Genomic DNA, 144179 nt, shown 5'->3' with positions numbered 1-144179 from the left:
TTCACCTATAAAAAGTCTTTTTTTTAAAAGCATTTACAGTATCGAGGTTTAATCTCTGTAGGCAAAGCATTTCATACTGATATTGTAGATGGAAAGAATGAAATTTTTAGTAAGTTTGTTCTACATTGGGGAAAAGCAATATTATTACAATTTCGTAAATCATTATGGGTGTAAAGAGACATAAATATTTTTTGAGACATCATAACTTAGCAATTGTTAGCGTGAAAACATTGTAACATGGATTTTAGCAACACATTCGGGAAGAAATTGGCAGTTTTAGTCACTAGTTACTTATTTTTATCTTATGACAGACCAGAAATTATTTTTACTTACTTTGTTTATTCTTTCACACTGTGACAGAATATCACTTTGATATCCTTTCACACTGTGACAGAATATCACTTTTATTCAATAAATAAATCACAGTATTTCACCGCTGAAAATGTAATAAAAGGGAAAAAATTTGCAAATGTGATTTTTTTTTTCAACTTTCTCTCCTTTTAGGTACTACTCGGTATTTAGTTCCACCAGTCCTTATACAAGCGTATGGATGATAGAGATTTCAGGACAGCATGTGGGTATTATTTGTTCAAGAACAAATCGTTATTTGTGATTCAGTGCTGCAGATCTAGATGGTAATATTTGCGTTCACATCTTATATTAAGATAAAATTCTTTTCAGTTTTGAAATTGGAAATTGGTCAGTCCTAACTTAATAAATTCATCACAAAAATTATGATATCTAGGAAATTCGAACTTATATACATACCTCAGTGTTAATAGGTAACTAGCAAGGGTCTACCTAAAGTTGTCGCTTATGGTCACTCATATGTAAGTGAATGTGCAAGGGACGACAAATCTGGTTACAGATTACTCCCGTAAGTACATGTCAGACTGATGTTTAAAAAAAAGACGTTATTTTGAAAAAGTGAGTTAACGTAAATCTATGGCACGCCAAATTCACAAAAATGAGCTAATCATAGTTTCACAGTTGATAAACTAGGTTTATCGACTGTAAACTATAGTTTACAGACCGTAAACTATAGTTAACGATGATAATCTATATTTCACATATGTAAACTATAGTTTACACGATAATCTATGTTTCACAAGCGTAAACTATAATTAACACGGAAAACAATCATTTGCTACTGCAAAATATAGTTTATCTGATAAATATAGTTTCATGATTTGTAAACTATGATTTACAACTCTAAACTATACTTAACAAATGTAAATTATAGTTTAGGCTTTGTAAAGTATACTTTACAGACATACAAAGCGCCAAATTCACAAAAATGCGATAAACATAGTTTTACACTTGAGAAACACAGTTTAGGAACAGAATCTCTTATTTTGTATCGGAGATGCACAATTTTCTATGGCACGCCAAATTCACAAAAATGAGCTAATCATAGTTTCACAGTTGATAAACTAGGTTTATCGACTGTAAACTATAGTTTACAGACCGTAAACTATAGTTAACGATGATAATCTATATTTCACATATGTAAACTATAGTTTACACGATAATCTATGTTTCACAAGCGTAAACTATAATTAACACGGAAAACAATCATTTGCTACTGCAAAATATAGTTTATCTGATAAATATAGTTTCACGATTTGTAAACTATGATTTACAACTCTAAACTATACTTAACAAATGTAAATTATAGTTTAGGCTTTGTAAAGTATACTTTACAGACATACAAAGCGCCAAATTCACAAAAATGCGATAAACATAGTTTTACACTTGAGAAACACAGTTTAGGAACAGAATCTCTTATTTTGTATCGGAGATGCACAATTTTCTGTGAAACTAGATTTCACGACTCTAAACCATAGTTTACGATCAAAACTATAGTTAACAATAGTTTTTCTTTTTCTTTTTTTTTAAATTATAGATCGGCTAATCCTAGTTACAGCATTATAAGATTTTGCTATGTAACGACAATTGTTGTTAAATATATATGCATGTATATTTCTTGTTGGCGTTATAAGTAAATGTTCTATTATTTTAAAGCAAATCTAGTTGGAAATAAAAAGAAAAATGACTGGAAAATTATTAAAATTTTATTTTTTTTTATTTAAAAGAGAAAAACAGAGACCGAAATGCGTGATCTGTCATTAATAAAATACATGTATATCTTATATTCATCTGTAAAAAAAGATGTAACATTGCAGGCGCGGAATTTATTTTTCAACAACCGAATTTTCTTCATACATAAATAAAAAGTGGCCTTTCACGGAACAAACACAACAAATATTTGGGACTTCTCTCTCATTCTCTCTATCTTAAATTCAAAGGAGGACGTTGAAACCCCCACAACCCTATCTATATCCGCCACTGCATTTCCTCTCTTTCAGTTTCTTTGTTTTGGTGATGAGATGTGGCGGGAAAATGCTTGGCACATTGTAAAACGCGCTTCACCCTCCTCTGCTTGAGCAAAAATCTCGTAATATTCTGTCTTTTAAAAAATTAAAATTTTATCATATTTCTAAAAATTTCCCCATAGGAAATGTATATATACACGACATTTGAAAACAAATACAATTAATCCTGTTTAAATAGAGAAAGTAATATTGATTATATATAACTTGGTCTTTGCTTTAGATAATGCCCAACACGTGTCCTTAATTAAAACCAGAGACATACACCCCATTATTGCTTCTCGCAATTGGTGCCGCGAAATTTCGAATTGAAAACTATCGTTAACAGTTAACAGGTGTTTAGATTCATAAACTATATTTAACAACTCTTAACTATAGTTTACGACTGTGAATTATAGTTTATTACGATAAACTATGATTGGCAAATGTGAATCATAGTTTAGCTCTCAAAACTATAGTTTACAATCGATAAGTATAGTTTACGTCTGTTAAATATAGTTTGTGAGTATAAATGACAGTTTATAACCGAAATCTATGGTTAACGAATGTAAAACATAGTTTATCTGATAAATATAGTTTCACGATTTGTGAAACTATGATTAACAATTCTTAATTATAGTTCACGATTGTAAATTATAGTTTACAGATGTGAATCTATGTTTATCAACAAAATCTATTGTTAACGTTTAATTACAGACAGATAAACTTAGATTAGCATTCGTAAACTATAGTTAACAACCGTTAAATATAGTTTTACAGATGAAAACTATAGTTAACGAATCGTTAACTATAGTTCACGGTTTGTAAACTATAGTTTACAGTCGATAAACCTAGTTTATCAACTGTGAAACTAAGTTTCGCTAATTTTTGTGAAATTGGCGTGCCATATAAATCAGACATTTTTGTCCGAAAACTTTATAAAACAAGTCATTTACCGATATAGAGTAAATTTTGATTGCACGAGAGTGATGTGATTGCAAGTCTACCGTAGTACGTTTTGTTTATGAAGATGAGGAGATTAAAAGAAAATACAAAACTGTCAAAATTCGGACCCTGTCGAATTTAGGACCTTCGACTATAGTTTTACAGGTGCTTCACAATCTCTTGATTTAGCTATGTAGCTTGATTTAGCTATATAGCTTTATTAAGCTATTCAAAATAGCTTGATAAAGCTATTTATATGCAGTTTTTTACAAAAATGTTTTTTTGTAAAAAGTAGACAAAAAGTCGCAAGTATTTGACTGTTTATGTCGCGGATGTGTTCCGGAATTCAGAATATCGGCCATGAAAAGTCTTAAATTATGTTGAATTATTTTGTAAATTAACCTGTTCCTGGTTTATTTGACTTCAGTTCTCTGACTGTCTTATTTTAGCAAATTTTTAGTGTCAGTTTGATAATCTAATTAGTGCATTAACCTTTTAGTATACTTGTGTATTTAATATTGCATTGTTGGTGAATATTATAGTATTTGCTACCTTGTGTACAACGAAATACGCTTGGACGGTTTATCTATTTGATCCCGAGGGGGCATGTAACACCTGGGGTCTAATTGAGTGTCGAGCATGCAGTTTCAGCATGTTCAGGCAGAACAAAAAGGAGGTCTTGGAGATAGATACTGTAAAGTCGCGAGTATTGGCCGCAACGGTGTAAAAGACGCACCCCCAAAGTTGGGGTGAAAATCCTGAAAAAAATGCAGGTCCTATGTAAAATGCGCATCCAAAAAACGCATAAATTGGATGTGACTTTAATTTTTCTAGTACAGTAACTTAAGATGAAAGTAGGAAAATTTACGAATCTCAAACGAAAGTAGCAAGTCAGCTTTTTTACTCTACGTATTATAAGTGTGCATGTGTGAACATTTTAATTTAATCTTTTTAATAATTATTTAATCAGAGATGATAAAAGAAATACCTGATTATTTTCTTTTCAAATAAATTCCAAGCGTGTTATGAAGTTATGCTTACCGGTGTAATGCATAACAAGCGCGTGTCCGTATTTACGTAAACAAAAATCATACCCAAGCGATATTAGTGTCAAAGGTTTGGCTTTGTGTAATTAAACAGTTCCTGGTATCCATCGATAATTATTTTAGTTAGCTGGGCAATGAACAATCAGTGCTGTGACCATGATGACGTGCTAAATGAACATTTTAATATTTATGTCTTATGAATATTTTCTTGAATGTTACAAAATACGTTTATATATATGTGCTTCCGACTGAAATATGTTTTAATAAAGTTCTTTTTAAAAAACGCGTCGCTTTCATTGCAGGTGTCAGGTGATAATTGTTAAATAAACAATGGTCATGTCCTACGTGACAACATAGACTGAAGTTATATATAGCAATGACGCGACAATAGAATCCCTAACGATTTGCACCTCTAATTGCATACCTGAAATTTAAAAAAAAATAAAAATAAGATATTGAATTATGGATAATTCAGAATATATCACGAAGATTATAGTTGTTGACTCATTTATAGGTATTAATATATCTATGTCTTAAGCGACATGCAGTTCTTGTATACGATATAAGCTACGGTAGTTGAAAATGGCAGAATACGCAATGGAAATAAAACAAAAACAAAGATCGTTTTTCATTATGATTTTATTTATAAAACGATTATCTTTTTTTCATCAGGTAGGGTAGATGTATATGACTACAACAGGTAGGACTAACGTATATGACTCTTATATTAGAGTAATAGTAATAAACTTTGACATAATTGGTTACAAAGAGTAGGCCTAATCAATTCAAACGGATCGGGAAAATGGTCCTTGTGACCTGGAAAAAAGGGGGTTGTATTTTGTTCCGATGTATTAAGCGCATCCCTAATTTTAAACAATTTTCTGAAGAAAAAAAGTGCGACCAATACAAGCGACTTTATGGTAGACGTAGCTCGTTTGGTTGGATGTAGATCGGTGTGCATTAGTATTTTGGTTAGGAAGATTGGGGAAGTTTAGTTTATATATTTGTATAGTAGCAAAGGTATAAGAAGACCATAGAGTTGTTGGACTGTTGTCCTAATGTTTGTCGATTCATTACCTATGAGGGTGTTTGTTGAATCTTTGTCATATTGTAGTTATGACTGTTGCTTTACTGTGTTTGTAAAGTGTGGAACTCTGTGTCTTGAGTGTTTTGTGATACAGTTGTTTGTGCTGTAGAGCATTGGTTTTTGTCTTCGCCCGGAATCTTCCTTGATTTGGCTTATGTATATTCATTATATGTTCTGTAAATACGTTATCTATATTATTCTGTAAATATGTTTCGCATATCTGTACATTTCGGCAGCGCACATTAGAGTAGTTCTTATTATCTCTAAGGTCTGATTCTATGCAGACCCGATCCCTAGTGTAGTGAAGAGACAGGTTTGGATCTAACCCATCCCCCCTACACGTTACATTTATATATTTAGTACTATGGACTTTCAAAAAAGCAACCCATGTCAAAGAAAATTCTCACATTGCAGCTTTTGAATACTTTTGAGCAAACAGGTATTTCTACTGTTTGGATAACTGTACACCACCTTGTGTGCATTGAGGCATGAATAAGTACCGTATGATTGCTTCACATTGTGCTGAATTATTACCAATCATCTTGTTGACCAGAATTGACTTCCTTCATAATTTCATTCAAGAAGTAACTGTGTGGTCACAAATCAATTGCTTTACGGCCCTTTCACAATTGGCGCATGAACAGAAGCTACAAAATATTCGTGCGACCAAAAAATTTGATTTGGATCGTAAACTCTTGCCCAAATAATCGCATATGAAAAATTATGAAATTTGCACGATCTAAAGTGACCACTGTGCAATGCAAACGCATTAAATTTTGCGATATATCTTGTGTCTATATGTGACTGTTTTACAATGAAAGCGAGTTTTGTAAGATAATGTAATAGGATCCTAAGGACTGCACAAGTAATCAGGTGATCGGACGATTGAATGTGCACCAATGCGATTGGAGGTGAGGCGATCATGCATTCTATGGTATGAATGCTAGTGCGAGTGCATTTAGGCAACACCCATCAGTCACACAATTCTAAATTTAGAGGACCCGACACAGTGCTGAGATTTTTCTTATTTCTTCTTAATATTAACATCGTTTTGAATGAGTAATTAATTATTGACTGCCTTATTATGATAGCAAAGTGTTTTGGCGATTTGATATCGTATTGGTATATATATATAATATATATGCTGTATACAGTCAAACCTCGTTATCTCAAACTCGATGGGACAGAGATAAAACTTTGAGATATCCAAGGATTTGAGATATCAAGGGTAAAATACTTAAATAATAAGTGGTTGGGACTTCCAAATCACTTCAACATATCCATGGTATTTGAGATATCCGTGTTTGAGATATTGAAGTTCAACTGATATATATTTACATTTGCTGTGTTTTTCTACTAAGCCAACTGTGAAATTGATATGAAAGTCATTTTTGCGTATACTCACGCGTAGAAATATACACCCTGAAACTCGTGCTAAAGTGATGTCACAATGAGACTACAGAGACGTAAATTAGAATGTAACGATATAGGGCAGCAAGAAATTCAAATATTGAGTATATTATTGGTGCTTTTAAACTTGTAAAATGTAAATATAAGGAATGTTTTTCAGTTTGATGTGAATTATTGGTGTGTAAATCACACAGACTTGCACGTAGGCATATTTTTCATGAAGCGCTAGCGCGCTTCATGAAATATGCCCTTGTGACAAGTCTGTGTGATTTACACACCAATAACTCACACAAAACTTAAAAACATTCCTTAAATATAATATTTTCATGGCAAATTGAAGCTGATAAGTCATGCAATGAAAGTAAAACGTTGCAAGATTACATGAGACACGTTTAAAAAATGTGCCTCTCTCTTAGCTTGTAAATAAACAAAACATTGTAAGACATTCGTACTACACAATGTTTGTGTGTTGCATTGCAAAAATTTGGATCGCATTCATTGGTGTCTGAATAGTGTGCATGTCCACTATTTCGAGGAGACTTGATGTGACCACTAAAACACATGCAACGAATGCGAGACATCATGCAACGTATGCAAGCAAAGCTAAAACATTCCGATCGCAAGGTGTTGTAAAGTGCTCATGCGCCAATTGTTGAAGGGCTTTTATATAGCCCCAAAACTTTTAGAACTTTGAGTACAAAGTCTCTCAAAGAGACACAATTTGATGAGCAATTTTTATATGCATTGTTTATAGCAGGCCTCTAAGTGGCCTCTAAAATTTAGGCGCCAGCTGGCGCCTTATCAAAAAATTTTAGTCACCATTGCAAATTTTTAGTCGTCAGGCAATTTTTTAAGGCACCAACTTTAAAAGTTAATAGAATATAGGGACCCATGACGTGCCTAAGAAAACATGACATGTCCACTGCTAAAAATAATTTCCTCATCTTTGAAATTTCTTTTTGCTTTTTTAGAAAAATGTAAAAATTTCCAGAATTCGACGATGGCCAAGTCAATTTCAAATGGTCGCCAATTTGGCGACTTATGGAAAACTTTTAAACGCCAATCAAAAACTTTAGGCACCATGGCGACTAAATTAGTTGCCAATTAGAGCCCTGTACAGGAGAGTTAAAAGTTGAATTCTACCACTGCACCATGGTGGGACTTACTGTTCATGCTGAAAAAAACAAGCATTCTGAGAGTAATGCCTTACAATACTAGTCCCCTACCGGCAAGTGTAATCTGGTTCCCATTAAAAATTGAAAATGCCATAATTCAAAAATTATTGAAGCAGAATGAAATGCAAACTTGATCCATAACTCATCAAGGTAAAGTCACATACCAAAAATAAGCTCAATATCTGCAAGCGTTTAGAAGAAAATTGCGGAAAACTGTTAAAATTGAAAAGGCCATAATTCCCTCAAAAATCAATGAAGCAGAATGAAATGCAAACTTGATCTGTAACTCATCAGGATACACTAACATACCAGAAATCAGCACAATATCTGCAAGCGTTTAGAAAAAAAAAGTGCTGTAAACCAAATGGGGCAGACTGACAGACAGACAGAAGGACATAGGGACAGACAAACAGATGGATAGACGGACAGACATGGAGGAAACCTATAGTCCCCGTAAGGGGACTTATAACACATTTATGAAAAGGTGTGACAAAATAGCTAAGCTATATAGCTATTTCAAGCTTTACAGCTTTATAGCTTAATCAAGAGATTGTGCCGGACCTGTTTAATATGACCTGCATATGTACAGGTTGGGACCAATCGCCCAAATGGAATGTAATAGCCCATTGTGTTATAATATCCCAAATGGGATATAAATTTACAGTGCAAAAAGGAATACTTTTCATTTAGCTGTAAATATTATAAATCTGCAATAAAATACTTAAAAAGCAATAACTTTTGGTTAGCAAGTTTTTCTGTATCCCCAGTGTTTAGGAAATTGATCCTAAACTTCTTGGGGATCAATCGGTTATAGAAAAACATGCTTGCCAAAAGTTATTGCATTCAATTTATATTTATGTTGATTAACAATAGTTCATAGACAAAATATCTTTTTTCTTTTTTTTTTTTCACTGTGAATTTAAATCCCATTTGGGATATGTATTATATCCCAAATGGGCTATTTTATCTGATTTTGGCATTGGTCCCAACCTATATATATATATATATATATATATATATATATATATATATATATATATATATATATATATATATATATATATATATATATAGCAGGACCAACAGGTTGGGACCAATTAAATAAAATCCCATTAGGGATATACTAGTAATATCCCACAATATAAAGAGCTAAGTTCACTTTATCCATAAAATGGTCCTGCCCATAAACCAATTGACTGACCAAGTCCCAGTGTCCTTTTTCAAGCATCAATAAAGTAGAGACTTAGTACTTTAATTTCCAATAAAAAAAAAAAGTTTCTTCATAGAGTCCAGGTATTGAAAAATAGGCCTTGTGAAATTGCAGTGTTCTTGAATTTTGAAGAAAATGGGTGTATTTGAGTACCTTCAGCAAAGAATTAAAATATGAGCCCTGCAACCCTTGATCCAAAAAATGAAACATGAATTATAATCATCTGAAACAGTTCTTTCATTACATAATTGAACATTTTGGATCAGAGTTTGGAGTCAATGCAAAAAAGAGAAAAACAGCTTCAATTTTTGGCCATTTTTGAAGAAATTTTTACGATTTGAGGATTATGATGTAATTCATGATGTCATAATACATGGACAAGCAAGAGAATTTTACATCATTTTTAATAGATGTGCAGTCACCAAGGGTCCAAGTGAAATGTACTGTATTTTCAATTAAAACTGAGCAGTTTTGATTTTTCAGAAATTCACAGGGCCAAAAAAGGTCCTAAGTGAACCTTGTTCTTTACAGTGCAAAAAAATGCTTTATTAATATTGAATATCTGCATAAATTATACTTTAAGCAAGCAAATGCTTTATTAATATTGAATATCTGCATAAATTATACTTTAAGCAAGCAAGTTTTTCTATTACCAAGTTGGCAACAGTACTGTATATACCATTGATCCCTAAGAAGTTTAGCATCTTCCAAGGGAGCAATTTTCCAAACAGTGGGGATACCGTAACCAAAATTTGTTGCTTTTTTGAGCATTCTCTGTAACTATTTAAACTTTTGAGGCATGCATGCTCACAGATAAAGTTTATGAAATTTTTAATGAAACTTTGCCCATTATCATACTTTGACACATGAAATATTAAGACTTAACAAAGAGTGAGAAAACAAAATTGATCACTTATACAAAAACAATACTAGACATTGTTGCCAATTTTGTAAAGAAATTCTTTGGAATGTATTTAAATAGGTCAAAGCAATGTTATTCAAAAAATAAATATTATGGTTGCCATGGTAATACATCATAGCTACACACAATTTATGGCTTAGTTTTGATTTATTCTGCCATCTTTTGGAAAGACATGTAGAATTTTAACTGCTAGATATATAATATCCTTAAAAGACTTATTACACAGCATAAAGAAAATTAGGAACTTATTGCCTCATTATAGTAACCATGGAGACAACATAAGTAGTGGTCCATAGGAATGCTATGTTTTTAAAATTTCATTTTTTTTTGAAATGTGGAAATGTAGACCATTTCACCATAGCCAATAAAATTGCTTTTCCAATAATATAGAAAAATGCTCAATAAAAAGTTGGGAAACAGATGAAAATATTCAGAGAGTTACATAGAAATCACTTTGCAATATTATATCATTATTAGTATTTATTGCTATAGTAACCATTGTCAACCAATAAAAACATCATTGAAGTTTAATCTAAGTTTCAAAATTTTTACATTGGTGGGAACTTTTGAATGAGAAAAGATAGGGAATTCATATTTGACAAAACATTTTCGAACATGCTATGATTTTGTCCCTATGACCTTGAAGTTTGAACTTATTTAAAAAAAAAATTACTGCTTACTTTTGAAGGAGAGAAGATAGGGCATTCATATTTGACATTTGCATTACTTGTTACAAGACATTTCCAAATTTATTATCTATTTCAAGACCTTTCCAAATGAACTTTGGTTTTTGACCTTGTGACCTTGATCGTATAGTTTAACCTACAGTCCTTTTCAAAGTTTTTTTTACTTTGTACTAACTTTTGAATGAGAGAAGACATGGCTTTCATATTTTACATACACATTACTTCATAAGTCAATGTCATGGTGTTCTTATAGAACACCATGACCTTGACCTAGAAGTTTGACCTACTTATCAAAATTTTTAACTTTGGCCATAACTTTGCTCCAAAAAGATTGACCTTTATATTTATTTCACTTTTGCATTACTTTTGACAAGACCTTTCTGAATGTATTATGATATTCGACTTTGATCTTAATATTAGAATTTGATGCAGTTTTGAGAAGTTGTAATCTTTGCCATAACTTTTATTCATGCAAAACTTTTATATCTTTTTTGTATGAAAACTATGACAGACAAGACAGGACACACAAACAAGACTGTTACAACATGCCATAAATAACTGCATCCCAACCACTTAGACACCAAAAGCAGGGAAACCCCAATTCTTTGATTTACTTGTGTACCCAGATTATTCATGCAGAATAGATGTCAGTACTGATGCAGCAAGATATGATGTATGTTTGAAGCACAGTGTATATTCATTATGGCTATATATTTTTTGTATTTCAGAATCTGAAGTGAAATCATTGTATAAACATGTTGAAGAGACATTTATCCTGTTGGCAGTACTGATAGTCACCAAGTAGTATGTTACGATATACTGGGAAATTTTTCTGGCAAGGGAAAGTTGGAGGTTTTCCAGCCATTTTCTTCACCAGAAATAAGCAGGATGTAGGCATTTTAATCCAATCAGTAAATGAATTTTCTGACAGACAAGACTTCCTATCTTCTAATACTGCAGATACATCAAATAAAAATAATTTAAAGACAGTTTTCAAGAGCAAGTGTTTGAGAGAAAGTGAAAGTAAAGTAAGACCTACTGTTGGGGGAGATTCAGGCTCTATACCAGGGGGTGCTTGGGAGGATACATTTGGAAATCTAACTAAGTCGGATCAAGAGACAGTGTACCCAGCACTACAGTCTTATTACAGAGACAACGACCTAGGGGAGGACAGGTGAGTTATTCCAGTACACATTTGCTGTAGTGTGAATTCATTAAATTGAATTGAATTATTGAATTCATTAAGAAGAGTCTTTTGCTTAAAAAAACACCCACCTATATTTGCCCTAATTAATCTATAAATACTAACATCATTGTAATGGTAATTGTCTTATTGCCAGTTTTTAATACTTTATCTAGTGATGATGAGTGTGATGAAGCTGATAGACCTTTAAGAGTTATATACCATAAACTCTCTCCAGAATGGTACAACAAGCAAATGAAAAAATATGCAAAAGAGGGCAAGGTTGGTCCATGGCTTAAAAGATATCATAAAAAGAATTAAATTCTTAAATTACCTAAAAATTTTGCCATTAAAATACATGTAATCAGTCATTATTATACTTCCCTGGAAAAAAAAGAGATCTAATTTTATCACATGTTTACTCCTTTACACGGTGGATATAGATCATATGATATCGTTTTCATATTAACAGTTGTAATGTCACAATGGTTTTTGCATAAAAGTGATAAAGTCAAGTAGATTCACATATAAAAACAGTAGAAAACATTTGATAACTTTATGTAAAATGTGTGATAAAAAGAATCTTCCATTGGTTTGTGGTTGGATATGACTTTTATCCTTGCCAATTGACTCGATATCATTGTCTGTGCCACCCTGTCTGTCCACCACACTATTGGCAAGGCAAGGGCTGCGTTTACCATGCTAAAGAACATCTGGGCTTCAAAGAAAATCCACATTACCACCAAATTGCGGATACTCAACTCAAATGTTAAGTGTGTCTTACTGTATGGAGCAAAGACAGAGAATGACCAAAACATCCAGACACTTTACAACACCTGCCTGAGGCACATCTACAACATCTTATGGCCTGAAAGGATCACATATGAAGAACTATGGAAGAGAGCAGGGCAGGAACCAATGGATGTACAAATTAGACAGAGGAAGTGGGGTTGGATTGGACAAACCCTAAGGAAGTCATGATCCAGCATCACACACCAGGCCCTAACCTGGAACCTACAGGGCAAGAGAAAGAGGGGATGTCCAAGAAACACCTGGAGGTGTGACTCGGAGGCAGAATTAAAGGCACAGGACATGATCTGGCACAACACAGCAAAAGCAGCCCCGAATCATGTTCATTGGAGGACTGTCATCGATGGCCTATGTTCCTCATGGAACGACAAGCCTAAGTAAGTAAGTAATGATTATTATCCAACTCGTGTGTTTTCTATCCCCTTGCCAAGGCTCAGGGATAGAAAACACACAACTCATTGGATTAAAATCATATCCAAACTCACACCATGGGAGATCCTATATATATATATATATATATATATATATATATATATATATATATATATAATCAAATCTGTCTGTCTTACTGTCCATCACTCTGACTTCCTGTGTGGGATGCTGAAGTTCAGTTTGAAGATACAGTGAAACTTTGATATCTTGAATGCAGTGGGACCAAGAAAACTGAGATATCTGAGGGTTTGAGATTTTATGGTTAAAATACATAAAAATGTGGTTTGGGACTTCCAACTCACTTCAACATATCCATGGTATTAGAGATATCAACATTCTAGATACCAGAGTTTAACTGTTACAGTATTTAATACAGAGGCTGATAGTGATTAGAGGGTGTACCATGATCACGAGCCCATGTCATTTGGTGAAAGACTGGATCACAAAGCTCAGAAGTGTGAATTATCATTCTTAACACAAAGAGAATGCTATATTGGCAGTTATTATGTTGTGATTCATGTACATGTACTAAGCAGGATCATTGACAAGATGGAGGTCATAGGGTTATAAAGAGGATGTTTGTTGATTTGAAAAAAAATTAACTTTGGGCCTGGTCAAGAAGAAAAGATGGGGTTGTAAAAGTCCCATTTGGACAGCTTAAGTAGTGTATTTCCATACATTTTAATCTATGAAGAAATTTAAAAATGAATGACAGAATGCATGGTCCAAACATTTCAAACTGAAATGTAAATATTATGTGTTTAATAGTTGTCTTTTACATTGCATTGCATGAAAGATTTTTATACAGATTTTCCTAACATTGTGAACACAAACCATCTTATAATCTGACAGATTGAGCAGGCCATCGATGTCCTTGAAGTGATCATGCTGAAGAATGACCGAATTCGACCATTACCAAGTCACTTCTACACTCTGATCTGTCTCATTAGCAAAACAGGTGATACAAAGAAAGCTTTCCACTTCTTTTCAAAGGTAACTTCATTTTTATCTACTCATCTTTTGCATGCTTATTTGGAGGGCATATTTACTATTTTAGTGTAATTTTGTGAGACCATCTTCTTTTGAAAATTTCACTCTCATGCTTATTTGTAATATTAATGATTATATACAAAAATAGTTAAAATTTGTGAAGGTATTGTCTTCCTTTAAAATACCAAATAACTCTCGCAAAAATAAGGAAAGTGAAGAAAATTAGGTGATCTATGCAAGGATCTTTTTGGCACACTCAGATTGAGAGTATAACACTCTGGGAGTCACAAAACTGTCTCTCCTTTGCCCATTAAGCTTCCATTCTTTTGAAGGATAAGATTTCTAAAACAACTGAACATGCTGAAAAGATGTTCAAAATGTACAGTCTGTAACAAAGTCAATGGAGATTGAACAAATTAGTTTTGGTGGATCCAAAATGAATCAAAGAGTTAAAGTTGTCACCACTAGAGAATAGTCTTTATAAATGCAATTTGATATAATATGTTAATTGGTTCACCATAGCCATATTCTCCTGAAACTACTGTAAAGGTGTGGCCATCGTTAATTTTGTTTAGAATACCATAGCCATAGTTTTCAAGCTGGGTAGGTAGGTAGTTTTTTTTAATTTTTTTTTTATTCTTGAAATTATCTAACACAAAGATAAATGTTATGAAAATACAGATTTACACATTTATTCTTCCATATGGTTCTTATCTAAACTTCATAGACATAGTTTAGATGTTTGTAAAATGCAGCTAATCAAAAAGACATGTGGAACCGAAAGTTAAAAACAAAGTCCAGTATATGCCAAAAAAGTCCAACTTGCTTTCAGCAAGTTGGACTTTTGTATTTTCCCAGAAACCAAAAAAAAAAAAAACAATAATAATTAAAAGTCCTGAAAAAAAATGATCAGGAAGGGGCAATTTTGATGTTCAGTCAGAGTACATCAAACAAAACATTTTTATTGTTGGCCTGCTTTTTTCCAAGGGGTCATAATTCTGTGGAATCACAATTTCTATATTTCTTCTATTGCCATTGTATATCTTAATGCACTTTAAGTACTGATGTGACAAATTTCTGCAGAAATTTTGTGACTGTGTACATAGTGTACATAAATTAATCCCAAGTGAAAAATGTATGTCTACAGTATTCTGATGGAAAAGAATCTGGCCTTTATCTATCTCTATTTATTTCTGTAAACTGTTCCCCAGAATCACAGAACCAAATTAACACAGAGCAGAAAAGAGTGAAGTGGATTCATATTTGTTGAAGAATCAATATATTTAGTATTTTCTGTGGTTTGTTAATTTTTAAGGTTTTTAGTGCCTTGCCCAATATTGCAACAACAACAATAAAAATCACAGTATGTTCAAAACCTTTTCTTCATTTTGAGCAATTTAGGGAAATCACAGGAATTGATAACAATATGACCTTTAATAGATCAAATAACAAAAAAAAAAAAAAAAAAAAAAAAAAAACCAAAACAACAACAAGCCCCTGAAAAAGCACACAGTATGGTGTGTATCTGTATGGATCTATTTTTGTGTATATAAAAATAATGATTAGAATTGTTTTATTAATTATACATGTCTATTTCATGTGACAAAGAGCAGTATGACCTGGGGAAGTGTTTTGGCATATACTGGACTTTGTTTTTAACTAAATGATTTTTATTATTGGGAATATTTTTAAATTTTAGATGAGAGATTTTGGATATAAACCAATCCCACAAGTTTTCACTGCTCTATTTGATGCTTGTTCTAAATCAGTTTATGGGAAAGAAGACGGTTTTCAAAGAGCCTCAAAACTTGTCCACACACTGAAAGAAAACAATATTACCCCAAACCAAACTACATTTAATGCCATGATCAAAACCTTTGGAATGCTTGGAAAAAGTGAGATAGCTCTTCATCTTGCTGACCAGAACTTTAGCCTGTATCGTCCAGATGACAAAACAATAGCCAACATTTTGATAGCTGCTGCTGGAGATGAAGAGAATGGTTTGGCTCTTGCTATAGGGGTAATTGTTTGACTAATACTTATAAAATGTTTTGTTATACCTTTAAAAATTGTTTCCTTTATAAATCTCTACTAAAAAAATGTGTAAAATTTCCATTGTTTTTCTGAGAAGGCAAACCCCCCCCCCCCCCAAAAAAAATTCGATGTTGGACCTCTCAGTGAGATATTGGACTTGTTAATGAGATATTGGACCTGTTAATGAGATATTGGACCACTTTGACATTTTTTAGGTCACACTGTAGGCAGGATCAGCTATACCTTATCAATCACTGCTAACATAGAAGCCAGTGCAAGATATGTCAAAATAAAAAGTAAAAGGTATAACAAAACATCTAATGTATGTGTTCTTGTGCAAAATGCGTTTTGTCGACTCTTCTAACAAAACTGTTTGCCTTTGGCCTTACGGCCTCATCCAAACAGTTTGATTCTTGGATCAGACAAAATGCATGTTGCCCTTGAACCCAGTCAATAAATGTGTATTGTTATAGATGTAATTTCTTTTTTATTTCAAAATGATTTTGTATGTCCTGATGATGATTTGTTTTTGTTACAGATATGGAGGGTGGCAAGATTACGTAAAATAGAACCAACAGTATTTCATTATATGCTTCTTCTTAGAGCCATTCGTTGTTGTGGAATAGGAGATGAAGACAAATTCTATGAAATGTTGATTCAGACATCTCCATATGAAATGCAAGAAAATTTACAGTTGTCTTTAGCTGAATTTCAGAAGAGGATGGAGGAAGGTAGTCAGAGCTCAGATGATTACCTCCCAGGTGTAAGTTGTCCATCAAAGGGAACACCCCCTGGTAGTGTGGCCACCAGCCAGGTTCAGTTGAGGTTGTCAGACATGAGTCAGACAGATTGTAATGTTCTGGATACTCATTCTCACGCCAGCACAGTGGCTGCATCTTCACTAGACTTAATGGTCTCAAACACAGAGCCACAAGTTTCTTCAGTTTATATAAAATCAGTCAATTCTATTAAAACTGACAGTAGAAATTTTCAAGATATTTTAAAACCAGGAGAAATGTCAATTCTGAATATGCATAATATTAGAAACAAATATGAAAGACTCGAGTTGCTTGGAGGAGTAAGTGGGATTTTGGCCCGCATGAAAAGGGATAGAATTAAACCTAATGTGGCTGTGTTTGGACAATTATTTCACATTGTAGAAACATTGGAAGATGAGGAATTCTTGTTCTCCGCAATGGAGGAACTTCATGTATCTCCAGATATAGACATTATAACTCACGCAATGCTAAAGAGATTAAGAAGATTTGAAAAAGAAGAGGCTAAGGTAAACTGCATTCGTATTTGTTATACATTATATGTCTAAATTCATTTACTGTGTAATAATTAGAAATTTTTATAACCTTATCCTTCAGCTTATTTAGTGCTTAGAGTTTCATATCAGATTCATTCAGTTGCAAACATCAATTTTCTGCCAACCATCTTTCAGTTTCTGGCAATATACTATGTAGTATGAGATAGCACAGATGTTGAATTTACACTTCTCTTTGAAGAACATGTATATGTCAGTAATAATGATTCTATTGCTGTATGCAGTGAGATGCAGATCAGATCTGAACCACTCATTGGATCATATACATATACATGTAACCCAATCTACAGGAAAAATAATTCTGTAAAAAAGATGATAAAATATCAACATTGTCAATTGCAGCGTCTGTTGGAATTAATGCAGCAAAAAGGTCTAATGCCCAACATTTTTGTGTGGAAGTACCTGGCGTTCATAGAGTGCCGTAATGGGGATGCTCTCAGACAGTTTTTGGATGAATTGCAGGTAAATATATGTAAAATAACAGGCCTTCCAGTGGCTTTCATCTGACAGACTTACTGAGGGTAATGTATATGAAAAAAAAAATTTATATCCCAGGTTTGTCAGTTGGTTTGAGGCAATCTGAAGGCCTGTATGTAAAATAATTGCCATACATGTAGTTCAAAAAAAATTTCAAATTTATATACATATATCTTGGATCACAGTGAATACAGTTTTGTTTGTCTCTCCACTTCAAGTTTAAGCTAATATAGCTTGTTATAAAAACTTTTAAAAAAAATAAGAAGAAATGTGGAAAAAAAATTTCTTTTACATAATATATTATATGAATTTTTTGTTTTTTGAAGCACAAAGATATTGCTTTGACTGTACACTTGATGGATGGTCTTATGAGGAGCAGTTATTATACCTTTGGAGACAAGAAATATTTGTTACAGTTGATGGACAAACTAGACATCCACCCAACAGAGTACTTTGTGGACAGAGTATATGGTATTATAAAACACAACAAAGAAAGATTGAAGAGAATGGTAAGGAAGCAATCTCGGAAATGATTTAACAGGATAAATTCACTTATGGTCAGACGACATGTTCCTAAAAAATATATAATTTTTCCCAAGAATTTCTGAAGTAATGCTACTTAAAGAAATTTTCTTACAAAAAATTAAGGTTCATTATATTTCGCATCAAACCAGAGGATGGTATTTCCTATATATCCTACTGGAAGTCACTTGATTGCTGATATCATGATTTTTGGTTTTTATATTTTTTCAGACATTTGAACACTGTTTAGAAATCAGAAGATAACATTAATTATAAATATGTTGGGTGTACATGTATTACAAAGAAATGCAAAAACAGATATTCAAGGAATGTGTCGTCAGACCGTAATGTAGAGTTTTAATAGTCATGAGATACTGATCTCTGTTAATAATTCTTATATTGTTTTTACCTCATCTGAGCCCAAAGGCTCAAGAGGATTTTCTGATCAAAGACTGTGTGGCATCTGTCTGTCTGTCAGTGTGTTATCTGTTAACTTTTTACATTTTCTCCAAATTCCTCTCCAGAACCACTAGACCAAATTTAATCTAACTTGCTACAAAGTGTCTTTGAGTAAAGGGGACTCAAGTTCATGCAAATAAAGAACCACATCCACTTTCAAGGGAAGATAATTAAGAGCAGATGTCATTTTTAGCTCTACTGGTCTCCTAGCTCTACTGATCAAAAGCCAGGCTCTGGGGCCATAAAACTTAGATGACTTCACTTTTGATCTCAGTCTCACTTTTACAGAAGGAATATATTGTGGAAAAATGAGACTGAGATCAAATGTGAGCTAATCTAAGTTTTATGGCCTAGGAGCCTGAAGAGCTAGTAAAGTGAAGTAAAGTTAAGTTAGTGAAGTGTCCGTCTTCAGTCTGTCTGTAAACAACATGCTACTCCTCCTACAGTTTTTTTGGTCCAATTTCAATAAGAGATGGCACAAGTTAAACTTTACCAAGATGGATTCTGTTTATTGGTTTTTGATTTCAACAAAGGGTGTTTCCATGGTTACTAACAATAGAAATTTCTTTCAAATTATTTCAAAAATGATACTCCTCCTATGGCATGTCAAATGTTGCAATATTCAATCTTTTCCAATTATATTGTATAATTTTCCATTTATATTGTATAATTCTTATTTTTATTGTATAATTTTGCATTTGTATTGTATGATTTTCCATTTGTATTTGTATATAAATTTTTTGTTTGTATTCTATAATTTTCCATTTGTATATTAAAATTTTTCATTTGAATTGTATCATTTTTAGCTCACCTGAGCTGAAAGCTCAAGTGAGCTTTCCTGATCACATTTTGTCCGTAGTCCGTCTGTCCGTCCGTCCGTCCGTCTGTAAACTTTTCACATTTTCGACTTCTTCTCCAGAACCACTGGGCCATTTTCAACCAAACTTGCCACAAAGCATCCTTGGGTGAATGGGGTTCAAGTTTGTTCAAATGAAGGGCCATGCCCTCTTCCAAGGGGAGATAATTAAGAATAAGTGAAAATTTGGTGTCTTTTTTTAAAAATCTTCTTCTCAAGAACCATTGGGCCAGAGAAGTTGAAACTTATGGGAAACCTTCATTACATAGTGTAAATTCAAGTTTGTTCAAATCATGACCCCCAGGGGTCGGGTGGGGCCACAATGGGGGATCAAAGTTTTACATAGGAATATATAGGAAAATTCTTTAAAAATCTTCTTCTCAAGAACAACAAAGCCACAATTAGTCATATTGATACGAAATCATCCTCAGGTAGTGTAGATTTAAGTTTGTTCAAATCATGACCCCCGGGGGTAGGGTGGGGCCACAATAGGGGATCAAAGTTTTACATAGGAATATATAGGAAAATTCTTTAAAAATCTTCTTCTCAAGAACAACAAAGCCACAATTAGTCATTTTGATATGGAATCATCCTCAGGTAATGTAGATTCAAGTTTGTTCAAATCATGACCCCCGGGGGTAGGGTGGGGCCACAATGGGGGATCAAAGTTTTACATAGGAATACATAGGAAAATTCTTTAAAAATCTTCTTCTCAAGAACAGCAAAGCCATGATTTGTCATATTGATATGAAATCATCCTCAGGTAGTGTAGATTTAAGTTTGTTCAAATCATGACCCCCAGGGGTAGGGTGGGGCCACAATGGGGGATCAAAGTTTTACATAGTAATATATAGGAAAATTCTTTAAAAATTTTCTTCTCAAGAACAACAAAGCCACAATTAGTCATATTGATTTGAAATCATCCTCAGGTAGTGTAGATTTAAGTTTGTTCAAATCATGACCCCCGGGGGTAGGGTGGGGCCACAATAGGGGATCAAAGTTTTACATAGGAATATATAGGAAAATTCTTTAAAAATTTTCTTCTCAAGAACAACAAAGCCACAATTAGTCATATTGATATGGAATCATCCTCAGGTAATGTAGATTCAAGTTTGTTCAAATCATGACCCCCGGGGGTAGGATGGAGCCACAATGGGGGATCAAAGTTTTACATAGGAATACATAGGAAAATTCTTTAAAAATCTTCTTCTCAAGAACAACAAAGCCACAATTAGTCATATTGATATGAAATCATCCTCAGGTAGTGTAGATTTAAGTTTGTTCAAATCATGACCCCCGGGGGTAGGGTGGGGCCACAATGGGGGATCAAAGTTTTACATAGGAATATATAGGAAAATTCTTTAAAAATTTTCTTCTCAAGAACAACAAAGCCACAATTAGTCATATTGATATGGAATCATCCTCAGGTAATGTAGATTCAAGTTTGTTCAAATCATGACCCCCGGGGGTAGGGTGGAGCCACAATGGGGGATCAAAGTTTTACATAGGAATATATAAGAAAATTCTTTAAAAATTTTCTTCTCAAGAACAACAAAGCCACAATTAGTCATATTGATATGGAATCATCCTTAGGTAGTGTAGATTCAAATTTGTCGAAATCAAGATCCCCGGGGGTAGGGTGGGTCCACAATGGGGGATCAGAGTTTTACATAGGAATAAATAGGAAAAATCTTTTAAAATCTTTTCAAGAACAGGAAAGCCGTGATTAGTCATTTTGATATTGAAGCATCCCCAAGTATTGTAGATTCAAGTTTGTTCAAGGCATCCTCCAGTAGTAGTGGTGGGGCCATAATCGGGGATCAAAGTTTAACAAAAGAATATATATAAGAAATATCTTAAAAAATCTTCTTCTCAAGAACAACAAAGCCATAATTAGTCATATTGATATGGAAGCATCCTTAAGTAGTGTATATTCAAGTTTGTTCAAATCTTGAACCCCCCCTCCCTTCCTACCCCCCAGGGTAGGATGGCAAACATCTTTAAAATTCCGTTTCAAAAACAGCAAAACCATGATTAGTTATATGAATATAGAAGCATCCTCAGAAAGTTTAGATTCAATTTCATTCAAAACATGGCAACTGGGGATAGGTTATGCCTAGAACAATTGATCAAAGCTTTACATATGAATATATAGAAGAAGAAATCTGCTGACAAAGAACAGCAGGGCCATATTGACTCAGGTGAGCGTTGTGGCCCATGGGCCTCTTGTTTTTCTTGTTCTATATTTTCCATTTGTATTGTAAAAAAAATCATTTGTATTGTATTGTAACTTCTTATTTGTATTCTATATTTTCCATTTGCATTGTAAAATTTCTTATTTGTATTGGATAATTACTTGTTTGTATGTGATAATTTTTTATTTGTATTGTATCCAAGGGATTGTTTATTTGTTTCGGTACACATCCTCAGGTAGTGTAGATTCAGTTTTGTTCAAGTCATGGTCCCTGAGGGTAGGGTGAGGTCACAATAGGATATCAGTGTTTTACATGGAAATACATAGACAAAAAAATCTTTAGAATTTTTTTTTCTCAAGAAAAGTATAAGGCCATGATTACCGGGTAGTCATATTTATAAGCAAGTATCCTCAGGTAGTATAGAGGGAAATCTGAAGAAGAACAGCAGGGCCATGATTAACATTCCATCCTGAGATTGTGTTGATGCAGATTTAATTAAATCATGGCCCCAGGGTTTAATAGTGTAGATCTGCAAAGGGTCTCATGAGTTTTACAAGGGAATATTTAGGTACAAATCTTTTCGAGAGTAGAATGGGCCACACTTTTTCATATTAATTTGCCAACATTCAAGTAGTGTGGACCCTTTTTTAATTATAGACCCTTGGATAAGGATGCATGGGTCTAAAATTGGAAATAATATTTTATATATACCGGGGTAATGCATTTGTACAAGATTTTTTTTTTTTAAATCATTATCTCCAGGAAAGACAGCAGAGCCATGTTAGTCATTTTGATATTATAGAAATACCAAATGTGTGGATCTTCTGATAAAGTAAAGCAGGGCCAAGGTGACTCAGGTGAGCATTGTGGCCCATTGGCCTCCTGTTTTAGATCATCTGAGTCACATGGTCATGTATTGAAAAAATGTTGCATCTTTGAAAATCTGTTTTACTTTTTGACATCTAACAGAAAAACTGCAAGATTATGACAAACAGCTAGCCACCTACCAAAATCTTAAAATTTCTGGCCCCTGGCATGTTTCAGACCCTTGAAGGCGCTTCATTGGTCATATATTTGAAAGTGAGGCAAAATCTTTGAAAATCTTCATTATGCATGAACTTCAAGCAGGCAGTCCAGGGATCAGGCCTTAGGGTGGGGTAAGTGGGACATATATTGAATTTATCGTATAATGTACTGATTTTCTTTACCCTGGGCCTGAATGTCTAGGAGACAATTTTCAGGCACGTAGCATCAAAGGGGGGGGGGCCCTTTTTTCCAAACATAACCTATACTATTGAAGATGTTCATTGAAAGGTCGGTTGCCCCCCCCCCCCCCCATCACTTTTTGTTGGAGTATAGTCAAGTAAGGGTAATGTAGTATGTACTGTATGGTTTGGTACTGAAAGAAGTTGGAACATAAGCCCCCCCCCCCCCCCCCCCCCCCCCCCGGTACTCAGGTGATTATGAAGGCCCATGGGCCTCTAGTTTTGGTTAGTATTGAATATTAACAAAATTCATGTATGGTTAAATTTTAGGCATTGCAGAAGGATGACAATTCTGAGGAACAGAGAGAATTTGATGACTTCCAACATTACTTTCAACAATGGTTGAAGACAGTACCATTGCAGAAGTCATAGCTGGAAATATGAACAATATAACCTGTTACCTGTTATTCTTTACCTATATAAAATTGATATTCACATTGTAGTTGCTTTTCTTCAAGATGTAAACACTTGGTATCAGAGGCCTAAATTTGCTTGTGGATAGGACAAAATTAGAGAATATTTTCTCTCACTTGACCAATTAAAGTTTTTTAATACAGTTGAACTTTGTTATCTTAAACTTCAATATCTCAAAAAAAAAAAACAACAAGGATTTGTTAAAGTGAGTCGAAAGTCCAGCCACTTTTTCATTATGTATTTTGACCTTGATATCTTGAATCATTGGGTATCTCAAAATTTTTCTGTCCCATTGGATTCGAGATAATTAGGTTTGACTATAGTATGATTTTTGTTTCTTCATACAACGTCTGTTTATATAATAGTTAGCCCTCTCTAACACAAATTCATGTTCTGATATTGTGTTTCCTGTAAAATTGGGGGAAAAAAACACATCATACTGAGCTCAAAAAAGCCAATAATTGTATATTGTTCATACACTGACACAAAGAATCACAAGTCCAGCTTCTGTGATTTCATTGTTTTGAGATAAAAAAAAAAGAGGCCTAATCACCAATTTTTATGCCACTACCATGAAATGGTAGTTTGTCCTTGCTGACCCAGTGAGAGGGTCAAGATTAAAACAAACATGACCAGTTGTATCAATTTAGAATTTTTTGATCTATTTTTGGTCCAATGTAGAAAAAAAGTAAATGTTAAGTTCACCTGGAAGGCAGGTGCAGGTGAAATAAGCAATTTAATCAATTTAGAAGTTCTAGATCTATTTTTTGTCCATTGTAGAAAATAAATAAATGTTATGTTCACCTGGAAGATCGGGTGCAGGCCGGTGAATGTAATGTTTTATAAATTATTGTACTAAGTTCTTAACCTATTTTGACTGGTCTTGGTAGCCTAGTTGAAGGGCTTTCACTTCATGATTGGGAGGTCCAAGTTCGATTCTTGTTTGTTGCACCAAACCTAAGATATAAACACGAGTACCGGTTGTGACTGTTCCTTCACCAAGTGCCCCGCATTAGAAGTGAAAGTCACAGGTCTTTTGGATGAGACCTTAAAAACCGAGGTAGGTGTTGACATTATAAAGAACCTTCACTGCTCATTGGCCCCGAGTGCTGAGTATATAGGTCTAAATTTGAAGCCCTTCACTGGTATATGGTGAGGTCTCTATATGAGTGAAAAATTCTTGAATCGGATGCAAAACAAGATGCAATCAATCAATCGTAATATATTTTTATATAGTTTTTATAGTCCAATGAAGAAAAAATATACCGGTAAATGTTATGTTCACCTGGAATGTGTTCTGGTATGATTTCTACTATCATGTTGGATCTCAACAATGATTGTATAACCCTATTTGGTTAAAACTCCATGACTCTACCACAATTTTAATCATGATGTTACATTTGATTTTAAAAGTACATGTACTTCTATTTATTAGCAACACAGGCCTGTAGAAAACAATTTCAGTTTGGGAGGCACAACCAAACATTTTCAGTTGGGGGGGGGGGGGGGGGATTAATTAGCATATATTCCTTGACAAGCCAAAAAAAACCCCCAAAAACAAAAACAAGATGTGTTTGTGAAACACTCATGCCCCGTATGGCCTCATGGCGAAGGTTAAAGTTTCTCAAATGCATGTCAATCTCCAAGGTGAAAGTTAAGAGATCAAAACTATTTGTACCCTAAGAAAGGTCTTGCCAGGAAGAATAAACAGGTGAAATATGAAAGCCCTAGCACCAACCATTCATAAGTAATGGCCAAGGTTAAAGTATTTCAAAAGTAGGTCAAACTCCAAGTACTAGGTCAAAGGGTCAAAAATAATTTGTGGCCACGGGAAAGCCTTGTCACAAGGAATACACCTGTGAAAAATAAAAACCACAGCACCAAGTTGCCACCAACCATACTTTTCAAAAGTAGGTCAAACTCAAGGTCAAAGGGTCAAATTTGTTGGTACCCAAGGAAAGATCTTGTCACAAAGTCTAAGAACACACATGTGAAATATGAAAGCCCTAGCACTAACTGTTAAAAAGTAATGGCCAAGGTTAAAAATTTTCAAAAGTAGGTCAAACTCAAAGGTTAAAAGGTCAAATTGTTGGTTCACAAGGGAAGAATGCATCTATGAAATACGAAAGCCCTAGTACTAACCTTTGTGGCCAACATTAAAGTTTTTCATAAGTAGATCAAACTTCAACATCAAAAGTTACATGTACCCAAAGGAAGTACTTAAGAAATACACATATGTAACATGAAAGCCCTAGCTCCAAGCATTCAAAACTTATGGCCAATGTAAATTTTTTCAAAAGTAGGTCAAACTCCAAGGTCAAGGTCAAAAGTATTTGTACTCAAGGAAAGGTCTAATCACAAGGAATACACATATGAAGGATGAAAGCCCAAGCTTCAACTGCTCAAAAGTTATAGCCAAGGTTAAAGTTTGGTATAATTTTGCAAAAGTTGGCCAAATGCCAAGGTCAAGAGATCAAATATGTTGGTACCCAAAGAAAGGTCTTGTCACAAGGAATACATATGTGAAATCCATAGCTCCAACCAGTCAAATGTTGTGAGCAAGGTTGGAGTTTTTGTGGACAAACAGATTAAAAGACAGAGAGATGGACAGATAAAAAACTATATGCCCCTTATCTTCGATTACGGGGGCATAAAAACAAAACATCACACATTACTGAGGTGGCACAAGCATAAAGAGCTATAGTTACTAGACCATGTACATATTGCAAAATTATTGGGGGGCACAGCCCCCCAATAAAAATAATTTGATGCTGTTGACAATGATCCTGGTCACGGCACCAAATTTATATCAGAAAAGTATGGCTAGACCGGGAATCAAACCTGGAACCTCTGCATTACTAGTCAGCAGCTCTACTGACAGAGCTACCTGATATCAAAGGCCCAAACCATTATAATTAAAAAGATACATACACACACACATTTCATATAATGAATGTATTTGCTAATTAAGATTTTTTATTAAAAAGAATGCTATTTTGTGATATTAGTCTAGTACATGTTGAGCAATATAAAAAATCCATCTCTCAAAGTTGTATTACTTGATGATATTATGTGACAGTGAATTAGAGGAGAAAGCTCTTCTTCACTAAATTTATTTTTTGTTCAAATGAGAACAAATTTTAAACTTGGTTCACACCTAATAATCCACCAATTGTAAATTCTGTCAAGGAATTTTAGAATCTTAAAATACATTTTCACTGATGATTCCTTTTTATGTATTTGCCCCATAGTCACTGTTCTTTCTTTGGGTTGTACAGATGCCAGAGAAAAGAGAAGCGTTCCTCATATTTGTGAAGCACTTTAGGTTCAGAAGTCACTAACAGATTTTCCTGGTTACCTGTTATTGCCTGTCTTGTCCAATTAAAAGAACCATTCAGAAGTTTCTTGTTGTCTATGATCACAAATTTGTGATGCATAAAAAATGAAGAATCATCAGTCCTGACAGCTATGCCTAAAAAAAGCAAACCCGAGTTCATGAAAAGGGACAAACGCATAACATGATAGTTATTTATGTCTCTGGTAAGACATACCATATCAAACTTGGGTCGTTTATAAATGGAATACATGCCTTGGCTGCGGAGTTTCCAGATCTGTGAGCCTGGGATGTCTACCTGTTCACAATCTGTGATAACCCTTACACAAACTCCCCTCTCCGCCGCCTGGATCAACAGGTCGGCTAAGTCAGTGCATGTTATAACAAACACACAGACGTCCAAACTATGCACTGCTTCATGTAGATATCTGAATAGCTTACTTAGCGAGTTTTCTTCGTGACTGTAAGAACAACTTTCACTATCACATTCTGATGTGAAATGCTTAATGCATGCAACCTTTTTATCTGGAAAGAACAGTACTTCTGTATTTTTTTCCTTTCCTCTTACACTTCTCGTAAAGCGGTATTTATAAAATTGGTAAACTATCTCAGATATTACACAAATGCTTGCAAAAATTCCCAAAGTCCGCCACATCGTGTGAATACATTGATGCTGGTTAATTCGCGCCAAGGTAATGTCTAATTCACGTGCCCTAGTTTTACCAAGCTCCTACAGTAAACTGAAAGTGAAAGTTGCACGTCACGAAGCCTGTAAACAGTAGAGTAGCTTCAGTTAGTCGTGTATGATGATGTAGTTTTGACAAATAATCTATATTTATTAACTTATTTATTCTTCGATGTATAGTGGATTTGATTCAGCAAAATGGACGCATCTGATGTAACTCTTAATTTTGGAGAAGAGGACGAAATTGACAGACAGAAAAAACTCAAGTTAGTTGATACACAGGAGTCGGCGATTTTAGCAATAAACGTGACATATTAAGGTTAAAATAAGCAAATCCACAGTCTCGAGCTCGAAAATCCTAACTTAAATCTTTGCTTAGAAAAATTCTAGTGTAGAACTTCGCTCATAAAATCCTAGCCTAGAGCTTCGCTCACAAATCCTTGCCTAAGCTAGGATTTTGCTTATTTTGACTTCATTTCACGTTTACTAATAAATTTACCGATTCCTAAGGTTGATATTTGAAAGTCTGTCTACTTTATTTCAGTCCTCAATGCTATTTGAATTTTATATAAAGTGTTATATGAACCTATTCGATTTTATAAACATGATAAAATCAAATTATTTGTGGAATATTATCCTTGAAAATTTTGTAGGCATGTTAAGAGTTGTTGGGCCATTAAAAACTGTATATTCCATGAGCAATATGTCTGAATTACTTTGTTTGATTACAGTGTAAATACTATTTTAGTTTTTAAAAATATTAATTAGTTTATTTATCCAACCTGTAAAATAATGGGAGATTTTTAAGTGATTGACTACATCAGACATTATTCATGCATTTAAAAAAAAGGTGTTGAAGAAATTGTAATATAATTATATTTTGCAGACACCCTGTTGCAGTGTTTTGCCATTTAGTGTTCCGAGTTTTAGCAGTCTTAATGTTTATTTTATGTGGATGGTTTAGTACAAGTTTTATCACAAACTTCATTCTGATAGTCATTCTGCTGTCAATGGACTTCTGGACAGTTAAAAATATATCAGGTAATAGTTTAAAAAGAAAGTGAAATCCTGAAGTATCAGTATATATGTGTTGAACCCAACTAATTCAACTTAGAAATCATAATTTTTAATTAATACTTTTTTTATTCCAGCTACTGTTGTACATTTTACTGATCAGATCACCTATTCGGAATTGATTCATGCGAAATTGTACCCAATTTATTTATTTCAACATATTTTTGAAATGCTGCTCATTTTTCTTTCTGAATGATTTAATTTATTTCTACGACTATAAAATTTATTTTTTAAAACCCTGAACATTCCTACACCTGATATACATATTGTATATGTAGTAAATATCAAATTGTACACATGGTAGATATCAACTAATGTCAATGAATGAAGCTATGAAACATGGTTCACTACTGTAGATCACAAAATTTTCGTGACACCTTATTTTCTTGTGAAAGTTATTTTGCTATTTATAAGTGAGACAATTTTTTCATGACTTTTGGTTACTGCTGTACATAACCTTTAATTTTTAAATAATTAAAAGCACGAATGAAATTTTCACAAGCAAATGATCTCACGTAATTACGGGAAAATAAAGTTCTCATGAATAAAAAGTGATTTACAGTTTATAGTCCCCGTCCAGACAAGAACATGTGCACTAGTCTATTCTGAGAGCGAAATATGTTACTGTTAGTTGTTCAATGATTACATTGTATTGTGTAAAATTTACAAAATCAAAAAAGATTTTAATGCAATTTGTAATACATGTAGCAGTGTATTATACCAGACGTACTAAATTCAAATATGTCCATATGTACTGAAGTTGTCACTTTGTCTTAACTCGTGATCATTATTTGAAGATTCATTACTTAGGTTATTTGCAATATATTGGCTCCAAATTGTGATATCTTAATTTTAATGCTGTGTTACATTTGTCCCCTGCTTTCACGAAAGTGAGGGGACATTAAATCTCATTCATCTGTCAGTCTGTCCGTCTGTCACAAAAACTTAACCTTGGTCATAACTTTTGAATGAGAAGAGATAGGGCTTTCATATTTCACATGTAGTTTGACCTACTTTTCAAAAATTTTAACATCATTTTAAATTGGTCAAAACTTTTGAAAGAGAAAAGATAAAGCTTTCATATTACACATGTATATTACCTGTGACAAGACCTTTCTAAATATTCTATGAATTTTGACCCTGTAACCTTGACCTTGAAGTTTGACCTACTTTTCAAAAATGTTATTTTTCCAGAGTTATAACTATTGATTGAGAAGAGATAGGGCTTTCATATTTGACATGTGCATTACCCGTAACAAGATGTTTCCGAGCATTCTATGATTTTAGACCCCTTGATCTTGACCTTCATGTTTGACCTAATTTTCAAAAAAATTAATTTTGGTGATTACTTTTGAATGACATATGAAAGGCCTTCGTATTTGACACAATATGCCATAAATAATGGCTTCTCACCCACTAAGACACTGAAAGCGGGGGATCACAATTCTTTGAATTTGCTTGTTCCATTTATCTGTAAGTAGATTCTCATTATGAAATGAAAAATTTGTAGGTAGATTGTTGGTGGGATTACGCTGGTGGAACTACGTAGACGATGATGGAGTTAGTCACTGGGTGTACGAGTCTAGATCAAAGGTCAGCTTAATACTATTTAAAATTATTATAAATGGTTCATTTTCATTAGAAAAAAAATCATCAATATATATTTTGATTTGAGTATCTAGATTTCTAGTTAAAGAATAAAAGATTATTTCCTTAATAAGTTTGTCTAATATCATGTTATGTCTATAGAGCAAATCACATACTGTAGGGGAAAGATTGCGTGAGCTTATGCTTGGTAAAATGTCTGTCATTATCCTTTTGCTAACTTGTGAGTGCATACAAATTCCAAAGATGCTGTGCCTAAGAAACTTGTGATACTTGGTGACTATAAAGGCCTATGGGCCTCTTGTTTTGGTTAGTGTTGACATTTGAAAACCATATTCACTATTAAGACTTGACACACTAGGCTACTCTGTGATACATCACTCTGTAATATCATCAGTATGTGATTTCATATATTGGTGATTATCATGAATGAGCACACTGTAGACAGCATATAAGGTGCTAAAATCTGGCTAAAACAAGCACACAAATGGTATAATAATTAGAAATCACTATTTTTTTTGGGGGGGGGGGGGTAATTTTTGTTGTTTTTGAGTATGAAGAGACCCACAAATTCATGTCCACCACAAAATGTAAAATGTAAGATAAATAAACACCTAACAATTCCACAAAATCAAATCCCCATGAACACATAATTTTTCCTCAGACCACAAAAATTTGACCCCATGAAAATAACTGATTTTACAGTATGCTGCTTCTTAATTTCTGTATCATTTTAATGAGGACTGAAATGTTGTTACTTTATGAACCCCCCTCCTCCCCCCCCCAAAAAAATGAACCTACATGTAAGTGTACTTTCCCTAATGTCTTTAAATTGTGTCAAGTACAACCGTGCAGAGCTACAGTTCCACAAAGGATTTCTGATTATTTTTTCAGAGTCAAAATAAGGTCAAAGTGTCTGCAGCAGAAGCAAGAATATTCTGGTTGTCTCTTATAATCTGTCAGCTCATCTGGATTGTTTTTGTATTTGGAAGCATATTTGGATTAAATTTAAAGTGGTTTGTAAGTACATGTATTGGAACCATATTTGGTTTAAATTCAAAAAAGGTTTGTAAGTATATGTTAAGCATGAAAAGTATACATTTTACAGTGCATTTAGAGTGCTATTTATTTCAAACAAGATATTGCTGTATTAATTTGAATTGATAAATTTATGGGAATTTATTTTTCATGAAAAATCCCATATGAAAAATCACCCTACTGTAAACATACTCTTTTCCCACGTGACTATAATTCTGTGAAATCAAAATTTCTGTTCAATCCGCGGTTAGAAAATTATACAGATTTTCTTTAGATTTCTATTGTATGTTTAAATGCCTTTTAACATGTTTTAATCACTCGACAAATTTCTGCAGAAAATATGAGATCACGTATGTAAATTAAAACGTAAATTAATCCACACAGAAAAAGGTACGCCTACAGTATTTTCATTTTAGAAAGTAGAAACTAGACATAATTATTCAAAGGGGCAAATTTTAAATAGAAAATACTAAATCCCCGTCTCATGTGTTCTTAACAGATGGTGGCTTTGGTTGGTGTAATAATGAATGGAGCCAATCTGTATGGCTATATCAGGTGTAAATATGGATCCAAGACAAAACTTTCATCAGTTGCCACCGGATTTTTAGGGCAGCAGATCTGGTCTAAGGTAATTAATGATATTATATACACTCTGTCATTTTTATTTTGATGGGAATGGGTCAGCATTTCCTTTTATATAAGGATGATATTACTAGTTTCCTAAAAAGCATTTGGATTTTTCCATTAAATACATTAATAAATTACATACATTTAAGTAATGTATTCAGTCAAGACCCTGGGGAATTGTTCTTTTTTACAACACTGATTATTTATAGCATGAATGATTTCTGAACTTCATTTTCATGAAAATTCATTTAAGATTTGCCTCTCAAAAATGATTTTTATCTTAATTTTTAGATGACACGACAAACAGAGGATCAGGAGCTGCAGAAGTAGAGTTATTTTCTAATTAAATCCACTGCTTGTTTATTATGACTCTGTATATAAATGTAACTTGTATGTATATTTGTTAATTGTAAAATATATGTACATGTAACTAATATAGCTGTTAACTATTCTCAGAGGGTAAACACTATGGTTAGGATGTATTCTGTGTGTATGTACAAGTTAAACATTCAGTAGTCTTATTTTACAGTATTAAATATGTAATGATTGTGTATAATGAAATGCTGTATTTACTGTGCTTTAGTTGTCTTGATTCAATACCTTTTAGATACAGGACACAACATCCATGTTAAACTTATACTCTGTCAAAATCAACATGACATTAAAATTATTCAGCTAAGTTTATGGTCAATAAATTCCTTTCCTGGTATAAGATAAGAATAGCTTATTAAGTGGTAAGGTGTCCATTTCAAAATGTTCCTCTTAATTCCTACAGTTTTGGCTCAATTTTAATGAAATTTGGCATACACTTAAGACTAATTTACAATTCATAATTCTCTTTATCACATTTTGATGAGTGGTTTTGCTGTGGTTACTAGACCACTCCTCCTACAGTTAATTTGTTTTGCTTGCAACCAAGATCTAAATTAAATGTTTTATATTGGAGTGTCATTTATCCAAATGCCAATAATCTGGACATCAATTATCACCTTTTGGACGAATTTTGTGGGGAACAGAATTTATATTTACAAATTCTAAAAAAAAAAGTACAGCTGTATGTTTCAGTAATCCGGATTCTACGACTTGCAAGGGAACAAAACGTCCAGATTAAATAGACTAGACTGTATGTAGGTTTGTCTTAGTTGTATGCCAAGGTTTATTGAAATTGGACCAAAACGCTAAAGAAGTAGCATTGCGTAAAATGACACACAAGAAGATTTTTAAAGATTTTTCCTTTGTATCTCGATGTAAAAATTGGATTCCCTAATGTGGCCCCACCCTACCCCCAGGGGATCATGATTTGAATTATTTAGAATCTACACTATTCCAGGATGCTTCCATAAAGTTTCAGCTTTTCTGGCCCAGTGGTTCTTGAGAAGAAGATTTTTAAAGATATTTTCTATATATTTCAATGTAAAACTTGGATTCCCTATTGTGCCCACCCCTACCCCCCGGGGTCATGATTTGAACAATTTAGAATCTTCACTACCCTAGAATGCTTTGATCCACATAAGTTTCAGCTTTTCTAGCCCAGTGGTTCTTGAGAAGAAGATTTTTAAAGATATTTTCTATATATTTCAATGTAAAACTTGGATTCCCTATTGTGCCCACCACTACCCTCGGGGTCATGATTTGAACAATTTAGAATCTTCACTACCGTAGATGGTTCCACATAAGTTTCAGCTTTTCTAGCCCATGCAGTGGTTCTTGAGAAGAAGATTTTTAAAGATATTTTCTATATATTTCAAGGTAAAGCTTGGATTACCTATTGTGGCCCTGCCCTACCCCTGGGTGGTAATGATTTGAACAATTTAGAATCTTCACTATCCCAGGATGCTTCCACATAAGTTTCAGCTTTTCTGGTCCAGTGGTTTTTAAGAAGATTTTTTAATGACCCCACCCTATTTTTGTCTTTTCTTGATTATCTCCCCTTGGAAGGGGGCTTGGCCCTTTCTTTTAACAATTTAAACTTCCCTTCACACAAAGAGTTTTGTACCAATTTTGGTTAAAATTGGCCCAGTGGTTCTTGAGAAGTTGAAAATGTGAAAAGTTCACAGACGGACAGACAACGGGTGATCAGAAAAGCTCACTTGAGCTTTCAGCTCAGGTGAACTTAAAATGATTGAAATATTTGGTGAAACCCAGGAGCTTCCGGAGGCTTTGCCCCCTGGGCCCCCACCAGGGCTTTGTCCTGGACCCTCTGGGAGTCTCATGGCGGCCCCCACACTCCTTATTGTTCTCTGCGTACACTTCACTTTTATTCTGGCTACGCGCCTGACTGGTCTCATCAATTCAATTGCTGTGTGCATCAAATTTATTAATTATTGCTCTTATTAATTCAGTTGATGTGATCATATTTTTCTTCTCTTCTCACAATTGTACATTTTGACATAGAAATGGTAAATTGAGTTTTATTAAATACAATCCAAGTAAGCATCATGTGATTGGCAGCAGTAATTTTTTTTTCCTTAATGCCACCTTGAAACAAGACTTTAGATTGGAAGCTTACAAATGCTAACAATATTACAGTTTGTTTGGTAAATCTTATCTATTATATTCTAAAAATACATGTACAGTTCCCAATTATAATTTTATTTTAGAAAATCCTTTATGCCTTTGATTGTCTGAAATGTAAATTAAATTCATTAAATTTTAAAAGCAGCTATATATAGATATTTTCCTACACCATTGTTCTGCCAAAAATGTAATCCCTGCTTGATTTAAAACTCAATTTTCCATTTTTGGTATGTCAAAATGTACAATTGTGAGAAGGGAAGAAAAATATTCTTTATGTCTCTATAATTAAGACATTTAAACAAATATACTGGTTTCTAACCAATTAAAATTTTTAAGTATATCTGAGTATATATGCAAGTTTCTTTTACTCATGAATATTTCTTACCATGAACCATTATTTGTGTAGTTTTCTCAGTCATGAAAACAAATTGTCATGGATAGATTTCAGACAAATCATATATTAGAGGTACTGTGAGTAAGCTAAACAAGATGTGTTTCTGAAACACTGATGCCTCCGTATGGCAACTTATAGTGAAAGTTAAATTTTCTCAATTGCAAATCAAATATGTTGGTACCCAAAGTAAGGTCTTGTCCTGAGGAATATACCTGTGAAATATGAAAGCCCTAGCAGCAATCATTGAAAAAATACGGAAAATGTTAAAGTTTTTCGAAAGTAAGTCAAACATCAAGGTCAAGGTCAAAATTAATGGTGCCCAAGGAAAGGCCTTCTCACAAGAAATACACGTGAAGTATGAAAGCCCGAGCACCAACCGTTCAAAAGTTATGGCCAAGGATAAAGTTTTCCAAAAGTAGGTCAATGTTCAAGGTCAAGGTCAAAGTTGTTGGTATCTAAAGAAAGGTCTTGTCACAAGGAGTATATGTGAAATATGAAAGACTTCGCACCAACTGTTCAAAAGTAATGACCAAGGTTAAAGTTTTCTGAAAGTACGTCAAACTCCAAGGTCAAGGTCAATGGGCTATAATTGTTAGTATCTAAAGGAAGGCCTTGTCACAAGGACTATATGTAAAGAATGAAAGCCCTAGCACCAACTGTTCAAACGTTCTGGCCAAGGTTTAAAGTTTTCCAAAAGTAGGTCAAACTCCAAGGTCAAAGGGTCAAAGTTGTTGGTATCCAAAGGAAGGTCTTGTCACAAGGATTACACATGTGAAGTGTGAAAGCCCTAGCACTAAACGTTCAAAAGATATGGCCAAGGTGAAAGTTTTTCAAAAGTAGGTCAAACTCCTAGATCAAGGTCAAAAGGTCAAAGTTGTTGGTCTCCAGAGGAAGGTCTTGTCAAAAGGATTACACATGTGAAGTATGAAAGCCCTAGCACCAATTGTTCAAAAAATATGACCAAGGTTAAAGTTGGGTAAAATTTTGTAAAACTGGGTCAAACTCCAGGGTCAAGGTCAAAAAGTCAAATATGATTGTACCCAAAGAAAGGTCTTGTAACAAGGAATACACATGTGAAATATGAAAGCCATAGCTCCAACCAATCAAAAGTTATTAGCAATGTTAAAGTTATTTTGCGGACAAACAAATAAAGAGACAGACAGACAGACAGGGCAAAAACTATATACCCCCGAATCTTCAATACGGAGGCATAAAAATAATATCCCCGGAAGCAATTTTCTTTTAGTGTCTATTTGTAATTTTGTAAATGTCACCTTGAACTTGCCAAAATGACTTGTTTAAAAAAATGACACATCCTCTCGTCATAAGTAATTTTGAGTGAACTATGGAAATCTAATGTTTCTCCATTAGAAAATTATGGACCTGTAATGAATTTTACAATTTTTCTACCAGTGACCTTAAACTCAACATGCTCTTAGGTCAAGGTCATGATGCACCCTGAGGTTATAAATAATCTTTGTACCAAGTATGAGCTTCCAATGATTCTACACTGCAAAGTTATAGCCCAGACAAATTTTTGCTGGGGACTTTGAACTTGCCAGAATGAACTTGGGTGAAGGTCATGACACACTCCCAGGTCATAAACAACCTTTGAAGGAAGTTTGGGCTTCATATGATTCTCCATTACAAAGTTATAGCCCATGCCAGTTTTTTAAATACTTTTTCTATCAATGACCTTGAACTTGCTGGAATGACCTTGGGTCAAGGTCAAGGCTCACCCTCAGGTCATTAAAAATATTTGTACCAAGGATTCTGCGATGCAAATTATAGCCCACACCAGTTTTTAAATATGTTTTCTGTCAGTGGCCTTGAAATTGCCGGAATACTACGGGTCAAGGTCACAGCACACCCTCAGGTCATTAACAATCTTTGTAACAAGTATGATCATCCAATGATTCTCCATTACAAAGTTGTAGCCTAAACAAGATTGTACACAGACAGACACACAAGGTGATTTTCATATACCCCCCCCCCCAAGTTCGTTTGTGGGGTATAAAAAAAATGTCATGAATAATAGTTGGTTTAAAAGTCATGAATAGCTCAATTGTTCTGGTAAATGAATAAGCAATGCATATTACTTATTTTACAATTATATTTGGCTCATATAAAAAATCCACATGCAAAAAACACAAACAAGAAGAAAAAGAGATCTTCAGTCATGGCTTTGACATATCCCATGATTCTGCTGTAAGTATGGATCAGGTGGGGTGAAATACCACACAACATTAAGGCAGTAGACATGATGTTTTGTCTTTGGTATATATGCACATCCTGGAAAAGAAAATCATCATCAAAAATCTAAAGTGAGAAATAGGGTGCATTTTTCCTAGTTAATACTGAAATGCTTGAACATTGATTTTTTTTAAGCTTTTCTTTTTTGCAAAAATATTTATAATTTTTTTTTCTTTGTAATGTGGGGAGATAGTTGAATCAAACTCTAAATCCTCATTTGTGAAATGAAAATAATGAAAACATAGGATCTAGGTTCTTACCTTTAAAAAATTGTTTTTGAAGAGATGCAAGCCTGTTTGAAAGGCAGTAAAAGGTAAAAATATTGTCTGAAAAAAGAATTACATGTACAGGTATATTGATACTAGATTCATATAAGCCACCTGTATAGAATCAAAATTGCTAAATTGAAAAGCACTAAATATTTGTAATCCAGAAATTTCTGATAAGAGTTTTGTACTTGACTTCTCTTCATTCATAACAGAACAATTTTTTTTTTTAACAGAAACGAACACATATTTCATTTTCTTAAATACTGACAGAGGTCAGAATGATCCCAAATTATACATCAATAATACAGGTGCAGATAAAGGAATTTTTTCGGGGGGGGGGGGGGGGGGGGGGGGGGGTTCCACCCTAGTCAAAAATTTTTCAACCCAGAAAATTTCTTGAAAGCAAAAAAAAAAAAAAAACAAAAAAAAAGGTAATGTCCATTCCTAAACGTGAGAAAAGCCTATTTCATAGTGGGGTCCAATGTCATTTTTTACTTTCTTCAATATATACGTATCATAACTCTGCAAATTCCAGGGGGGGTGGGGGGGTGGGGTTCCAGACCCTGGTTACCTCCCTCTAGATCCGCACATTCAATAATCTTTTTTCTAAAGACCACGTGACTCTAAAAACTAGGAAAGTTTCTTTAATAATTCAAACCAAAAGGCCTAACATATAAATATTTTAAGGACAGATGATACAGATTTATTTCCAAAAATCATAAAAATAACAACTAAGCCATTTTAATATAAATAAAATGAATAATCTTAACTGCATATATTTTAATTTTTCATTCAAGGTTTCACAGTAATGTCTTACAAAGTGAGGTATATGGATTTATCAGGGTGATGTCAAAAATGTAGAATTTTGAACATCATAGAAAGTTTTACAAATTTTTAAATATTTTAGAAATAATATTTGCATCATTTACAATCAAAATAAATTCAAAATATATATATCATTCCAGGCATCTAATATTTTTGTTTGCATCATCTGTCCTTAAAATATGATAAATACATGTATATTGAAGCACTATAAAAACACAAATTATTCATCTAAATAAGGAAGCGCATAAGCATTAAATATTATTTGATTGTGAAACTGTAAATCTGTTGTTCACAATCAAGTATGTACATTCACATCAGAAAGCTAAAATGTCCCAAGACTGACAGCACAATTGAAAGAAATGGAAACCTATGCTCAGAGCTATACAATAACACATCTGTTTATAGATAGTGAAAATTATTTACAAATCTGAATACATGTAAACCATACGAAGGGTTATCAAAAAGTTTGTGGACTAGCGCCATAAAATTAAACCCGCTTCAGGTACATAAGTGAATATTTACACATTTAATAAGCATCATCTTTTCTATCTATAGATGAATCCCACTGTGGGACGTGGAGACCGGTCCTTCGGATGAGACCGTATAAACCGAGGTCCTGTGTCGCAGTAGGTGCTGGCACGAAAAAGATCCCTCACTGCTCAATGGCCGTAAGTGACGAGTATAGGACAAAATATTTGCAGCTCTTCACCAGCAAGTGGTGGCATCTCCATATGAGTGAAAAATTCTCGAGAGGGACGTTAAACAACAAACAATCAATCTATCTATAGAATAAACCATAAATCATAAATTTTATTTTTTTTAATAAATTGTATATGTTTTTGTAAGCAATGGCATGTCAAGGCGGCACAACCTCGAACACAACGTTTTTTTCTACCTGAGTGGAACTGAGAAAACTTTGAAATTAGCATCTGTCATCAAACAAGAGAACCAAGCCAATAAGTTTCTGAAATATTTAAATTTAGCCATGAAGTTGCAAAAGTAGGTCACAGAGACCTACTTTTTGGTTGATACACTCCGAGGACTCAAGATGCATTAACTGACAAAATTTGAAAATTCTAAGCCAATTAGAAACTGAAAAAGCCATCAAATTCCAAAAGTAGGTCACAATGACCTACTATTTAGTTGACACACTTTAAGGACCCAAAATGCATCAACTGAAAAAGTTTGATGATTCTAAGCCAATCAGTATCTGAAAAATTTAAATTAAGTGATGACATTGCAAAAGTAGGTCAAATTGACCTACTTTTTGGTTGACACACTCCGAAGACTCAAGATGCATCAACTGACAAAATTTGATGATCCAGTGCTTTAAAATGTCCAAAATATGCTTCTAAAAAAAAATTGAAAATGAATACCTGTAAAATTCCAAAAGTAGGTCACTGTGACCTATTTTTTTTATAAATCTGTTTTAAGGCCCCTAGGTGCATCAACTTCCAAGGTTTGATGATTCTAAACCTCTTAGTATCTGAAATAATGACCTTTATGGTTTAGAAAATGGTTAACCATAAAATTCAGAAAGTAGGTCAGGGTGACCTACTTTTTGGTTGACACACTTCAAGGTTCCATGATGCATAAACTGACAAGTTTTGATGATCATAGGCTTCAAAGTATCCAAGTTATGCATCAAAATTAAAATGAATACCTGCAAAATTCAAAAAATACTTTTGAGTCAACAAGATTATACAACAAGATGTATCAACCGACAAGATTTGATCATCCTAGCCCTTATAGTGGGCAAAATATCAAAGATTAAACAAAACGTAAATTTTGGTCAACTTTGAAGTGACCTTGAGACCACACCCTTTGCCCCAGGGTGATGCCTTGATCAATTTTTAATCTACAAAATATCCTCATCCTTGTATGTAAGTTTAGTGATAATCTGCGTAGTAGTTCTTGAGAAGAAGATTTTTTACCAACCACTACTTTTGTTTTCATTTCCTTAATTATCTCCCCTTGGGGACACATCCTTAGTTTTAGCAATAAATGTAAGCCCTTGGGCCAAGGATTCTCTGTGACAAATTTGAAAAAAAAAATTACTAAGGGGTTTTTGAGATATGGCCCATTTTCCAAAAGGTTTATGCACACCGCACAAATGGCCATAGCATTAGCTCTTTGAGCCTTTGGCTAAGAAGAGCTAAAATTCCCGTTAATTCAGGCATTTAGTATGACAGAATTGTTCCATAAAATTTGCAATTTTTACCTCATTCTGTAAGTTCTATGAAATTTTATCGTAAATTTTACATAGAGTGTCCAAACAATTAAGGGCTTGAAAATAACGTCAAAAAGAATGAGTTTCTTTTTTCCAACAGTATAAAGTTTCGCCATTGGACAAACTGATATAAACCTAAGAAATGTTTAAACTGACTACAGAGAAATGAAATCCATCTAAGAGTACTTGGTTTTAAATGCCAAAAAAGATTCAGAGAGATGAGACATGCACAATTAATGTCGATTTGTAGTCGGGGTGTCAAAAGTCAGTCAAGTCGAAAAGTTATGTTGATCACGTGTGGTAGATATTGAACTCCGACAACCAAAATATGCTGTCATAATCAAGTGAAGATCTTTCCATATGTATAGATCTATTTACAATATTATATGTATTGAAAGCAGCTGTTTATGACATTGTAAAGTCATATAAACAAGATGGGTTTAAGTCCTTACAAAACTCCAGGGAATCTCATCTATCTTTTACTTTGAACTTTTCACATCAACTGAACTCACCTCAAAATAAAATAATCCATATCCAGATTTTAAGACCATTCGACTGACAAATGCTATCAAAATGCAGCCCAGTATGCGATACATTTCAAACAGCTGACCCTGGGAGTATGTAGATTTCCAGGAAGGTTGGACGTTGGTTGACTGAGGTAATGGCACCTGGTTGGCTTCACGTTGGACATCTACTCTTTGTAACTTTACAGTATTAGGACTCTTTCGTTGCCGGACTTCGCTTTGATAAGGCCTAGATATTGACAGGGGTCTTTCTTGTGAATCTCCTGCCTCTGATTTTTCTGCAGTTTCTTCTATGTTTTTCATACTTTGATCAATCTCATGCTGTCTGTCTGTTCAAGTGAAATACAATCTTATTAAATGATTTTACCCAAATAAAGTCATGCGTTGACACTATTATTTAACCTTAACTAATAACTAATTGAAATGAATACAATTTAAACTATGTTTCAATTTATATAAGGAACAAAGGAACAATGCAGTTTCAGCTGTATGTGGAACAACTGCCCCCTAAAATTAACCATTTTTTTTTTGGGGGGGGGGGGGGGGGTTAGGGGATATAAATTGGAAATCCATACACACACATCAAATATTAAATACATTGTATTTGTATTCACTGAGTATTTTTTTCATTTCTTAGGAAAATGGATTTCAATTAATCAATTGGTAAACTATAAACTAGTTAGTACATGTACCATACTTTTTTGCAACCATCTATATGAAAGATTTGGTTCTTCCATTAATGTAAGGTCCGGATCAATATAATTAAAACTCACTTTTACCCATTTTATACAAATTATTCATACAGATATAAATATAAGCAATAAATTGTATTTCTTTTTTGTTAATAAGGGGATTCACAGTTGCAAACAATGCAGAAAAAAATCCGCTAAACCAACCCAATACAGATTGTGTATTTTTTCTGCAATATGTCACAATGCCCTGTATTAACAAACAGAGAAAGCATTTCATTGTTTAACCAAAGGGCTCTAATGAGACTGTAGCTCCACTGGTTTGTACTTAAAACAAAGGAAGAGTAAAGAAGCACTTGGACTTGAAACTATGCCACAGCAATAAATGGAATAATTATAATCCTTGGTTTAGTATCTCTTTGTAGCACAATTTATAGCAATCAGACTAAAACTGAAGGGAGAGTAGCCTTTTGCAAGAATTTTACAGAAATTTCTATTTTATGTAACCATGATAACACCCTTCAAAATTATACACAACACCTATATACAGAATTATGTATCTTAGTGTAGTCTACTTGTGTTCCAAGTGATATTGAAATCAGACCAAAACTACAGGAGGAGTGGAGTTTTGAAAGTATTTCACAGAAATTTCTATTTTTAGTGACAATGGCAATACCATTCATCGAAAATAAAAACGGATACACAGAACTATGTTTCTTAGTATAGTCTATAGTTTGTCAAGTTATATTGAAATCAGGCCAAAACTGTAGGAGGAGTAGTGTTTTGAAAGCATTTCACAGAAATTTCTATTTTTAGTAATCATGACAACAACATTCAACAAAATCAGAAACTGACAGAACTACAGTCAAACCTCGTTATCTCGATTTCAATGGGACCAAGGAGTTTTATAACCTCGGGGCCTGGTCTCTGACCAGTAGAGCAAGTACTGCCTAAGTACTGCATTTTGAACAAACTCTACTCAAACTTAGCAGAACAAACCACCACATCATGAATTCCTCATTTGACATTTTCCTTTTTTTTTTTTTTTTTTTACCAGACCACAAATCAAAAATGTTATTTTGATTGACTGTCTTATAGAAGATTTTTTTTCTTTCTCTACATAATTATTTGTATGTAAATATACATTTAGTGTTAGTCCTTTATAAATTACATTGCAATTTTTCCACAGAAAAGAGACAATGAACATCTAGCTGGATCAAATAAAAATACCTGAAATGTTTTTCTCATCTGTCATTTGTTTGCCTCTACATAATAAACAGGCCTTTCTGCTTCCAAAATTGATGTTACCACACCTAAAATAAATATCACAGTTTTATTGAGCTTGAAATATAAGTGAATGCAGCAACAACAGGGCCACCGTAAAGGTTTCTAAAATGGGGGGGGGGGGTGCAAAGAGGGTCTGGGAGGGGTCTCCTCTCCTCAGAGCTAGAAATTTTTTTTATATATGGGAAACATATATACCCATGTAAGTTATGGGTAACATGACCCAATCAACATTCCATAGATTCTAGATGAGATAACACTTGAAGTGTCTTCCTCAGTTTGGTGTACTAGGTATCTCTTTGTGAAAAACCATACTTATGAAGACGTAAGGAATATTGAAGTAATACAATTTAACATGGTTTCTTGAAGTTTATGTACTGTAAAAAACTTTTTAAATTCATTAGAGGGATAAAGTGCACTGCTGGCACACATGATGCACCTGTCATATATTGTTATTTAGCAATTAGCATAAACAGATGAGTGTGCGTGGAAGAAAATCATGCAAAAACCTTGGTAACAAAGATTTCAATGTTTTTTCCACCTCTAATGTTTAGTGTGCATCTTCTATGCCATCATAATTAATTAGAAAAAAAAAATAATGCATCATACATTTCTCTAATGGTCATGACACAAATGCCCAATCTGCAGCTTTGTTCATTGTATTGTTTATGAAAGATAAACAATGTCACAGCCTGATAAAACATCAAAATACTAATAACCATGTTTATGATGACACTGACAAAACTTTTGCCATCTGTCATCTTAAGGGGACATGACACTCAACAATTTGTTTGTTAGGATATAAAAAATAATCAAAAGTCTGAAAGGAATCAATGACATTGAACATGAAAAACAATTTTTAAAAGTTCTTTTGGAATTAAATGAAAAATTAAACATTGTAAACATTAAAGTACTTATAGGTGTGGGGCTTTATTTTATGGTTCAAATTGATCAGGGCTTGAATTACCCAGTCAGACTCTGTCGAAAGAAGACAAACATGGAAGCTGTTTTCATGTTATTGAATAAGTTATAAGTTCATCTTTTTTCAGCTGAAGAGCTAGGAAGGATGTTTTTTCATTAACATAGCATCAACATAGGGCCTATAGTTACTTAAGAATGAATCTGCTCCAAAAACTTGAACATGGTTCTACATCCAGAAAATGTAGGTCAGGTCCAGCATCCGAAGCATATCTAGTAGTGTGCATTCTTGGATGAATCATCAATGCAAGTTTGGTCAACGTAAGGCTTATAGTTACTTGGAAATGAGACCTGCTCCAAAAACATTAACTTGGTCATTCTTTAGCAGAAATTGCAGCATCTGAAACCTTGACTGGTACAATGAAACATGCTAGAAGCATCTTCCATGCATCTCTGATTAATATAGGGCCTAGAGGTACTTGAAATGAAATCTGCTCCAAAAACTTCAACCTGGGACACCAACAGTACAACATAATCTCCCCCAACTGAGGTGAGCATAAAACTGATAAATGGACTTATATATCTTTGTGTAGTCTTCTTGTGTACCAAGTTACATTAAAATTGGACTAAAACTGTACAGTAGGAGGAGTAGCATTTTGAAAAAACAGACAGATGGACACCTTACTATCTCATAAGCTTTTCGAATTCTAGTCTCTGACCAGTAGAGCTAAAAAGGGTGTATTTTCATGGATAATCTTATATTGTTAGATTTTCAGGAAGTTTTTTTTAACTCCATGAGGCATTGGTCTGATGATGACTTACTTGTCACACTGCCATTCTCCACTCTCAGCTGATTTGTTCTCAGTGTCTCCTTCATCTAAAAAAACAAACAAACAAAAAACAAAACAACAAGAATATAGCTTTACCATAAGTATAACCTTGGGCATTACAGTCCATTGATATATAATGAAAACATTTCAAATAAAGTACCGGTACAGTCAAACCTGTATTAAGCAACCTATCAAGGGAAATTCTAAAATGGTCACATATGACAGGTAGTCTAAAATGCATAAGTAGTATAGGAACAATGTACTTATTTTCCTGTTCCTTCATCATAGTTTTTATTCATTATAATTTTTCTTATTTAAAAAAAATTGTTTTTGTTCCTACAATGCTAAATGTAAATTTAGTTTTTGAAAGAAAATCCAAAACAAATCTGTTTTAATCATGTTCCACACTGTTAATTAATACAATGTCAAGGAGAAAAACTACTCATGACAGGGTTATGCCCAAAAGAGAAAAACATGATGGGCAAAAAAAAGATAAGTGCAATATTTTTTATGCACATATGTACACAAATTTGTACACTTCTTGTCAAAACCATTTAAGACTTAATATATAGTTACTTATTTAAGTTTCTGTTTGATACCAAACCATACACTGTGAGATATTCCATTTGTCAGGGGTTCAAATTCCTCAAGCCAGACATCCTAGACTTGGTAATTTCAGTTTTGGATTTGGCATTAAGAATCGCCCAAAGTCCGAGGACTTGGCATTATTAGATTTAATAATTTTATTAACTCCCTGAAATATAGGTTGAAAAATCTCAGAACGTATGAACGTCTCGTGCTTATTTCACTGAGTATAATTTTGAGAATATTTTTTATCACAGTAGTTCAAGTGTTCTCAAAATTACAATCTGCCTTTATATTCAGGGTCTTTGACTGTTTAAGGCTGGAAAATGATAGTCACATGTTGCATTAAACAGTGAGCAGCTGAATACAGGTAAAATATAATGAAAAATTCTTGGGAGGAAATTTATGGTCGCATATGATAGGAAGTTGCTTAATACAGGTGGTTGCTATGACAGGTTTGACTGTATGTATATTACAATAAAGACTCTTAAGGAGTCTAAAATTTTCAAATATTATTTTTAAATTCTAGAATTTAGGACTGCCTGGGTTTGTTGTATGTGGTTCAGATTTTACAACTGCACTTTCTTCTGTGTGAAAAAGTATTAATCATATATTAGGAATTACAAATATTTGCGATGTGTGAGGATTTTTACAAGGAATAATTGTTTTGAGATGCCTCGTGTTCAGAATGTGGTAAGTACAAGTTAACTCTATAGAACAAGTACTGTAAACAGGTGAACTGAGCAGATGCCATAATTAAGGCTTAATTCTGACCTTGTGCATTTATGTGCATGTATGAATAAGGTATCACAATGTCCATTTAATTAAGAAATGAACAACGTTTTTCAGTGAACATGGCGTTAACAACAACATTAGCTCTGCACACATATTCCATGATGCCTGTCACGGCGTCATGGTAAAGCTTATTAAAAGTTGTTCTTAACACCATGTTCACTGAAACAATGTTGTTTGTTACTTATATTTGCATTCTGTGACGTTGTCAAGAATGTCAGAGGAAATCCTGACCTGGATAAAGGCACGGCTGCTTGTCTTCATTGGGAAAAAAACTGATAACCATTAAATCATCAGACCTGATTAATCCACCTTATTTCAATAAATCACAAACAACATACATGGTATTTGCTTCTTAACCCCCGTTATCTGGCTACAAACAGCGTTTTTACCCAGAGAATTTAAATAAAAACTACAAATTATTCCTTTTGCAATATCTTTTGTAATTATACACTTTTTTTAAAAAAGATATAGTAGTGCAGACGCTTGATCTGTGAGAGTGTCAAAAACGAACTGCAATCGTAGCAATATGAATGCAACCGGTGAGTGCAGGTTCACAGAGCTAGAAAACAGAAAGTATGCAAAAAATATTTAAAAACCCAAGCAAATGTGTTAAAAGAGTATAGCATTAACAGTTTTCCACTGCCTTTTCCTTGAAAGTGAAAATAATGGCTTACTGCAAGTCTCAGGAGGGTCAAACTCCATGTATATTGGACACCTTGTGTTATAATTATCATACTATTGAGGTAAACTTTTAAGACAGAAACAAGTGCCTGTTAACAGGTTGGGACCACTCACTCAAATGGGATATAATAGCCTGTTTGGGTCAAGTGGTATATAAATTTACAGTGCAAAAGTTAAAAAAAAAAAATCCAGAGTGCAATATTGTAAAGCATTATAATGAAAGAGAACCAACAGGAATAAGATGGAATTTAACCACAAAACTGGAAGATCTAGGCATGGCTGATGACTTTGCTCTGCTTTCCTGGAAAAACTATATATTCACAAACACATCTTGTTTTTTTTTTTTGAAAATCATATACCCTTTGAATCATCACTTCATGGTATTAGCTCTTATGTACAATATAGTGCTTTAATACTCAAGAAAAGATATGGCTGCTTTATGTCACACATATGAACAACTATTTCCTTATTTTTAAATTTATTTAAACTCACATAACATTTGTTGTTTGTTCAGAAATTCATTGCATGTTCTGCATAGCTACACTTCTGATTTTTCATTGATGTCATATGTTTTCATGTTATTTATGAAGTCAACAATCTATGGAAATCTAATTTGGCAAATGCACATAATTTTACAGTATAAAAAATAATTCATATACATCAGGCCAAATAAAAAAATATGTATGGTTCCGGTTACCCGACCTTCCCTATTTTATACCCCCGACCCTAAACTTTTTTTTGGCAATTTTCATATTTTTTCCAGAATTTCCCCCAATTTCCGTCAATGGCTCCAGTTTAAGTTTTAGTTTCAGCAATGACGGCCTCCTTGCAAAACATAGTGCAAGTGTTTAATAGTGTTAAATCCAAAGCAAGCTAGCATGTAGGTGTCCCCTACCAATATTGACTAGTATATTATCACACCACATCTAAATGCCATTTGCAAGGCAGTGATAGGTATTATTTAGAAAAAATTAAGAAAATCATTTTGTTAAAAAAAAAAAAAAAAAATCCCTACCTACCTACCCTAATTTTTTTGGAAGTGTAACCGGAACCACACATATTTTTTTGTTTGGCCTCATTACATGTATATTGATGAAATACATTTACCAACATGAAAATTCAGTTGTTATTTAGACCATGTTTATGTGTATGGGCATTTCTAAGCTGTATTGTTGAGTAACTTGGATATTTTTTTTCTCTCCAGGGTGGTCTAAAAGTGAGTTTCAAAGCTTTATTTGAATGTTACCCAATCCATATACTTTTAAAGAAATTAAATGTTTTCTACAACTCATTATCAATTGCATTTCATATTTTTATCATATTTACCTGTCTGCTGATTTCTTTGAAAATTCTATAAAAAATGGCATCACTAGATCACCACAAAAAGATATCAAAAGAAGGAGAAGCAGCTGAATGGATGGTACACAGATAAAAATATCCATGGTCATCAGATTTGAGTAAGTTTATTATTCTAAATCAAATGAGGACGAGTAGACATGAATTAAGCTAACTGTAAATGTGTGAGCTGTACACAATTTAATAGCTGTGCTTACTTGGGCAATGGAGAAATGGTTAACATTTTGTCATGAACATTTATAGGGTTCCCCTCTATGGGTTCCCCTCTATTAATAACAAATATGATGTCACGTTGATGTTGTGTTGTGCGAAAATACAGAAAAAAATAAAAAAAAATACCACTATATAAATGGTGCCTGTTTTGGAATGTAACAGTTGAAATTGACACCCCAAGGAAAACCATTGCCAACCGACGCGTCAGCGGAGGTTGACAATGGTTTTCCGAGGCGTGTCAATTTCAAATGTTACCCTCCAAAACAGGCACCATTTATTTTATCACACTGAATGTCTTATTGATTTAGAATGTCAGCAAAAAGATTCGTCGATCGTCTTTATGTTCAGGTTTAGAAAGCTTTTCTCAATAAAAGCTTCGAAAAAGATTTACCGACCTCCTTATTGTTTGTTTGATACTCAAAGAGTCCTTCATCATCTAGTTTCGTTATTTCTCACATTGTCTCGCAAGCATGTTTCGTCTATCATTTGTTGTTTTCAAGCAAGCTACATGGGACACAAGCTTTTATTGATGTCAAGTTTACTCGGCTTCTTTCAAATGCACAACTGAGGTTTTGAGAATTCTACAGTGGACCGTACATGATTTGCGCGCATATGACATTTACGTTGCGTTACCCATTGTCAAGTATGTTGCTAACACTGAGGGTAACATTATGGATTGTTAAATGCGTCTTATCCAATCAGATTTTAGTATTTAACATGAAAGTATAATACAAAAACATGAATACCGACTGGTCGTGAAAACACATGACAGGACAGTATCAACTACTAAAACAATAAGGGAGGACGCCTTTGCCCATTCCTTGGTCAAACATGGGAGTCCTTCCTTGTGTTCTTTTAGCAAGGATCTATATACTAACCTAACTAGTATATAAGTCTATGTTTTCCGTAGTTGATATGTTTGTTTCTTTCTTTGTTTGTTTTTTGTTTTTTTTTTTTTTTGATAATTGAATATTTTGTTTCACAATAGGACAGGAGCAAGCCCATGTGTTTTATGCGAATTTACAACACTTTGGCTAAATAAATATATTTTTTCTGCACTGTAAATTATACAGGTTATTTATATCCCATTTTCGAGAGAGTGGTCCTAACCAGTATGAATATTGCCGTGTTTCAATTAATGCATTCATTCACAAATAAATCATATATTTACGGTCTTTTTCCTGATCTCCTGTTTGTCGACTATAAAGGCGATTTATTCTCTTCTCAGCATTCTCTAAAATTTTCTTTTTTCTTGCCTCGCTCCTTGCCCTTGATACTGTATCCGCCATGTTAATAATTTGTTTTCGTATCATTTATATATTTGATTGTATATATTGAATACACGAAAAATTGGTTCTCTTTTAAAATTTGATGCTTTGACCTTTTTATTATGAATTTAAAAATGAAATCTTATGAGCCTATTCAACCGCTACATATTTATACGAAACTATTATTAAGTAATATATTCGGAGTGCTGGTAAAATGAGTACGAAAACTTAGCCGGGTCGTTTTGTTGTTGTATTTTTGTGTTTTGTTTTGTTTTTTGTATTGCTTGAATTTCTCCGTTGTGGTTCAAAACCAAAAAAAAATATGTGTCATCACTAAAAGTAAGAATAATAATCTGATTTTCAATAATATATATATATATATATATATTGTTCATTACCTAGCCAACCTGGAAATTAGTGATATTTGTAAAAATACAGTTGTCTTATGATGTTTTAAGGCCTTTACTCATGATGCCTTGGCTCCATTACTACCAAGGAATGAACAGGTACTCTGAATGAGACATTAACCTATAGTACCGTATTATAGCGGGTTATTTTAGCGGGGTGCTTGTTTTGACTCATTTTAGCTTTTTGGTAGTGGCCCGCTAAAATTTTTAAAATTTAATCGCTAAAATATTCAGTATTCTTCATAGTTTCTTTTGCAAAGTGTTTGTACCCTGTGTCTGCTAAAATAAATTACGCCAAATTTACGGCATGGCTTTAAGCAAGCAAAACGCCAAATTTTACACCCGCCAAGAAAACTTACTATACGGTATTATCTCTTGGCCCCTTTAAGGTCTCAGCTCCTTTAAGGAATGGAGAGGTACTCTGATTGAGACATTAACCTCTACATATAATCTCTACATATGTAGAAACCAAGGTCCAAGTGAAATTTAATGCATTTTCAACTAAAACTGAGCAGTTTTGATTTTTCAGAAATTCACAGGCCGAAAAAGGCCCCAGGTGAACCTTGTTCTTTTCCTGGAGATAAAATTTCTTTGTGATCTAAAATGGTTTCGTGGGAATTAAATTTCGTTGTGTCAAAAGTAAACATATTCAATTTATAGTTATATAAAATTTTGTTTGGGATTTAATTTTGTTGATAATTGTTAACAACGAAATAATTGAACTTTAATCCTCAAAAAATATTTCTGCTTTTACAGTAAGTGACAAAGAAAGAAAACACTGATGTAAGATGTAAAAAATAAAAGAAAAGAAAAGAAATAAATGAAGTTGGGTGCATCTATGGAGTGACACATATATGGAGACAGTTTGGAGACATCAAGGGACATGCAGTCCACTCAATTCCATGGGGTGTTATTATCTTATCCAGATAACACAATACCTAATTATACCTTCATTAACAAAACAAACATTCAGATCAGTCAGTTTAATTTCATTCAAAATAAATAAACATAATTTATACATAAATTACAGTGTGGCAGCCACATGAATGATACAATTTTCTAAGTAAGGAATTATGTATATATATTCTGTACTCAATATCTTTCATTCATTTTTTTTTTCATTTTAGGTTACTAAAGTACTTTAAATTGAAGTGAGGTAGATTTTCACATCATGCATCTTTTCAACGAAAAAACTGCAAAAGTTAACGCACACTACCATGTTTATCGTTTTCTTTTAAACCCACGTTTGTAATCACTTTTCCCTGGCTTTGCTGGTTTGTCCACCGGTTCCTTTGGTTTAGAGTGGAGGAAATTATGAAGCTGTTTAGCATAATGTTCACTACCCATGATCTCCGTTAGCTGTTCTAGGGAGCAGTCACACAAAGCAGACAGGCTTTCCACTTTATTCATGATGAGACGGTAGTTTTTCACATTTACTCCTGGCATCTTCAGCAAAAAATCCTGAACACAAAAAACTCAATGATAGAGTCAATCTACTTACATTTAAAATTTTTCCAATAAGGTTTAAACAGTTTTCTTACCTGTGGTCCATGGCTGTATTTATCTGACCATTGTAAGCCCTCATCAGATGATCCTATAGCTAAGGCAGTCCCTGCATCTGGCTGAGGCTTTCCTACCTATAATCAAAATAGAGGATCCATGATACAATAAATTACAAATCATTACCCATAACAAACAAGGATCCTTGATACTTACAACAAATTACAGATCATTATCCATAACAGACAAGGATCCTTGATACCTACAACAAATTACAGATCATTACCCATAATAAACAAGGATCCTTGATACATACAACAAATTACAGATCATCACCCATAATAACAAGGATCCTTGATACCTAAAACAAATTACAGATCATTACCCATAACAGACAAGGATCCATGATACCTACAACAAATTACAGATCATTATCCATAACAGACAAGGATCCTTGATACCTACAACAAATTACAGATCATCACCGATAACAGACAAGGATCCATGATACAAACAACAAATTACAGATCATTACCCATAAAAGACAAGGATCCATGATACCTACAACAAATTACAGATCATCACCCATAACAGACAAGGATCCATGATACATACAACAAATTACAGATCATTACCCATAATAGACAAACTCATAATGCAGATAAGCTAAAACATGTTGCTTATTACCATAAAAATAGACATTTGTAGCAGTACTTGCAAATCAGTTGGAAAAATGAGACTATCCTTTTCTTTGAGAGTCAAGGTGATATTGAGGTTGTGATGGCCAGTATATATAACACAAGTGACCTTTATGGTAAGATCCACAGGCCAAAAATCCTACTCATAGTTCTAGCATGGAAATACAATGTATTTTCTTCCCATACAAATAAGTGATTCTAAGGTAATGTATACATGTATAGAATAATACATACCCTTTTCCCTATTACATCCTGTATCAGTCCCAGACACCAATATCAGCTGGGGAGCCGAAGACCTGAGGGTTGATATTGGTCAAGAGCTGATACTGGATGTGATATGGGAACGAGTATGTTTTATTACCGGTCTGTTAATTACATACTTCTAAAATACAGCACACATCTACTTTAGGAAATACAAATAAATAATCACTGAATAGCTTATCAGAGAACAGTAATTTAAAAGAGAATGTGAAAAAAATAGGTGTATTATCATAAATACTGCTTTTTTGTAAGTATTAATCTCTTAGGGGTGTGATATAAATCTGTATACAAATACAATAAACAAAGAATAATTTTTTGTGGAGCAGACAAGTTACTGTAAATGTATTTTATTTCGTGTGTACGATATTTGGAGGAAATTCATTCTTCAACAAGTTAGTGTAAATTTGAGTCGGTTCATTCTGAATGTGCTACAATGTAAATATGTTAATTACACGACATTTGGCAATGTATTCGATTCCGTGGAAGCCATCAGAAGTTTTAAATAGAATAAACAGCCAAGTGTAATATGTTTACGGTAATTTACAGAATACAATTAATCCAAATCTGCTCATGTCAAAATTTTGATGATTTAATCTTAACCTATGGAAAAGAGTACATTTTAAGTAAAAAAAAATATATATATATATATGAAAAATGATGCTTCATTGTGTAAGATATATCAAAATTTTACCTTTAGTTCTTCGAACAGCTCAGCAGTAGCATATGGAGTTTGACACCAGAGAATGCGTAGCTTGGGGAAGTGAAGGGTCAGAAGAGCCAGTCGTGAGGTGACATCTTGTATGGACACTTCACTGGACTGCTTTACCTGTTTAATACAATTTACTTTGGTTTTTTTGTATGTCTACAAACTAACAACAAATGCTTTTAAAATCAATAAGTTATGTTATCCAATATTTTTTCTATTTCCATGTTACATTAATATGATACAGAGTATACTAGTAAATGATAAAGAGGATACTTTCATTTATATGTACATATATATATATATATATATATATATATATATATATATATATATATATATATATATATATATATATATATATATATATATACTTTCTGTACATGTATATAATGTATATATATAAACTCTCTGAAACATGCTTAATATTTTTTATAAATAAACTTACTGGTATAAAGTTTCATGTATTAATAATCTCTAGGAGTTTCTTTTTACTATGTTTGACTATACAGTACAGAAACTGTATGCCCACTTTTTCCCTTTTGCTAGCATCACAGTGTCCCACAATTGACTTTAGATCGACACATGATAAGGAAAATATTCCGATCTGATCATCCCAGATTCAATGTTCAATGTAATCCCAGGGACATAGATCTGGAGAAGTTACAAAGAATTTCTGGATGTTTACCATCAGAGAACAAGGAATACTGGAATTCATGAGTGGATGCAAATAAAAAGACAACTTGGTCACTTCTTTACCTCAAAAGCTGGTTCAGTGCCATGGCAAGAAAAGATAGTAATGTAATTCCCACAAAGCAGTGAGGGTACAAATACAAATGCACTAACATTGTAATAATGAGTAAATTATTTCTACATACTGCATTTTGTAATTAAAAATTAGAGTGTGTTAAAAATTTGCAGTAATGAATTTTCTTTTCGAAATTTTGATTAAAAATTCTTGCTATTTTTTCTTTAATTTAATAATAAAATAAAGCCTTTGTGGTCTAGTTCAAATACATCCAGCTCAACATAAGATGTATTGTATATCCATATGTGGTCTTATTGTGCCCTGTGTACAAACTACTTGATGAAAATTCATTTTTTTACATTTCCTTTGGTTGTGGTTTGGGTGTCATCTAAGGACCTTCTATATGCATCATACTTGCTTCGGTTGCATAGATGCTGACCAAATTCAGGGTCTTCTGCACACGAAATTAAAAATTCCATATTCTTATGGTCATCTGGTACAGGTATTTTGGGACAGTGTGAAGCAGCATTTTTGTAGCACAGAACTACAGTTACTGTAATAAAATTTTCAACAGCCTAGCTTGAATACCTTTATCATCTGCCTGAGGAGGAACAGAATGTTTAAATGTACATTGAAAATTAAACTTTATCTATGGACTGTGCTATATATATTTGGCATCACTAACAGTTTGAAAATAATGTATATACAAAACCACATACTATGTCATGCATCATTGATTAGCACTGAAAATCATAAATAAGAAACATGAATCAGTATCTCATTTTCTTTTGCTATTTTTCAGATGACAATGTTTAATGTAGTATTTACCCAACTACATAAAAACTGTATTCAAACTGTATTCTGTGCTTTGTAGAATAAGAATCAGATCATGTTGTGTTCAATTTATTCACTAGATTATTGTTTTAAGTTTATTAAGTAAGTACATATATATTGAAACTGATGCTTTATACATGAAAAGTCATATTCAACAAAATTGCTATCAGTACATAAGTATGATCCCAACTGCTTTTATTTTTGTGTAAATTTTTTGTCTACAAATTAATGTTTTACCCTTATTGTTAATTATTTGAACTTTCATTGGGATTTCACAAAGGAAATGATATAATGCATGAAAGTATAGACCCTCTCTAATAAGATGATAGTGTAATTATTCCAAGATATACAGATAGGCAGAGATGTTGTACAAAGTGATCCCATGTCTGCTATGCAACTGACAAAAAATTAGTTGTCATATCTTTAACCTCTATCTAATGACAGTAATCATTAAACTCTCATTCAAAATAAACTTCACCTGCAAGGAGAAGGATTTATTGGCATCAAACTCAATCAAAAGGACTGGTTTCTTGTAGTATCTACACATGGAAACACACTGGTTATACAGGCGGCCATTGTTCAGGGAACCAATCAGATCACTGACACTTTTCCTCTCAACACAAATATCAGGTGACAGTATGTAGTCTCCAACCTTAAACAAAATTCAGTGAATGTGTTAACAACTAGAACTGTCCAAAAGGGACAAATACCCCCCGCTGGGTTTTTCAGAGAAGGTACCAAATCACTAATGTTTTCTAGATGTGAGAGGTGTTCACAATTTGCTTAAACATTTAGAGTGAGAATTTAATTACTCATTATATTTTTTTTAATGAATGAAATTAAGGTGCAGCCTAATAAAACATCAATACTAATAATTACAGTGTTTTTTATTACATTGAAAAAATAGTTTGCAACTGTCTGTCATCTTTGTGAGACATGACACTCTGCAAATTGATTGTTGAAAAAAAATATCATAATTAATTATACAAAGTCAAATTGATCCTAATACCTTTATATTAGGGATGTCAACGAATAGTCGACTATTCGACCATCAGTCGAATGGACCGACGATCGAATAACGAAACAACATTCGAATAAATAAATTCAATAAAAGAGTGATAAAGAATTGGAATTCTCATCCTAAAATTGAGAAACCGTCTTCCCTCAGACACAGTCGATAAGATAATTTTCCTCATTAAAAACTGCTGACTTTACATGTAGAAAGTACAGTGATTAGAAACGCTTCACTTCCGCGTGAATTATTGTCAATTAATGTGTTGTTTTTATAATAAAATTATCTCGCCATACTGCGCTTTCTTTGTAAAACTATTAATTGGACTTGATCTCATACCATGTACCCATATTTGGACACTACGATAATTATTATAAAATTAATATTCTTTTACATATTTTAAAGACATTTTGATAATTGGTACAAAAAGTATATTCAAATATTTAACATTATCAAGGGCACCGTATGTGCCCCCATCATTTTAATAAGCTTTAAAAAAATATATCACACAGTCATTTTTTATGCCTCCTAAAAAAACGACTTTACAGACCAATTTATGAACATGATTGACGGTGAAATCCTACATTTTGGAGAAATTAGCTGTCTTTATTGGTAAATATAAATACACTATCCACATTTTAAGTCCATGTGAACATCTGTGTGTAACATTTGATGTAACTTTTTAATCAATTTAAAAAAGGGGGATTTGAGATTAAATATGTGATGTACCAGGTGAAGTTTGAAATAAAATTTTAGTTTCCGAAAAAGTTTCGAATATATTCGACTATCGTTCGAATAATGCAATCGAATATTCGACTAAAGAAAATAAATATTTTGACATCCCTACTTTATATCAAACTCATTTTAAAAATAAAAGGCTGGTTTCAGTAACTATGTATTTTGACAGACATAAATTACAATTAAGAGGCTTAGACAACAGAGATCTTTATTTCTTTCTGCCCAATTCCCAGGAGATATAGATAAGACCTGCTTGATCAGAGATGCCCTAACAGCTTCCCACACTGAACTCATTAATTAATCTTTAACTGGATGCATGTCCACTCATTACTCCAAAGGGACAAATAGATTTACACTATATGCTGTGTAATGTGAAAACTGTTTTTAATATTTTGTGATTTTTTTTCAGTTCTCATGAGTAGTTTTAAGCTGTAGTTCACATTTTTGTACAGATGTTCTAGATTCTATGTCTCAAACCTTAGACATGAACCCGAAATGACTAAGTCAATAAAAATGACAAAAAAAACACCTGTAAAATGCAGAAAAATTATCAAATAATGTTGAAAATACCAGGTGCACATCTTCATATGGTAAATAATAAGTGTACAAATTTTCATACAAATCTATGCAATAGTCTCTGGGAACAGATCGGGACAAAACCACATATTAAAAATGAAAAAACACCTGTAAAATGCAAAAAAATTATCCAATCATAATGAAAATACCAGGTGCACACCTTCATATGGCGAATAATAAGTGTACAAATTTTCAGACAAATCCTTGCAAGAGTTTCCAAGAAATGGTCCGGACAAAATCTCGTCTACAGACAGACGGACAGACAGACAGACGGACAGACAGACGGACATGCTGATTCCAATATACCCCCCCTAAACTTCGTTTGCGGGGGGTATAAAAATATATATACATGTACATATTGTAATCTAATAAATCTAAAAAAAAAAAAAGTTAACGTAAACTTATTTTAGGCATTTTGCAAACACAACAATGATTCTGTTCAAAATTCATAAAAAGCAGATCATTTCAATGGCTATCATACCTCCAATGTCACTGGTTCTATGTCAATACCTCGTCTGTGAATCAAAGATGGTAACTCACTTCCAAACTCTCGCATGTCTACAACCACCTGATTAGAAAATAAAACAGAAGAATATTAGCTGTGAAGAGTCGCAGAAATATATATACAGAATTAAAGTCAGTCAAAGTTGCAAAGATAATCAATAAAATTCAAAGTTCTAAATGTTAATTTAAAAGAGCCTTCCTAATTAAAATTAAGTACATTCGACAATTTGATACCTTTTCCTGTGTAGAGACCTGGGGTGCCCCTCCTTTTCTAGTGTTCACTGTAGCATTAGCAGGAGTTGTGTCCCTTGACAAATTTGGATCATCTTCTAGTTTTCCTTCTCTTTCCTCTGGAATCACCATGTTCTGAAAACATTATTTAAACTGTAAATCTGTGCATTTAAGAGTCAAATTTTTTTATTCAATTGAAAAGTGTACATTGAAGACAAATTTGGTCTTTAATGGTGATATTCACTAACAGCCTTCTCTCGGATAAGGAACTCAAATGCCTCTTTCTCCATCCTGAGTGTGGTTAAGTATCGCTGCTCCTCCACTGAGCCTGTATACATCATGAAGTACACTCTCAGTGGAATCCCTGGATGACTGGCTCGATAGACCTGTCATAATTTCATTTAGTAATTCAAAAGAATTCTACAATATAAAGTGTTCAATTGCTTGATGCTTAATAATTAATCAGATCAAGGGAGTAATGAAAATCAACTTCTTTTTTTTACATTTAAAGATGTGTATTAAAAGCCAAATTTTTTCAAATGATCATGGAAATACATGTATAATAGCCTGCAGAAAGCATTTTTACTACTTAAGGGGATCTGAGCTTGAATTCTCATACAAATACCATAATTCTTCCTGCCAAAATACTCATTCAGACAAACTCATCAATATCAGCATTTTCCCTCTCAAAATTGAATGTGTATTTACTTTCATATGACTGATGTATCTCTTCCACATGAACTTATGGTTCTATTATTCAATTTTTTGGCCAAAAAAATTTTTTAAGCATATAAAACACCTTTCTTTAAAATTCTTAAATTAAAATATCTAGATTTGGCAATAGTTCACAAACAAAAATGTTAACAGGGCAATTCTACCATTTCCAAGTTGTCTAACCTCTAGTTCCCTAACAAACTGCATGTCTGCATCATACAGAACCACGTATCTAGGCTGTACTTCCTGCAGAGTCTTTGTCAGACCATTAGGATCTGTGCCACCATGGAGGGGGTGAAGAATGGTGACTGGTTCCTCTACAAAGCCATAGTAGGCATCAGTCGAGGCTATAGATGGTCCCATCTCATTAGAAATCCCATTCTGTGATTTGATTGATGTTTTCAATTAAACATTGTCTTTGAAAATAATCTTGCTATACTAAGCTTATACTATATATAGAGATACATTGCCGGGTCCAGCAAATGCTCTACTAAGCCCTTATCTTTACTCCTTACAAAAATATTAACTGCTGTGAGAAGAAACTTCAGACGTGCTGTGCTATAGCATATTCTAGAAGTGGTTCAAATCAGATGTGGATTCTAAAAAACTCCAAGGAATTTTTAGAGAATTCAAAATCACCAAATTTTTCAAATGTCAGTAACATCAAAATGTAAAAATTTTCTTCACTTTATGCAACCATTCCTCACAGTAAATTAAAAACTAGCCTTTTAGATATCATAGTCTACTGCTTCCTCAATAAAAAATTTAAGTTGGAAATTTTCATGTCTTGTGATTGGTCATCAACAAAATTACTTTGTAAAAAATATGAGTATCTCCCAGTTCTTTGCCAACCCTGTTCATAAACCTTACTACAGTGACATCCATATAAAATATCTGAGGCACACAAATTTTAAGAATTGCTGTATCAATCATTGTTTAAGGATCCTGTTGATTCAGCTATACCACGGTCTTTATAAGTCTTCTAACAAGGTGTAAATCAATCCAAAATGCAGTTTTTACCTCTGTGCTTGTCCCTCCCACCATCTGGGTGAGTGTCTGCTCAACTGTCTTTGTCTTCTGTCCCTTATTTGATCTGATCTTGGCCATTTTTTCTTGCCTGATTTTCTTCTGTAAAACACAAACATATGACAGACAAACTGAATCAACAAAGTGCTGTCTTCTTTCAAAGATATATTTTGCAATTGTCTGTATAAAATGCTCTGTGTTTCACATAAAATAATGTAATATTCATTATATAAAAGTACTGACAGCTTCGTCCTCCAGATTCTGTCCTTTCTGAGCCAGATATTTGTTAAACAGTCTGATCATCATACTCCTTGCCCCATCACACAGCATCTGGAGTTACAAGTACAATCAACATGCCAAAATAGTCAGTAAGCCTTGATGTCCATTTAACAAATCTAAAGCTAGTTAAAAAAGGACTTTGTTGAAGACTGTAAATACTGTTACAATGTAGACAATTCTCTTTTTAACCTGTTTACTTTTGAAATGACAAAATGTTGATACCACTATGGTAAGGCAAAACTTAGTTAACAAACATGTATATATAAGCTCACATGAAAGCACTGTGTAATCACTAATCTGTGTATGTGAATGGTGTGTGTGTGTGTGGGGGGGGGGGGGGGGGTGGTAATTTTTTGTTTTGTTTTTTGTTTTGCTACGAAGAGTTCAGAATTCCCATCCTCAAACTTTTTTTTAAAAATCTAGCTTTTAACAACTCTATATACATGTACTTCTTCAACCATGAAATCAAATCTCCACAAACAAATTTTTTTTACTCAAACCATGAAAATTTACTACATAAAAATAAGTGATTTTACAGTATCTAAAACGTCTGTATACCTCTTTGAGTTGGTTACATGTCCTGTCATCCTCAGCTGCTATAAGCACAGCTCCAGGTTCTTCTTCTGGACCCAGGTTTTTGTTTTCTTTCCTGATTTCTTTTAAGATGTCTCTTAGTGCCTCCCACTTAGGACATTCCTCTAACAAGGGTTCTGTCAATGAGAAATTATCTGTCAGAGGCAAGGATGAACATTTGTTTAACATGAAAATGTTGAAAGTGGAAAATTCATACTTCTAGTTTTTTTTTTAATTTAATTAATTGGACGAAAAAAAATATTGATGGTGAATAAAGATACAACGTCTGAATATTTTATTCTTCTAGTTTGCTAGCTACCTTTATCTTCTTTTTTTTCTTTGTCATTAATCTGTGTTTTTTCTTGACCATATACTCTTTCCTTGGCATGCTAAAATTGAAAACACACACGAACTAGAAATGTCCAAATTGGACCCCCCTCCCCCCCCCCCCCCCCCACCCAAAGTGCAATCAAAACATTTGATGATTTTACAAGAAAGAAGGTTATTTTATCCCCCCCCCCCCCCCAAAAAAAACAACTGATTATCATTCCATACAACTTTGACCGTCTGCAAGTGTAATCAGTTTAAAAGATCATGACATATTCTCCGTGTTTTCTAACTGAATGTGTCATTTATGATCTTGAGCTTCATTAATCTTTACATAATATAGCTATGACCAATGAAAAAGTTTGCTTACATGTACTTAAATCCTGTGACCTTGACCAAACACCCTTGGGTCAGGGTTGACCCTATGGTTATGAAAAACTTTTGTGTCAAGACTTTGACATTGTCTAAAATTTTACACTTCTGAACCCTGTGACCTTGAATTTGTTTAATGACCTTATTTTTTAGGGTCATGAATCACCCTCTGATCTCTTATGTTTAAAAAAAAAAAGAAAAGAAAGAGGAACACCCTATTTTTCAGGTTTTGTGGTCATTGAATGTTTTTATGTATTCATGTATTCCCTTTAGAATGCCAAAAATATGCCACTATTATTTTTACTAGTTGCTGCAGATCATGAGTTGTATGTACATGCTGATGATTTACATTATATGAACCAACATACATTTTGTTCTTCTGTCATTTATTTACTTAATGCATGACCATTCTTACCCTTTTTTTACTTTCATAAAGCTATGAACAAAATTTAATATCCTTTGATCAAAACAATTTTTGTGCCATGTATAAGCTTTTGATGTACATGTATCAGTGGGATGTGCTGTCAGACAGACAGATATTCCTATTTAAAACCCCTCCTCCAAATAAAATGATTGTCTAAATGTTTAAACAATTTTTGTACAATTATATACTGCAAATCTTATCATGCCACCCCCCCCCCCCCCCCCAAAAAAAAGACTCTTACAGGTTTTATGTTACTTTTAAGAGAACTTTAAATGGACTATATACAAATAAAAACTTACAACAAATAAGCTGTCTGCAGCATCCAAAAACAACCAGCCTGTATTCTGACCAAATGCTTTCTCGCTCATCCTAAAATTTCGTTAATATTCTTAATGTATAAGCAAATACATGTATTCTTTGAGTTTTATAATCTTTTTTCTCAAATATTTTCACACTTTCATAAAAAGTAACATTTAACTTACTTGACTGAATTTACCATACTAAAAAATGTGATGCAGTCATATTGTGTCATCTGTCTACAAAATCAATGTAATGTTGATTATTATGATGTAATACCAGACTGTACAGACAGGTACAGGAATTCAGTGTAGAATTTACCTGAGAATGAGTCTGAGAGTTTTAATATCAGTCACCAGCTGTCGAGTTTTGGAGCTTAGCTGATGCCAAACTGGATCCAACTGAAATCGGATTGTTTTTTCAAAAGCTTTCCCAATTGCAGTTTCTACTGTAACCTCTTCTGCATCAATCTATAAAAAGAAACACATTTTCACTTCAAACAACATATGATCATCCTGTTTGAAGGATGTGCATTCAATTCTTGAATTCAAATAATTCACAAAGATATAAGGGAGTAAGAATAAGAATAAGAATAAGAAGCTATTATCATTTTGTTGACCGACAAGAAAAAAGAGATAACAACTGCTTAAAAACAAGATGTGTTGTGAAACACTATGCCCCCGTATGGCAGCTTATGTCGAAGGTTAAAGTTTCTCAAATGCAAGTCAAAATCCAGGCCAAAAGATAAAAAATGTTGATACCCAAAGAAAGATCTTGTCTCGAGGAAAACACCTGTGGAATTTGAAAGACCTAGATACAACTGTTCAAAAGTTATGGTGAAGGTTAAAGTTTTTTAAATAAAAGTCAAACGTCAAGGTCAAGGTCAAAGTGGTTGGTATCCAAAGGAAGATCTCGTCACAAGGATTACATATGTGAAGTATGAAAGCCCTAGCACCAACTATTCAAAAGTTATGGCCAAGGTTAAAGTTTTTCAAAAGTAGGTCAAACTCCTAGTTCAAGGTCAAAGGGTCAAAGTGGTTGGTATCCAAAGGAAGGTCTTGTCACAAGGATTACATATGTGAAGTATGAAAGCCCTAGCTCCAACCATTCAAAAGTTATGGCCAAGGTTAAAGTTTTTCAAAAGTAGGTCAAACTCCTAGGTCAAGGTCAAAAGGTCAAAGTGGTTGATATCCAGAGGAAGGTCTTGTCACAAGGAATACACATGTGAAGTTTGAAACCCTAAGCACCAACTGTTCAAAAGTTTTTTGCCAAGGTTAAAGTTTTTCAAAAGTAGGTCAAAGTCCAAGGTCAAGGTCAAAAGGTCAAAGTGGTTGGTATCCAAAAGAAGGCCTCGTCACAAAGAATACACATGTGAAGTTTGAAACCCCAAGCTCCAACTGTTCAGAAGTTATGGCCAAGGTTAAAGTCTCATAAAATTTTGCAAAAGTGGGTCAAACTCCAAGGTCAAGGTCAAAAGGTCAAATATGATGGTACCCGAAGAAAGGTCTTGTCACAAGGAATACACATGTGAAATATGAAAGTCATAGCTCCAACCAATCAAAAGTTATGGGCAAGGTTAAAGTTGACAACAGACAGACAGACAAACAGACAAACAAACAGACAAACAGACAGACAGGACAAAAACAATATACCCCCGGGATCTTTTGATCCGGGGGCATAAAAACACACTGCCTGACACATTGAATTTTCAAATTTTGGGTCTGAGAAACTATAGATTATTTTTCATGGCCTAAAATAACTCTCTTTAAAAGAGAGACTGTGGTCCTTAATATGAAAAAAAAACACCAAAAAAAAAAACAAAACAAATGAATTGCCTTCACAAATGGATGCTTACATCCAAAATATATATACTGCTAATGATTACAGATCAAGTAATAATTGACAAACTTTGATAAGAAAAGCTCAGAGGGGGGTCTAGCTTCCTGTATAGGTATGTCTTACAGCTGTGGTGCAGCGCTTTAGTTCTTGTATACAGGCATTAATCAGATCCAACAGAGCTGTTTGGCAGGCCAGGGTAGCTGATGTTAATTGAACCTGGATTTCTACAACATCAACCTATAAAACAAGTAGAAAGTCAAACAATAACTAAAACTGGATGTCTACAACATCAACCTACTATAAACAAGTAAAAAGTCAAATAATAACTGAATCTGGATGTCTACAACATCATTCTATGAACAAGTAAAAAGTCAAACAATAACTGAACCTGGATGTCTACAACATCTACTTATAAACAAGTAGAAGTCAAACAATAACTGAACCTGGATGTCTACAAATAAGTACAAGTTGGAGAATTAAAAGAATACTTTATCATCTCATAACTATGTCTGGGCTAAATTAAAATGGGATTTAATTGTTTGCAAGTGTGAAAGGGCAAAAATAACAAGGGGCTAAAATAACCATATTTATTACATTTTCCACAGTAAAATACTGTAATTTATTTATTGAATAAAAGTGATGGATATTTTGTCAGTTAGAAAGAATATCAAAGTGATATTTTTTCACAGTGTGAAAGAATATCAGAAGTGCAGCGAAACTCTTGATTTTCTTTCCCTTCATGAACAGTGTTGTAAAAAATTCTCCCTGGGGAGACTAAAATTGCCAAAGTTTCTCCAAACGTGTTGTTGAAATCCATGTTTACAATGTTTTGAATCTCACTATCACTAAGCTATGATATCTCAACCGCTAAACTATGACTCAAAGCCTATGACACTGTGTTACAAAAAGACCGAGGCTGAGGAAAAATCAAAGGATTGCAAGCTTTGCATTATAAAACAAGAGGCCCAAGGGCCTTAACGGTCACCTGAGTATAAACAACAATCCATAGAAGATCCATAAGAGTATAAAATAAACTGATAGAAGAAGCTTTTGTAAATCTTTGATCATCCATTGTGGCCCCACCCTATCCCCAGTGTCATGATTTGAACAAACTTGAATCTCTACTACCTAAGGATGTTTCCATGTAAATATATCCAATCATGGCTTTGCTGTTCTTGAGAAAAGAATTTTTTCAAGATTTTCCCTACGTATTCCAATGTAAAATTTTCATTGTCCATTGTGGCCCCACCCTACACCTGGGGATCATGATTTTAACAAACTTGAATCTACACTACCTGAGGATGTTTCCACATAAGTTTCATCTTTCTTGGCCCAGTGGTTCTGGAGAAGAAGATTTTTAAAGATTTTTTCTGTGTATTTCTATATACCGGTAAAACTTTGATAGTCCATTGTGGCCCGACCCTACCCCTGGGGGTTATGATTTTAACAAACTTGAGTCTACACTACCTGAGGATGTTTCCATACAAGTTTCATCTTACCTGGTCCAGTGGTTCTTTTAATTTTATTTCTTTAACAAGCTCTAGCTCATTTCACTTATGTCCATCAATCAATTAACCATTGTCTAAACTATAGCTTTATCTTTGCCAATAATTTACAAATTCATATACCTTGTGCTGCTCTAGATTTGCTACAACACTGGCGTGAAAACGAGGCCACAGATAAAGGTTCCTGACAAACAAGTTCTTCATTGTCCTCTCTACATGAGAGTAACCTGTGGTGAAGGCATAGGGGCTGTCAGAGAAAGCTTTGATAAAACCAGTCTGAAATGACACAAATATCAACAAATAGTAACACTCATTAAAGTAGCTCAAAAACATCAAAACTACTTACTTAAGACCATTAATGTATATCTTGTAATTTCATAGTGTCCAAAACTACATCACAATGTTGACACATCAAAGAAGTTCAGTAAATTCAAATAGCATCTTCTAAATAACTTGTCTGCAACACACATTTTTTCTGGCAAATTATGATGATTGGGAAGCAAGATTATTCAATTAAAAAAATGCAATTACCTGTAATGAGTTGCTAAGTGGGGGCAATGACTTGACCAAACTTGAATTTACACTACAAGGGTCTGCTGGCATATCAATATGTCTGAGTTCTGCCAGTTTTTCATCAGATTTTTGAAGATTTTTATCAATATATTCCTTTGTCCAGCTTTATTCACCAATTATGACTCTATCTCAGCCACAGAAACATACTTGTATCTTCACTACAAGGTGTCTTTTGTGATGATTATTAATATGACTAGATTTGGCCATGTTATTCTTGAGAAAAACATTTTTAAAGAATCTCCCATATATTATCATGTACCGTTAAAACTGTCCCCTGTTGTGACTCAAGCCTGACCCCAGTAGCCATGATTTGAATTACATTAAATCTTTACTACTGGTACATGGGAATGTTTGTTTATGATAAGTCTTATTGTAGCCCTTAATTCTGTTCTTGAGAAGAGGATTTTTGGTCTACAATCTGTGTAAAACTTTGTTCCTCTTCTGACAAAGCAGAGGGTCCAGTATTCAACCCATGCATATAGAATTTTAATGTCAACTTCTTCAGAGATATGTACTGTAGATCATCAAATTTTCACGACACCTTATTTTCGAGAGATACTGTAGATTCCTTATTTTACGTGAGTACTTAATATCGCGAAATGGCCCAAGGGCGTCAAATCGCGAGAACAAAAATTCGCGAATGGATGATTTATCTAGAGATTTTACATACATTAAAGCACCATAAAAATAAAAGCGAGTAATTTTATTTTGTGAGTGGTGCTTCTCGCGTAATTACGCAATAATTTATTCCTCGCGTATATTTAGGAATCTACAGTAGTCATTTGCTATTTATAAGCAAGACAAAATTTTCATAAATTTTGACTTCGTTTATATATAACCTTTTATAAGAAAAATATACGTGAGAATTAAATTTCTGTGGGCATACAACCTCCCGTAATTACATGAAAATAAAGTTCTTGTGAATAAAATGTGATTTACAGTAATATCACATTCTTTTTTTTCCCATGTTGCAAAACAAACATGATACAATGACTTATATGCATACCTTATTCTTCTGTCTGTATAACCTCAGTATAAATGCCTCCTGACAAGATTCTACAATTCTAAATTTAAAACAAGATGTGTTTGTGAAACACCAATGCCCCTCTTTGGTAGCTCATGGCCAAGGTTAAATTTTTCAAAAGTAGGTTAAACTCTGTGGTCAAGGTCATGAGGTCATATTGGTACCCAATGAAAGGTCTTGTCACAAAAAAAAACACACTCAAAATACCAAAGATCTAGCACCAACTGTTCAGAAGTTATGATCAAAGTTAAAAGTTTTTACATGTATGTCAAATGCCAAGGTTAAGGTCATGAAGTCAAAAATGTTGGCACCAAATGACAGGCCTTGTCACAAGAAATAAACATGTGAAATATGAAAGCCCTAACATCAACCATTCAGAATTTGTAGCTGAGATTGAAATTTTTCAAAAGTAGGTAAAACTCCAAGGTCAAGATCAAGAGGTCAAAAATGTTGATACACAAAGAAAGGATTTTGTCACAAAAATACACATGTGAAATGTGAAATATGAAAGCACTAGCTCCAACTGTTCAGAATTTTTTGGCCAAGATTAAATTTTTTTCAATAATAGGTCAAACTCAAGGTCAAGGTCATGAGGTCAAAAATGTTTGTACCCAAAGAAAGGCCTTGTCAAAAGGAATACACAGGTGAAATATGACAGTCTGGCACCAATGTATGTATCAAAAGTTATGGGAAAGGTTATAAAAGTTTTTTTTGTGAACAAACAGACAGACCAAAAACTATAAGCCCCTGAATCTCCGATTACGGGGGCATAAAAATATATATTTACAAGGAGTGGTACAATATTTAAAAGACTCTGATCATTTATATTTCTGATTCACTCAAGCTTTAAAACTTTTATAGATCCAATTCTTGGTATAGTTGATTAAAAGTCATTTAGATTCTTCTGGTCAGGAAATGATAAATCTGTCCCATACTGCTGCATAACCAGGGCAAAACTATCCAATGTATGTTATCTCCTTAATTTCATACATGTGCATTTCTTCCTCCATACACAAAAAAACATGGGTTCAAATTAGAAAAAATACTTTTTCAAGCCTATACTAAAGTGCAAAAAATTCCCTATACCTGTGGGCTTTGTACACAAGAATGCCAGAGATGTGCTCAACTGGGACTCGTTCTGTTAGAAAATCCACAACCAGAATCCTTGAAGTCAGAAATAGAACTCCTCCCTGGAGATAAACCTTCTGTCTGCGATGAGAAAATGCAAGGTAAAACTAATACGTTAAGAGCAAGTGGGTAGTTTCTAGTCTAAATAACAGAATTCTGAAGCACATAGTAGATCATCTTAACAATATCAGGGGTCCTGAATCAACATGTTACCATTGGAGCCCTGACAAATTTCATTCGATATCTTGTGGGCTGATTGAAGCAACGTCTCTCGGGAAAATTACAAATCTTGAATGTTTTTCTTATCTTCAACCAATCACATTAAGCCTTTTGGTGATAAACAATGCGTAACACGTGCATGTTATGAGTCAACTGATTCCTCTCTGTTTACATTATCTGCCTACTTCAATTTGATTGGTGTTTCCAAATGAGAGAAGCAAGCTCGAAGATACTGAATGAAATTTGTCAGGAGTCCAACAGCAACGTTTTGACTCAGGACCCCTGGCTTTGTGAAGATGAATGTAGAAACTTAACCTTCCTAATATTAATGTTTGTGTGTGTATTGTAAGTCATCAAATATGACAAGTGGAGGAAAATCAATAAAAATTTCAAATGTGGGAGGAAATATAATTTAAAAAAAAAAACACATGAGAAAAATATATTTCCATTATTTTAGTCTTTTAAAAAGAGTAATAAATCCTAGATTTTACTAGTACTTATGTCCATATGAAATCAGTTTTGAGACGAATTTATCCTAGTTAGAAATTCATAAACAGGTCTCCTAAAATATAAAACTAAAATAAGTAACACTATTGGTATGTAGCACCATTATTATAGATTTACATCCACTGAATGTTTTTACCCTTATTTTTTCTGGAAACTGATTGTCACTACTCTAAACTACAGTATGCAGGGAAATTTTTGATAACATTTTATTTTCGCACTTGTTGTCTGTGGCCGAAATTCAAAATAAAGCACATTCAGCAGAGATAATTACATCTCTTTTCACACAACTATCTCTGAACAAATTTTAAACTGGGGGAAATTATTTGCAATTGTGATAGGTCGAATATTGGGTTAAATACCGGTAATCTTGTATACAGAAATTAAATCTGTTTTTTAAAGCCATCTATATGGAAGATTTCTTAAAGAGTGGGCTTTAGCTGCCATCAATGTAATGTAATCAATGATACAAACTTTCATCCACTATTTACGAATAATTAATACAGATAAAAACAATGAAATATCTTTGTTTGTTAATACAGGGAACAATGACTGCAACCATTGGTCAGGAAAAAATTAACATAACCTGCTTACTTGAGTTATATATATTTTTTTCTTCAATGTTGCTACTGTGAATCCTTTTATCAACAAACAGAGAAAGCATTTTATTGTTTAATTTAAATGCATTCTTTTAGAACACGAAAGTTAGGAAACCTCTGTTAGATCCACTATATACCAGTAACTTCATATTCCATATATAAAGCAAGGGAAGCTAGGAAGCACCTACATTCCAGGTAAGCAAGGGTGAAAGCTAGGAAGCACCTACATTTCAGGTAAGCAAGGATGAAAGCTAGGAAGCACCTACATTTCAGATAAGCAAGGGTGAAAGTAGGATGTATCTATATTCTAGAAAAGCAAGGGTGAAAGATAGGATGCACCTATATTCCAGATATGCAAGGGCGAAAGCTAAGACTCATTTTTGCCTTTTTTCATTGCATAATTTTCCCCTATGATACGGAAAAGTTAAAAAAAAAAACCATACAATTCCATCTGCTCTGTCAGAAATCTTCAGACATCATGTAAATAATTGGGTGCTCTTTTTTACATTTACCAAATTCATTTATTATCAATATTGTACACATTGTACTCAAGGGATACAATTACTTGCCAGATAACAATATCATTTTTTCATGCTTGTCATGTCTACTGAAATAAGAACATGTTTTCCACTCTAAATTTTTCCTGCAAATCCAAACCTTTCATTGGCTCCAACTTCATTAGTAATATTTCTTGGTAAAGGTTTTATGCTTTCCTTCTCCAGCTGTTCTGTAAAGTATTCCTATAAATAAAATTTTTGGTTTATACTTGTTCAACTATACCACAACTAACTTCAAATGAAATATAATCCCTCTTACTTCCTCTCTGGCATTTGTATTCAAGACAAGGACAAGATTGGCAGGATCACAGTAAACCTTCAGAAAGTTCAGGAAAATTCTGTCTATTCCAAGTCCTCTGTGGATGAAAGTATATGCAGATGTAACTGTTAAATACATGTGACTTTTAGCAGATGACAGAATGAACTTTTGTCAGATTGGGCACAATACCCTTATCTAAAAAAAAAAAAATAGAAATATGTCCATTGGACACAAATGCCCCACATATATATTAGTAATGCATCATGAACATTTGTATTAGTGTATAAAGTTTGATGGAAATATCTTGAATAGATTCTTTAAAATTGAAATAGAAATCTAAAAAATTGGATATAGATGATGAATTCTCTCCAAATTATGTATAGGTGCATAAGTTTAAGCTTACATAAAAATATCTTAAATGGTTTCTTTAAAACTTAGCAAAATTTGAAGTCTAAAAAATTGGATATAGATGATAAATTCTCACCAAATTATGTTTAAGTACATAAGATAACACAAAAATATCTTAAGTGGTTTCTTTAAAACTAAGCTAAATGCAAATTAAAGAAAAGTGAGGTCAATGTCACAGGAAAGTGCAAGGTTAAAAGTTTTTGATGCAGTTGAATAGCTCTCACTAATATATAACAGCATATTATGTTTGATAAAAATATCTTGAATGGTTTATTTAAAACTGAGCTAAATTTTAATTTTAAAAAAAGAAAGGGCAAGGTTAATGGAAAGGTCAACATCAAAAATGTTGAGGCAATTGCAAAGCTTACATCAGTGTGTATCAGCATATGAAGTTTGATTAACAATATCCTGAATGGTTTATTAAAAACTGAACTAAACACTAATTTAAGAAAAGTGAGGCCAAGGTCAAAGGAAAGGTCAAGGTCAAAAAATTGTGAAGCAGTTGAATAGCTTACATCAGTATGTATCAGCATATGAAGTTTGATTACACTATTTTGAATGATATTTCTTTAAAATTGAACTAAACACTAATTAAAGAAAAATGAGGTCAAGTCAAAGGAAAGGTCAAGATCAAAAAATGTTGATGCAGTTGAATAGCTTACATCAGTGTGTATCAGCATGTGAAGTTTGATTATATTATCTTGAATGTTTCTTTAAAACTTAGCTAAACACTAATTAACGAAAAGTGAGGTCAAGGTCAAAGGAAAGGTCAAGGTCAAAAAATGTTGAAGCAGTTGAATAGATTACATCAGTATGTATCAGCATATGAAGTTTGATTACACTATCTTGAATGTGAAACTGAACTTTGAATTGAGCTAAACGCAAAGCGCGACGGAAAGACAGGAAGAAGGACAGAAGGATGGAAAGACAGAAGGATGGAAGATGGACATGAAAAACTCTATATGCCACGGCCATATTTATGGCAGGGCATAGAAAAACCCCTCCACTGTTGGATTAAAAGTTTCCTCTACTGCTAAAAAATACAGTAAAATATGCTTATAACGAAGTGCCAGGATGAATTTGCTTTGTTATAATTCGTTATATCTATTAAGTTCACAATATATTCTAAAACCACGGGGAATGAAAATCACATTATTGTACGCGTCAATACATTATAAGTATGTTCCCTATAAGCCTGTTTTACTGTATACATAATTTTAGCATCTGACAAAAATAACTGTATTATGAAAAAAGAGAAGAAAAAAGGGAGACATTTTCAGCATTCAAGATAAATATTTCATTATGAAACTTTACAAGAAAAAAAAAAAATACATTTAGTTGTTTATATTCAGGGTTCTAGTTGCATTAATTTTTTTAATTTTCAGTAAAAGAAGTAATTATTAGGTAAGTGTTTAAATATTGGAAAAAAAATTCCAATAATCATTTGGACATTTACCTTTGGTAAAATATTTATTTTTCTGGCCAACAATGGTTCACAAAATGTTTATAAAAGTGAATATAGAAGATTTAGAAAATTCAAACTATGTGGATTTTTTTCCACTGGGTGGTGTGGATTGTTTAATTTCTATTTCTTATAATCTTTTTTTTTCTTCAATAAAAATGGAATATTATAACATCCCGAAAAATGTAATTTAAAGATAATCCTTAACCCACTGTATACCAAAGATAATATTTAGGCCTGCATACATATTCGTTATACTTTGTTGATTTTTTTTTATCTGTATCCACAGTTACAACATGATAAAGGAATCTTTCATAATTTTCAAACAAAATTCATGATGTCTCTGTTAATTGATCATATCTCATTTATTTTACTCCATTTTTTTTATTATTATTTTAATTCAGGTAGGGAGGGGGGTTCAATTGTTCCCATTGAGTTTCTGTGTACCCAAGCAACAAATCAAGCGGCACATAAAAGAGCTTGACACACGGTCAGGGCTGTGTTCAACAGCGTAGTCACTAACCTATCAGGTAGTAAATATCTATCTCTATTGAATGGACAGCTGGCCTAGCTGCTAAGTGTTAGATTTTGATACACCAATTTTTTACTGAATAAATATACATAATTTTCGGACCTTGCCTGGCCTAATTAGTCATCACTTTGAAGTTTCAAAATGTGTAGCAGCTATGAAACCTTTGAATTTCACACAGAATCCAGATGAGCCCAGACATATCCTTTTAGCTTGACGTGTTCCATGTATTGCTGCCTCTGGTCCTCAAAGCTACAATCTTGAACGTTAAGCTAGCCTAGCCACTATGTAGGGAGAGTAAGCATAAATATTTGATGCTAAGTACCAAATCCAAGATGGCCTCCTTACTTACAATTTCGCAGCAAACAACATTGTGTGTGTATGTGTGTGTGTGATTTACACCTAACATAAAATTAACTGATCAATACATATAATTCCCTAATTATTTAACTTTGAGTGTGAACATATAATCCATAATTATTTCAATACATACTTTGCCATGACAAGGAGACCGTCTTCATGGAAACCATCCAAGAAAATCTGATTCTCGTACTCTAAAAGTCTCCTCATTTTGGCTCTTTAAATGAGGGCTCTAGATTTACACGTTGTCATCTATTTCCAGCAACTTTCCAGGATAATTCTGTTTCCATGGCTACATTCGCATGTGGAGAACTCATAGAAAAATCTTCATTATGCCTATACACTGAAAAGTTGCTAACAATAGTCAATTCAATTTTCACTTTCAGTCATGGGCGCCGCCATTTTTCTGGTAAGTATAATGTCCCTGTTAATCTTGTGAACCACATCTCTCAAAAGATAGGTTAAACGTCAAAACCCTTGCTTTTTAGTAATTCATGTTGTTTTAATAAATTTATGGACACGATTTACTTTTGTATTTTCTATCATAAATTAGATATTCCACACAGTAAATTTTAGATATCACTCAAAAGCAAGATAACTCTTCAATAACTTTTTTTCCTATAAATATTTATGACAGAGTTACATCTCTTTGTATAGGAAATACCCCCCCCCCCCCCCCCCCGCTTTTTACACAGGACAATGAAGATTTGGTCTTGCTCTGTCCCTTTTCAATTCAAACAATATCCACAATATTACAAAGGGAACGAATTTAATTTCGTGTGAAAGATTTTTTTTTTTAAATCTCAAGCATATGTCCTATAGCAGCCACCGTACAAAGGTATATATTTAGTCGTAATTGCTTTTTTTCTTGATTTAATTAAAGATGCGGTTAAAAATTACATATATGGCAAGAATTTAGTGCTGACTTTCACCTATGTTCAATTGTAACCAGTAACACAGGTTACATAGCCTTTTCACTGGGGAGCATTTATTCAGTTTTTAATATATTCGATCAGTGCATATTATCTATTCAAGATATATTACTAAAGTCAGGTACTCTTCACACAATTGCTCCGAAGAAAATAGTTCCATTGATGATCAGTAGATACAACATTACACCAAATGTGAAGAATAATGATGTATATTTAATACGTTGAAGAAAACAAAATTAACGTAAAAGTTTTTAAGAAAATCACTTTTTCCCCAGAAAAGCAAATAAAAAGTTTTCATATTCCTACGCTCGCTGCCTCCTCAGTCTTTTTCACGAAAATATATAGGTCATACTTCGATTGATAATGATAAATCTTTTCACCAATTATATTACTGTCATGATTATTGTTCGTTAATTGCCGTATATTTCTTTTGAGTGAGAATGTTAATCATTAACTGTGGGTTTTTTTCTTTCTTTTTTTTAAATAACGGAATGGTTATTTTGGTTAAACACCTGCAATCGTATTAACTTCTCTGCACAGTAACGTGATTTTCCGGACTTCGTCGGTAAGGATCTTCGCACTTGTGTAGACCTAGGCTATTTGGTCTTGCAAGCACAGTTGTGTACACCGTTCGCTTGTGACGCTAAGATCATGTAGACTGGTATCAGAATTTTCTACAGACATGAAGAAGTTTAGAACTATACACCAGTTTCATAACAAGTGCAGGTTTTTTTTACTCAAGCCCTAGACTGGGCTAGAGGGGCTGAGTTATCTATTTAAAAACGATGCTAGGTCATCGATCTACTCAGTTTAAAAACTGGAAATATACTATTTCTGTAAAGAAAAACATTTCTAGAAACAAAAATGAAGTTTATCTTCAAAACGTCTGCATTATCAAAATCTATATTAAGTGTTAAATGTCGGATTCTATTTTATGACGAAGGAATATTCAGTGATGCTCCACAGCCGCAACCGATCTCGAGCTTTCCTTTGTGTTTAACAACGGCCGTCTCTGGACGAGTTCATTGATTACTCTAAAAGGTGACAGGTTGACCCATCTTTAACATCTGCCTTTACTTTGAGTGATTGTACTTAAATAGCACAAAATTAAAAAATAAATTAAAATATATCCTTGATAGATCTATAGTTCTGCTATTTAAAAAAAAAAATTGGGCTATCTTTGATAATCCATAGCGGCTTGGACTTGTTTACAGAAGATTCTATAATTTGGAAAGTTAGATGGTACACATGTAGCACAGGCCCATAGTACGCGGGATTTTTTCGGAGCCCCCCCCCCCCTTCACTTTGAAAACGTTGCTACAGGCCTGTAACATGCTGTTTGGATTAAATATTCCTGAAAATGAGTGAGGTGTTAAATACATTTTTAAAATTATACTATTAATTATATTTAGTCTATGTTCTATGTGAAATTAAAACTATTTTTAGGCACGTGCAACTTTGTGATAAAGTCACTACATGCATGTAACGTTATATGTTCATGCAGTTTGTTTCCTAGTACATGCATATTTTTATTCAACAAAAGATGTTGAAACTCAGTAGCCTAAATATTATGTCACTTTAGGATATTTATGGCACTTTTATAGTTAACTTTCTACAGCTTGAGTATCGATTTGTCAGTAAATACTTGTTTTTTTATGAGAAATCATCTGAGCACAATGAAAATTCGAATAAATTGAAAGTCGAATATCTTGGATATGGGGGTAACCCATATCTATTCTTGTTTATTGATAAATTGATTTTTCGGGAAAGTCACAGAAATGAATTTTAATTTACACCTTACATCAGAACCCCTGACACAGGGACCATGAAACTCACTAGAAGATTAAGCACTCTTGCGCACCATAACTAGCATGGTCTATACGCTTATATTTATTTATTTATTTTTGCTTTTTAACAGTTAACCAGGAGCAGAATGAGAATATAATATTTTCAAAGAATTTATGCTTTTTCACTATATAATCAATAGAGCCCCCATCCTTTCACCAGAGGTGTGTTCAGCAGAGCGAGCGCTCGCTCTGCTGAACACACCTCTGAACCCCCTACCCTGGGGCCATGAATTTCACAATTTTGGTAGAGGCATCCTTGTTTATCATATCCATGCAATTAGTTTGTTTAAATAATACCCAAGAGCACAGAAGAAGATTTTCAAAGAATTAATGCATTTTTCACTTTATAATCATTAGAGCCCCGCCCTAACACCAGAACCTCTGACCCTGGGCCATGAATTTCAAAATTTTGTTAGAGGGCTCAGTGCTTATTACAATCAAGCCATCAGTTTGACTGCTTGATGTCCAGGAGTAAAGAAGAAGATTTTTAAAGATTGCATTAATTTTGGTGGTTATAGCCCCATCTCTCAAGCCCTAGCGGGGAAGGGACCATGAAATTCACATCCCCCCTTCACTCACGCCTGGCGCGCCGGCCCTAGACCCGCCTCTGAAGATTAAAGTTGGAAAAAACTTTTTTAAAAAATGTATTTATATATATATTCATTTATTTCTTTGTAATGTTCCTACAACTTGATGTATTTATATTCATGCAATCTCCTATTGGAGGAAATAAAGATAGAATGAATGAATAAAGTTCGAATTACCAACTTTTAAGTTCGTATTACCAACTTAAAAAAAAATATTACGTGGCACTAATACGCTTCCGTAAATTAGGGATAATTACTGGGTCACTTCGTTAAAAGAAATCATTGGGTACATCTGGCACGAATCGACTTGGTGCAAAGCGTATTAGTGCGAATGGTCTGTTGGGGCGAACCGTCCCACATTCAGTGATTAAAACGTACAGAGACCGTTTAAATTTATCTGTTTCCGGTTTTGATCGAATATGTCGGATTATGATGCAGTGCAGAAGGGTTCCCTGAAACTAAAAGGTGTGTCTGATCATACAATAAAAAAGTGAGTATTTCAAAATTTCTATTTACAAAAGCGTCATGTAAGAGGCATTTTAACCAGAAATATAGGTACTCCCTATTCTCTTTAGAGAAGTGGACAGGCTTTCTCTTTATGGAAACCTTCTTATGTTCTAATTCACCAGTTCAACCGAACATAAATTATTTATAAATTCAAAACTCCAACACATGTTTAGGAACGGCATCGCCCGCGTCTGTGCAACAGACATTTATTACACATAAATGTTACAATATTTTAAATATTCTTCTTTGAAACAACATTCTACAAAATAAAAAACGAAAATATTAAATCATATCAGATATATACATTAGAAAGTAGGGTGGGTGGGCGGGGACTTGTTGCACTAAGCGCAGCGAAACCTCGAATAACCTCTTATTCTTAATACCTGGACACAGGTAAACTACCTGTTCCGCACGATTTCATTTGAACTCATATCAATCGTTAAAACCCAATCAAATCTTAGATACTATAAATACTTCCTAAACACGTAAACAAACAACACCACGTGTTTCCGATACCATTTATAAATATATTTATGTTCTAATTCACCAGTTCAACCGAACATAAATTATTTATAAATTCAAAACTCCAACACATGTTTAGGAACGGCATCGCCTGCGTCTGTGCAACAGACCTCGACCAATAAAGACAGAAGCAAAAACCCACACTTTATATACCCAAATTTTTCGTAACTGACAGTTGCTGTCTAAGATTTTCTGACACATATCCGTCTTTAGCAGTATCAGATTTCCACCGGCCATGTTTTTTAAATAGTCTATCACAAACACCATGGTTGGCCGCTGCAGTAGCCCCGCCAGCGCGAAGACTATGCAGACCAAACTTAGTTCTATCTAAACCCAATGATGCGAGCGCGTCCAGAAGAATCTCTCTAGCCCTTGTATATGACAAGTACTTTTCTCCTCTTAATTTGTATGTGTTAGAACTTTTACAATAAGTGATAGATCTAAACAAATATTCATTAGATTGGTCGTTAATGTTTGCTAGACTGAGATATCTTCTGGTCATTCTCACAGGACATGTAATTTCATTCGTACATGACACAACTACATTGCTCCCCACTTTATAACGATTTGTTTTGCTTTTCTGAATAGTAAGAGTCATATAATTGTCATAAAAACATATATCTGATCTCTTCAAATGAACAAGTTCTGAAAATCTTAAAAAACCAGCATAACTTAATAAGCACATACAACATATTCTAATATCTAACAAAGAACACGATTCACCTCCGTAAAGAGCACACAATTGTTTCAGTATATTGGAGGTAATAGGTTCTTTTTTATTTATCAACTGTTTCCCGATAGTTCTATGGCATCCCTCTCTAGCTGAAATAGTAAGTTCGGATGAACAGGGATTGGGAAATCCCGCCAATTTATGCGCCCAGCTAATTGCATAAAAAGCCTCGTCAATTGTCCCTGCACTGCTACATGTATTACTGAGACTTGTTAAGTATAACGATACATGGAAATCCGTTGCCGGAAGATATGAAATATTATGTGTAAAACACCACTTACGAAATTTATTGAAAGCATATCCGTACGTTTTTCTTGTGTTTTCAGCCTTGGAATTCATGATTAAATCCGGAAGTTTCTTTGCCAGCGATTGTAAGGAGGGATGAGAGGTCCTCCATAACGAAATCCAATTTCCAGTTTTGAAAACATCTGCAAAACTAAAATAAAAGTCATATTACCGACCATGCTTGGAAACCAAAGCCTTGTCGCAGTAGACCTTGTCGATAAGCACGACCTTGTCTTTCCATTCCTGACCGTGCCAGCTTAAAAAGAAATGCATTCTAATTAAGGGCCATGTCAATCTATTAATAATACTTGACCTTGCCATAAACTTGGCCTTGTCATAATAAACACAAAATAAATTCAAACATTAATATGTACACAGACCATGCCTTTTAAGGCCATGTCTATCAGACTCCACTGAGTCTTACAGCTAATACTCTGGAATTAAAGCTGTCAGAGCCAAACAGGCTGTACAAATTTTTGCCATGCACAAAAATATTCTGATATGGTGAAAATTCCAAAACATCAACTACACACTGTTTATACTTCATATTTTCATCAAACAGTAACGTCCAAAATGCTGCAGACGGCCATTTTGGAACAATTAATGTACCCACACATTTACACGCTGTTACATGTTTTATAGCTTTACTCACAAGACAAATAGGTGGTACTAACCAATTATTTTCAAAACACCAGTTTTGGGTAAAAGCATCAACTGCTTCAGTCTCCGGGTACCAAAAAAGGGAGTTAAACCTCGTTAACTTTGTGTTATACACACTTGCAAATCTATCAATAGTATGAGGACCCCACATTTGGTCAACAAAACTAAAAAACTCTTGAGTTGTTTGCCAATCTTCATAATCGACTAAATTAGACAAATAATCTGCTTTTGTGTTTTTGTTTCTAGGTATCCAACAAATTTTCAACGAAATAGAATTTTCAACACATTTAGAAAAAATGTCTAAAGCTAAATCTTGTAAATGTAATTTAGTGCTACCTCGTTGTACAATTTTAACACAATTTTGATTGTCAGTATGCCAAAGTAAACTCTTTCCAATAAATGAAGTGGCAAATGACTCTAAAGCTAACTGTATAGCTTTAAGTTCTCTCCACGTGGAGCTCATAACAGATTCATTCAATGACCAAGTTTTATGAAAAACCTTTTCGTCAGCTTCTACAGTATATGCACCAGCTGCAACGTCACTGGCATCTGAAAACACAAGCGTTATTGGTAACGAGTCTTTAACTAACAGTTTCTGATTCAACTTATCAAGATTTTCCTTCCAGAACTGCAACTCTGATTTTACTGCTTCTGGAAATAAAAAACTGATTAAACAATCCCAATGACTTCTGCTCTCTATAGCTAAATAAATGTGTCTGGTCATCAAACTTGTTACATTACCAACAACTGGTGACATGGAAATAATTTTCCCAGCCGCTTTTGTGAGATCTCGAGCTGTAAAGTTGGGAAATCTATCAATAAGAAATTCTATCGAGTTCTGAGCATCAGAAAGTCGTCTTTCAGGTATACGTAGAGAAAATATACTGGTATCCCATACCAACCCTAACCACTCCAAACACTGGACAGGCTGAAAAATAGACTTTTCAATATTAATTAGCAAACCTGCTTTTTCTAAAGTCTCTTGAACTAAATTTGATGCTTTAACACACGTTTGTAAATCTTTACCAAAACCAAGACCGTCGTCCAGATACAAAACAATGTCAATTCCGCGGCTTCTCCAGTACTTCATGATGGGTCTTAGACACTTGGTAAAATTATAAGGCGCAGACGTTAGACCAAAAGGTAAAACATTGAAACAATAAAACTTATCTTTCCAACTGAATGAAAGGAAAGTAATCTGACTTTTACAAATATCTATGTGGTGATAGCCTGACTTTAGATCAAACTTAAACAGAAAACAATCTTTATTGAAAAAATTCAAAGCAATACGCCAGTCTTCAAACTTTACTTTTCTTTTGTCTACAAAATAATTCAATTGACTCAAATCCAGAATAAGTCTCTTTTTACCAGACCCTTTATTTTCTGCAACACTTAGTGGACTGACCACATGTGGCTGAAAGGGAACCTCTTGTACGCAGCCGCTCTCAAGAAGATCTGAAACAGACTGATCAACAAATTGTTGGTTTTTCATTGCAGATTTGTTATTATTCAGTCTCATGCGTGGCGGTACTGTAACAAAAGGAATAACATAACCATTTTTGATAGTATCTAATATGAACTCATTAGTGCTTATGGACTTCCAAAACTCAAAATGTTTGCGTAAACTGCCTTTCACCCCTTTACCAATATCAGGTAAATTTTTAAAATAATTTACTTGCTGTACAAATGATTCAAACTGATCAGTAAAAATAGATTCATCAACGAAATATACATACTGATTCTCATAATCACTGGGTTGACGAGCTTGTGCTTGGGTTGTTGGTTCTGGCTGGGGCAGTGCATGCGGATTTCCAATGGCCGAGCTTATGGCAGTTGTAGCACACGTCGTATGGAGAGGCCTCCTTACGCTTGTAGGGACGAAAATTACGGCCAGAACCACCAGACCTACCATCAGGTAGCGAAGTTGTTGCAGAACCAGACTTGGAGTATGGCTGAAAACGGCGTTTTTCCTTGATAGCTCGTAATGCTCGGTTTTCAGCTTGACGTAGACGTTTTTCGTCCTCAGAGTCGGAGGCCAAATCATCACTTTCATACTCACGGACTGTCGACCACCCGGCCGGAGATTTATCGGCAATCCTGATGAGCTTGTTACGCTTAGTAACCTTGGAAATGAGCTCTCTAACGATGCTTAAAGTGGAAGAATCTGAAATGCGCTTTTTAAGTTTATTCAAATCACCCAATATTTCAGTATTAAAGTTAAACTGAATTTTGTTCCCTTCACTCTTGAATTTTACAGAGACCTCTTTTTTAATGGTTTTTGTTAAATTTTCGATGTCGTTACCCGTAGAGAGTTCCTCCTTGAGAGTATCTAGTTTGTTGTCCAGGTATGACTTGAACAGGTTGAAGGTGTCGGCCAAGTCCGCACTTACACGGGGGCTAGAGTGTCCAGAGATCTCCGCAGAATTTGCCGTCTTGCGAGTGGTTTTCTGTTCACCAGCGGTTTCTTGTAGTAGAGTTTCGTCTAGAGACTCATCTTCCGCCCGGTATTGGGCCAAGAAATCTGTTTTTTGCCGAGACATCTATTCGACTTTTTACTTGTTGCACTAAGCGCAGCGAAACCTCGAATAACCTCTTATTCTTAATACCTGGACACAGGTAAACTACCTGTTCCGCACGATTTCATTTGAACTCATATCAATCGTTAAAACCCAATCAAATCTTAGATACTATAAATACTTCCTAAACACGTAAACAAACAACACCACGTGTTTCCGATACCATTTATAAATATATATGTTTTGATTCTGGAAAACGTATAAATTTAGAACCGGTGATGGCCTACACTTCAAATGACATTTCGTCTAAAATATGCCTGAATGTATGTAACAGACGTGTTATATTAACAATTTCAACATGAATAAACACAACTGTCACAAGAAAACCATCCTGTACGGTTTGTTAATCCATTCTTACAAGTTCTCCATCAACTGAACTAATGTTTATATACCACATCTTATTAGCACCTTCATGGTAACTGCGGTACTGCTCTTTTGCAGGGCAAAATAATAATGTTTGGCAAAGTTTTTGTTGACAGATAATCAAATGACAGTATAGATAGAACGTTCTATCGTTAAAATGATATTGTCCGATGGACCCGGTTTAACGATAGATTTTTTCCTAGTATTGGCAATGTAGCAAAATAAGCATGGGCGATAACTCGAACTCAGTGCATTTACCGTATATACTCGCCTATAAGTCGGCCCGCCTATAAGTCGGTTGTATTTTTTAAGCTTAAATTAGAGGGATTCACTCACTAAAATACCAAACTTTATATAACTGGCGTATAAATCAGATAAAGAGTTTTGGACTAAAGTTTAACTCCCAAAAAACCGACTTATAGGCGAGTATATGCGGTACTAGGATCAATCCAGAGAGTTCCGAATGTTAACATGGCGTGTAAATTTGAAGCAAGAAAACACGTTGAGAAAATGAGTTGAATTTTCCTCTATATGTATTATTTTTTCAGTTATAAGGCATAAACAATCTCAAAAATGTTTGTTATGATTAATTTGGTAGTTAATTTCAGTGCAACTCCTTTTGTATACTTCAAAATCAACTTTATGGAGTGGATCTGCTCCGATTTGCTACATTGCAAGTATATGGGACATAATTTAACTGTGCTGAGGGCACAGTTAGATTATTCTAACTAAAATGACATATATTTAACAATTAGTTTTACGTCATATTTCATCAATATCTCAATGCTCTTTTGCAGGCATCTTCGCTAGCCAAGGGTTTCTGATACGCTACTCACTCTCCTCATAAGCCCTTGGCATACGGTGTTAAAAAAAGTTGGGATTTTTTTCTCAAGTTGTGATTGGAGTTGATCGACATCGTTTGACCAATCAGATATTGTTTTTTGTAAATGACGATATTTGCGTTCGGGATATATCTTGACTCTTTAGTATCGGGGATGAAAAACGCAAGTAAATAACGATCACATAAGATAACATGCCATTCTATGAATAGCTATATGGTGTCATCCAATATCTTAAGCTACGTGCAAAATATGTGATTAAGAATCTATACTGAAGATGTAGATTTGCATTTTAACATTTATTTCTGTCGATGACGCAATCTGTAAGAATCGTGATCACGTGACGAAAACAATCCTGTCTTTTGTCAGCACCGTATGCCAAGGGTTTATGAGGAGAGTAGCGTATCAGAAACCCTTGGCTAGCGAAGATGTTTTGCAGGGCAAAATGATATTGCCCTGCAAAAGAGCAATACCGCAGTTACCATGAAACAGTGTAATAGAAAAAATTGAAAATTTTAAGTTGGATAATTCACTTTTAATTTAGCATATTCCTTCAAAATAAAAATTATTATTTATATTTATTAGGGTCCTGCTCTGCAGGCACCCTATAGTGATCAGTCTGTCCATCCGTCCTTCCGTCAATCTCTCCGTATGAGATCTCTTGTCCGCAGCATATCTTCTCTCTCCTTGGCCCAATCTGGCTCATACTTCACCCATAGAGTTTCTTTGGGTAAAGGGTGTGCAGTGACCTTGAACCATGTTTCTAGGTCTAAGGTTAAGGTCATTGCAGAATTATACGAAAAATCCTTGTCCGGAGCATATCTTCTCTCCTCTTGACCTAATGTGGCTCATACTTTACTCACAGAGTGCCACTGGTCAGTGGATGTGCAGTGAACTTGAACAAAGTTAGGGTCAAGGTCATAGCAGAATTATATGAAAAATCCTTCTCCGGAGAATATCTTCTCTCCTCTTGGTCCAATGTGGTTCATACTTCACTCACAGTGCCACTGGTCAATGGATGTGCAGTGACCTTGAAAGAAGTTTCTAGGTCAAGGGTCAAGGTCAAAAATAGTATCTCTTTTTAAATTCTTGTCCGGAGCATATCTTCTCTCTCTTTGGCCCAATCTGGCTCATACTTTACCCACAGAGTGCCTTTGGGTAAAGGGTGTGCACTGACCTTGAACCATGTTTTTAGGTCTAAGGTTAAGGTCATAGCAGAATTATATAAAAAGAATCCTTGTCCAGAGCATATCTTTTCTCCCCTTGGTCCAATGTGGCTCCTACTTTACTCATTGAGTGCCACTGGTCAATGGGTGTGCAGTGACCTTGAACAAAGTTTCTAGGTCAAGGGTCAAGGTCAAAATAGCCTCTCTTTTTAAAATCTTTGTTCAGTGCATGATTGCTTTCCCTTAAGTCCAGTCAGCCTCAAACTTTACCAATTGACTTAGGGTACAGAACATTTGTGATTTTCCTTCCATATTTTGATAGAGGATATGCAACAATTTTCATAGAGGATATGCAACATTTGTGCCATTTTTTGATAGAGGGTATGGAGCTAGGGTTGGATACCGTTAAGGATGAAACAGTACGATGCCATACCGGTATTTTTGAAATGATACTGTATTTTTAACGATACGGTACTATGCATTGATGAATAAAAAAGAGGGTTAATTTTATAACAAATGTGCTTTTACCATTCACTAACCTTTCAATGATATTATCTAAAATGAGCTTATAAACTTTGTTCCATGCTTTTAAGATATAAAAATAGATATTCCTAATATTCAAACATTTCATTTCAACCTTTTTATAATGATCAACAAAACAAATCAATCGAATCCCAAACAAATTAATTTGCACAAATCGGCTGACTGCTTCACCCGGTTGCCAGGACCCCGTTTGTTTGGTCGCACTAAATGACGAAACATTAGATAATGGATAGATCACATTTTTTGCGACATTTTGCCTTTTTAATTTACATTTATTATCAGTTTTTATTTGTAAAATTAAAATAAGATTCATGTGGATGTATGAGGGCTGTTCGAAAATTATTGAGACCAATACTTTTACTCCACAAAGGACAGAGGTAAATTCATAAAAATTCATCAACGTTTTTTAAAGAACAAATAAAACAGATGTACAAAATTTCTAATTTATAGGATAATTAAATAAGTTCCGGTGAAATAAACAAGCATATGTCTATTGACCTGGAGCAGCATCGTCAGGTCAGCTGATATATACTCATTGTGAAATGACCAGGAAGCATTCAATCTACTTTCTCTGTCATTACATATAACATTTCAAAAATCAAACTGTGTCTGTGCAAGGCGGGTCAACTTTTTTTAGTCTGTAATAATTGATGGTCGTCCGGGGCTTTTATTTTTACTCTGGTTGAATTATTTGTAAGAAAATGATATATACCAATGAAAAAATAAACCCTTAGACATGTTTTATTGCATTGTTATTGTTTTAGCAGGTCGTTTAGTCTGGACAAGAGTTCTAAATACTGCTACACAAAATTTAGGTATGATCGCTGCTCTGCCTTGACATCAAAATCTGTTTTGTCGTCGTTATCAGATTATTATACCGCGCATAATTTTTTTAATGATCTCTGTATTTCTGATCGAAATTCTAACAAACTTGCACAAAATGAAGTCAAATGTTAATTGAAAAATTATAATTTGAATTATTTTCGCTCTTACTATGGGTCCATGGGAATTTTAACGTTGGTGTTACATATTTTCAATATCCGATTTCGTGACTGTGCCTGGTACCCCTACCATTGACACATTTATATTCCATTGAAAAGATGAAATAAAATATTTTTAAAATATTTCTTGTTTTTATTACTTCTTAGAGTTTGCCAAACGTATATGCAAATTTTCACCGAAAAACATTCATTAGAAAGAAGAATATACACAATGTCTCAATAATTTCTGAACAGCCCTCTTATTTTATTTATTTTTTTTTAAATAAACGTATTGATTTACCTCGAATATAGGCAGTCGAAAGTAAGTATCGTTCTAAGAATCCATTTCGTTACATGTAGTTAGCCTACCCTTTCAGTGAGCGGAGAATTCGATTTAAGCAACTTTGGAATTTTTTTTTTTTTAAAAAAGCAAATTGAGTGTATTAAAATGTTTTAAAGATTAAGAAGTACCGTTATTAGTACCAGTATTAAATGAAACGGTATTTTACCGGTATTTTTTAAGTAACTATCCGGTACGGTATTGGTACCGCGTACCAGTATCCAACCCTATTGGCAGTGCCATGTGGGTATTCCCTTGTCATAACCATATAACAAAGAAAAACAATGTACAATATTACATTTTGGAGAGGGGAGGGAGAAGAAATTAAGTATACTTAACTAGTGTTTTCAATAAGATTTTCAATAGGAGGAAATATATTTGGAACAGCAGGAAACCAATCTCGTCGAGGGGTATGGGGGCCGCCTCAGGCCCCCAGCGGGTCCAGGGCAGAGCCCTGGTAGGGGGCCCATGGGGGCGAAGCCCCCCGCCCGAAAACGAAAATTGGCATTTTTGACTCATTTTTCTTACCTCTCAGGCCAACAAAAGTACCATATTTTGTCACATTTCTGTCCTATCCATTACATAATTTAATCTAATAAAGCCATATAAAAACTGTTTTTATCCTTTCGCTGATTTGTTATATGGACTTTTGACAGACTGAGGTTTTTGTTCTGAATACTAGGTGTCTATAAAACATTAAGACAACTTACGTATGAAATTCTTGCACAGACAATTGTCTGTGCTAGAAATTCATACTGAAAATGCTACATAATTAGTCCCCTTTCACATAAAGTGGTCAGGATGTTTATTCAAAATTAAAATAATTTATTTATAATTCTAAGAACTTTAAGACACCTTTGGTACATTACCAAAAATTAAATAAAAATATTCTTCTGGAATCTTGGACTAAACTATCACAAACTTTTAAATGCTTCACTATTTTGTACAGTGCAAAATAATAAAGAAAATGGATACAAATTTCTACTTCATAAAAATCTTCTTCAATGGGCAAAGTAATACTGTTACTGTATTTCAAGAGATCTAACACAAATAATCGAGAATACAAATTTTACATTTCCAGTTTGAGGAATTTCTTTAAGAATTCAAACGTCTCAGTCACGACTAAAAATATGTGACTTTCACTCGTAAGGTCTTAAAATTATATCGGTCTAGATATAAATATTTGCTGTTGTGTTTGATATTTTAATCTTGACCTAGCTTGTGGAGTGACAGTGAATGTTAAAAACATTTTCCTATTGTTTGCCGTAGATACTCTACGCCAATGAAGTCTACAATTCTCAATAATCTCGTGCCAATTTTGGTCATATCTTTGAAGCTTAAGTAATAATCGCGATTGTTGATTTGTGAATTTTTTATGAGGTTGGAATTATTCATTAAAAATATATTCTTTAAACTTTACTCTCGGCGTCTCGCACTTTGTAGCATAGATTTTGACCAAATAAAACTTCCATGAAAAAGAGCGCGCTCAAGGGAAGTTACTCTAGATCATGTAGATAGTTGCGATAAAATCTACGGATTTCACGTACCAACCCCGGAAAAACTCCAAAGACGGATATCTCATAGCCGGGAAAATTTCTCGTACAGGCCGGTTGCCGGCTCTTATTGAAAACACTGCTTAACATGAGACTTTGTTTCTTCATCTTAATTAATATCATCTTATTTTTAACCAATAAATTTTTACAATATTTTCAATATAAGCAAATGAAATCAGCAGCTATGCTTTGTAGTTTTCTACTTTTATTTTTTAAAAAACGATTCCGATTTTAATATTGTTTGTTTATAATGTCATTGTATTTAATTTCTGTTTTTAATTAAATGATATTTAATTAACCCCTAAATCTATGTTTTTCACCTTGCATATACCCCTTCAAACGGAAAAGTTTAATCCCCTAACTGCTCCAGGCTATAAGAAACCTCTACCTGGACAGCTGTGTGCGTTCAAGCGAGAATTGATTTCCTGTAGTTAATTAACACCTCTTCATGTGTTTAATAAACAAAAATACTTACATCTGTGTGCATTGAATAAACAAGTCTGATATTCTTATCCCGACTGACAAAACATGACGGTAGGAAATTCTGAAAATCGGAAATTTTAGGGTGATTTTTTAGGTCACCTGAGTCACTCAGGTGACCTATTGCTATCCGTTTTTGTCCGTCGTCGTGCGATGTGCGTTAACATTTGAACATTTTCAGCTTCTTCTCTGAAACCGCTCAACCAATTTCAACCAAATTTGGCATATAGCATCTATTGGTGAAGGGGAAAAAAAATTGTGAATTTCATGGTCCCTGCCTCCCTGGGGCCTGAGGGGTGGGGCTAAAACCACCAAAAATAATGCAATCTTTAAAAATCTTCTTCTTTACTCCTGTACATCAAGCAGTCAAACTGTTGGCATCATTGTAATAAGCATTGAGCCCTCTACCAAAATTGTGAAATTCATGGCCCCAGGGTCAGGGGTTCTGGCCCCAGGGTGAGGCTATATAGATCATATAGTGAAAGTGCATTATTTCTTTGAAAATCTTCTTCTCTGCTCCTGGGTATTGAATAAAGTTAATAAGTACATAGTTATGAAGAGCAAGAGTGCCTCTTCCAAAATTGTGAAATTCATGGCCCCAGGGTCAGGGGTTCTGGTGTTAGGGCGGGGCTCTATTGATTATATAGTGAAAATGCATTAATTCTTTGAAAATCTTCTTCTCTGCTCCTGGGTATTAAATAAAGTAACTAAGTACATAGTTATGATGAGCAAGAGTGCCTCTTCCAAAATTGTGAAATTCATGGCCCCAGGGTCAGGGGTTCTGGTGTAAGGGCGGGGCTCTATTGATTATATAGTGAAAATGCATTAATTCTTTGAAAATCTTCTTCTCTGCTCCTGGATATTAAATAAAGTAACTAAGTACATAGTTATGATAAGCAAGAGTGCTTCTACCAAAATTGTGAATTTCATGGCCCCAGGGTCAGGGGTTCTGGTGTTAGGGCGGGGCTCTATTGATTATATAGTGAAAATGCATTGATTCTTTGAAAATCTTCTTCTCTGCTACTGGAGATTATTTAAACAAACTACATGTAAGTGCATGATTATGATAGGCAAAGATGCCTCTTAAAATTTTTAAATATTTGGCCTCAGTTTTTGGGGTTCTTGAGGAGGGGGGGGGGGGGGCTCTATTGATTATATACTGAAAAATCATTAATTCTATTAATTAATCATTGATTAATCCCGTCTGCTCCTTAGTGTTGAGCTGATAAATAAATTGCTTAGCTATGATGAAAATGGGAGCTTCGAACAGAATTTTTAAATCTTGTGGTCCTAGGGTCAGGGGTTCTGGCATAATGAAGGGGGGTGGGGGGGGGGCTTTTGATAATATAGTAGAAAAGTTTTAATTCTTTAAAATCCATAGTTATGATGATGAGGGTAACTCTTCCAAATTTGTAAATTTCTTGACCCTTGGTCTTGGGTTCTGGTGTTAGGGTAAGGCTTTGTTGAATCTGTAGTGAAAATGCATTGTACCTGTGAAATTCTTCTCTGCTTCTGGGCATATCGGAAGCAAACTGAGTAAAAGTTTAAATGATATAAGTAAGCGTATTCCTACCAGATTTTTGAACACCTGGACCATTGGTCTAGCATTCTGGTCCTGGGCAGGGCTCTATTAATTTGTATTCTACTGAGAGAAGTTATTCCCCTTTTCCATTCACCTTTGATAATTAATCACTGTAAATAATGTATTTGAAAGGTTAATAGAATAAGATAATTATGCAAGAATGTTTATTGTATAATTCAAAAAGTACTTTCTTAGTTTTAATAATCAGGTAGACCTGTAAGTAATAGATAAATAAAAATGAGACAAAAATAACTTATCTTATTAAAAGTTCTTCAAAGACCATAAGAGAGGTCAATGCTAGAGGTTTTAATATGGGTTTAAAAATAGTACAGGAGCACTAATAGTTTGTTAATAGTCTGCATGGTGATAGTGTTAAGTGGGGGACAGATTGAACTTAATTTATGAGTTGATACTGAATACTAGACTAATTATTTTGTTGATCCTGATCTTCCTACTTCTCTTGCTTTAGGGTAACAAAGCTTCATCTATCAGTGTATTTAACTTCTAAATTGTTGTATTATACTCAGGTGACCGTTAAGGCCCTTGGGCCTCTTGTTTTTCAAAGCGGGTTTTTAAGGGCAATTTTGCTTTGTTGGGTCAAAAATTGGGGATGATCGATTTTTGAGGGTGAAAATGATGACACGCCGCGGGTCAGTATGAGTGGTGGGTGAGAGGTCAGTTTTGCTGGTGTCATTGACCCACAGAATGCGGGTCACTTGGCAGTTATGTATAGGGGATCTCAGATATAGTGAGTGAATAATCGAATATGGTGGACAAATTCCTTTTATGAATCATGTTCAGCTTTAAAACATTTTACCCATGTGGAACACTCCCATTATTAACTTATTGGACACCTACAGGTAAATTGGTCTCATTCTGCTTTGCTGACTTAATTGCCAGGTGAAAGCTTCCAGATATAATGTAGATTGTAAATTGTTCAAATTATGAACCCTGGGGATAGGGTGAGTGTGCAATAAAGGATCGAAGTTTTACATTGAAATATATGAAAAATCTTTAAAAACTTCTCAAGAACCACTGACCAGAAAAAAATTAAAACTTAATATGTGAAGGCTTCCTGAGGTAGTGTAAATTCTAAACTGTTCAACTCATGGCCCCTGGGGTAGCTTGGGACCACAGTAGGGGATCAAAGTCTAGCATGGAACTGTATAAGAAATTTTTTGAAAACTTGTTAAGAAACACAATAGAACTTAGTTTGCAAACATTCCTATGTTGTGTGAATATTTTTTTTTAATCATGGATCCTGTGTCAGAGTTGGCAAAAATCAAATTTTACATAGTGCATGTATAAAGGAAAAGAATTTTCTATTCCATAACTGTGAGTTATAATTTAGGGTCACAATTTTCCAAGGGAATTTAAAAATCTTCTGAAAAACAGCAGGGTTTAAATAACTCAGGTGAGCATTGGGGCCCATGGGCCTCTTGTTTAATATCCTGTTTCAATTTTTCTCTTTTCACAGGAAGAAAAAGAAGAAGAGCAAAGATAGAGAAACAAAGAAAGTATTTGAGCAGATTTCATCACATTCAAAAAATGCAGATGATGAAGATAAACCGCACCATGAAGTGCGAGATATTAGAACCAAGGCTGAGATAGCTGCTGATAAAGCCAGAGAGAAGAGGGTATGATAAGGTTTATAAGCAGGGCTCTACATTAACATTTTTTCTTATTTGTTGATTTGGACAAGTGATTAGGAAATTTACTTGCATATGTAATTTTTTTTTTGTTCAAAAATTTTCAATAAAGAAATATTTGACAACTTGAGAAAAATACTGTAAATTAAAATGGAGTCTAACTCTACATTATATTCACTGAGTCTACCTTATCATTATTTTGACACGTAATAAATTTTAAAACTAATGTTGTATCATCCTGTCCTTTACATAAATAATCAGTCTACCTACCTACCTAGTCCTTGTTGCACCCGGAGCCACATAGGTCAAGGACTAGGGATTTCCGTTCTTCTCTTTTCCATCTCTCCCCAGGTAAGATTCATGTCTTTGAAGTCTTTTTCAACAGTTCGCCTCCATGTTGTTTTTGGTCGGTCTTTCCTCCTTTTCCCTTCTGGGGTCCACCCGAGTGCCACTCTTGTAATATCGTTTGTTGGCTTTCTTATGACATGGCCTGTCCATCTCTATCTGTATTTTCTTACTAATGTCCTCACATTTGTTGTTTTGGTTATTTCATACAGATTTTATTGGTAACTTTTGCTGGCCAGAATATCCTCAAGATCTTTCTGAGGCACCCATTATGGAAAGTTGATAGTTTGCTTATATTACTTTCTGTCATCCTCCAGCATTCAGCACCATACATTAAGACAGATATTACACAGCTATTATACAACTTGATCTTCTGCTGATGCTTTATGATTTCCATATTTTCTGGAGCTTGACAAAGGGTCCTCTGGCTTTACCTAATCTTGCTATAATGTCCTTGTTAGTGTCGCCATCTGATGTCACTACACTTCCCAGGTATGTAAAATATGATGTGTTTTTAATATCCTTTCCATTCAGTTGTATTTTGGGTGGGCTTTTTGTATCTAGGGACATTACTTCTGTTTTCTTTATGTTGATGTTCAAACCAATTTTGCTGGCATTATTTGTAAATTGGATGTTTTTGTTTGCATTTGTGTCGCCATTTGAGATAGTAAAGCCAGTTTGTTTGCATGATCTAAGTCTTCTAGATTGCTGAAAAGAGTCCACCTGATGTCTGTGTTGTCTTTACTGAGGGTTGATCTCATTATGCAATCTACTACTATGATGAATAATAGGGCTGACATCACACATCCTTGTTTACTCCTGATTTCACAAAAAAGCTTGTTTGAAGAGCTACCAATAGGACATACTGCATAGAATGCTTTTATTAGGTCAACTAATTTAGATGGTATACCATAGTGTCGTAGGATCTTTCACAAACTGTCTGTGTGAATGCTATCAAAAGCTTTTTCAAAGTCAATGAAATTAATGATGAGTTGCCTTTGCCATTCTGTGCATTGTCCTATTATGTTTCTTAATATAAATACTTGGTCACAGCAGCTCTTTTCTTTTCTGAAGAAGGCCTGTTGTTTCCTTTACTTGTTGTCCACTGCTGTCTTATCGTAGGTCGTGGGTTTGCTGCATAAAAATTCTTACAAGAAAACATATCCTGAAAATTTGATATAATGTTCCTTAGAATTTGTGGCATATTTTCTGAAATTTTTATTAAATTTGCCTACATGGTTTTAATGCTATATTATTGTAAACACGGTATAGTTTTAGACTATTTTTACGCTTTACTATAGAAATATATAGGAAAGTAATGTTTTTTAAAAAATTTTACCGAAAGAGTTTCTTTAGAAAAGGTTGGATAACTTTTTAAAGACGAAGACGAATTACTCAGAAATTTCAAAATATCAAGATGAGGTAAAATTAAAACTATTGAGGTAAAAAAATCAATATGTTTTCTCGCTAGTTTTTTTGTTAAATAATTTTAAAGTTTGCTTTTATATTGCCAAAATGTTGCGTTTATGGCGTTATTTATGACTTCAACATCATATATTGAATCGCTTTTACATATAAGTATCTTTATATTTGGAATATACAAGATCTAAAAGGTGACATGGATGCACACTGTAATTTTATTCAGCATTTCACTTATTGCAGAAACGTGTTAGGAAGAACAGCAACTTATCTACTCTAGTATTATGGAATTCATATTCTGCCCACGAAGTCAGAATGAACGGTATATTGATATAAACATTCTTCGTGCATTAGCGATAATAAATTAATACAAGTAATGTTAGGATGTTCAAGTTCATTATTAAGATTTCAAGTATAACATGTAAATTTTATCACTTAATTCGAAATTGGTAAAGGAAAAAAAACACCTACTACTGAGGAGGGGGGTTACCGGCAGTGTTCTTTTTATATCAGTCATAATTCAGTATATAGTCCGAACTCTCAAAAATTTGTTCTTTTTTGTTTTGTTGTTTTTTTTTTATCAATTTTTCATCGGCAAAATGTAAAATACTTGCATTCATCTTATACACAGACAGCTTAATTTTGTTACAGAAAAAATTGTACTTGATATTTGTATTTCGTAATACATGTAGTATACTAATATATGTTTAGAGTGTCATAAAGGTCCAATATGCTGGGTGTTTGTATAAATTTATTTTAACATGTTTAATGCATTTCATTATGATAAATCAATTTCTTGCTAGTCTGCATATAGAGAACGACTTGATCAGATTAAAATGCAAAATAATTTTTTTAAAAAAGAGGAAAACGCATGTAATTTAATTTCATCGTTTTGAGTGTTGAGGATTGATTTTATCCTAAAAATTACGCACCTTTCCTTCGTTGCAATTTACGTGCATACATACAGCCTTTCAATTTTTTCGGCTTAGCAATTTACGATAACTTTCATTTTGCATGCCATAACTTTAACACTGACTCATTTTGATTGACCTTTAGCAGTTTAGTATAATTTACAATTATAAATTATTCCTTGCATTTTGCATCGCATTTATTATGTTTTGTTAGTTTGTTTTTACACATTACACATATAATGAGAGCAGAATTCAAACTTACAATACTCTTGGTTCATACATTTACGACAATACAATTACGGACAATAACATGTACTTTCTATGCTTCGTACAGACTAGATTCTATTGCTGAAGTAATATTCAGAGAAATAAACGGGAAGCAATGCAATGTCGCCTTTGTGACGTAACTGACGTCATAATCAAAAGTGCACAAAACAACTGCTCGAATCGTCAAAATTGTGTACTGAAACTGATGACAAAAGCAAACCCGCGATCTACCTTAATTCTGTTTACAATTATTTTACTAAAGATCTTGCTTGGTATAGAGAGTAAAGCAATGCCTCTCCAATTGTTACAGTTTATGAGATCTTCTTTTTACCTCACCTTAGCTGAAAGCTCAAGTGAGCTTTTCTGATCACCCGTGGTCTGTCATGTAAACTTTTCACATTTTCAACTTTTGAACAACCACTAGGCCAATTCTAACCAAAGCTGGTACAAAGCATCCTTGGGTGAAGGTGAGTTTAAATTATTAAAATGAAGGGTCAAGCCCCCCTTCCAAGTGGAAGATAATTAAGAAAAGACAAAAATAGGGTGGGGTCATTAAAAAATATTCTCAAGAACCACTGGGGCAGAAAAATTGAAAGTTATGTGGAAGCTTCCTGAGTTAGTGTAGATTCTAAATTGTTCAAATCATGCCCCCCCCCCCCCCCAGAGTAGGGTGGGGCCATAATAGGGAATCAAAGTTTTAAATTGAAACTAGGAAAAAATTTTAAAAATCTTCTTCTCAGGACTCACTGGGCCAGAAAAGCTGAAACTTAAGTAGAAGTCTCCTGAGATAGTGTAGATTCTAAATTGTTGAAATCATGCCCCCAGGGTAGGGTGGGGCCACAATAGGGAATCACGGCAACCATGAAGGTTATTTTTAGAAAAAAAATTGCCAATATCTAGTTGATTAAAGTCAAGTATTTTTATTGTTTTTCTTGATTTGTTGATCAAGATTGATCATGTCAACCTATCATTAGTGAATATTGAGCATTTTTCAGCATTTTCTGCATTTAAAATGTAATCCAAATGTACCCTTGGCCATGGTTACCACTTACTTAGAGATATATTCTACAAGCAGAGCTTTTTCAAAAAGCTTACCATCTTTAGCAAAAACCTTAAACAGTAAACTGACCTAAACCTATCAGGCCGTATAATTCTTGAAAATTTCTTGGCTTTGTATTTCTTCATTAGATTTTTCTGACATAAGCCGTATCAAGTGAAAGGCTAACAGATGCTCGGTTGTCTCCATAAACTTCGACTTTGCTGCCAAGATCATTTGGCAAACCTCGTCTGATTCTGTCACCTTTGTGATATCTAGATGAGGTACGAATTGGTCGAGGTGTGCTGAGTGCTGCCGAGATTAGAAAGACAGTGCAAAACAAAGGGAAAAAGAATACATACAAGCTGCAAAGCTGGCATGCAATAAAGATCAATTCTGTTGACAATGAAAATAAAGAAACATTTTTTAGCTCACCTCGACGAAGTTGAGATGAGCTAATGCTATACCCCCGGCATCGGCGTTAGCGTCGGCGTCCAGGTTAATGTTTTTGGAGCAAGTCCATTCCCAAGTAACTATAAGCCCTACCTTGACCAAACTTGCATGGATGATGCATCTTGGGATGTACGCTAACCAACCTGCTTCGGTTGCTGGATTCGACCTAGATTTTCCATGAGTGAATTTTAGCCATATTTTAACCAAATTAGCATGGATGATGTAGCTAGGGATGGTCACTTCCAGACTTGCTTTGGATTCTGAATCTGATCTGCATTTTCCAGATGAGTGACCAGGATTATTTTTGGAGTTGCTATGTAACATTATTACCTGTTGTGATTAAACTTGCATAGATTGTGTATCTAAGGATGAAAACTTCCAGACTTACATTGGATGTTGGAACTGACCAAAATTTTCTTGATTAGTAAACAGGATAAACATTTTTTGTACAGGTCTATTTCCAAGTAGCTATAAGTTCTACTTAAACCAAACTTGCATGGATATTGATCTTGGGATGTACACTAACTAAAAAAAGAATATGATGTGAAATTTGCCTTACTTAAAGATAACATTCGTCGAGGTGAGCTTCGTAATCTTTGATTACCTATGTTTGGTAATTGCTATAAAAAAAACTAGCATGTTATTTCGAATTAATTACTGCCAATTTCCACTGTTCGTTTTGTCATATTTTTTTACGATTGAAAATCTTGAAAAATTGTTAAGTCGTACAAAAATTAGATCTTCAGAAAATAATCTCCCTTTCCTTGAACAGCATTTCAACCTATGAAATAATTGAAAATTTTCTCATCATGCAATTTCTACCAATCACAAAGGAGAGGAAGTGTATAGTCCGAAGACTGAAAAATACTTCAACTCTGTATACCATCTTCCAAGGAAGATGGTAAATAGTTTCTTTATAACATAAGTAGCAACAAGGTATAGTGTTTTTGTGAGAATGGTTTGTTTGTTTTTCTTAGTCTTTATTAATGCTCAATAAAGATTCAAAGTAGCTGAAAATCTCAATTTTTCAAACTTTTCCTGCTGTTACCATGGCAACCAAGACACATAGCAACCAAATTTTATTTGATATATTTTTCTGGTGTCAAGTTGTAATGATGGGCAAAGTTTCATCCAAAATGGCGACCATGCTTGGCAAAGAAATTTAAGTGGTTTCAGAGAATACATCTTAATTTTTAGATTTTACTGACAGTAGATATTAAAGGAAATATTTTTTCTACCTTCTCTACACAGTGGTATTATTATTATTTTTTCTACACTATATTTTTCTCCATTGTTTACCTCTCAACATAGACTGTGCTATTAATACCATCTCTAGACTTTTCATACAAACGTGACATAACTCTAAAACACTGTGATTGTGATTGATTTTAAATCAAATAGACTTAAAAATTTTACAATTTTTAAAATGGGCAACTTAAAGCGGTATTTTTTTTTTTTTTTGCTTCCATCAAATCTTTTATGTGTACAGTCTCACTTAATTCAGTGTATATTAATCCAGAGTTGAAACCTTTTCTGCTAGACAAGATGCTGCCTTCAAATTGTGTGTTGTCTACATATTGCACAGAAGTTCACTGTACCCATTTTTTAGCTCATCTGAGCCGAAGGCGCAAGTAAGCTTTTCTGATTGAAATATGTCTGTTGTCTGTCATCGTTGTCATCATAAACTTTTCACATTTTAATCTTGAAAATATGAAACTTATGTGGAATCATTGTGAGGAAGTGTAGATTTAAATTTGTTCAATTCATGACCCCTGAGGGTAAGGTGGGGCCACAATGGGGGATCAAAGTTTTACATCGGAATACATAGGAAAAATCTTTAAAAATCTCCTTCTCAAGAAAAGCAAAGCCTTGAATGGTCATATTTATATGGAAGCATCCTCAGATAGTCTAGATTCAAGTTTCTTCAAATCAGGATCCCCAGGAATAGGATGGGTCCACTATGGGTGACCAAAGTTTTACATACACAGAGAAAATCTTTAAAAATCTTCTTCTTGAGAACAGCAAAGCCATGATTTGTCATATTTATATGGAAGCATCCTCAGATAGTGTAGATTCAAATCTGTTTAAATCATAATCCCTGGGGGTAGGATGGGGCCACAATGGGGGGGATCGAATTTTTCCATTGGAATACATAGGAAAAATCTTTAAAAAAATCTTTTTCTCAAGAACAGCAAAGCCGTGATTGGTCATATTTATATTGAAGCATCCTCAGGTAGTTTAGATTCAAGTTTCTTCAAATCATGACCCCCCGGGGCAAGTGTTGGGCCACAATGGGATGATCAAAGTTTTACATATGAATACATAAGGAAAATCTTTAAAAATTTTCTTCTCAAGAACAGCAAAGCTATGATTAGTTATATTTATATATATCATCCTCAGGTAGTGTAGATTGAAGTTTTTACAAATCATAACCCTCGGGGGAAGGGTAGGTCCACAATGGGTGATCAAAGTTTTACATAGGAATACATAGGAAAAATCTTTAAAATTCTTCACATGGGACAGCAAAGCAATGATTGGTCATAATAATAGAAGGTATCCTCAGGTAATGTAGATTTAAATTTGTTCAAATCATGACCCCCAGGAGAACAGAGGGGCCAGAACAGAGGATCACATAGTTCTACAAAGGAATTTAAAGGATATTTCAATAAAAAAAATTTCATCAGAAGAACAGCAAAGCCATTATGTGCAATATTGATTCAAAAGCATCCTTAGGAAGTGTAGATTCAAGGTTGTTCAAATCATATCCCCCCAACCACTTTTTTCATTTAAACTTTTCAATACTGAACTGATTTCTGCTTTTTCCTGGCCAAAGTGCTCAGGTGAGGGATATGTCTCCTAGGCCTCTTGTTCTTAGGACACCTAAGTCACTCAGGTGACATTCCTATCTTCTTTCGTCCATCGTTGTGCCTCAAGTATTAACATTTGAACATTTTCAGCTTCTTCTCTGAAACCACAGAACCAATTTCAGCCAATTTTAGCATATGGCATCTATTGGTGTAGTTGAACAAAATTTACAAATTTCATGGTCCCTGCCCCTCTGGGGTATGAGGGGTGGGGCTAAAACCATCAAAATCAGTGCTATTTTTTAAAATTCTTCTTCTTTACTCCTGGATATCAAGCACTTGAACTGTTGTGATGATTTTAAAAAGCATTGAGTCCCTAACAAAATTGTGAAATTCATGGCCCCGGGGTCAGGGGTACTGGTGCTAGGGCGGGGCTATATAGATCATATAGTGAAAGTGCATTATTTCTGTGAAAATCTTTCTCTCTTCTTCTGGGTATTAAACAAACTAAGTACATAGTTATGATAAGCAATGGCGCCTTCTCCAAAATTGTAAAATTCACTGCCCCTGGGTCAGGGGTTCTGGTGTTAGAGTGGGGCTTTGTTGATAATATAGTAAAAAAAAATTAATTCTTTGAAAATCTTCTCCTCTGCTCCTGGATAAACATACTAACTAAGTACATATTTGTGATGGGCAAGAGTGCCTCTTCCAAAATTGTGAAATTCATGGCCCCTGGGTCAGGTGTTCTGGTGTTAGGACAGGGCTCTATTGATAAAATAGTAAAAAAAAAAAATAATTCTTTGAAAATCTTCTTCTCTGCTCCTGGGTATTATTTAAAGAAACTAAGTGCATGGTTATGACGCACAAGGATGCCTTTTCCAAAATTGTGAATTCCATGGCCCCTGGGTCAGTGGGTCTGGAGTTAAGGCTGGACTCTATTGATGATATAGTGAAAATGCATTAATTCTTTGAAAATCTTCTTCTCTGCTCCTTGGTATTTAGAAGACTAACTAAGTACTTAGTTATGATGATCAAGGGTGCCTCTTTCCAATTGTTAAATTCAGACATATTCTTTTGCTGATCCCTAATCATCCCATTTCTTTTGCTTTTGGGCAACATAGCTTCTTTATCTATCAGTTTATTTTGTTTTATTAGCTCACCTGAGCTGAAAGCTCAAGTGAGCTTTTCTGATCACATTTTGTCCGGCGTCCGTCTGTCTGTCCGTCTGTCTGTCTGTCCGTCTGTCTGTCTGTCCGTCTGTCTGTCTGTCTGTAAACTTTTCACATTTTTGACTTCTTCTCAAGAACCACTGGGCCAATTTCAACCAAACTTGCCACAAAGTATCCTTGGGTAAAGGGGATTCAAGTTTGTTCAAATGAAGGGCCATGCCCTCTTTCAAGGGGAGATAATTAGGAATTAGTGAAAAAATAATGGCAACATTTAAAAATCTTCTTCTCAAGAACCATAGGGCCAGGAAAGATGAAACTCATGTGGAAGCATCCTCAAGTAGTGAAGATTCAAGTTTGTTCAAACCATGACCCCCGGGGGTAGGGCGGGGCCACAATGGAGGATCAAAGTTTTACATAGAAATATATAGGAAAAATCTTTAAAAATCTTCTTCCCAAGAACAGCAAAGCCATGATGGGTCATATTTATATGGAAGCATCCTCAGGTAGTGTAGATTCAAGTTTGTACAAACCATGACCCCCGGGGGTAGGGCGTGACCACAATGGAGGATCAAAGTTTTACATAGAAATATATAGGAAAAATCTTTAAAAATCTTCTTCTCAAGAACAACAAAGTCATGATGAGTCATATTTATATGGAAGCGTCCTCAGGTAGTGTAGATTCAAGTTTGTTCAAATCATGACCCCCAGGGGTAGGGCGGGGCCACAATGGAGGATCAAAGTTTTACATAGAAATATATAGGAAAAATCTTTAAAAATCTTCTTCTCAAGAACAGCAAAGCCATGATGGGTCATATTTATATGGAAGCATCCTCAGGTAGTGTAGATTCAAGTTTGTACAAACCATGACCCCCGGGGGTAGGGCGTGACCACAATGGAGGATCAAAGTTTTACATAGAAATATATTGGAAAAATCTTTAAAAATCTTCTTCTCAAGAACAACAAAGTCATGATGAGTCATATTTATATGGAAGTGTCCTCAGGTAGTGTAGACCCCCAGGGGTAGGGCGGGTCCACAATGGAGGATCAAAGTTTTATATAGAAATAATATATAGGAAAAATCTTTAAAAATCTTCTTCTCAAGAACAGCAAAGTCATGATGAGTAATATTTATATTGAAGCATCTTCTGGTAGTGTAGATTCAAGTTTGTTAAAATCATGACCCCCGGGGGTAGGGCGGGTCCACAATGGAGGATCAAAGTTTTACATAGAAATATATAGGAAAAATCTTTAAAAATCTTCTTCTCAAGAACAGCAAAGCCATGATGGGTCATATTTATATGGAAGCATCCTCAGGTAGTGTAGATTCAAGTTTGTACAAACCATGACCCCCGGGGGTAGGGCGTGACCACAATGGAGGATCAAAGTTTTACATAGAAATATATAGGAAAAATCTTTAAAAATCTTCTTCTCAAGAACAACAAAGTCATGATGAGTCATATTTATATGGAAGCGTCTTCAGGTAGTGTAGACCCCCAGGGGTAGGGCGGGTCCACAATGGAGGATCAAAGTTTTATATAGAAATAATATATAGGAAAAATCTTAAAAAATCTTCTTCTCAAGAACAGCAAAGCCATGATGAGTCATATTTATATGGAAGCGTCCTCAGGTAGTGTAGATTTAAATTTGTTCAAATCATGACCACAGGGGTAGGGCAGGGCTGCAATGGACTATCAAAGTTGTACATAGAAATATATAGGAAAAATCTTCTTCTCAGGAACAGCAAAGCCCAGAATATTCATATTTATATGGAAACATCCACAGGTAGTGTAGATTCAAATTTATTCAAATCATGACCCCCGGGGGTAGGGTAGGGCCACAATGGAGGATCAAAGTTTTACATAGAAATGTATAGGAAAAATTTTAAAAATCTTCTTCTCAGGAACAGCAAAGCCCTGATTGATCATATTTATATGGAAGCATCCTCAAGTAGTGTAGATTCTATTTTGTTCAAATCATGACCCCCATGGGTAGGATGGGGCCACAATGGAGGATCAAAGTCTTAAGTAGAAATATAAAGGGAAATATCTTCTTCTGAAGAACTGCAAACCATGATTAGTCATTTTGATATGGAAGCATCCTCAGGTAGTGTAGATTCAGTTTTGTTCAAATGATGACCCCCAGGGGTTGGATGGGGCCCATTGGATGATCGAAAGTTTTACATAAGAACATATAGAAAAAATATTTCTTCTCAAGTACAGGAAAGCTATGTTTAGTCATATTGATATGGAAGCATCCTCATGTAGTGTAGATTCAAGTTCAAATGATGACCCCTGGGATAGGGAGGAGCCACAATGGAGGATCAATTTTTTACAAAGGAATATATGGGAAAATTATTTTAAAATCTTCTCAAGTATAATAAAGCCATTTGTTATATTGACATGGAAGCATCATCAGGTAGTTTAAAATTCAAGCCCCCCCCCCCCCCACCCCACCCCACCCCAGGTAATCTTTTCAATACTGAACTGATTTGTGCTTTTGCCTAGCCAATGTGCTCAGGTGAGCGATGTGGCCCATGGGCCTCTTGTTTTATACTTGTATGGATATTTTACAGTGTTGTATTGTACTCAGATGACTGTTAAGTCCCTTGAGCCTCTTGTCATTTATTTATTTCTTATGTTGTAGAAAGCAGCAGAGATTATTGAAAAGGCCAGCAAGACTCACAAGGAAAGAATAATGGTAACATTTACTACATGAATATTTAATTTCTGAACAGGAAGAATTAACATCACATGTAGATAAATGTCAATTCTGTAGGGCCTGACATTAAAATGCAGGTGCCCTGTAGAAATTACCATATCTGTCAGTTCATCCATCTATTAATATCTCTCAGCTTTGTGTCAGCTTACTTTTTCGCAACAAAGGTGGACACAAATACCCAATTTTTTAGTGACCATCTAACTTTGGCATGCTTAGCGATGGTCTTGGCAATCCTGAAAATGAATTTTGCTAATCATTCAATTACAAAGAACTATGAGCAATAGTATTCTTCTGCCACCTACCTCCAAGTCAATTTTTAAAAGTTAACATTGTTGAATGAGTTTTCATATTTATATGAATTTTCATAAAAATAAAATATAACTTGTTTGGGAAAACAAAGAAAGATAACTCTACAATTTTGGTAAAACTTGGTATTTTTCAGTATAAAAATCAATAGAAAATTGAAAACATTTTTTTAAATATTTTTCCATTATTATTAAAATTGTTAATATTTAGCAATTTCATACCAAAGCTTATGTTGTTTCATTGAAGGAACATATGTCTGCAGACATTTACAAATCAAAAATTTCCATTTTATTACAATTTCTAAAGAAATTACAACTGTGAAATTGTACTTTATGAATCTTACATGTTTGTTTTTACACAAGTTAAATATAAGGAAAGATTTGAAGGTCATTTATTCACTTCCATAAGTATCTTAAAATCGGTGATATTTTAAAGCCTAATTTCACTGATAAATTTTTAGCTCTTCTGAGCCAGAGGCTATGGCCATTTGTGCGGTGTGTGTAAACTTTTTAGAATATGGGCCATAACTCAAGAACCCCTCGGCCAATTATTGTCAAATTCGTCACAGGGTATCCTTGGCCCAAGGGCTCCAATTTATACTAAAACTAGGGTTGTGACCCTAAACAAGGGGAAATAATTAGGAAAATAAAAACGAAAGTACTGGTTGCTAAAAATTCTTCTTCTCAAGAACCACTTGGCAGATTATCACCAAACTTACACAAAAGGATGAGGATATGTTGTTGATTAAAAATTGTTCAAGGCATCACCCTGGGGCAAAGGGCGTGGTCTCAAGGTCACTTCAAAGTTGACCAAAAATTACATTTTATTAAAATGTTGATATTTTGCTTACTATAAGGATTAGGATCATCAAATCTTGTCAGTTGATGCATCTAAGGACCTCATATCATGTTGACTCAAAAAGTAGGTCAGGGTGACCTACTTTTTAACTTTTGCGGCCATTCTTTTTCAAAATAATTTAGAGGCATGTTTTGAACAATTTAAGGCCTATGATCATCAAACTTTGTCAGTTGATGTACCTTGGGTCCTCGGAGTACGTCAACTAAACAGTAGGTCACCTTGACCTTCTTTTTGAATTTTATGGCTAATCTTTTTCAAAACAATTAAGGTCATTAATTTGAATACTGAGAGGTTTAGAATCATTAAATCTTGTAAGATAATGCATCTTGGGGCCATAAAACATATTTATTAAAAAGTAGGTCAGAGTGACTTACTTTTTGAACTTTGCAGGCATTCGATTTCAAAGCGTTTTAAAGGCATAATTTGGACATTTCAAGGGCTATGATCATAAAACGTAAGTTGATGCATCTTGGGTCCTCAAAAATGTCAACTGAAAAGTAGGTCACTGTGACCTATTTTTGAAATTTTATGGCTATATTTATTTATTTAGGGTACTATTTGGCGTAGATTCCTCAAAATTTGTCAGTTGATGTGTCTTGGGTTCTTAGAGAAAGTCGACTGAAAAGTAGGTCACCTTAACCTACTTTTCAATTTATATGACTATAATTGAATATTTCAGGTACTAATTGGTTTCAAATCATCAAACTTTGTCAGTTGATGCATGTTGGGTCTTTAAAGTATGTCATCTGAAAAGTAGGTCACTGTGACCTACTTTTGAAATTTTATGGTTTTAATTTTAAAAATATTTTAGGTATTAATTGGTTTAGAATCATCAAACTTAGTTGATGTATCTTGGGTCCTCAGAGAATGACAAGTGATAAGTAGGTCACCATGACCTACTCTTAGGTACTAATTGGCTTAGAATCATCTTGGGTTCTCAGAGTGTTTCATCTAAAATGTAGGTCATGATGACCTACCTTTGGAATTTCAAGGCTTTATCTAAATATATAAGATACTTAGAGGCTTCAAATAGAAGTGATACTTTTACAGTTTATCAGAAGAGGGATTCAATGCCCTTGGGCCTCTTGTTCACCCCTTCCCCCCCCCCCCCCCCCTATTCAGAGCAATTTACTATTTTGACCCTGGTATTAGAATTATTATCAGATACTAATTAACTCTTCTTAGTATTCAAAAAAATGTTTGATAACCAATTCACCAAAAATGTTGAAAATGTATGTTAAATGTATGCCATTATTGAGAGTAAGTGTGTGTACTTCTTTTGTCCATGTTATGCCCAACTTTAGGATAAAGTCATTAATTTTGCTGGTTGCTAATTAAAAATGAATATGTACACATGCACTTTCTATGATGGAAAAAATCACATTAAATATTAGGTAAAAAAAAATTCTGTGTTGATAAATTTTTAACTTATTGAAAAGGGGAATAAATCAATTTTCTATTTTTAAAGTCAAAAAAGAAAATTGAGTCATTCCCCTTTAAAAAGACAATTCCTTTTTGCTATACATTATATTTCTTGTACAGCAATTTTTTATTTAAAAAAAAAAAAAAGGTGTTAACATGTTTAAACAAAATTATTTTTAAGTTTATTGAGTATTAAATATTATAGGAGTACAAAATGGTAAAGATTCAATGGTATCTTGGTATCATTATCATTATTAAGAAAAAGAGACTTAGATAACACTTACTTTAATTTAAAAAAAAACTGCCTGTCAGATTTTATTTTGAAATTTTGGCTGGAGAAACTATGTTTAATTTTTTTTTTGCCTTAGCATAGAATCTGTATGTTGTCAGAAGTGTTGAAATATGTCTGCATACTAGATTTGTAATATATTAGAAATTTAACTTGCAACAACTTGGATCTTGAATCCTGTCTCTTGTAGGAATTTAATGGACAGCTGGACAACCTAACAGAACATTTTGATATTCCCAAAGTCAGCTGGACAAAATGAAGACTGCCTTATCGTCACCATGTCATAGTAGTTACAACAAAAATTCCACAGTGTTTTGGATTCTTTGAAGACATACAATTTTGAGAATGCACATAAATTTTATCAGCAAAGCTGGACTGGAAATGAGCATGTGAAAGAATTGTTTCTCTAGGTGTGATTTATGTAAGGTGTCCTAAATGTGTTAAAGCATCAAAAAACAAAAACAAAAAACAACAACATACAATTCAAGGCAAACTGTGAGCATTTTGTTGTGTGAAAAGTACATTTCTGGAGCATGTGTATATATACATGTATATGTGATTTTAATTGACTAATTTTATCTAGACTGAGCTTTTTCACATATATTGTTTACATTTTTCCTCTCAAGAGAAGGTATTGAATGTTTGTAATTTAAATAAAGAACATTAAAGGTATATTGTATATGTTATTGTGTAGATAATGTGAATATGCTTCTGGTGTAGGTGTACCGGTACATGGTGGACAGGATGCATCTGAAGGAGCAAGATTCACATTACAATGTATTATGAATTAAGTATATATACCTTTTCTCAATGAATTTAGTGTAAGAAAAGCTGATAAACAGGTTAGACAGGATAAGTTAATTTTTAAAAAAAAGAGGGGGGGGGGTGTAATAGGCATAAATGATATAAAAACTCATATGCCAGATAGAAATTTTGAAGAATATTTAATAACTGAGTTGTAATTGTGTTGGCAAAAATGGTACTTGATGAAAATCTTAGATGGAACAAAATGTTGACCCAGTGGTTTACAGTTTGATCCAAAAAGATTACGTATGTTGATTCCTGTACATGGCTATAAATAGCTATGAAAGTCCGAGAATTTAGGAAGTCCTTTGGCCACCATTCTGTGGTACTATCTTGCTATTGCAGGATTTTAGAAACTTTTATGACAATTAAATAAATTTGTTCCGACTTGAATTCATACAGGTTGACAAAGCCTTCATATTCTTATAAAGACTGTAAGGATTTCCTTGTAAAGGACAGATTATACCATCAAACACAGAAACTTTTTTTCAAAAAATCATGAAAAAAGCAAATAAATCTAAGTTTATTTAATTTTCAAAGTTTCTCAATAATGCTCTATAAAGTGATTAAAAATTGTATAGGTTTTTAAAGGTGATGGCAAAAGTGAAGTAATTTACATATCATAGAAAGTCAATTTCTTGATATTTTGGAGATTTGATATGCAACCAAAATAAGTTCAAAAATTTATACCGATACCAATCCATGCATCCCATTTTACGGTCATGGTCACCTGAGTCACTCTGTCATGCTGGTGTGCTTCATGTGTAAACTTTACATATTTTCAACTTCCAAGAACAACTGGACCAATTTCCATCAAACTTGCAACAAAATATCCTTGGTAAAGGGGATTCAAGTTTTTTTTTTCAAGTGAAGGGCAGTGCACCTTCCCAAGGGGAAAATATAATCAAGAAAAGGCAAATATAGGGTAGGGTCATTTAAAAATTTTCTTCTTAAGAACCACTGTTCCAAACAAGTTGAAATAACTTATATGAAAGCTTCCTGACAGAGTGTAGATTCAAGTTTGTACAATTCATGGCCACAGGGTGGGGCCACAGAAGAGGATCAAAGTTTAAATTTACATAGGAATATATAAAGGAAAAATCTCCTCAAGAACAGCAAACCCATGATTGGTCATTTAAGCATTGAGTCATTATTTTTTGAAAGATGTAGTCCCATAACTGCAATGGTGTGCGCAAACAAATTGAGTAATGTGTGTTTAGCGCGTTATGAAAATTAAAATGTTTGCACACATCATTGCAGTTATGAGACTACCCGGTACATCTTTAAAAAATGATTATTCAATGCTTATATTAACATTTATTTACACCTTGCCTTGACCACAAATGTGATATAATATATTCAAAATCCCTGTATTATCCTTGTGGTAAGTTACAACTAATGGAAGAGCCATTGCAACAGCTTCTGTTCAATGTGAGCGTGAATTTTGATTTTTGCTTGCATGGCATTCAACATTTGTGACATAAAATAAAATGCATACTTTAACCTTTTGACCCCCCGTCTGTGTTTAGGTGTTTTGAATGCCGTTGCTTTCCACAGACTTTATAAGCAAAATAAATGTGGAATGTAAATATATTTATATGGAAGCATCCTCAGAAAGTGGAAATTTTAATTTGTTCAAATTATGACCCCTGGGGTAGGTTGAGGCCACAGTGGGTGATCAAAGTTTTACATAGATATAGGGAAAATCATAAAAGTACTTCTTCTCCAAAACAGCAGGGTGATGATATGCCACTAATACCAGCATCCTGAAGTAATGCAGATTCAAGTGTATTCCAATCATTTTTTTTTTTGGGGGGGGGGGGGGGGAATTAATTAGGGATCAAATTAGGAATGGGAAAAATATCTTTAAACATTGTTTGAATGTTGGGGGTTGTTGTTGTTGTCATATATTGAAATATATTATACAATTTTCCTAATATTTCATTTTCTTAAGAATTTATGAGGGCAAGCTGCATACAATGTAAATATGAAATTGATGAAAGAGTTTTCATCAAACTATTGAATGTATGTGATATAAATCTAAGCCAGTTTAAGTGAGTCCAAATTGGTCATAGCATGACAAACTCTAATACTCAGGTAACCGTTAAGTCCCAATTGGTCCTTTTGTTTTTAGTTCACCTGAGCTGAAAGCTTAAGTGAGCTTTTCTGATCACCTAGCTGTTGTTCGTCATCCATCCGTCTGTAAATTCTCACATTTTCATCTTCTTTTCAAGAACCACTGGGTCAATTCTAACCAAAGCTGGTACAAAGCATCCTTGGGAGAAGGGGAATTTAAATTGATAAAATGAAGGGTAAAGGGGAGATAAGAAAAGACAAAAATAGGGTGGGGTCATTAAAAAATCTCCTCTAGAAGCACTGGGCCATAAAAGCTGAAACTTATATGAAAGCATTCTGGGGTAGTGTCAATTCTAACTTGTTCAAACCATGGTCCCCAGGGGTAGGGTGGGGCCACAATAGGGAATCCAAGTTTTACATTGAAACATACAGGAAAAAATTTTTTTAAAATCTTTTTCTCAAGAACCTCTGAGTTAGAAAAACTGAAGCTTATGTAGAAGCTTCTTGGGGTAGTGTAGATTCTAAATTGTTCAAATCAAGACCCCCTGGTGCAGTGTGGGCCACAATGAGTATTACAAAGGGAAATCTGGTGAAGACCAGTAGGGCCAAAGTCACTCAGTGAGTTTTGTGGCCCATTGGGCTCTTGTTTTTTGGTTGTTTTTTTTGTGTCCTTAATCTCTCAATGAAACTGTGTCTAGTGTCTATGCTTTATATTCTGCATTCATTTAAAATTGCTCTCAGCAAAGATTTGAATCGTTAGATTTTCCTCATTCCATTCTGAAATTTTGCACCCTAAACAGTACCAGTTTTTTAAAGGTAAAAGAACTTTTGAATTTCATTATGTCTAAAGAATAAATTTATGCGTTGGTACATCCTTTGTGATGTCAAAAATAATTTTTTTCATTCAAATGTTTAAGAGACAAAAAAGTAGAAAAATCTAGTATTAAAACTAATTTTATTTGCAATTACTTTAATTCATTTATGATTTGCAATCACATCCCATTTGTCTCTGTTGGGATCAAATAAGACTTGGGCTGCCATAGGGTCCTCCCACGTACAGTCTCTCCTTTCCACTGCTGGAATATAGCTGAAATATTGTCAAATTAGTTTAACCCTTTATGATAAATACATGTATCGGTATGGAATATTCACACTGAATATGATGAGTAATTATCCATGTTAGCTATTAAAATGTTGGCTTTGACATATGATGATGGATTGTCATAGCGTTGACCTCTTGCAGTGTATGTGGTATATACACAGTCCCAATTGCGACATTCTGATAAAAAATTCTGGTATTTCTCAACATTTGAGGAAGTAAAAAATAAAAACTTATGTAGCAATTATGATCAGATCTTCCAGTAAGTGTTTGACAGTATACAGTAAGTTTTTTCAGGTCCAGAAAAGAAATGTTTAACAATATATATATATATATATATATATATATATATATATATATATATATATATATATATATATATATATATATATATATATATAATGGAGAAAATGTAAGGAAAATTTGTAAATGTATATAATTGTGAATTACATGTTCTTGTAATGATTTGTTTATTTTTTTAATTAGGTAATTTTAAATTCTGAAATTCTGGTAAAAAGATAAAGTTAAAAAATATATGATTTTTAAAAAAATTCTTATTTCATTATTATTATTATTATTATTATTATTATTATTATTATTATTTTTACAGAGATGCTGTTGTCTGACCAAGGGTGTAACAAGGAAGGTTAACAGATTTACAGGAGGTTCACACAAGTAAAAGTTACTGGTATTTAACTTAAGTCAATTTATACAGTCATTTTTAACAGTATGAAAAAAAAAGCCAACAGGACATTGTAAAAATTATAATAATGATACCTGTATCTAAAACTAAATATTTGAAAATTATTACCTAGTAATAAGCCACAAATTGTTAAACACCATCAATTTATGTCTGAGCAGAGAAATATTTCCAGTTTTGATTTAATTCAAGATTTACACTATATTCTTATTCAACACTTTTTTTCACCTTTGCTCCCCACTGGATTTGATTTGAAAGAAGTTATTCTATGTGTGTATAAATATATTGCTTTTAGTTAATAGAATAAAGAAACATTTAGCATGCAGACTCATGCATACTTAATCAATTAAACGACATGACCTCAGGGTGCTAATAAGCGTCATGGATGGTAAAACACATCCTCATACATTATTACAAGTTAATATTCATTGCTAATTAGCAGATACTAGGACAAGCCCTTCATAGAGTTGGGAAGTTTTTATGCCAATTTGTTTGTATTTTGGTCCACGACGCTCCCCACTTGTGACAAGTTGTCGGTATTATAAGGCTGCTCTTATACACCTTTAGTCTACATACTGTTATGTCACAGGATAGGACCTGTTCTCTCTCACCGTAGATTTACAACAGAAGTCTGTGTGGAATGAATATTAAGCAGTCCTATAAGATTAATGACTGCAAAATTTCACTTCATTCTGATAAAATTACTATGAGAGCAGAATGTGATATATATAACACAAAGGAAATTAATTATATCTGAAGTATGTGGTTTCTGAGATGATTTTCTTCCGTGATTTTTATTCAAAGTTAAGATGTCCAGAAAATAAACATAATCTGGAGCAAAAATATATCAAATGTAAGTTATTTATGATTTCTCTCTCTCTTTTTTTTTATTTGACACAAGAAAAAAAAAAGATGTTTGATATGATATTATATGACAAACAATGTTCAATATCAATGCATGCATGTTTATAAATAGATTTTACACGCACATATACTTAATAATGCTAGTCATGCAAAGTCATGTTACTATAATTTTCATTGTCTGTTTATATTATGAAAAAAAGAAGGGTTCAGAAACCATCCTGTGCTATAGTCACTAGCTATCAAGAGGCCCATGGGCTGGCCATTATAAGTTTGCTCACTTGTATATATACCCTTGGTTCTGCTGTTCTTCATCAGATTTTTGAAATATTTTCTGTCCCTAAAATAAATTGCCATATTGAGACCCTTCCTAAGTAAAATGATTTTAGCCCCACATTCATACTGATAGATTTTATCTTCTCTAGCCAGTTGGTATATTTGATATTAAAGTTTTCCATCCCTAATAGGACCTAATTCTCTATCCTTAAATATCCATTACGTATATAATACTCTGATAATAATTCAAAGCATTTTACAGTAGAAAAGGATTTACCAAGAGAAAGTTTCAAAAATGTAATTAACTAATCAGTAATTAATTAACAGAAATTGCATTGAAGTCTATGGAGACAAGCGATTTATTTTGAAATAAAAATTCAAATAATAAGAATATCAATAAATACTGTAGTGGAAAGATGCATTAAATCATTAGAAATAGAATGACAATTGAAAACAATTTTTTTACCGTATAGATTTTTTAAAATTGATTTTTATTACTTAAAATAAGAGGGAGATAACTGTTCAACAAAGGTCAAGGTCATAAATTAGGACACGTTCCATTCTTACATGCTAATAGCAATAAATTGGAATCATGTCTAAATATACTGAGTATTCCACCCATACACATTTGTTATGTATTCAAATTTATTGAATCCGAGGATATTAGGGATGGAATATCTTAAGAAGATTTTTAAATGACTCCATCTAATTAAGGTCTTCTGTCTCCACGGAAGACCTTATAGTGATTCTATTGTTTCTTATTATTATTATCATTATTATTCTTTTTTTTTTTAGACAAAATTTTGTGCACGCGATTTCTCGAAAACTATTCAATGAATTTCCTTGAAATTTTCAGGGATAAAAGGTCCTTATATGAATTTTTAATTCCGTTTTTTGGTAAACTCGGTTCCAGTGCCAAGTTATGGACAATTTTCTGATTTTAAAATGCAATTTTGTCCGCGAGTGTTCTCAAGAATGGCTTAAGATATTAACTGGAGACTTGTTAGAGATGATAGAACATGATTTTTAGATTGGAGAGGGCACCTTTTCGTCTGTCGTCGGCACTTCCGGTCGCTTACGGAAGTGATCAAAGAAATCGTTAAATTTCAACTTTCCTTTTTTAAATCAATTCTTACATCACTTTATTGCATCTATTTTGTAGTTTTGAAATATGTTGGTCCCACCGGAAACAAATATGTCAACTTCCGGTTATAAGAGAAAAACTACATAATTTGAGTATTTTTCTTTCCCATTAATATCTATTGTAGATAAAGTATTTGGAATGAATTTTAAATATGTTATTCAGACAGCAAATGTCTAGAGTAACCTCAAATATCTTTCAAAAATTCACTTCCGGTCGCGTGTTTTTCTGTCCTCAAAATCAGAAGTTGTCTGAGCAAGATCAAGGAAACGGTAAGAGATTAAGACACCAGACTTATATGAGCAACAGACCTTAAGATGTAGCAAAAACCACTTGGGTTCAGAGCGTCAGCCGTCACTTCCGGTCGTCACAGGAAGTGATCAAAGAAATCGAAAATTTCAACTTTTCTTTTTTTATTTAAAAATTGCATCACTTTATTGCATCTTTTTTGCAGATTCGAAAGATGTTGGTCCCACCGGAAACAAAAACGACAACTTCCGGTTATAAGAGAAAAACTACAAAATTTGAGTATTTTATTTTCCTACAAATATTCTTTATAGATAACGTATTTGAAATGAATTTTAAATATGTTATTCAGACTGCAAAGGTCTAGAGTAACCTTAAATATCTTTCAAAAATTCACTTCCGGTCGCGTGTTTTTCTGTCCTCAAAATGAAAAATTGTCTGAGCGAGATCTCAAAAACAGGTAAAAGATTAAAACACCAAATTCTTATGAGTAGCAGACCTTGAGGAGTAGGCAAAACCATTTTGGTTAAACGCGTCTGTCGTAACTTCTGGTCGTCACAGGAAGTGTTCAAAGAAATCAAAAATTTTAATTTTTCTTTTTTAAATTAAAGTTTGCATCACTTTATTGCATCTCTTTCGCTGTTTTGAAACATGTTAGATTGCACCGGAAACAAAAACGTCAACATCTGGTTTTAGGTGATAAACTACGTTACTTCGATATTTAACCTTCTCATAAATATTGCTTATCGATAAAGTACTTGAAATGTTTTTATGCATTTTGTAGATACTGCAAATGTACAGAGAAACGTCAGAGATTTTTTATAAAATTCACTTCCGGTCGCGTGTTTACCTGTCCTCAGAATTAGAATTTGTTCTCACAATATTGCTCGGCAACAGTAAATGACTGAAGTCTAAAACTTTCAGAACTGATAGTCAGTCATCAGTTTATTTGAATCGCGAGGAAATCTTGTATCGCCGTTACTTCCGGTCGTGACAGGAAGTGATGCAAAAAAGTGAATGGTTAATGATTAGCACGTTGGATTTTCACCCTGACAACCAGGGTTAAATCTCCAGAGTGTCTGAATTTCTTTTATCACCTTTCAGCTTGAATTTACGTTTTTACTTTCAAAATCGGACGGAAGACCTCTCATTGCTCGCAATGACTTTCTAGTTTTAACTATTTCTTTAAATTAATTATGTTCATTTGAAAATACCCATACATGTATGGCTTTTCATTTCATCAATGAACTTGAATCTTCTTCATCCAAGGGTGCTTTGTAACAAGGTCACAGGAGAAGAAGTCAAAAATGTGTAAAGACTTAAATAATGAGACATCAGACACCAGATGGACAGAAAATGGAGAAATCTTAATCAGAAAAACTTATAGTGCTTGAGTCTTTGTCTCAGGTTAGCCATAAATTGGGCAGCTCTTTTATTACACGAAAGCTTTGGTAAAATTTATGCTTAATTGATATATATTTAATATGTCTTACAATAGCAACAAAAAAATGATCTGTCCATATTTGACTAAATTTATGTGTGTGAGGGTGTGTGTGTATGCATGGTTATTGTGTTTGTCAGTTATCTTCTTGTAAAAAGCTATTTATTCCGTATCCTTTAAAATCTTATTCTGTTTGTAATTAAGCTACTATTAATGACATCCATTTATACAGTAATTGCTGTTTATGTTTTTATTTCCCTTTTTGAACCACTACAGCTTTTAACCAATAACAAATAATGCGCAGTAGGTGTAATTATTGAAGATGAGTAAACCACAGAGTGAATCATTTGGGATAGGTACATCGATCCTCTCTGTGTTTCAAATTTTAAAAGAGTGAGTATTAATCATTCACAAATGGAGATTAAAAGTGTTAAACAGTGTTTCCTTTAAAAAAAAAAAATGTCTTTTTATAATAAATGTTACTCACACCAGCAGATATACCAGGAGATTAATTTATTTTACATTTCTAGATCTGTCTTAATGTGTTAATTGCAGGCTATTTTAAGTTCCTTCAAACCTTGAATTAATTAATTTCTACAAACCTAAAGGTAAAGAATTAAAAACAAATTGCAATTTAATGCAAGTTTCTATAGTTAAGAACTGTTTCAATTGTGCATGGGAATTACAATTTTATGGTTACTAAATAAAGGGAAAAAATGTTTCCCCTTTTTTGGTAAAAAATAAAAAGTGTTCCTTAATTTTAATATTTTTTCATATATTCATTTATTCATTCAAAGAATGGTTATAAACACTATGGTGAAAACATCTTTTATCAGTGATAATTAACAGTGAAAAAGATGTACATCTACAGTATTTGGAGATTTGTAGGTAGATTGAATTTCTGTTTATTAACTTTACGTGTATTTAACATACCCTTCGGGCTTCATTACCAGTATTTCATGAAATAGTTTGATCACTTTGAATAGGAGTACCATTTGCAATCATTAGCTAACTCCTTTGAGGAAGTATAATATAAAGTACATATTAATTCATGTATCTGGCAATTTGTGTAGCACTTCAAGATGTTCAAGGAATACAGGAAGTCTATATTTATACTTGTTCATTAATATGTCAAATTATGTACTCAAGTGTTTCAAGTAGAAACTCATGAGTTATTTCCCTCAGCAAGCATTCTGAATTGAATGAGAATGCAAAATGTATAAAGGTACTGTCATGGAAATATATACATCACAATTTGTAGGAAATGATGAGACATTAATCTGGTTGTTTAAGTGATGTAAAGACAGCAATCAGTGTAGAATGGTAGGCATTGCTTGTAATCTGGCTTTTGTAACACTTGTTTTTTCATATAAGCACAGATTTTATGCTTGACAATCTTCATTTTAGATCAGATTTAGGATGGACATGGTTATTGGAATCAAATTGGTCACCATTCTGATGAGTTCTCTGAAGGGGCTGGTGGAGGGACACGGTCGTCTTATAGATCCTCCCAGCAGGTCCAGTATGTGGCGCTACGGATATAGAAATCCCCCCAACTACAATGATAACCAGCTCTACTGTGGAGGTGTACAGGTATGAGTATCAATAGTTATACAGTCATTACAATATACTGTGGAGGTTTACAAGTATGAGTATCAGTAGTTATATAGTCATTACAATATACTGTGGAGGTTTACATGTATGAGTATCAGTAGTTATACAGTCATTACAATATATTGTGGAGGTTTACAAGTATGAGTATCAGTAGTTATACAGTCATTACAATATACTGTGGAGGTGTACAAGTATGAGTATCAGTAGTTATACACAGTCATTACAATATACTGTGGAGGTTTACAAGTATGAGTATCAATAGTTATACAGTCATTACAATATACTGTGGAGGTTTAATAGTATGAGTATCAGTAGTTATATACAGTCATTACAATATACTGTGGAGGTTTACAAGTCTATACAATATACTGTGGAGGTTTAATAGTATGAGTATCAGTAGTTATATAGTCATTACAATATACTGTGGAGGTTTACAAGTATGAGTATCAATAGTTATACAGTCATTACAATATACTGTGGAGGTGTACAGGTATGAGTATCAGTAGTTATACAGTCATTACAATATACTGTAGAGGTTTACAAGTATGAGTATCAGTAGTTATACAGTCATTACAATATACTGTAGAGGTTTACAAGTCTATACAATATACTGTGGAGGTTTACAAGTATGAGTTTCAGTAGTTATAAAGTCATTACAATATACTGTGGAGGTTTACAAGTATGAGTATCAGTAGTTATACAGTTATTACAATATACTGTGGAGGTTTACAAGTATGAGTATCAGTAGTTATACATTCATTACAATATACTGTGGAGGTTTACAAGTATGAGTATCAGTAGTAATACAGTCTTTACATACCTTGGAGGTGTATACGTACTGTGGTACATTGGCGGTATACTGTAGATTAGTATTGTTATGGACCTGTGGTGGCACAGTATTTACTTATTTATTTATCTATTTATATTATTAGTGGCCTAGTATTTATCTATCTATTTATTTATTTATAATTAATGTTACTGTGTATATATAATTATTTATTTATTGTTGATGTTGTTACAATATTTATTGCAAATATTTAAAGGATTATTCCTGATACATAAATTATTTAACGTCGTCTGTGTAGATGTCTACTTTAGTGCTGTACTGTACTACAGTGAATGTATACAAGGATTGGATAATTCTTGTATCCAGAAAGAAATACAACCTCAAGATGATTCAACAATTAGTTAGAGGTGCAGAGACAATTATTTATCAACTTTGTCTATCAGCAACTTGTGTTATATAGAATTACTAAGCGTAATCACCCAGCTGACAGCCAGCTACAATTATGTCAACACGTGCTCAGCACATCGTCACCTCGGAGAGATGATTCAGCTTTAAATACCATTTACCATAATTTATAGACATAATAAACAGAATCTACATGATTTAATTACTCACGTATGAATGTTAAGACATCGTTAAATACTTTGTATAAGCCGCATCAGTCGTAATCTCTAGGCAGAATTCAGCAATGTTTTCATTCGCAGACGGCCATGTTCCTTCATGAATAATAATGAAGGGTCACGTGATAAACACTATATAAGGCCGATCCCGACCTGAAATCATCACTTCGGTCATCAAAATGAGCCAGCAGCAGCTTTTCCAGCCAGACCATCCGGCTCCGAAGGTGAATATTTTGCACCTTCTCTATTAGTTACATAGATTTGAACATACATTCCATTCATGATCTATTGATGTTTAGTAGGAACACCATCACCACCTTCTGTATCATATTCAGCATCCCTACTCACCTTCCCTAGAAGGTGCAACTAGAGAGAGTTCAACACCTTCCATCACCTTTTATCAACTTCTACTAGAATTATAACTGCAATTATATAGCCTATATATTATTACATGTATTACACTATATGTACCTTGGTTAGGTACCATAGTTGTGTACACCTTCAGTTGATAGGTCACCTTCTACACCTTCTCTGTACCAAGTGTACCTTCTACTTATCAATAGAGATTATCACCTTCTCAGAACTTCTACACCTTCTTATGAAAGCCAGGCATCACCCCGAGAAAATATCAACATCTAGAGACCTGAACTACATTAAAGAGCGCGTTTGACTTTGTGCTTTTTAACTTAATAAATTCATAGATATTTTTAATCATCTTGGTCATTACTTGATTTCTGACAGGTACAGGAGGGCTCACAAACTTTGAAACGTCTGCAACCTTTACTCATAAAATAGTGGGTCATTATAATACTACAGGTTTCAGCAGGTGTATGCGTTACAATTGGCGCCCAACGTGGGGCCCTCAGTTATTCTGTACTTGTGAAATTAAGTAGTTTGACAAGATGTCTACATCAAGCATAGAAGGTACATCAACTCTAGAAGGTACTGTCTCAGCACCTACAATAGATTCTAGTGAAGAGGTGATATTTAATCCTAGACATCATTCATCTCAGCATCCATTGTATGTTGATAGAGAATTATACACATCCCCAAATGTATCTCAAAACATCCAAGGTGCATATGATGCAGAAGGTGATGGTCCTGCTCAGAAGGGAGGTAACTCCACCATCCTCCAAGAGTTACTATCTTTAAAGCAGAGCTTAAAACTTGAAATTAGAAATGCTTGTTCAGAAACTACAGAAATCTGTTATGATATGCAGCATAGGTTAGGTAGAGATGTAGCAGATCTGCGTTCAGACTTAGAAAATCAACTGTTATGCTTGAAAAATAGACTTACACAAATTGAGAATCAACACCTGAGCAATCACAACACCAAATCATATGAAGTTAGGCAAACAAACAAAACACTGACTTCTACAAATCATAGCTGCCAAACCAACACCATAATGACCAAGTCACCACAAACTGAAACAATTGTACCAAATGTACAGAGTTCTAATCAAACATCACATCCCCATGACTCATCTCCACACAATACAAGGGGGAGAACTCTGACACAATCACCTGACACATTTGGGCAAATTGAGGGTTCATCTTATATTCAACCAAGAGTTTGCAATCAAAGGGAGACAACTCCTACACTACCATCACCTGAAACAAACAGGGAAAATAGGGACATATTGCATCCCTCTCATTCTTCAATTCACAATCAAAGGGCAACAACTCATACAAAACCACAACTTTATGATGGTAGTGAAGATCTTGAAGAGTACCTTACCCAATTTGAAATAATTTCTGAAATAAATGGGTGGGACTACACAAGCAAATCTCTTCACTTAGCAGGATGCTTAAAAGGCCCTGCACGTTCCATTTTAAGTGAACTCAGTCAAATAGAACGACGAGATTACAAAAGCATAGTACGCTCTCTAAATACTAGATATGGTTCAGAGCAAAGAGCCGAGATTTTCCGCGCCAGACTGCAAACTCGAATCAGAGGAAAGGATGAATCCATACCAGAGCTAGCACAAGCTATAAGAAAATTGACCAGGCAAGCATACCCCAACGCTCCAGCTGATATCACAGATATATTGGCAATTGATCATTTTGTAGACGCTTTGCCTGAGATAGACATGAGACTAAGAATAAGAGAAGCTCATCCTAAAAACATCGGTGAAGCAGAGTCACAAGCAATCCGCTTGGAAACTTTTAGATTAGCAGACAAACAGAGAGGGCGCCTCGTCAGAACCCTACAGAAAGAAACAGATTTACGTAGCAGTACTGATTCCTCCAGAAATACAAAACAGTCACCAGATGATATATGCAAAACAATAAAGGATGAATTCTCCAGTGTGAGGAGTGAACTGAAATCAGTATGTCAAGATCTTAAACAGGTTGTAAACAGTTTGAGGTCAACTCCTCCACATAGATACTATCAACAAAATAGACCAAGAGATTCTAATTTTCAAAATAGGGCTTGGGGAGGATATTACAACAATCAATCTTATCAACCCATGAACCAACATAGAAGAGAGCCAGAAAACTACCAGAGACAACAAAAGAATGCAAATCGAACACCCCCAAGAAACAACAATCAGAATGGAACTTCAGCACAGAACAGCAGTTATCAGGGAAACGGAAGAGCGTCGGACTCGAGGGCCAGAGGTCGACCCCAGATGTAAAATGGCCCAACACCATCGTCATTAATGAATCTTGGTCAAAGAATGAGGGATTATTTGTTAAAGTGAAGGTACAAAATGAAGATATCGCCATGCTTGTTGACACAGGTGCAAATGTCACCTTGTTGAGTGAAAAATTTATCAACAGATTAGATAATTCTTTGAAACCAGATATTAGACCAGCCAACACCAGTCTAGTAACAGCAACAGGAGAAAGTACTCCATTTCATGGACAGAGCAAAGTTACTCTGTCGATTGGTTCTACGTGCTATGATCACAATGTACTGATCGCAAACATTGACAATGATGGAATTTTGGGATTAGATTTCCTGGTCAAGCACAATTGTAATGTCAACTTAGCCAAAGAAATTTTGAACATAGGATTGGAGGGTGAAGAAGTACCCTGCCATAGATTTGCAAACAATGCTTTGTCAACTTGCTGTAAAGTTGCGATTTCAGAAGATATTGAAATTCCCCCTAGAAGTGAAATGATTGTACCTGGTACCACAGCAGATGGTTATGTACCAGGACACTCCGCTTTCATTGAGGGCGCACAAAAATTTATTGAACGAAAAGGACTTCTAGTTGCCAAGTCACTTATAAATGTCAGCAAAGACATAGTACCATTACGAGTTATCAACTTATTCGATCAACCCTGTAAGCTTTATAAAGGCACCATTGCTGCTACATGTGAGAATGTAGAAACTGATGATATCTTCACTTTTAACAAAGTTCAAAGTATTTCAAAGAAGGAGACAAATCCCTCGGAAACAAAATCCCAACAAGTTCCTGAGCACCTTAAAGACCTGATTGAAAGATCAAGCATTCATTTACCCCCAGAAGAACGAGATAAACTTAAAGACCTCCTTTGCTCGTATCAACAACTATTTTCAAAGAACTCTTCGGATTTGGGCCACACAACTTTGGTAAAACATGAAATCAACACCGGAGACTACAGACCAATAAAACAAAGACCAAGAAGAATACCTTTGGCAAAACTGAAAGAAGCTAATGAGGAAATCTCTAAAATGAGGTCAGAGGGCATCATAGAGCCATCCATGAGCCCTTGGTCATCAAACATTGTACTTGTGAAAAAGAAAGATGGATCTCTTAGATTCTGCGTTGACTTTCGCCAGTTAAATGACATCACCATAAAAGACTCGCATCCTTTACCTAGAATTGACGACACCTTAGATGCACTGTCAGGGTCAAAATACTACAGTACACTTGACTTAAAGTCAGGTTACTGGCAAGTGGGTCTATCAGAGGATGCCAAACAGAAAACAGCATTTTCTTGTCCGGGGGGAGGACTTTATCAATTTACTGTAATGGCATTCGGGCTATGTAATGCCCCTGCCACATTCGAGAGGCTTATGGAGAGAATTCTACATGGTTTGTCATATGATATTTGCCTCGTCTACTTAGACGACATTATTGTTCATTCAAAAACATTTGATGAGCAAATTGAAAACCTAAAACTGGTATTTGATCGATTAAGAGAAGCCAACCTAAAGTTGAGTCCAGATAAATGTCAACTCTGTCAGAATGAAGTACTCTTCTTAGGTCACAAAGTCAGTGAAAATGGTCTTTCAACAGATCCAAACAAAATCAAAGCAGTCAAAGAATGGCCAACACCAAAGTCTACAAAAGAAGTAAGGAGCTTTCTTGGATTGACATCCTACTACAGGAAATTCATATTGCATTATGCAGATAAAGCAAAGCCCTTACACAGATTAACAGAAAAATCAACAAGATTTCAATGGAATGAAGAATGTCAACAGTCATTTGAAACTTTGAAGAATGCTTTAATTACAGCCCCAATTCTGTCTTACCCCAATGAGGAAGGCACTTTTATCCTGGACACTGACGCTAGTTTAGCTGGGTTGGGTGCAGTATTATCTCAGGTCCAGGAGGGGTCAGAAAAAGTTATTTCATACTACAGTAGAACCTTTACAAAGCCAGAGAGGAGTTATTGTGTCACTAGACGAGAGCTTCTTGCCATAGTTAGCTCTCTGAAATACTTTCATCACTATTTGTATGGACGTCACATTATTATTAGAACAGATCATGGAGCACTTAGATGGCTCCTCAACTTCAAGAGTCCTGAGGGACAAATGGCCAGATGGTTTGAGGTATTAGCTACATATGATTTTGAGATTCAACACCGAGCAGGCAGAAGTCACAACAATGCGGATGCTCTTAGTCGCAGACCCTGTGTTGAACCAGGATGTTCACACTGTACCAGAATAGAAAATAAAGAGTTAAAAGAAGAACAGAGAGAAACGACAACTTCTAGAAAAGTAGTAAATGCAATTACAAGATCAAAACGAAGAATTACAATACCAGAAATAACAACTGAAGAGTCCGCAACATTGAAGGAACAACAGAGAAATGATCCTATACTGAAATTCATTATAGATGCTAAAGAGAAAGGTTATAAACCTGAATGGGCAGATATTGCTGCAATGGGCAATACTTTGAAATTCTACTGGCAGAGATGGGATTCTTTAGAACTGAAAGACGATATTTTATATTACAGGTTTGAAAACACAAGAGGTTTTACCTCTTGGTTAGTCTTAATACCTGAATCAGCGAAAGAGACAATTCTTAGACAATTACATGATGGAATCACTGGGGGACATTTAGGAATTAAGAAAACTTTACTTAAAGTTCAGCAGAGATATTACTGGCATCGCTTGAAGAAAGACGTAGAGAGCTGGTGTCGCAATTGTCATTTTTGTGGAAGCAAGAAGCCACCTCCAAAGAAATGGAGGGCGCATTTACAACAATATAATGTTGGAGCACCTTTTGAACGTGTAGGCATGGATATTTTGGGTCCATTTCCTAGAACTAATACAGGAAATAAATATTTGTTAGTAATCGGTGATTACTTCACCAAGTGGTTAGAAGCCATCCCCATAAAGGATCAAGAGGCTACCACAATAGCGAAAGCTTTTGTCAATAGAATAGTGTCCATATTTGGAACACCTTTACAGCTCCATACCGATCAAGGTACGAGTTTTGAGTCTACAGTTTTCAAGCAAGTGTGCACCTTGCTAGGAATTCAGAAAACTAGAACAACTCCCCTGCATCCCCAATCTGATGGAATGGTCGAGAGAGGAAATCGAACCATAAACCACATGTTGTCAGCATTTGTTTCAGAAAATCAAAGAGACTGGGATGAACATATATACTTATTAATGTTAGCCTACAGATCATCAGTGCATGAAACAACTAAAGTTACCCCCAATGAGATGATGTTTGGTCGACAAGTCACCTTACCTATAGAATTGCTATATGGTACCCCTATAGTAGATAGCAATCTTCCAGACTATAGCGAAGAATATGCGTTTCAACTCCAGCAACGAATAGAGAAAATTCATCAATTTGCGAGAGAAAACCTCCAACTATCTTCAGAGAACATGAAGCGGCGTTACGATAAACAATCAAATATATTACAACTAGAACCTAATGCATTAGTATGGCTTTTCAACCCCAAAAGGTCTAAGGGCCTCTGTCCCAAACTACAATGTAAATGGGAGGGTCCCTACACCATCATTCAAAAATTGAATGATGTCATTTTCAAAATCCAGAAAAACAAACACTCAAAGCCCAAGATTGTACATCATGATCGCCTCAAACCCTACATAAACAACATTAAAGTTTAATATCAACACCTATTATACACCAAATGAGCGCAGAGCTGCATCATCTAGTATCTATCATCCAAAGTAAATATATCTATAATCTATAATCTAGTATCTATAATTTCTTCAGGATACCTTATATATTAAATTTCAGATTACCATGTTCCACTGTACGGAGTGCCCTGAATTATCTTTTGAGCGGCGGAGTTTATGCGAGCGGCACGTGTTTGAGAAACACAGCGGCTTTGGGTATCAATGTACCATTTGCCTGAAGGTCTTCAATAGACCTGACAATCACTCAGGGAGATGTGTGGGCAATGAACTTCTGCTGAGGAAGAAATCAACCAAGACTTTCACAGAAGAGGAGGCAGAAGAACACCGAAAGTTTATGAAAAGTTTAAGTCAGAAGATTTTTGTGAAGAAGGAAGACCTACGGCGAACACCATCAGAACGCCACCAAATTCAGCAGAATAACAGAAAAAGATCACATCAGAGAAGTTTGAGTAACACGCAAGAGGAGAAAGAGAATCAACAAGGCAACAAGCGAACTAGATCTGAAGACACTAGAAAAGTCATGGAGAAGGAATCAAGAGATAAGGTGAAGCCAGCTCGACCGTCAGCTCTGCAAGACCAAACAAGTAAATACACCAATCAGGAGCCTGAGATAAGATCACAGAAGGAGAAGGCACCAGCAGTGGAAACCTCAAGACCAGAAGATGACTGCCTTTCACTTTATGCCGGGGAGTTTTCAGACACCGAAATACAGGAGGCATTTGAAGAAATTGTGCAAGCGATGCCCAGACTTGACAATGAAGTGACCTTTCCCCCATTGAAGAAAATATCATCAGCCCCTTCAACACCAGATCATGCTAATCTACCATCAACTTCTGCTTCTTGTTCCACATCTTCCTCCCAAACAAACCCACAAGATTCCACCTACTCACCAACAGAGAAAGAGAACAAAGTTATAACTGCACCTAATTATATTGCAACTCCCAAGACAGATGAAAGAATGAAAAGGGTTAAAGAATCGCAAAGGAAAAGGTTAATATTAAACATAGGAGGCAGGCGATTTGAGACATCCGTCTCTACACTGATGACAAAGCCTCAGGCTCTACTAGCCAGGATGATTTCGCCATCAGGCATCAAGCCCTACAGTGTGGACAATGTCTATACCTACTTTATAGATAGAAATCCTAACAACTTCTCTGTCATATTAGATTACTTGAGGAATGGAGGAGACCTACCGCTGGATGCACTTCCAAATGATATCAGAGTTCTGCGAGAGATCACTCTGGAAGCCAAGTTCTACGAACTCAAGCATTTGGAACTTTTAAGTGAGAAGAAAATTATGGAGCTGAAAAGTGAAGAATTAAGTAGCCAACTCGCCATCCTGAACAAAATGTGATTTATACATTTGAGGACAAATGTTTTTAAAAGGTGGGGGGTAGTGTTATGGACCTGTGGTGGCACAGTATTTACTTATTTATTTATCTATTTATATTATTAGTGGCCTAGTATTTATCTATCTATTTATTTATTTATAATTAATGTTACTGTGTATATATAATTATTTATTTATTGTTGATGTTGTTACAATATTTATTGCAAATATTTAAAGGATTATTCCTGATACATAAATTATTTAACGTCGTCTGTGTAGATGTCTACTTTAGTGCTGTACTGTACTACAGTGAATGTATACAAGGATTGGATAATTCTTGTATCCAGAAAGAAATACAACCTCAAGATGATTCAACAATTAGTTAGAGGTGCAGAGACAATTATTTATCAACTTTGTCTATCAGCAACTTGTGTTATATAGAATTACTAAGCGTAATCACCCAGCTGACAGCCAGCTACAATTATGTCAACACGTGCTCAGCACATCGTCACCTCGGAGAGATGATTCAGCTTTAAATACCATTTACCATAATTTATAGACATAATAAACAGAATCTACATGATTTAATTACTCACGTATGAATGTTAAGACATCGTTAAATACTTTGTATAAGCCGCATCAGTCGTAATCTCTAGGCAGAATTCAGCAATGTTTTCATTCGCAGACGGCCATGTTCCTTCATGAATAATAATGAAGGGTCACGTGATAAACACTATATAAGGCCGATCCCGACCTGAAATCATCACTTCGGTCATCAAAATGAGCCAGCAGCAGCTTTTCCAGCCAGACCATCCGGCTCCGAAGGTGAATATTTTGCACCTTCTCTATTAGTTACATAGATTTGAACATACATTCCATTCATGATCTATTGATGTTTAGTAGGAACACCATCACCACCTTCTGTATCATATTCAGCATCCCTACTCACCTTCCCTAGAAGGTGCAACTAGAGAGAGTTCAACACCTTCCATCACCTTTTATCAACTTCTACTAGAATTATAACTGCAATTATATAGCCTATATATTATTACATGTATTACACTATATGTACCTTGGTTAGGTACCATAGTTGTGTACACCTTCAGTTGATAGGTCACCTTCTACACCTTCTCTGTACCAAGTGTACCTTCTACTTATCAATAGAGATTATCACCTTCTCAGAACTTCTACACCTTCTTATGAAAGCCAGGCATCACCCCGAGAAAATATCAACATCTAGAGACCTGAACTACATTAAAGAGCGCGTTTGACTTTGTGCTTTTTAACTTAATAAATTCATAGATATTTTTAATCATCTTGGTCATTACTTGATTTCTGACAGGTACAGGAGGGCTCACAAACTTTGAAACGTCTGCAACCTTTACTCATAAAATAGTGGGTCATTATAATACTACAGGTTTCAGCAGGTGTATGCGTTACAGTATGTACTTTTTTCTTTGTGGTATTAATTTATGCTTTGTACATGGTGACACAAATTCTGCAGAAACTTGTCCCAGTGTACTTAAAGTACATTTAAGGTATACGTATACATGGATTGAACAGAAATTGTGATTCTGCAGAATTTTGACACTGTGGAAAAAAAGTTCATTTACATTATTTTAGGAATGACTCTAATTCTTGGCCAAATTATTCGAGTATAACCTGGTTTGGGTCAGTTTACGCTTTATAATCCGCGAAGCGGATTATAAAACAGCGTAAACTGACCCAAACCAGGTTATACTCGAATAATTTGGCCAAGAATTAGAGTCATTCCTTATAATTTAATTCTAAAATCATTAAACAACTGTGGGTGTAAAATTTCGTTGCTTTTTATTAGTTCAAATTTGCCGCTCAATAATACAACCCTAGTAACGGAAGTGATGGGTAGCAAGGGGAGGTAAAAACTGATACATAGTCCTAGCAGCCATGTTGTTTGTTTACATGTGGTAAGATCCAAGTTACTGTTTGAAGTTAAAGGTACATTTATTAAATCTGGAATTTTCCATGAATCCCGAGGACTGGAAATGAGAGGATTGCATGGATACAGACGATTCAGCTGGTTGTCAGGGGGGGGTGTCCCCATACCAAACCAGGTTATACAGAAATAATTTGTGTTCCTTTTTGGATATTAACCAATCAGAGGCAAGAATACAAACAAAATTAAATTATATAAATATCACTTGGATAAGATTATGTAAGCCTTTTTTAAGATATGAAATTTTGCCAAAGGTATGAATATGTTAACATATTCAAAGATAGAGAGAAAAAAAGTTCAATGTGAGAGTTAAGTAATAGAGGATATGCAATGTTTTGTAGTTGGATATGGAATTTATTTCATGAGTGGGACAGGATTTTTTTTACATTTTCACGAGTGCGAAGCAAGAGCAAAATGTAAAAAAAATCCTGTATCACGAGTGAAATAAATTCCATATCCAACTACTAAACATTGAATTTTCTGTATGATTTTCATTGATTCTCCCTTTGTCTCTTGTCTTTTGTTAACACGTACTGTCTGTCATAGGTGAGTAGTAGATAAGCGTTTGAAATAATTCATAGCTTAGCGATTGCGAGATTGAAAACATCGTAATCATGGATTTTAGCAACACATTTGGGAAAAGTCTCTTTCAGGATGGTTTAGTTACTGTCTCTATCTTTTGTCAGGTCAGAAAGTATTTTTTTACAAGACTCCTATTGAAGGGAAGGAAAATTGAGAGTTTTGCCACACTTCTGATATTTTCTCACACTGTGACAGAATATCACTTTGATATCCTTTCACACTGTGACAGAATATCACTTTTATTCATTAAATAAATCACAGTATTTCACTGTTGAAAATGTAATAAATAATGAAACTAGTGTAGTGCCTTGTTACAAAATTTATATCTTTCAGATTAAAAATGCAACACATTTTAAAGGCATTTCTATGCTTTGCTAAATGAAATGTAAGTTCAGTCTGTTACTTGGGCATATTCTTTGAAAGCCTGCTCATCCTTTTTGAAAGATGATTACAATATTAGATATATATAACACCATGACAGATGTCACTCACCAAGTCACATGTCATACTACAATGAACCAGTGAACTGCTGTCATAGCAGAACAGACATGAAAACTCTTTAGTGCCTCACAATTCAATCAAGTAATGTCCTGTACTGACAAAACACTATAATTCAACCAATAGAAATGTCTGCACTGCATTCTTCAGAGTCAATAATAATCAAATCTGGAATTAATACAGAGTTGTGCAAAACTGCCAGTCATACCAGCAGGAGTGTTTTTAAAATGTGATCAACTTGTAGATTTATGGCCATCACTGTTGGACCAAATGACTGGCATATAGTTTCTCCTACATGAGCCAATTTTTCAATGTAATTTTAATTCATAGAAAGTAAAAAATGATTGTGTAATATTTATTCCTTTAAACCAGATTGAGGCTGATAAAAGTGAAACCTATCAAATTTACTGCAAAATTGGGTAAAAAACTTAGAGTTATTCGGTTAAGAAAGATTATGGCAAAGAAATAACAGGGATAATTAAAATAGAATTGGGCAGAGGAGCAGGGATGTTGAAATTCAATGTTTATTAATTAAAAGATTACTATATAAAAGTTAAGTTTTTTTGATTTACTTTTGTGTTTTGTGATGTAAGATTTGAACAAGCTGCTTTTAATCAATTTGCCTTATTAGTCTGAATCATGACTGGCTATCTACAACAATATTTTCCACAACTGTTTAATAGGTAAAATACTTAGACTATAAGTACAAGCACTTATAGGCAGTGAATTTTGAATTGCAGGGTGTATATTTTTCAAATTTTTCTTGTAGTTTAATAGATTTCTTTTGGAGAATCATTATCATGCATAAAAAACAAAATTATATATGAGTGGACAGAGGAATGAACTTCAAGGCACAAGGTGTGGAAAACATAAATTTTCCCCTCAAAAATTTAAACATTTATACAGTATTTAATATATTTGAGTATCTTCACATATACATGTTTATATAGAGAATAATACATATATACCCTTTTCCATATCACATCCTGTATCAGCCTGAGACAACAATATCAGCCAGAGGGCCTAAGGCCCGAAGGCTGATATGTACAGGATGTGATATGGAAAAGGGTATGTTTTATTGTGTTTATTACGTACTTAATGGTAAAATACAGATACTTGAGCAAATACAAATAAATAATCAATGAGGCCATCTTTAAAAAATTGTTTGGTTGCCCTCTCCCGACCAACTGGCTAAAAATGGCCCAATTAACTCAAAACTTTTTTTGACCTCCAGGAAGCAAATTTTTTTTATGTATTCTGGACAATGAATTTAAAAAATTTAGCATTGAAATTGAAATTTTCTGAGAAAAAGAATTTCTTACCTACCTACCAACCCAATTTTTTCATCCTGAGTCGGGAGAGGGCAAACAAACATTATTTTAAAGGTGGCCTGACTACCTTATTATATCAAAGAACAGTACTAGTAATTCAAAATCAAGAGAAATGAACAAAAATAGTTGTACACTGTATTATGACAATAAGTACTGTTTTAAAGGTTTAATCTACAGGGGGTATAATATAAATCCATATCAGCCCTGCAGATCCATATCAGTTCTGCAGGATCTGTATCAACCTTGAAAGCTGATATAGCTTAATTGTGTCAGGCAATTATCGCACATGCAAAAAACCTGTATTTATTACCAAGTATGTAATATATATATTATATATATATATATATATATACATATATATATATATATATATATATATATATATATATATATATATATATATATATATATATATATATAAACTTCTTCACATTACCCTTTCCACAATTGTTTGTTTTTAAGTTTCTTTCTGTTACAGATCCAGTACGAGATGAATCATGGAAGATGTGGAGTGTGTGGGGACCCATTTCAGGGACCTCTTGACAACGAACCAGGGGGGAAATATGCTAATGGAATCATTGTTCATTCCACAACTGTTGGTGCAATCATGCCAGTTACAGTAGAAATAACAGCTCCTCACAAAGGGTATATGGAATTCAGACTCTGTCCAAATGACGATCCAAAAAAACTTATCACTCAAGGGTGTCTGGATAATTTTTTGTTACCTATCATTGAGTCCAAAAGTACCAAATATCCTGTAACAATTGCTGGAAAGTACAAGTTAAAACTACAACTTCCAGAGAGTGTCAAGTGTCGTGCTTGTGTTTTACAGTGGAAATATAACACAGGAAATAGTTGGGGAGTGGATCCAAAAACAAATAGAGGGTGTATAGGCTGTGGTAATCAGGAACAGTTTTATGGTTGTGCCGATATTGCTATAGGCCACATAAACATAGAACCAGGGTTTTCTTTGATAACTAATCAGATGAGTAAAGGAGGCCCCATTTTAAAGCCTGGTATGCCTACCCCTCCTCTGGTTCCCACTGAACTAGAAACATGGGGACCCATTTCACCAGACAGTGGAGAGGTGGATCCAGTTGTTGTTCCAGGCCACAGTGGATCCAAGTCAGATACAGCATACAAAGTGTACAAGAGTTTTTTAGACTTCCAAAGTCAATTTCCAAACAAATATGCCAGACCTTGTGTCTGTCATTCCTGTGTAGGCAAGACTTGTGTATGTGAATGTTTTGAAAGTGACATTTCTGCCTCATCTACAAACTATCTCCAAAATTATCTGAATATGTTGACCATTTTTGTTATGTCACTCATTTTACAAGGAGTTACATTTTACCTTTAGGCTAATTACTTATGAGACATAAATAACAGGGTTGCATTCAAGATCATAGCGGCTATGTGAATTATGCATGGAGCTATGATCTTGAATGATATGCTAGCCTACCCGCTACAAGGAGAAAGCTAGCAGAAATATTTTATGTAAGGTACCAAATCCAAGATGGCCTCCTAATAAAAATAGGGGGTTGTTTTCTCCATCTTAGGGAATTCAGCATACTTTGTTCCAAAAATTAGTTATTACTGAGACATTTGTAGCCAAAATCTAACAACTAATGGCTGTATTGCTGTTTTCATTTACCGGTATATATATTTATACAATCGTCTAAGACAAATGTTTTTTGGTATGGAACTGTCTGTCTTCTTGTTTATATGTCCATATTTGGACAATTGGTTTTTAGGTCACCTGAGCCGAAGGCTCAAGTGAGCCTTTCTGATCACTTTTTTTGTCCGGCGTCCATCTGCCTGTCCATCTGTCCGTCTGTAAACTTTTTAACATTTTCGACTTCTTCTCAAGAACCACTGGGCCAATTTCAACCAAACTTGCTACAAAGTATCCTTGGGTGAAAGGGATTCAAGTTTGTTCAAATGAAGGGCCATTGCCGTCTTTCAAGGGGAAATAATAAAGAATTAGTGAAAAATTAATAGCATCTTTTAAAAATCTTCTTCTCAAGAACCACAGGGCCAGGAAAGATGAAACTCATGTGGAAGCATCCTAAGGTAGTGTAGATTCAAGTTTGTTCAAATCATGACCCCAGGGGATAGGGAGGGGCCACAATGTTTTACATAGAAATATATAGGAAAAACCTTTAAAAATCTTCTTCTCAAGAACAGCAAAGCCATGCATGATGAGTCATATTTATATATAAGCATCCTCAGGTAGTGTAGATTCAAGTTTGTTCAAATCATGACCCCGTGGGGTGGGACCACAATGGAGGATCAAAGTTTTACATAGAAATATATAGGAAAAATTTTTTAATATCTTCTTCTCAAGAACAGCAAAGCCATGATGAGTCATATTTATATGGAAGCATCCTCAGGTAGTTTAGATTCAAGTTTGTTCAAATCATGACCCCCAGGGGTGGGACCACAATGGAGGATCAAAGTTTTACATAGAAATATATAGGAAAAATTTTTTAATATCTTCTTCTCAAGAACAGCAAAGCCATGATGAGTCATATTTATATGGAAGCATCCTCAGGTAGTTTAGATTCAAGTTTGTTCAAATCATGACCCCTGGGGGTAAGGCGGGGTCACAAGGGAGGATCAAAGTTTTACATAGAAATATATAAGAAAAATCTTTAAAAATCTTCTTCTCAAGAACAGCAAAGCCATGATGAGTCATATTTATATGGGAGCATCCTCAGGTAGTGTAGATTCAAGTTTGTTCAAATCATGACCCCTGGGGATAGGGCGGGGCCACAAGGGAGGATCAAAGTCTTAAATAGAAAAAAGATAGGAAAATATCTTCGGAAGAAGAACTGCAAAGCCATGATTAGTCATTCTGATATGGAAGCATTCTGAGGTAGTGTAGATTCAAGTTGTTCAAATCATGACCCCTGGGGGTAGGGCAGGGCCACAATGGGGGATCAAAAATTTTACATAGGAACATATAGGAAAATTTCTTCTTCTCAAGAACTGAAAATCATGTTTAGTCATTTTGATATAGAAGCATCCTCAGGTAGTGAAAATTCAAGTTTGTTCGAATGATGACGCCTGGGGGTAGGTAGGGGCACAATGGGGGATCGAAAGTTTTACATAAGAACATATAGAAAAATATTTCTTCTCAAGAACAGAAAAGCTATGTTTAGTCATATTGATATGGAAGCATCCTCAGGTAGTGTAGATGCAAGTTTGTTCAAATGATGACCCATGGGAAAGGGAGGAGGGATCAAATTTTTACAAAGGAATATATGGGAAAATTTTTTAAAATTCTCAAGTACAACAAAGCCATTGCCTAGCCAATATGCTCTGGTGAGCGATGTGGCCCATGGGCCTCTTGTTTAGCTTACCTGAACCAAAGGTTCAAATGAGCTTTTCTGTTCACCTGTCATCCTCCATCTATCAATCCGTCTGATAACTTTTCAACTTTCGACTTCTTCTGTTTAATTTTTACAAAGTAATGGCCTTGAACTCATCATTTTAAAGGTTAGGCCAACAATAAAAAAATAGAAAATGCCAATGACCTTTGAAAATTACTGCTACCCTGTCATTTTTTTTCAGTAACTTTTCCAAAGAAATACAGATTGTTGTCTGCATTATTTTTAAACTAAGGTTTTTTGATTTATCAAAAATGCTTTTGAGATTGAAAGTTTTATGTGTGTACATTGCAAACTTCAGTAAATTTCAAAATCAATTATCAGTGTATCACAAAATTTAAAAAAAAAAAAAAAAAAAAAAACAATTCCACCCACCTTGAAAAACGTAGATCGGAGAACATCAAATAAAAACTTTTTTAGTGATGGCCTTAGTTAAAAATGCATACTCATAGGGAGAAAAATCACTGTTCTCTGCTTTAGAAAACAGTCAGTTTAAGTTATTGTATTAGAGATATTGCTCATCACTTACTGGTACATATGGTACATACATGTATTTATATGATTTTCCTTTAAATTAAATGTATGAAAAAGCATTCAAACTCAAACATTTTTCTTTCAATTCGTTTTCTACAGCAGTTGTGAATTGTAAAGTTATGTATGGCCATATAAATACTTTGAAATATAATTCTATAAAATTGAAATATTTGATATGATGATTTATAAATTTAAGTAACAAATTAAGTATTAATTTTGTGGTTCTATGTTTACTGCTTTACTGCCTTTGGCTTACATGCATATTGAGCATTGCAAATGGAAATAATGCTTACAAATGAATTACATGTTTTAAAAAAAAACCCACTAAATTTAATGTTTTAAAAAACATTCATTTCAAATGATACTGTGTTCTTTCTGCATGGATGAGTTTAATATGTTTACTGGTGCTTGCTTATCAATATGTTTGTTCAATTATCATTAAAATCATTGATTTTCCTTTATTTTAATTGTTGTAAGGTTTATGTATGTGTTTCAAGAAATATTCAGAGATAAAGGAATGCATCATGAATTCTTTGAGAATAGTCTGTATATTGGGAAATTTTCACCCCCATTTTATTCCCCCCCCCCTTTTTGCACACGATTGTCATCAACTGGCAAATTTTAACAGGGCAAATTCATAGAAAACAGCTAGGTCTTTAACACAACTGTGTCTGAGCGAATTTAAAAGGGGGGTAAATTATTTGCAATTAAATGTGATATGACAAAATAACCTGGGGTGAAAATAACCCACTTTACAGAAATACACATGTATATATTTTGATGTAACAAGACACACATTTATTGAAAATGAAAATATTTCATCAATGAGTACATAATTAGATTTAGGTGCTTATCAAGCTTGTGATATGATTGACAGTCCTTTCTGTGACAGATTGTTCATTGTGTTTACTTTTATTAGGTCACCTGAGTCACTCAGGTGACCTATTGCTATCCGTTTTTGTCCGTCGTCGTGCGTCGTCCGTCGTGCGTTTACATTTGAACATTTTCAGCTTCTTCTCTGAAACCGCTCAACCAATTTCAACCAATTTTGGCATATAGCATCTATGGGTGAAGGGGAACAAAAATTATGAATTTCATGGTCCCTGCCCCCCCCCCCTGGGGCCTGAGGGGTGGGGCTAAAACCACCAAAATTAATGCAATCTTTAAAAATCTTCTTCTTTACTCCTGGACATCAAGCAGTCAAACTGTTGACATGATTGTAATAAGCATTAAGCCCTCTACCAAAATTGTGAAATTCATGGCCCCAGGGTCAGGGGTTCTGGTGCTAGGGCGGGGCTATATAGATCATATAGTGAAAGTGCATTATTTCTTTGAAAATCTTCTTCTCTGCTCCTGGGTATTATTGAGACAAATTGAATACATAGTTATGATAAGCAAGGGTGACTCTACCAAAATTGTGAAATTCATGGCCCCAGGGTCAGGGGTTCTGGTGCTAGGGTGGGGCTATATAGATCATATAGTGAAAGTGCATTATTTCTTTGAAAATCTTCTTCTCTGCTCCTGGGTATTATTGAGACAAATTGAATACATAGTTATGATAAGCAAGGGTGACTCTACCAAAATTATGAAATTCAAGGCCCCAGGGTCAGGGGTTCTGGTGCTAAGGGCGGGGCTATATAGATCATATAGTGAAAGTTTATTATTTCTTTGAAAATCTTCTTCTCTGCCCCTGGATATTATTGAAACAAAAGGCCCATGGGCCACATCGCTCACCTGAGTAACTTTGGCCATGCTGTTCATTACCAGACTTCCCCCCTTGTAATACCTATTGTGGCCCCGCCCTACCCCCGGGGGCCATGATTTGAACAATTTAGAATCTACACTACCCCAGGATGCTTCCACATAAGTTTCAGTTTTTCTGGTCCAGTGGTTCTTGAGAAGATTTTTAAAGATTTTTCCTATATATTTCAATGTTTCCCTATTGTGGCCCCGCCTTACCCCCGGGGGTCATGATTTGAACAATTTAGAATCTACACTACCCAAGAATGCTTCCACATAAGTTTCAGTTTTTCTGGCTCAGCGGTTCTTGAGAAGAAGATTTTTAAAGATTCTTCCTATATATTTTAATGTAAAATTTGTATTCCCTATTGTGGCCCCGCCCTACCCCCGGGGGTCATGATTTCAACAATTTAGAATCTACACTACCCCCAGGATGCTTCCACATAAGTTTCAGCTTTTCTGGCTCAGCGGTTCTTGAGAAGAAGATTTTTAAAGATTTTCCCTATATATTTCAATGTAAAACTTGGATTCCCTATTGTGGCCCCGCCCTACCCCCGGGGGTCATGATTTTAACAATTTAGAATCTACACTATCCCAGGATGCTTCCACATAAGTTTCAGCTTTTCTGGCTCAGTGGTTCTTGAGAAGAAGATTTTTAAAGATTTTCCCTATATATTTCAATGTAAAACTTGGATTCCCTATTGTGGCCCTGCCCTACCCCCGGGGGTCATGATTTTAACAATTTAGAATCTACACTATCCCAGGATGCTTCCACGTAAGTTTCAGCTTTTCTGGCCCAGTGGTTCTTGAGAAGAAGATTTTTTAATGACCCCACCCTATTTTTGTCTTTTCTTGATTATCTCCCCTTGTAAGGGGACTTGGCCCTTTATTTTAACAATTTAAACTCCCCTTCACCCAAGGGTACTTTGTACCAAGTTTGGTTAAAATTGGCCCAGTGGTTCTTGAGAAGAAGTTGAAAATGTGAAAAGTTTACAGACGGAAGGACGGACAGACGGACGGACAGACGGACGGACGACGGACAACGGGTGATCAGAAAAGCTCACTCGAGCTTTCAGCTCAGGTGAGCTAACAAATTGAATACATAGTTATGATAAGCAAGGGTGACTCTACCAAAATTGTGAAATTCATGGCCCCAGGGTCAGGGATTCTGTTGCTAGGGCAAGGCTATATAGATCATATAGTGAAAGTGCATTATTTCTTTGAAAATCTTCTTCTCTACTCCTGGGTATTATTGAAACAAATTAAATACATAGTTATGATAAGCAAGAGTGACTCTACCAAAATTGTGAAATTCATGGCCCCAGGGTCAGGGGTTCTGTTGCTAGGACGGGGCTCTATTTATTATATAGTGAAAATACATTAATTCTTCTTTTTCTGCTCCTGGGTATTATTTAAACAAACTAAGTATATAGTTATGATAAGCAAGGATGCCTCTTCCAAAATTGTGAAATTCAAGGCCCCAGGGACAGGGATTCTGGTGCTAGAGCGGGGCTATATAGATCCTATAGTAAAGGTGAATTATTTCTTTGAAAATCTTCTTCTCTGCCCCTGGGTATTTTTTAAACGAACTATGTACACTGTTATGATACGCAAGGATACCTCTTCCAAAATGGTGAATTTCATGGCCCTAGGGTCAAGGGTTCTGGTGAAAAGGGGGGGGGGATCTATTGATTATATAGTGAAAAAGCAAAATTTCTTTTAAAATATTCTTTTCTGCTTCTGGTGAAAAAGCAAAGAAGCTAAGTGTATAGTTATGATGAGCAAGAGTGCTTTTTCCAGAGTAGTGAATTGCATGACCCCTGGGTCAGATGTGCTGGTTTAAGGGTGGGGCTCTTGATAATATAGTGAAAATGCATTAATTCTTTTAAATAATCCTGTCTGCTCCTTAGTGTTAAGCAGATAAACAAAGTGATAACTTATGATGAGCAAACTTCTGGTCCCATGGTCAGAGGCTCTGGTATTTCTTGGGGGGGGGGGGGGGGTTCTATTGATAATATAGTGAATCTGAGTAAAAATGCATTATTTCTTTAAAAATCTTCTCTGCACCTGGGCATATCAGAGGCAGAAAGAGTAAAAGTTTTAATAAGGAAGGGTATTTTTACCAGATTTTTGAACATCTGGACTATTTGGTCAAGTGTTCTGGTCCTTGCCTGGGCTCTATTAATTTGTATGCTACTGAGAGGAGTTATTCCCCTTTGCCATTTACTTTTGATGATTAATCACTGTAAATAAAGTATTTGAAAGGTTAATAGAATAAGAGAATTATGCAAGAATTTTTATTGTATAATACAAAAAGTACTTTCATAGTTCTAATGATCAGGTAGACTTGTAATTAATAGACAAATAAAAATGAGACAAAAATTACTTGTTTTATTAAATGTTCATTAAAGACCAAGAGAGGCCAATGTAAGACATCTCCACAAGGAATTTAAATAGTACAGAAGCACTGATAGTTTGTTAATATACTGTATGGTGATAGTGAAAAATTGGGAACAGATTTGAACCTAATTTATGAACTGTTTATGAATACTAAACTAATTATTTTGTTGATCCTGATCACCCTATTTTTCTTGCTTTTGGGCAACAAAGTTTCACCTTTCAGTTCATTTTATACTCTAGGGATCCTCTAAATTGTTGTATTATACCCATGTGACCGTTAAGGCCCTTGGGCCTCTTGTTTAATAAATAAAATAAGTAATCAAAATTTGTTTTAATTTGTAAAAACCAAATTGACACATTGGTGACTTATTTTAACAAATGCCTTTTCATTTATCTTGTTTTAAGTATTCATTTATTTATTTCTTATTCATATATTACACCCTTCATGATTTACTAATGATTGTCATAATGTTTTGAAATACATACTTGTATTGAAGTATAATTATGGGTTTGATGAATGGTGACCGGCATACATTGTTTTGTTGACAGTACTCTTGCTGTATTTAGAATTGTGAAATGAAATATCTCTCTATCTGTCCACCTTTCAAATCTATCTCTTTGTCCCTCTGTCAAGTCTGTGTATTTGTGCGTCTGTCACAATTTGTAGTTTTCTAATACGAGTCATTTACTATCTCAAAGAGATGTTGTCAGGAAAGTTTCATACTGATCTCTGCCAAAGAGATTGTCTCTAAGTCTAAAACATTGGTTTCTCCTACATTTCATTCTTAAAAATAAAATCAAAGGTTACAGATGACCAGGTTAACATGTTTCTCAAATCTTTAAGTTGACCTTATAATGATCAAAGTTGATACCACTTAAGATCATTGCCGTTTGAGATATGATTTTGAGTGAAGATCATACACACCTTTATGACATATATGAGTAACAACATTATAAATATAACAGGAAAGGAGAAAATGTATGGCTGGACCGGGAATCAAACCTGGGACCCCTGCATCACTAGTCAGGTGCTTGACTACTGACTGAACTACCCAGGCTGATATCCATGGCCCAGATCATTACATTCCTCCCTCCTTAAATTGTCTTTGCCCTCGAAGACACATGACCCAAGTTCTTACTTGCCCCTGGCAGAACTTTCATCTGCAAGTCCAGGGGTGGTCAACAGCACCAAATCTGTAACAGGAAAGGAAAAAAATGTATAGTTGGACCAGGAATCGAACCCAGGACCCCTCCATCACTAGTCAGGTGCTCTACCGACTGAGCTACCCAGGCTGATATCCATGGCCCAAACCATTACATAAAGTTTGAGCCCATTTGAATCTGGATTTGAATATATGAGCCCAAACATGAGATCATATATCTTAAATAGCAATTAAGTTCAATGTGTAATGAGATGGTGAAATAATGTCTCAGGTCCATAACTTCAAGCCCTCTGAATGCCTTTGATATGTAGTATTAAAACCCATGACTTGGACCTGCTGAATTTTGAGTATTGGCCTTGAAAATCAAGTTTGCTGTATTGATCACCATCAACACTGATCAAATAAAGATCATTCAAATTTCTTCATTTTTCTTCTCAAGAATAACTGTGAGCCAGATATGATGTAACTTAATTATTTTGTGAAGACTTCCTGACAAAGTGTAGATTCTTCAGGAAGCAAATTTTTCATCCACATATCTTCCTTGTATGATTAATTCTACCTACTAATGTGAAATGTAAATAACATAATAGAGTACATGGACTCTGAAATTATAGTTAACCCCCCCCCCCTCCCCCTTGCTTGCCAGGTTTAATTAATTGTAAAACATAGTTAATTCCTCTCAACTTCATAAAAGGAATCTTCAGATTAAATGTTGGAACTTCCCTATATATCTAATTATTATACTACATGTACTTCAGGAAAGTAACATTTGGCCAGATACATTTTACAAACACTTGTTGGTAAATTATGCAAAAAGAAGCTGTAAAGTACACTTATCATATATAAAGGTCACATACATATTGAACTTTACTTCTTTTTAACATCCAGGAAAATTGTTCAAAGACAGTGAAGTACATGTATCAGTGAACAGGAAATCACTGTTGTTTACTAACAATGGGAAAAACATGAAAATTTTGGTCTTATTTATTGCATCAGTTCCATTTAACATCAAAAGGCAGATCACTCTTCTCGTAAACTGCATAAAACAGTAAATACATGACATCTGAAATGACTTTGAATGAGCTTAATTCCCTAAAGCCTTGCTGTATATTCAAGAATGTTTTTGCGTTAGGTGCGATTGCATCCCCCCTTTTAGAAAAAAAATGAGACAAAATAACTAATTTTTTTGTATGTGTGAAGGAATGCTGCTAGATTTTGTTTATTAATACGTGAAAAAACTTTAAGAATACGTTGCTTGTCAAGAACCAATACCCATTTCTAAAAACTTTCTATCTCGGGAGTAGGAGATACTGTACCTCTCCGAAGCACACCCCCCTCTCTTTTCCACAACCCCGCGACAGCCCTAATGTTAAATATTCCCTTTGGGAATAAATATCTCCTCGAAATTGTTGAAAATAAACTCTCAACTGGTAAGGAAATATTCATAAAAATTCAATTTATTTATGAAAATTCACTCTCTGATTCCAATAGGGATCTTAACAGTCAGAGAGTGAATTTTTATGAAAGGCTAGTTTTAGGTTATATTTTGGATTTTTCAGTAGTAATACTTTGTGAATGTGTCATAGAAAAATATTTTATTTTAAAAAAGTCAAAGAACCCTTAATTGGGGTACGGAACACGGGAAAGGGGGGGGGGGCGTCCCCAAGCACCTGTGACATGAAGGTGAAAAATTAAATCTCAATTATATCAAAATTTTTCTTGATATTTCATCTAACATTAAAGTATATTTTATGTAAAATCTCTACAATTGGCAAAAAGCTTACAAAGATTGAAATTATTCGATTATGAAATAATATAGAGGGCAGAAGAGTCATTTTCTCATACTATAACACTATTTCTCGATATGAGTGTGTCTTCGCTCCATTTGTTTGAAAGTTAATCCTTATAGTTTGCATAAAAATATACATTTTTTGGTTAACAAAAATATGGAACAAAGACCCACTTAACCTTAAAAATATAATTTTATGACATAACATTCGCATCTTTTCGACTGAGAAATACTTAATTAAGTCCATAAGTCAAGGGTCATATCACAAACATGATTTAAATGTCACTATTCATCAGGACTTGTGTAGTCTAGTGGTTAGCGTGCTAGTCTCGAAAGAAAATGATACTTAGGATTTTTATTGCTAGGGTTCGAACATCACGAATACGACATTATTTTTTAATAAAAGAATAATTTTTGCCTAGAAAATTTTCCTGAGAAAAATTTCATGCCAAGAAATCCCGTCCATTTTTCCACAGCGATGGAGTCAATAAAAGTGTAATTGATGCAAATCATCCATATTCCCTTAACGCTGGCGAGACAATTAACGGCAGGAGATTTGAGGGGGTGGATCTTAAGTTTTCCGTTTTCTTAGTAAAAGAAAAATAAACTTCTACGCCAGGAACTAGCCTCCTATGCCCCGAAAAAAGTATTTCCTCTCCAAAACCTTTATTTATTTACAAAATATGTAAAATGTACTAGACACAGGTACCAAAATTGTAAAAATAGATTGGAAGGAAATAAAAAAAATTCAAAAGAAAAAAATAATAATTTTATATGTATGGAACTACAATTGAATAAGTTCATATCCATTGGTCAATTACCGGTATAATACTTTAACAAGCTTAATCTTTTAAAAAGATAGGTGAGCTAGCGCTGTAGCTATCATAAACCACAGAATTAGATATCTGAATTATTGGATTAATTTGCTGAATCGATTAAGGGGACTACCATTTGATTCTGAGGAGGGGAGTTGGGTGGGGGGTCTAGCAAAATCTTTCGAGTACTTATTTCCATGGCAGTCAAGGACACATTATTTATTTTCAAGATGATCAAGGACAGATTATTCATTTTCTTCTTCACTGAAAAAGTTTGACAAAAACAAAAAAGCAAAAAAAAAAGTTCAAAGAGGGAATGGGGGGGGGGGGGTTAAGTAGCAATAGTCAATGACAGATTATTTATTTTCTTGCCGGTCGTGGAAAGACAGTTATTTATTTTCAACTTTTTTGAGGACAGATTATTTATTTCCAAAATCTGCCAGCCCCCCCCCCCTCCCCCTTCAGAATCAAATGGTCGTCCCTAATTATTAATAGGAAGACACAGTGGTACACTGGAGGTAGTGTTGGGGGGATGTGTCTTAATTCTGAATGGTGAAGGTTTCAGCTATTCAGTGTTTAATACAAAATATTCATCAGACTATTTATAAACAAAATGTGTTTGTGAAACACTGATGCCCCCGTATGGCAGCTTATGGCGAAGGTTAAAGTTTTTCAAATGCAAGTCAAAATCCAGGCCAAAAGATAAAAAATTTTAAATTTGAAAGCCCTAGCTGCAACTGTTCAAAAGTTATGGCGAAGGTTAAAGTTTTTTAAAAGTAAGTAAAATGTCAAGTTCAAGGTCAAAGTTGTTTGTATCCAAAGGAAGGTCTTGTCACAAGGATTACATAGGTAAAGTATGAAAGCCCTAGCATAAACCATTCAAAAATTATGGCCAAGATTAAAGTTTTTCAAAAGTAGGTCAAACTCCTATGTCAAGGTCAAAGGGTAAAGTGGTTGATGTCCAAAGGAAGGTCTTGTCACAAGAATTACATATGTGAAGTATGAAAGCCCTAGCACCAACCATTCAAAAATTATGGCCAAGGTTAAAGTTTTTCAAAAGTAGGTCAAACTCCTATGTCAAGGTCAAAGGGTCAATGTGGTTGGTATTCAAAGGAAGGTGATGTCACAAGGATTACATATGTGAAGTATGAAAGCCCTAGCATCAACCATTCAAAAGTTATGGCCAAGGTTCAAGTTTTTCAAAAGTAGGTCAAACTCCTAGGTCAAGGTCAAAAGGTCAAAGTGGTTGGTATCCAAAGAAAGGTCTTGTCACAAGGATTACATATCTGAAGTATGAAAGCCCTAGCTTTAACTGTTCAAACGTTATGGCCAAGATTAAAGTTTTTTCAAAAGTAGGTCAAACTCCTAGGTCAAGGTCAAAGGGTCAGAGAGGTTGATATCCAAAGGAAGGTCTTGTCACAAGGAATACACATGTGAAGTTTGAAACCCCAAGCACCAACTGTTCAAGAGTTATGGCCAAGAATAAAGTTTTTTCAAAAGTAGGTCAAACTCCAAGGTCAAGGTCAAAAGGTCAAAGTTGTTGGTATCCAAAGGAAGGCCTTGTCACAAAGAATACACATGTGAAGTTTGAAACCCCAAGCACCAACTGTTCAGAAGTTATGGCCAAGGTTAAAGTCTCATAAAATTTTGCAAAAGTGGGTCAAACTCCAAGGTCAAGGTCAAAAGGTCAAATATGATGGTACCCAAAGAAAGGTCTTGTCACAAGGAATACACATGTAAAATATGAAAGTCATAGCTCCAACCAATCAAAAGTTATGGGCAAGGTTAAAGTTGACAACAGACAAACAGATAAACAGACAAACAGATAAACAGACAAACAGACAGACAGGACAAAAACAATATACCCCCGGGATCTTTTGATCCGGGGGCATAAAAAGGCTATTGTTGGATTAAATTCGGGATACCCAGAGTCAAAAAGCATTACAATAATGAACTTCAAAGCTTTGTTTTGAGTGGGTTTTCACATTGGTAATGGCATGAATCATTAACTGTGCTTTAAGCATTCTGTAGTTTACTGTAATTTCAATTTTAAAGTGAAAAATAAGAGATAAGTAGAACCAATGAACACCTAGTTTAAAAATATTCCAGTGTGCTACTGTTTTGTAGCAATCGCATACTTTCGGGCCTTTCCGGCAAGCTCGGAAAACATATCCGAGATTGTTATTCCGAGCTTGCCGGAAAGATCCAGGAAGATAGTTAAAAATAGCTAGTTTTTTTTTAAATCATAATTTTAGAAACTATAACTGATCTGTACAGTTTTGGCATTTACTGTTACCCTTTGTACATTTATTTAAGATTAGACAACAAAACGCGAAACTTCAGATCATAATTTATGTATTTTCAGATTAAAAAACGAAATTGAAATGGTGCAGTTTATCTACAGTATAGTATTCCCATAATGGCCTACCATGAAGTCGAGCATACGTATTCCAGTAAAAAAGACTAACGTAGTTGCTAGCGCTAGCAATAACAATCGGATCATAATTACTCGGGCTTTTCCGTCAAAAAAGGAAAAATTAAAAATTAAAGAATTATAATTATATCAGTGCTGCTGCATTGTATCAATCGCTTCTCGTGTCTTTCCGACAAACTCTGGAAGATTTCCTGTTTTTTTTTTTTTCTCTGAGCTTGCCGGAATTATATAGGAAGGTAGTCTACATGGTTAGCTTTAAGGAACGCTAGGTTTTATCAGTTGATCTCTACAATCTTTGCATTAGATGACCCAAATTTTCTTGTACTTTTAATCATAGGTTAGACAATAAATTAAGAAATTCAGAATTCGGATCAATTTTTTATGATAAAACGAAATTATCATCGTACAGTCTATCTTCAGTAGTTTTCCCAGAATGCCCGACCGTAAAGTCGAGCATGCGTATTCCAGAAATATAGACTAAGGTAGCTAAACACAGTTTCGTATAAAATCCAGGGGTTTTCCTCAGAGAAAAGCATGATGGGTAGGGATTTCCCTGCTATTTTTATGCAGTGTACATGAAAATTGCAGCTTTTTTTATTTTTATTTGCATAAAGTAGAGTCTTATCTTAAGATTAAATGAAAAAAGTATACAAATATTTTTTGAGAATTATTTTTTGTGTGACTTTTTAATAGTGGGAGATAACTCTAAAATCACCCATTTTTCACATGTGCAGAATTGCATGATTTGAGTAGCAGGTAAAGTAGCTCTTTAAAAAGCTGGAAAATGTACCCTAAAAGTACAACAAAAAGAAACCTAAGGACTTGCTCTGTTAAATGCACAGCACTTATATTTTCTGATTTCTGCGCTGTTTGTGATCAAGGGAGCTAAAAATGCATAGGTGTACTACAATTAGATGCATAAACTTCCCTATTTCCCTCATGTTTCATGTGTCAAATACACCTTATTAGTAAGTGATAAATGCAATACATTTATATATTTATAAAATTCACAATTTTATCTTTCTACTGATATATAGATGTCTATGTAGCAAGTC

The 144179-nt window shown here is 34.3% G+C and overlaps 8 protein-coding genes across 11 annotated transcripts; 4 read left to right on the top strand and 4 right to left on the bottom strand.

Moving 5' to 3' along the window:
- The first annotated feature begins 571 nt into the window (after positions 1–571).
- On the top strand, positions 572–23843 carry LOC133184111 (pentatricopeptide repeat-containing protein 1, mitochondrial-like). Its single transcript, XM_061318965.1, has 9 exons — positions 572–635; positions 11582–12027; positions 12213–12318; positions 14131–14271; positions 15968–16288; positions 16841–17587; positions 17975–18094; positions 18436–18618; positions 23677–23843. The coding sequence occupies exons 2-9, from the start codon at positions 11660–11662 to the stop codon at positions 23776–23778; spliced, it is 2088 nt and encodes a 695-aa protein (XP_061174949.1). The 5' UTR covers positions 572–635; positions 11582–11659; the 3' UTR covers positions 23779–23843.
- Positions 23844–26784: 2941 nt separating this feature from the next.
- Positions 26785–27868, bottom strand: LOC133184109 (uncharacterized). The gene is made up of 2 exons (XM_061318962.1): positions 27410–27868; positions 26785–27292 (listed from the first exon to the last, which is right to left on the bottom strand). Exons 1-2 carry the CDS (start codon positions 27807–27809, stop codon positions 27072–27074), a joined length of 621 nt encoding a protein of 206 aa, XP_061174946.1. The 5' UTR covers positions 27810–27868; the 3' UTR covers positions 26785–27071.
- A 63-nt stretch (positions 27869–27931) lies between these two features.
- Positions 27932–32760, top strand: LOC133184110 (Golgi apparatus membrane protein TVP23 homolog A-like). The gene is made up of 6 exons (XM_061318964.1): positions 27932–28105; positions 28726–28880; positions 30424–30506; positions 31413–31538; positions 32056–32184; positions 32475–32760. Exons 1-6 carry the CDS (start codon positions 28038–28040, stop codon positions 32511–32513), a joined length of 600 nt encoding a protein of 199 aa, XP_061174948.1. The 5' UTR covers positions 27932–28037; the 3' UTR covers positions 32514–32760.
- A 4429-nt stretch (positions 32761–37189) lies between these two features.
- Positions 37190–49835, bottom strand: LOC133184576 (guided entry of tail-anchored proteins factor CAMLG-like). The gene is made up of 6 exons (XM_061319659.1): positions 49718–49835; positions 44909–44963; positions 43115–43197; positions 41184–41524; positions 37608–37673; positions 37190–37386 (listed from the first exon to the last, which is right to left on the bottom strand). Exons 1-6 carry the CDS (start codon positions 49833–49835, stop codon positions 37216–37218), a joined length of 834 nt encoding a protein of 277 aa, XP_061175643.1. The 3' UTR covers positions 37190–37215.
- Positions 49836–51282: 1447 nt separating this feature from the next.
- On the bottom strand, positions 51283–73380 carry LOC133184103 (DNA repair endonuclease XPF-like). The gene is made up of 22 exons (XM_061318950.1): positions 73138–73380; positions 70246–70342; positions 70087–70169; positions 68066–68188; positions 66962–67019; positions 65506–65658; positions 64001–64114; positions 62360–62508; positions 62224–62277; positions 62041–62110; positions 60938–61007; positions 60604–60755; positions 60010–60096; positions 59761–59868; positions 58924–59121; positions 58275–58412; positions 58030–58161; positions 57773–57859; positions 55444–55617; positions 53372–53506; positions 51763–51858; positions 51283–51682 (listed from the first exon to the last, which is right to left on the bottom strand). The coding sequence occupies exons 1-22, from the start codon at positions 73212–73214 to the stop codon at positions 51443–51445; spliced, it is 2595 nt and encodes an 864-aa protein (XP_061174934.1). The 5' UTR covers positions 73215–73380; the 3' UTR covers positions 51283–51442.
- A 3378-nt stretch (positions 73381–76758) lies between these two features.
- Positions 76759–105814, top strand: LOC133184575 (protein FAM32A-like). The gene is made up of 4 exons (XM_061319658.1): positions 76759–76860; positions 90974–91133; positions 102193–102246; positions 105333–105814. The coding sequence occupies exons 1-4, from the start codon at positions 76790–76792 to the stop codon at positions 105399–105401; spliced, it is 354 nt and encodes a 117-aa protein (XP_061175642.1). The 5' UTR covers positions 76759–76789; the 3' UTR covers positions 105402–105814.
- On the bottom strand, positions 76987–81828 carry LOC133184099 (uncharacterized). 3 transcript variants are annotated; one of them, XR_009720793.1, is made up of 3 exons: positions 80811–81828; positions 78411–78565; positions 76987–77136 (listed from the first exon to the last, which is right to left on the bottom strand). XR_009720793.1 is itself a non-coding variant. In XM_061318931.1 (2 exons), exon 1 carries the CDS (start codon positions 81612–81614, stop codon positions 80823–80825), a length of 792 nt encoding a protein of 263 aa, XP_061174915.1. In that variant the 5' UTR covers positions 81615–81828; the 3' UTR covers positions 78382–78565; positions 80811–80822. The 3 variants fall into 3 exon arrangements, 2 of the variants coding, with proteins under 2 accessions (XP_061174915.1, XP_061174916.1); XM_061318931.1 differs by lacking the exon at positions 76987–77136 and having other exon boundaries at positions 78382–78565; XM_061318932.1 differs by lacking the exons at positions 76987–77136; positions 78411–78565 and adding an exon at positions 80205–80604.
- Positions 105815–110550: 4736 nt separating the features above from the next.
- LOC133184098 (uncharacterized) lies at positions 110551–131485 on the top strand. Of its 2 annotated transcripts, XM_061318930.1 has the most exons (4): positions 110551–110674; positions 115194–115379; positions 129339–129947; positions 129987–131485. In XM_061318930.1, the coding sequence occupies exons 2-4, from the start codon at positions 115206–115208 to the stop codon at positions 130215–130217; spliced, it is 1014 nt and encodes a 337-aa protein (XP_061174914.1). In that variant the 5' UTR covers positions 110551–110674; positions 115194–115205; the 3' UTR covers positions 130218–131485. The 2 variants fall into 2 exon arrangements, with proteins under 2 accessions (XP_061174914.1, XP_061174913.1); XM_061318929.1 differs by having other exon boundaries at positions 129339–131483.
- Positions 131486–144179: the final 12694 nt, after the last annotated feature.

Source organism: Saccostrea echinata, unplaced genomic scaffold, assembly GCF_033153115.1.
Source record: "Saccostrea echinata isolate AGI-Se365-2 ecotype Australia unplaced genomic scaffold, CSIRO_AGI_Sech_v1 ptg000010l, whole genome shotgun sequence".
Taxonomy (NCBI): Eukaryota; Metazoa; Mollusca; class Bivalvia; order Ostreida; family Ostreidae; genus Saccostrea; species Saccostrea echinata.
This window is presented reverse-complemented; position numbering and strand designations above follow the sequence as displayed.

Bases quoted from the DNA above. Each gene is read 5' to 3' on its own strand.
- LOC133184111 (XM_061318965.1), top strand. From the start codon at position 11,660: ATGTTACGATATACTGGGAAATTTTTCTGGCAAGGGAAAGTTGGAGGT. The intron at 17,588-17,974 runs GTAAACTGCATT...TGTCAATTGCAG, and splicing joins TTGAAAAAGAAGAGGCTAAG to CGTCTGTTGGAATTAATGCA. The intron at 18,619-23,676 runs GTAAGGAAGCAA...GTTAAATTTTAG, and splicing joins AAGAAAGATTGAAGAGAATG to GCATTGCAGAAGGATGACAA.
- LOC133184109 (XM_061318962.1), bottom strand. From the start codon at position 27,809: ATGTGGCGGACTTTGGGAATTTTTGCAAGCATTTGTGTAATATCTGAG. The intron at 27,293-27,409 runs GCATGTATTCCA...TGCTTTTTTTAG, and splicing joins CTGGAAACTCCGCAGCCAAG to GCATAGCTGTCAGGACTGAT.
- LOC133184110 (XM_061318964.1), top strand. From the start codon at position 28,038: ATGGACGCATCTGATGTAACTCTTAATTTTGGAGAAGAGGACGAAATT. The intron at 30,507-31,412 runs GTCAGCTTAATA...TTATTTTTTCAG, and splicing joins TGTACGAGTCTAGATCAAAG to AGTCAAAATAAGGTCAAAGT. The intron at 32,185-32,474 runs GTAATTAATGAT...CTTAATTTTTAG, and splicing joins GGCAGCAGATCTGGTCTAAG to ATGACACGACAAACAGAGGA.
- LOC133184576 (XM_061319659.1), bottom strand. From the start codon at position 49,835: ATGGCGGATACAGTATCAAGGGCAAGGAGCGAGGCAAGAAAAAAGAAA. The intron at 43,198-44,908 runs GTAAGTCATCAT...TATTTATTTTAG, and splicing joins GGAGAATGGCAGTGTGACAA to GTGTGGTAACATCAATTTTG. The intron at 37,387-37,607 runs GTAAGAACCTAG...TTTCTTTTCCAG, and splicing joins TCAAAAACAATTTTTTAAAG to GATGTGCATATATACCAAAG.
- LOC133184103 (XM_061318950.1), bottom strand. From the start codon at position 73,214: ATGAGGAGACTTTTAGAGTACGAGAATCAGATTTTCTTGGATGGTTTC. The intron at 61,008-62,040 runs GTAAGTTTTTAT...TTTCAATTTTAG, and splicing joins CTGCAGACAGCTTATTTGTT to CATGCCAAGGAAAGAGTATA. The intron at 60,756-60,937 runs GTAGCTAGCAAA...TCTCATTGACAG, and splicing joins AGAAAAAAAAGAAGATAAAG to AACCCTTGTTAGAGGAATGT.
- LOC133184575 (XM_061319658.1), top strand. From the start codon at position 76,790: ATGTCGGATTATGATGCAGTGCAGAAGGGTTCCCTGAAACTAAAAGGT. The intron at 76,861-90,973 runs GTGAGTATTTCA...CTCTTTTCACAG, and splicing joins TCTGATCATACAATAAAAAA to GAAGAAAAAGAAGAAGAGCA. The intron at 102,247-105,332 runs GTAACATTTACT...TGTCTCTTGTAG, and splicing joins CTCACAAGGAAAGAATAATG to GAATTTAATGGACAGCTGGA.
- LOC133184099 (XM_061318931.1), bottom strand. From the start codon at position 81,614: ATGTCTCGGCAAAAAACAGATTTCTTGGCCCAATACCGGGCGGAAGAT.
- LOC133184098 (XM_061318929.1), top strand. From the start codon at position 115,206: ATGGACATGGTTATTGGAATCAAATTGGTCACCATTCTGATGAGTTCT. The intron at 115,380-129,338 runs GTATGAGTATCA...TTTCTGTTACAG, and splicing joins TCTACTGTGGAGGTGTACAG to ATCCAGTACGAGATGAATCA.